We start from the raw sequence: 138,461 nt of genomic DNA on the forward strand, positions 1-138,461 counted from the left end.
TGGGCGGTCCTTAAAGGGCTGGAACTAGCATGGAACTCGGGACATAAGAGGATTTTACTTGGAATCGACTCAGAAAAAGTTGTGAAATGGCTGAAAAGAGAAGAAATGCCTTGTTCGTCCATCCTTAACTTGATCTCTACCTGTATGAACATCTTGAATAGAGACTGGGAAGTAAGAATCAACCATATCTACAGAGAACAGAACAGAGCAGCTGATTATTTGGCCTTCGAAGCGCTAAAGTACAAAAGAGGACACAGAACTATTCGGACTCCTGCAGCAGGCATAGATCAAATCATTGAAGAAGACAAGAGGGGAATAGGCTATTTGAGAAGAATTAGAGTAAGCTAATCGTTTTTTGACGGGTGATCCCCCTCTCTTGTAACAAAAAAAAAGATAAGATATTTTCTTGCAATGTGTCATTTGACATCATAAATGACAATGAATATCACGAACTGCAATCTTTTGGTGAATGTAAAAATCGAAATAGATAAATGAAATAGAAAGATTCGTTAAATAAACGTAAATTTTTTGGACATATAGTCCTCACACCTGAAGGTGTAAAACTTATTGGGTATAAATTAATTTTTATTCGAAAGCGAAATGAGATAAATGAAATAGTAAGACATAAAGCTCGACTTGTTGCATTCACAGAAACAAACACTCGTAACAACTTCATCAAACCACCCAGAGATTATTGCACTACATGAAGTAAGTAGTGAATGTGTGTGGCTAAAATCAATAACACAACATATCCAAATCTCATACGGATTATCATTCGACAAGAAGCCAGTGACATTATATGAAGATAATGATACATGTGTTGCTCAAATGAAAGAAGGATACATAAAAAGCCACATAACTAAACATATTTCCCTTAAGTTTTTCGCATTTACCCAAGAGCTTGAGAAGAATAAAAATATTGATATTCGTTACATTCAATCAAGTAAAAGCTCATCAGAACTGTTCACAAAGGCACTTCCTATGACAATATTCAGAAATCATATATATAATATTGAGATGCGCAATCGACGAAACTTGTGAAGAATCGTTCGTGTTAACATGAGGAGGAGTTTACGTGACTGTGCTATTTTTCCTTTACTATGCTTTTATCCAAATGAGTTTTTCTTTAACGAGGCGATATAAAAATACGTGACGAAGATAACTATTGTATCATGATCATCATCACAAGAGAAATGTTGAAAATAAAAGTTGAAATTATTGAATGTTGAAAATAAAAGTTGAAAATATTGAAAATTAGTGTGTGATGATGTATGTAATGATATATTTATTTTTGGATAATTTTCAAAGAAATTTTATAAATAAGATTCACAATTTATGAAAAAAACACACAATTGAATCGACAAAATTTTAGAAAATATATAATTTAATATATTTTATGAGTTTAAGTTATTTTATTTTTTTCATAAATTTTTACTTTAACCAACCGCATCTATTACTCCTTTTCAATCGTCACCTGCGCGTCTACTGTGTGGAAAAACACGGAGTTTTTTTAAACGAAACTTCACCTAAAAAATTTCTATTTTTCCCCATTTATTTCAATGCCAAGAAATGCACGAATAGTATGCTTGTGGGCATGTTGAAGATTAGTTGAAATTTGTAAAAAGAATGTCAGAAACAGCGGAGGTTCGTTTAGTTCGGTGTCCGAAGTGTGAGAATTTGCTTCCAGAGGTCACTGGTTACTCTGTTTACCGGTGCGGTGGTTGTGGGGCTGTTCTGAGAGGTAACTTTTTGATAGATATTAAGCAGAAGACTTGTGCTTCGTGAAATATTTTGCGATTTAGATTCTTTCATGGTGTTTTTGGTCCTATGGAAAGTGAGAAATTTTATATTTTCGATTTGGTTTTGTTTTTTATCTGGGAGATATTGGGAATGATGGGATTTGAATGATGTTAATCTTTTCTTGATGTTTTGTTCTTTGTGTTTTTTGTTTTTGCTTTGTGGGTTATGTGGTTGACTTTTCAGCAGGGGACAAAGGTGTTGACTTGGACTCGTTCTCAGAAAGGTCTGATGAGGAAAAGGTTGCAATGATTAAAGAGAAGTATCTTGAAAAATTTGAGGAAAAGAATACCATGTCTGAGAGGAGAATGGTGGGCCAGGGTGACGGGATGTCGAGCATTATTTCATCTAGCCGAGCTGCGAGGAGGGCTTTGCAGGATTCAGCTGAAAATTACGGTGATAGTTTGATGGATGGGGAGAGTATGTGGGACCATGGCGGTGGAACGATCCAAGGTAGAGATTTGGATGAGTTGGGACGAGCGAGTGTTGCTCGAGATTTTGAGGATTTGACTTTATATAAAGATGATGAGAATAGGATGCAAAGATTAGATCGTGTTTCGGAGGAGCATGGCTCATTTAATCTCTTGTCTATGCCAAGTTATGATTATGAGTTCAAGGTGAAGAATAGGATTGGTGTGGATGGATTTAACAAAGATGGTTGCGATGGAGAAGATCAGCCTAAAATTTTGAGGGGGTTGGATGGGAGGAATGAACGACTGAGTCGATATGGTTATTTGAATGATAGGGGTAAAGGAAAAACTTTTCTCGATAGGCCGACTGCTTATGAAGATTCCCGTTCTAGTTCTGAGTATTGGTATCCCAATAAATCATCGGGAGTGAATAGCTCATCAGGGCAATACCCATATCTTGGTACACGTTTTGATAGGCCTTCTTATCAGAATCAATACTCTGAGCCTTCTTTGATGCACAGACTAGAAATGGGTGGTGATGGCTTTAATCCTTCACGATACGCATTGAATCATGTCCTAGAACATGAGGGTCCATTGAGATCTCAGATGCTAAGAAGGGGTCCCTTTCGAGCACCTCCTCCTTATCAACAACCTTTGTCTCATCCATATAGTTCTGGATCATACCAGGGTGATGGCATGGTTTATTTGGACCCATTCGAGCAATATAATCCTAGTGACAACCATCGCCATCATCATCCATCTTGCTCTTGTTTCCATTGTTTCAATACGAGACAAGTTCCTCACCCTGTGGCCTTCAGTGATAAGTTCTCCGATGTCTCAGTTGATACAATGTTTAATTATCACAAAAATCCCGGCTCATTCAGTCCACTAGATTATAATTTCCAAGCTATAAATCATCATCCTTTGAGATCTCATAATCCTGTCTCACACACGAGATGGCCCAGTGATGTGAATTCTGAAGTGAATGGTTTTGTCCGCGGGCATCCTGCAAGGGTGGATTCAGCTTCTGCTGTACTACATGGTCGCCCTATAGGCGGTGGTGCTCCATTCTTTGTATGCTTCAATTGTTTTGAATTGTTGCTATTGCCGAAGAATGTTGCAACTAACAATGACCACTGGAAGAAAATTAAATGTGGGGCGTGCTCTATGGTGATTGTTTTCGGATTTTCCAACAATAAACTAGTGCTTTGTGATGATGTAGAAGTGACAACAGATAGTCCTGTTAAGCTTGATGACAACAGTAATCTGTCACCAATACGTGGGGAATTATACATGCATGGGCATCTAAATCAAGTTAAGACCACTTTCTTATCTGATGATTATGATAATACTGGTTATAATTTTGAGTCTATGGATGGAGAACCAGAACAACCTTCACCTGGCCGAGGAAGAGGCAGCGATCCTTCTGAGTCTAAGCACCAAAATTCCAGATCTAAGCATACTATTGAGGTGGAGACAGTTACCGAAAGTGTGAATGTGCTGAGAGAAGACTCTAAATTGGCTTGTGAGGAGACAAAGAATAAAGAGCCTCCACCTGTGGGGTCATCGCTTCAAGAATACTTTGAATACTCAAATAAGTTTCATGTGAAGAACCATCAGGGTTCCCACGAAAAATATTTGCCAAGCAAGACTAGCAGGCAACAATCTTCTGTCAATGACTCATCAGCAGCAACTGAGACAGACGTATCGTCCAATGAGTTCTCAAATACTGGCACATCATTTGATTCCGGTGAGGCAAGCAGAAAAGGCAGAAGAGCATCTGAGTCATTTTTTGCTGGAATCGTAAAAAAGAGCTTTAAGGAATTTAGTAGATCAAACCAAAATGCTGAGAAAGAAAAAGCTGACGTGACCATTAATGGGCATCGCATGCCTAATGAAATGATTAAGAAGGCCGAAGAAGTTGCCGGACCCATCCACCCTGGGCAATACTGGTATTCACCCACCTAAACTTAACATGTGATTTTCTTCTGAATCACTTTCTGTTAAGATGGTCGATGTATAGTAGAATTTGGATAGTAGAAGTATAGTAAAAAAATAATACAAAACGACACATAGTTCACGCAGTTCGGCCATGGAGCTAGTCCACTACACAATCCCCATGAGACCAAAAAATCTAATAATCTGTCGCATAGTTTATGTTACAATCAACACCTATTGATATATGTGAAAAATATATTGGCACATATAACAAGTTATATCTAGTTCTTAAAATATCGAATCTGATTTTAAGATAAATATATATTTTTGCATTTGATCAAAATCTCGTATATTATTTCTTGACCAGGTATGACTATCGAGCTGGATTCTGGGGCTTGATGGGAGGACCTTGTCTAGGAATAATTCCTGTAAGAATTTTTTTCATCTTCGTTGATGAAACAGTCTCAAATTTGGTGAATGTATGATTCTTCCGTACGTTTCTCAACAAATTAGCTCTCTTTTCTTGCAGCCGGGCATCGAGGAATTCAACCATCCCATGCCAAAAAAGTGTGCTGGTGGAAACACAGGCATATATGTGAATGGTAGAGAACTTGAACAGAAAGATTTGAATTTGCTGAAACGTAGAGGGATGCCAACCGATAGAAATCGATCATATGCCATTGAAATATCCGGCAGAATCATAGACAGAGACACTGGTGAGGAGCTAAAGAGCCTGGGAAAACTTGCTCCAACGTATGTCCCTATTCTGGTGTATACCTCTTGTTTCTTTTGCTCCTGAATCATATTTATGAAAATGTTTCCATTACTGACTCGAAATTATGAACAGCATGGAGAGGCTACAGCGTGGTTATGGCATGCGAGTTCCAAAAGGAGCTCCACCATCATAGCTTCTGAGGATTTGAGGGCTTTCACTGGTATTTCTGTTGCACAATTATTCTTCTTCACTGGAGAATATGAAAGAAATTTACCCGATGCATCGTTTTATTGTTCCTATTTTTTCATATAATAACACATAAAGTTGTGAATACGTTTTTGCCTATGACAATTATCTTGATCTTTTTTGAGCTAGGAATACTACAGATAACATACAAGAAAATAAGATACAGTTTTGGATTTGTTTTGGGTTTTTATAAAGTTTGTCTGGAATGTAAAGACAAGATGCAACTCTGTAAATTTGAGATTATTTGTAGTTTTGTCATTTCTCTGTTTGTTCGAAGCTGCATTTGTTGATGATAATAGAACGGGTGGCACTTCAGAGACACGATCCAAGTTGATCTGCGGATGTTTGATGATCTTGGATAAACTGAGACGTTGCCAGTTAGAACTAAAATTACAAATAATAGCAACACTTCTTTCAAAAAGTAATACAAGCGCAAAGGCGTGATGATACCCCTAGAAATGAGTCGTCCACATCATTGTATATTCACAACCAGGACAGTTGGGTCGAGAATACAGAATCAGAACACCCAAAGGTCACTTTTGGTCGGCAGCTAAAGGAAGATCCTTCAGCTCCTCGAATGCCATACTGCTGATCTCCCTGTCTAGGATATCCTAGATTATCGCCTAGAGTGCAACCTCGTCCGGAAGGGACTCTCAGACAGACAAGATAAACAAAGAAATTGTGATCGAAGTTCAAAGTCTTTGTTTTTTACTATCATTCTTAGTATCAAACATATTATTATTAATTTCTGTCTCAAATTTTTCCAATTATCCCACTTTCTATCTTTTGTAGTATTTCTTCTTATTTTTTATTAATATATTCTGATTAACTTTGTCACGAAAAAATGTACAATTATTTTTTGAATGTGTTAAATAAAAAAAATGAAAAATATATTTATAAATAATTTTTTGACAAAACAAACAAATTTGTATATTTGAGAGAGCGAAAAATTATGGACTTGACATATATGGGCCCAATTATATCTTGAAATATTTTTAGAATTTGGATTTTGGAAGTCTCCCCTGATAACCCAATACATGCAGGCCCGACCCGTGCATCCACTGAAGAAATCGGGTCAATAAATGTGCTGATTCTTCTGTTTCCACATTCCTTTTCTGGCGAAGGGAAGCGCGAGCAAATCGTTTTAAGAGCCAATCGATCTATCAAAACCACGCGATGGAGATGATTGGATCTGAAATCCACCAGCTGTTCGTGAAATTTCTCGATGGCAAGCACAAAATCTTGAATTTCGACACCCCTTCAATATCTGTTTCCATCCTCAAAAGCCGTATCGAAGCTCTAACTTCTGTCCCCTCCCACCTCCAACTCCTCCGATTTAGCAACTCCCGCATCCTCCCTGATAGCCAAACTTTGAAATTCGCTGAATCCCGTGAAACTACTGAAATCCCTGAAACCCTAGAGTTGAATACCGATGGTTCACCCCGAAATCAGTTGTTTTGTAGTGGATCGGCCGGCTTTCAATCTTCGTCGGATCGAGAGGTGAGGAAGTTTCCAGTGGTGGTTCATCTGTCGCTCAGGCTCAGAGGTGGGAAAGGAGGGTTTGGGTCTTTGCTAAGAGGTGCAGCGACGAAGGCTGGGCAGAAGAAAACGAATAATTTTGATGCTTGCAGGGATATGAGTGGGCGAAGGCTCAGGCATGTTAACGCGGAGAAGAAGTTGGAGGAATGGAGGGCCGCAGCAGATGAAAGGAAGTTGGAAAGGATGGCCGAGGAGTATATCAAAAAGAAGACCAAGGAAGTTTCTAAGAGCGCGAAGACCAAGGCGGGTGATAGTGCTGAGAAGTATGTGGCAAAGTATAGGGAGGAATCATCTAGGTGCATAGAGGTGGTGGAGAGGTCGGTCAGGGAGTCCATGGTGAATGGGTTGAAGAGGAAGGGTGGTAAAAAGGAGACTGAGAATCATGCCAAGCGGTTGAAGATATGGTATGAAATTTTCACTGTTTATTTTACTTTTCTTTATATGTTATTGTATGTTGCTGGACATTAAAATATGTTACTTGAAAAATGAGGAGGTCGATTTGGAGACTTGACTAGAAATGAAGGAGGATGATTTTGAAAGAAAATTTATTATATTAACGAAGTTAAGGTTAGGAGTCGATGCCTCGACATAACTGTATAATCGGGGTGCTGGCTGAAATTACTGAAAATCATGCGACAATTAATTCATAAAAATGTACAAGTGATTCGTTGGAACCATTGTAAATCTTCGATTCATCTTTTGAAATTTTGGCCCTGTAGTATATTGTATACGAGCATTGAACATGGATACAAAGATTCATGCTTCTGCACATGAGTGCTTATCTGATTTGAGCGCAATTAGATCTTTCTGTAGAAAATTATCATACAATTTAATCTTGAAATTCTGAATTTCGAAGCTTCTTTTTTACATGATTTGATGAAATATTAGTATATTACTGAGATGTTCATTAGTGTTTACACTAAATTCATGTTACCTTTTGTCAGGTTGGGGAAGAGGAAAATGGAAGACAGTGATAGTGAAGACATGGATGAGGAAGACATTGATGGAGACAAAAGGGTGGAAGACGCGAAATCCGTTACTGATAATGGAAATATTTCAGATTCAAGCAAAGAAGCTGAGGAAACTCCATGTTCAGTTACTTGCGAGAATGTTGTGTCTGGCTCTCTTGATGAAGGCTCCCCTGGCTACCAGGAAGAGGGTGTTTCTGCTAAAGAGTCTCCAAAATCTGATAATAGTATTGATGGGTGTGTTGATGATGGTAAAGGTATAAGTAGGAGTAAACCTGCTGTTGAGAGCCTGGAGGAAATTATGAATCATGCCAACATGGAGGTGCCTCACAAATTTGACTCGAGCAAATTGAAAGAAATGGTCGGCCAGCTCCCTGGTGTCTCTATTCCAGAGGAAATAGTTACATCCACGGCAGAAGTGAGCAGCATTACCAGTTCGGAGCCACTCGAGGAAGTATCAGTGTCTTTGAGTGCAGAAGCTCAAGATTTGGACAGGCCCCTGAACTTTGATGAATATAATTCAGCAGCAGAATTAGAGGTATGCCGTTGATGGATTTAATATCTTTAATGCATATCCATACGTTTATTTTCTTTGAATGTTAACCATGGTCGATTTTTTTAGGTTCTTGGCATGGAAAGATTAAAAGCAGAACTTCAAACTCGGGGATTGAAATGTGGGGGCACTTTGCAAGAACGGGCAGCTAGGCTCTTCCTGCTCAAAACCACGCCACTAGAGATGCTTCCAAAGAAAGTATTAGCCAAGAAATGAGATTGTTGTGAAGCTTTTTTTCAAATACGTTTGAACTAATATGTGATCATGTCTTTCCAGCCGCGTCATTCTCGACAAACTGCTGTAGCTTTTTAAATGCACTGATACGGACTTCAACTGTACATGAATGTTCTGTTGGCAAAACTGAATGGCTGCCATACATGATAAATTTTAGAGTTTTTCTGGTTGTTCCATGGTTTCTTCCCTTTGCTTTTTCCTTCATTCATCATTTATTAACAGAAGCCAAAGGTAAAGGTGCAGGCTTGACAGGTTATATTACATGTATTCTATGGGCTGCAGGGCTAGACTTATAAAATGTGAGAATATATAGCTGGTGCAACTTGAATTTGCCAGTGTTTTTCTTGAAATGAGCTCCCTTATATATCAAAGATTGTGCAAAAAATTTGTTATATTCCAGTTAAATATTGCATCAATTACCATAATTATTATTGATGAGAATTGATACAACGATGGTAATTTTAGATTGCATTTCTTCTATTAATGAGTAAAGGGGCAAAGATTCTTTCAAAAGCTAAAAATCTTTCAAAAATTGTGCTGATCTCAAAACCCTTCTTCTAATGAGTAGGTCTCTTGTGAGACGATCTCACGAATTTTTATCTATGAGACAGGTCAATTTTACCGATATTCACAATAAAAAGTAATATTCTTAGCATAAAAATAATATTTTTTCATAAATGACTCAAATAAGAGATCTGTCTCACAAAATACGACACATGACCGTCTCACACAAGTTTAGTCTCTTCTAATATTCCACATCGAAGCTTTCCCTTCCATATTATTTCATTATTATTTAGTACGAGATGCACGTAAATATGAATTGTACATAATTAAAATTAAAAATTTAATATATGGAATCAAATACGTAGTTAAATAAAATAATATGGACAGTAGATGTCAAACAAACTCAATCGTCATAGTTATAATTATCAATTTTTGTTAAAAAAAATTATAATTCTCATAGTCTATGATCTATACATATATATTTGATGAAAATTAACTTAAATTAAAATAAGTGGTTATTAAATCCCAACTTATTGTTTATACTTTGGTCGTTATATTAGAACTAGTGGAAATCTTAGATTTCTTGTATATTATTTAACATGCTACATGTTCATGTACAATTCCAATAAATTGATATCAATAATTGTTATTCAAATAAACTCATACAATAATTGTGACATACAATTTTATACGATAAATATTGTATACAATTGTTTAACTACTTACAAAAGTATTATAGTAAATATATGTAGTATAACCCCATGAAGACAACCTTATATAAACACAACATTTCTCATCTCATAATTATTAATTGTTTATAATATAGTATAATTTTCTAAAATTATACAAGAACAATTTATAACTAATTTTCCCCTTTCATTTATGAAAGAAACAAATATACAAAAAGCTGTCTGATGCATCTAAATCAATCATAATAAAAGATAATTGTCAAAGTACAATAATTATGTATTGAGTAGAGCGTTCGAACCATAACATTTGAACTATTACGTTGTTTCAAAGATTTGAGATGTATCATTATCACCGATTATAACTTTTGCCCAAGTGCTGAATTACCCTTGGAAAGGGCGCATTTAGTCATAACAATTGATATCAGAGCTAATGTCACGAGTCTGATTTTCATTGATTGCAAGAAGTGTAATTATTTGGCAGTAGATTGTTGATGTGCAATAATTCTCCCTGCTAGATAGGAATCATGACGTTTTGGATATTATGCATTTTAAAAGATTTGAGTTGCACAATTACCACCAACTATACTTTTGTTAAAAGATCAAACGTTCGGTCTTACAATTAGTATTTGAGTCAATCACATGATTTCGATTCCCATTGATTGTAAGGAATACAATTGTTGGAAGAGCGAATGTTGGGGTATAATAATCGTCCATGTTGGATAGAACGATCAAACCATGACGCTTGACTATTATGCTGTTTAAAAAATATGAATAGCACTATTACCATTAGCTATAGATTTTTGGCAAAACAGCAAACGGTCGATTCTATAATTGATCAAAGCCATGACCATGAGTTCGATTCTCATTGATTGCAAAAAGTACAATTATTGATAGAGAAATTGTTGAGATGCAATAATTGTCCATGCTGTATGGAACGATAAAACCATGACACTTTGGATGTTATGCAGTTTAAACTATTTGAGTTACACTATTACCACATACTATAACTTTTTGTAAAAAAGACAGACGAAAGGACTTCTATTAGAACCTCCCTACAGTAATAGCAGAAATAAAATACATCTTTAGTTCATATATAACTAGTCAATATCTAATATCACATATACACATCTTTCTTCCATAACGTAAACCATTAAATTCAATCAGATTCGAGACCCTATTGATTTGTTTTAAAAATCCCATTTTTGTTTTGTAAATTTTTTTTCTTCCTTCCGTTTTCGTTATCACCATTCCAACATAATATAATCTAATCTAAATGGACAAATTAAATTGAAATTGATTAAGGCCAATTATTAGATATAAATATCATTATTTGATTTTTTTTTCCTATTACTTTTCTCTCGTACAATAATCCAAAAAAGTGAAGCGAAAATAATTTATTTACCAAACGTTGTACCTTAATAATTTTCAAGTCAAAATTTTAAAAAGACAAGTTTTTTGGCAACAAAAAAAATGTTTTGACCTAATTTTTTACACCCAATTTCCATCAAATGTCCATGCAATTAATCTAAAAAATATTTTTTTATATGAAGAAGCAACACCTCGACTGACGGACTATAGATGCACTAGAAAGGGCAAAGTCAATCAATTCGACGCACTAGATGTTTGTCTTATCAGCAAGCACAAGTGAATAACCAAGAATCTTCGCTACTGGCGAGAACTAATCGGACCCGAACCATCACAATTTAGCTTACACAAACAATCTAGGATGTCAAGAGACACAAATGGTATATGTATAATTACCTTGAGTACAGCAATACATTCCACAATGATCAATGAAAAACCAAAAATAGTATTTGCTCAACAAGGGTTGTTTATACGTGTAGGCGATACAGATGGTAATGGAACCCGCTTGCGATATTCTGCAAGAGCCCATAATGGGTATATGTTCCTGTATGCTGCATAATGCAACATGCAGTTTTTCATGAAAACTCCGGTAATTTCCTGCCAATTATGCATCAACAATCAACGTATAGTACATGATCATCGTTTCTAACAGCAATACTTGATTTTCCAATCTGCTATTTGAAGAAAGAAAGATAGAAAATGCAAAGTTAGACCTGTTGGGGAAAATCTCCACTTTCTAATTGGGAGTTTGTTAAAAGCTTCGCGGCCCTATGAAGTGGTGTGGGGTCTCTCTCCCCCTGTCATGTATATCAATATAGATCTTTGGTTATGACTGTTAAATTAAAACATTGTTTAAATGAGGTTAATTACCTGGCCAGAGTGGATCAGACTCATCATAGCCCAGGCTGTCTGTACCAAATTTGAGCAATTCACTTCGAGTGGCACATATTCCTATTAGTTGATGAGTCAAGTTTAATTAGGAACAATGATGGCTCATACCTACCATTTAACAGATTATCTTTGTGATATTAAAATGTCTACCATCTTGTTACCTTTCTTGGGCAGGAAAGGTAGCTTTCTCCCCAGCCACCATCATCCCTCTGTGAGTTTAGAAGAAAATCAACTGCTTTTCGAATGGTAAGGCAATTCTCATATGTTTTACCAGCTTCTGCAAGTCCTCCAAGCGCAAACCAAGTACCATATGTAAAACAAACACCCCAGTTCCCATACCTAGATGCAAGAGCATTGTCACATTACATGTACTGTTACAGATCCAGGAGAGAGGCCCGGTATTGATGCCCAAAGTACATAGATGAAGAGTGAGTTACCAGCACGTGTGGAAGAGAATGAAGGAAATAAAATGAGGCTGAGAGATGATTCTTTTGTATGGTATTCAGAAATTGAGTTACATCTGTGTGGTAACTTGGCCAGGGGGCAAGGATTAGAGTGAGGTCTCTCCTTGTTGAATACAGAAGTGTTATTTACATATGTTTGTATTCCTTTTTTCAATATTAAATCAGTACAAATAAATTTTCTCTGCCTAATTTTTTGTGAAGAGAAAGTTAAGGTGGTCGTTACCATATACATATATTTAAAATAGTCCTTATTGTTGACACGATCAGATATTTACCATGGACCACTTGGATGCTGAATATTTTCAAGGTATCCAACAGCCTTTGTAATAAAGTTTTCTATCTCTTTCTTTCGGTGCTCCGGATACAGCTTCTTAAACAAAACAAGAGCTTGGATTGCTGATCCCGTGCACTCCACGTACCTGTTTTATGCATCAAGGTTTGAATTAAGATCGTTCACTTTGTAGTAAACTTGAGTCATTAGATACCAAACCCGTGAGGCGAATAATAATCTTACTCATGTTCGATGACAATGTCAGCAAAAAATTCTGTAGGGTTGAGCAACTGGGAAGAAAAAGAGAATTGTTAAATTCATTGTTTTATAACTAGATCTTTAATCAGCTCCGATCAATGAAGAAACAAGGATATTGAGAAAGAAACTACCTCCAACCAGTCTGAGGCACCTGCAGGCTCCCATGCAGCTAAACCACCGTTTTTACTCTGCAAAGACAGCAATATGTTGACAGCATTGTACAGTCCCGCAGGTTCCATTTTCTCTCCAACAATTTCAGGAGGCAACATTGACAAGAGAAGGCAACACTAGAGACCAAAAAGCTTTGTAAGAACTCAACCTGAAGTAATTTTAAATATTCTTTCTGACAATAATGAGCCTTGACCATAAATATGGATAGATACCTTCAATCCTTCTGCAGTGCAATCAGATACCTGCCATCCATGATCTTGATCAGAAAACGTCCACGATCCTTTAGAAATATGTCGATACATGCTTCTAAAATCACCAGAAGGATTGTCTTTGACCTGAGACATTTTTATAAAGTCATGCCCTTTCTTTAGAGTCACTCTTATTTCATCAGTGAGATTACTAGCCAGTAATGCTTGTATTGCAAAACCAGTATCCCACTCTTGGCTGCCAAAACTCTGCATCATAATTGTATACAGATAATAGATTTGTGATAAAAAAAAAATGATAAAGAACAATGAAAATGTGTCATTGATGTAATCCCAATCGCATGCACACACCTGCATTTTCATGCCATCTTCAGCTACCCATAAATAGTCAGGAACTCTAGCGAGATGTTTCTTGAAATAGTCCCCATCCGGATCCTCAGCCCAACAAGCAAGCATACAGAGCACCTTCTCGACACACCCAATCGTTATATATCTGCTATTTTCATCTTCATAGTGTATGTGCTCCATTGTAACTTTGAGAGCCTTCTCTCTCAACTTTTTGAAAGGCCGACAACTCAATAGAGGCTCTGTTAACACGTAACAACTGTCCCAGATCAAATCTTGTATGAAAGGGTGAGGATAATAGAGGTCCTCCTGCATTATCGCGTGATCAATTTGATTCAACAATCTCTTTAAACACACACAGTATATGGTACGCGCTCAACTAAATTCTCGGAATTACCTTCGCACACCGATGTCTAATAGCTCTCCAATTAATTTCATCATAAGGTTGATCATATAGCTCTTCTCTAAGTTGCAAAATGAGAGGAGTAATTGGACCTACAAATCTCTTGCCATATAAATAGGACATGGGCATGTAAACCATTCGACAGTAGCACCACATTTTTGCTGCATTCGAGTAAAGAAAATGATTATCAGATATTCACATCCAAGAAAATATTCCTATTCCACCAAAATCAATAGCTATTTAGCTTTTTTCCCCAGCACTTGTGATCCCAACATAGTCTCCCAGCATCATAAATACGTTATATTCAACTAGAATACGATGTAATGCCAGTGGACTAATTACCTGGATGCAGAGGTAGAAAAGAGGGGAGAAGCCAAAACTCAGGGGGCATCGGGTTGCTTCCTGACCAGTCAAACACTCCAAGTATCTGAATCAAGATTAATATCAACTAGATTTCAGTATCATATTAGCTTTCCTTAAAACATCGACCTAACTGCAACTCGTGTTCTATATTTGTTTCTATCCAAGTATATACCGAAAGCCATGTTTTTCCCCATGAAGGTATAGCGGTGACAGTGCCATGCTCAAGTATCCATTTCCTGGCTCTAGCACACGCATTGTCTTCTCCTCCATCAGCTTCTTCTCCTAATATGCGCATACAAATGTAGTTAAGTGCTGTGCAGAACATTGTGCTATGGCCTTCAATGTGCAAACCCCACCCACCATCTTCATTCTGCCATTATTACATCACACACGACAAGGAATTCAAAAAACATTACCAGATCATCAATGTATTCAGTAAACAGATATTGCACCTGGTGGCAATACATGTAGCGAAGTATTTCTTTACGGTATTCAGCAGGAAAAACTGCGTTGAGATGGCCAGTGATGTACATAACCATGACCTGCAGAAATACACATATCATTTCTCATCAATCAAATCTTTGGGAAATTCTTGATGAAGGAGTGAGTATTAAGTACCGACCAGAGGTGGAAGAAAGAACAATGGGCCAGCATTCTCCGCCGGCCAGTGGCCATCGCTAGCTTGCAGCGCTGCAAAGAAGGTGACTGCTCGATGCAGTGTAGTGGTAACGGCTTCGTAGGTGATTTCTTCTCCATCGCCCACCTTCACTTGGGGAATTACCTGTTTGAAATTCTTCTCGTGCAAGAACTGAAACAGACATCAATTCCCAAACTCAATCTTGCATTGCATGGAACCTGGCTTTTTCGATTAATATTTCGAACCAAATTATTATTAGCATATATAAGCTAGAGTTGACATATTATATATCGATCGGAACCAAGAAACAATCCTTGCTTCCCCAAAAATCTTTGCAAAATTTATTTCTATATTAATTATATCATACGAGAATAATTTACTTCTGGTTTTTTTAAATACCTGATTCCGCCACAAGAGATCGCTGCTGGGCTTGACCTTGTGGCGGTTGTCCCAAAAGTGTCGCCGGATTTCATTGACCTCCGCCCGCTGAGCCGGTGTCCCGTAACGAGGATCGAATTCCCATGTCTGCCGCCCCACATAATCGTTGGTGCTGTACAAATAAGGGCTGCATGTGCGATCACTGTCGTCTCCTCTCCCAATCTTCAGCCTCCACATGATGATGATATCTTTAACAGATTGTAAGATATATATAGTTCGAGCAAATTATCTCTGAACAATTCATCAAGTACTCACTGTACGTATATCTCAGTTCCAGTGGCTAAATTTTGAAGTAGAGTTGACAGACAGAGCTGAGCGAACCAAGTGCATGTACAGACACGTATATACACACGTATGAGCACAATTTTTACGTGTAATGAAGGGAGAAAATTACATCTGAATGAGGAAATCTTGAAAATATAAGAGTTATATATTATAAATATTATGGGAATGCATAACTTTTTTGTAGACATGCGGCAAGATAAGGAAGATGCACCAGTATACACACACACATACCGTATTTAGTTGTCGGTTTGATCATATACGACTTGTCACATGGCTAACCGAATTCCGGAGAGGTCATCATTTGGTTGGAAAATTGTCAAAATAGTAAATAGATTTTTGGTATGAATCGAGTGGATTTTGATCCTATTTCACCATAATGTGATGCATATCAGTATTTTTTTGGGGTTTTAGTTATCTGACATCGACTGAATATGAGCTAGCTTTTTCTGGGCGAAGTTAGATGTCATAATATTAATATGATATAATATTACTATTGGAGCACCCACTAATGTCTTATAAATTACTTCAGTTTATTTAATTTTGAATGTGAGGAGACATACATTAATTTTAATGTTCTTGATAGTTGTATATATAGATTTGGACAATCCTATCATTGGAGGTTAAGCACAAGACCATGATCTTAACATCGTGAACGCTATCATGTACATTCCGACAAAATATTATTAAAAATCAGAACTAACTTAAGTCATCAAGACCCGATTTTGACGGTTTATATAACTAAAACTCAAAATATAACTAAAAAACGGAACTTACACAAGTCAAATTATCAATACCCAATTTTGACGGTTTATAAAACTAATAAAATGAAAATAGACGAATTTAGACGACAAATTTAACTATTTCCTGTAATTTGAAGCTGACTTGTTGGTGGGATCGGAGTAGTATGACACAACAAACAGACAATGGAAAAAATGTTTTGAACAAACGTTGAATATATATATAAGATCATAACTGCTGGTTTAATTAAGTTTTTAGGTACTCGCAATGCTTAGATGTTAGGTGCAAACCACAATTCGTATCTTCATTCGATCAAAATAAGATTTCAACTATTGTTATTTAAAAGATTTTAATGTTTAGGTAATTAGACATCGTACTGGATCAGATCAGGACACGATCAAACCGATTCTTGAATATCGATTGTTCGAATCAAACCAATCCGATAGCATACATGATTGGAACGATTCTGAATTTACTAGATTGCGTGTATAACTAAATCCAAAATGAACGACTGAACTGAACCAGATTTTAATCGAATTGGAATATATTATTTGATAGTATATATCTTGTGAGACGTCTCACGAATTTTACTCTTAACATAAAAAATAATATTTTTTCACGGACAACCCAAATAAGATATATGTCTCACAAAATACGGCCCGTGAGACCGTCTCACACAAGTTTTTGCCATTATTTGAAACCAAATTAGAATCAAATTATTTTTTAGCAATGTATATTATTATTTGCACTCTACTGTGCAAATAAATTTGAACATTGAGTAAAATGTGCATAATACAAACTGTTTATTAGTCTAGATTTATTTATTAAATTTAAAACTGCATTATTAAACAAGAAAGTATTCAAAATCATTTGAAGCCATGAATTGTACTGAATATCAAATAATTTAATATGATTAAGCATCCAAGATTTTAATTAGTAAAAATAATTAATAAGCTAATTGACTCTCACAAAACTCACAGTATATTATGTGGGTTGCATGCTCACCTCGGGGATTGGAGATGGAGAAATTAGGAGCTACGTATTTTAAATAATTTTTGGTTTTTTTTCCTAATTAATCTAAAGTTTCTTCGTATATGAATGATGTATACGGAGCATGACGAACAGTTAAAATTCAATATTTAGAAAACAATATTTCGACTTACACAATAATTTGCAAACTAAATGATAACGTTTAATCGTATTTTGATAAGACAAAATTTGTGTGAGATGGTCTCACGAATCGTACTTTGTGATACAGACCTCTTATTTTGGTCATCCATAAAAAATATTACTTTTTATACTAAGAGTATCACTTTTATTGTAAATATCGGTAAGGTTGACCCGTCCCACAGATAAAAATTCTTAAGATCATCTTACAATAGACATATTCTTTGATAATATCCTTCGGTTCAAACTTCTTGTTGTAATTAGATTCGACAATGTTTACAGAGTTAGCTCGGAAAAAAAAGCTTTAAACCCATCCAGAAAACCCAAGAATCGCGCTATTTCGATTTTGCTACTCGAATGATATGATATTGTTATACATCTACTCGACATTCGTATGGATTTCCCCAGTCTCCTCGAGTAGTTCTAAACTTGCCCAGATTTGATAAATCACATGATCTTCCAAAAGTGGGTTCTAAAGTTTTCCGCCCAGCTGCCACAAGCAAAGCTTTAATATGCTAGCTCTGTTACACTAGCATGGCAGATCCTCGTCGAACTCAAAACCATGGCGTTTCCAGTTATATCTCGCCCTCAACTGGGAAAGCCATGTCCTTGCTTCTCAGAGGGTATGATATCGAGTCGCTACACACAATTAGAAGAAACTTTACCTATAATTCACAAAATATATACCACGGTCTTTTTTTTTTTCTTTTAGGTGACTGCTGACTTCTTAATTTCTTTATGACGAACATGCTAAAAATATAGAAAATTCAAATGTTAATCAACCCGAGCCTGAATGTTGCATAATTCTCCCAAGGGGGTTGGGATTCTGAACTCGTCCAAAACAATTTGATTTGAAGCTTTAAGGTGGCCAGTGGATTTACATTCCTACACTAAGGAGACGACTTCTGCTTCTTTGACTAAGAACCGTGTGCCCAATCCTATCATTCCAACAACCAAACATAACTGTATGCATCAATATTTTTTGCCAAATCTGCGTTTCATTCTCTGTAGATGGACAAAAGAGAGATGCAAAAACCACTCACCTCAAAAAACGAGAGGTTACTGTGTTTGAATATGCACTGCCTTCTGATGTCCTACCAATACTCAAAGTCATGCCTTGTTCATGGTTTTACTCGCTTTTTCTTCTTCCTGCAATGAAAAGAACAAGAAAAAAAATTCGTATCAGAAAAGGCTGACATTCAAAGTTCGATGAGATCCAACGTGTTCGGAACATTACTTTGCCTTTTCAGCCTCCGAAAAAGGACAGCCTCAAAATATAACCAATGGGTTATTTGATTGATAAAACACCAGTAAAGAGAACCAGAACTTCTAGATGATTTGAATAAAATGTTTGATCAAACACCATTCACACCAAAGCTTAACTAAATGATCGAACAAAGGGTGGGTCATACAATATTACAATTGATGAGGTATCATCTTAAAAAGTAATTTTCAATACACAATTTCCCAATGAGCATGTCTTAATAACTAATGTTAAAGTACATGTCCATAACCAAAAATTTCGAATTAAAAGGTTAAGAAAGAATCAGAACATTTTTAGCTAGCTAAACTGTAAACCACTCTGGAGTCATGCTTTTCTCCATGGCCCAGTATGCCAACATAGCATCTGCCCAAAACAAGAAATTCAGCTTGCTTTACCACTGTAACAAAGACAGTGTCTTTGTAAAAAATTCTTAATTTACCAGCAAAATTTTCAACAGATCCCAAAACAACAAAAATTATAAAATTTTAAATTAATCAACAAAATTCCCCACACAAACCCAAGGCAAATAAAATAATCTGGGAGTGCGAGTTGAACAAAATGATAAAAGTACGTTAAATAAATATACAGCACGTTGTTTCAAATCCAATCATTATTGGCCTACATTAAATTTACCCGGGTCTATATATCACACCCAGTTTATAATGAATATTCAGTTCTCATATATATAGAACAAAGTTGTCTTCCTTCAGGTTTCAAAAGCTTATATTTCACGTTTAGAAGACCTCTGCAATAAAATAATTTATCAATATCACAACACATTCAGGGGAAGAAATAACATAAGACTATAAAATTACCTCTTGGCTGGATGGCTAATGCCAAAAACCCCCTTCATCAGTGCCTTGATATCAACAGAACGGTCCTTCATGATTTTATCATGATAAATCTTACTGCCTATTTCTACTATCATTTCTTCTACTTCTTCAAGTGTTTGATCTATATTCAGCCGCAGCTGACCCTTTCTGACCACAGTTACACCAAAGCCATTCACTTTGGCTTCACGAAAAGCATCCTGCAAAGCGTCAACAAACATAAAACTTCAATAAACCAGTCATCCTTGCGTACAATAGAAAGGAAAATGGAAAAATCAAGTCATCTTTGAATAAAACATCTCATGTTTAAGTGGTAAGCTAGCACAAGTATATAACTCACATCAACAGTAGAGAGAGTATGGAACATAATATCATTACCTTCGGCGGTCTACTGACAACAAATGCATTCCCATTGCCCAACATTTCCATGTGTGCTTGAATAATGTAGCAAAGATTCTTGCAGTCACCAACATCCTCGAATGCAATCACATGATATTGCTTTGGATCCAATTCAAGATCAGCCCCCATCTCTAATGAATAGAAACCAACTTTCTGTTCCCCGTTATCCATAGTGTACAATTCTATGCACTAAGAGGCAAGATTTCAAAGAAAAAAGGATAATCAACAATTATCCAACACAGAGAAAGAAAAACATTATGTAATAAAGTTATTTTTTTGCATTCAAACAAAAATATACATTTTTTTCTCATTAAATTAGAACAGGGTGTTGATGGTGCGACCAAATTGAGACCAAGATATATTTATCACTTTCCATATCAGAATATTTGGATAAATAATAATGGAAAACATATGCCCACCAGTACAAAGGGAAGATCTAGCCACCACAAGTAATCCTCTTCTTTTTCCTCTGCAAATTCCCGATACTTGCTCACTACAGCTTGAGGTCCAAACAGTTCCATTTCTCTTTTAACCTTCTCGAGTTTTTGTTTAATCAATATTTGTCCCTTCTCAGGAAGTTTGTCCATAAAATCAGCGGCTTCCTTTATTTCTTTCTCAGTGATCCATCTATCCAAATCCTTACCTATGTCTTTCATAACAGCTTTGACTTCTGGGTCTGTCTCTGCGTTATAAGACTCCAAGAATCCTTCTGACCATTTCTTTGTGTGCTGCCAATATTCTCGTCCAGATTTTTTGCCTGCCTTAACAGAACCATCACTACCTGCTATAACGGTCTTTGATGATGCTGCAATATCGTTTTGAAAACTTGAACTTTCATTATTGTCATAGGAAGAAGGTTCTTTTGGTTTATGGATGGCATCTTTTCCGTTGTTCTTCGTGAGAAATGAATTTTTAAGACTTTCAGCAACAAGAGCCTTTCTTTGTTCAACAAAATTGTTCAGGAACTCGGGATTCTTTTCTGCAGGGGAGACTTTCCATCGAGGTATGATTTTCTCTGGTGTATCATACAAGCTAATTCCGTCTGTGGAATCAATAACGAGCCCCATTAGTTCAACAGTCCCAATGCATTACGACGCAAGGTTGAAATTCTGTCTTAATAACTAAAGAGAAGTTAAAAAAAAGAAGACAAGGCTAGTCAATAAGAATTTCTAGCTCTGTCTGCCGATGAAGGCAAATTGTGGATTTATGCAAAGAGAAATTATAATCTACTTCGGTTCGAGGCAGGGGTACATTTAAATTCATCTCTCGACTCACTCGTAATAATAAAACCATAAAGACATGACAAAAAAATCAAAACTTTACCTGCTCCATAGTCAAGGTTTTCAATGTTCTCGTGGAAATATTCATGCAGCTTCATCAGCTTCTCATTTTCAAGTTCAACTTTCTTTTCAAGGCCACTGAAAAATGCATATTTATCTTCATCATCCACAAGGTGAAATGGATCTCTTCCAGACAGCTCATTATCTCGAACTTTAAATACAATCTCCCTGAGCCTTTCATCCTTCATCCATTCAAATTCTTGTTTGTCACCAATAGTTTTAAGTTGAGCCAAATCAGTACCTACATTTAAGCCATTATTGGATCTCTCCCTTGCAGCCACATAGTTATCTCTGAAGCCAACTGCTATCCTTTTAACAAATGGCTCAAGTTCGTGGAAGTTTTTCTCTATCCAGTTTCCCTTAACTGATGATTGCGTTAGTTCCGTGGTTTTACCATCTTCTTTGCCCCCAATTGTAGTTCCAGGTATTACTCGAGTGAAAACTTCTTTTGTCGACATTGAACCTCCACAATCAACTTCAGCGGTTGTAGAATGGGATGTATTATTCAAAGAAGGAATTTCATTTTTACAATCATCTGTCTGGCTATTTTTATGATTACATTCTCTCTCTCTTCCCATTGGGTCAATAGATTCTTCACCAACTTGGTTGTTGACAACAACCTCATGGCCTGAGGATGTTCTGGATTTTTGAAAACCATCTAAGTTATCTGCATTTCTGTCTACTGTTTCAATACCCTTGTAATCTTCATGGTGATGCAAATAATCATGTCCAGTCATTGAGGTTGAACAGTCATACACTTCATCAGTTGAATTTACTGAAGCCTGAATCATGTTACAAGATGAATTATCTACAGTAGGCATGGTTAAAGCACTGTCAAGCTCACCAGTAGCTTCAGGTTCTCGGTTTATCTCCAGTTTGTGATGCTTCCTTGAAAGGTATTCTCTGGCTTCTCCAACTGATTTTATGATTTTTAACTTTGTTCTTGAAGAACTTCCATGTAACTGATCTGATTGATGGTCTGGATCGTCAGTCAGCAGGTTCATGTCATTTACTCTCCCGCTTTTAGTACCATTAGATTCGATTGTCTCATAAGATTCATGAACAGGCACAGTGTCTTGTTTAGGAAGATTCGTGTTTCCAGTAAACGATTCATTTATAGTTGGATCATTTTCATCATCATCAGTATCAGGTAAAGAGTCTCCTTTCTCAATTTCTCGTGCATGTCTGGCCATAGCCCTGATTTGCTGAATATCATGCTCAAAATCCTTAGATTGGTATTTAGAATACTCTGCTACTGTCGATTCATGATTCGATCCTTTTGACCTGATAATGCTATTTAGAAGCTCTTCCTTATCAAGCAGAGGCTTCTTAAAAGGCTTGCTTTTAGGCTCTGTTGGATCCTGAATCACCTCGACACCACCCTTCATCATCTTCTCTTTCCCCTCTCCAGCTTCCGTCTTCCTTCTCAATGTACCCTTTTCCAACATTGTACGCTTCTCATTATCCTCACCAACACCAAAGAGGCCCTTAATCGTCCAAACCACAAAAAAACCACACAATACTATGACTCCTGCTCTCGACATCCTCGGTAGAAAACTTGGTTTCAACATCACACTCCTAATGGCCTCCGTAACACCCGATTCACTGCGGGGCAACACAAACTTGGCCACTGAACTATCTTTCATAATTATGTTACTCCCACTCTCCAACTCTTTAGCCAAGTCTTTTGCAAAAGAAATTTTATAATTAACTACAGCTAAATCTCCATCTTCACCATCCTCACGAAGAAGTGGATCAACCCCACTTCTTCTCATGATTTCATCCTCATTCACCACCACACTTTCAACCTTACCTTCAGAATCCTGAAAAACAGTAAATATATGTCCAGTCCCAATGCCCCAAAACTCGGAATCCTTTTTGTACTGCTCAACCCAACCCTCCAGATCATTCAACAAGACAGGCCCACCAAATTGCTTTTTCATTAATTTGGATTCGGGTTCTTCAACATCACCAGAGGCGCTACAATTATCATCAAGACTGCTCTTTTCCTCAATATCACCTCTTTGTTCAACGGAAGTATCGACATTTTTTAACTTACAGTCATCATTTTCACAGAATTCACGAACTGGGATTGTGAGGGGTCTCACCTGACGAAATTGCCGATGTTGAGTAAGTTTTTTCCTCAGATAATTCCTTCGGTTCGTGGGTCTGCTAAAATGAGCTGAAATTTCGAGTCTATTCGTAAATACATAGGGACGGGTTAAATAGATTGAAAGAGGGCGGTATCGATAGAGTTTTCTACAGCTTTCTGATGGGTTTTTGAGAGAGAGGAATGGTGGAGTTGGGGAAATGCTAGGAGTGAGTGATGAGACCGTGGAGTTGAGAAACTCCATGAGCGCTGGCTCAGAGACCAGATTTTCTCACCGGTGACTCATACGAAAAGACGGAGTCATCAGAGCTAAAACCCCTACCTAGAAAATATGTTTGAAATATTTATAATCAAAATAATTTAAAGATAATTATCTACTACAAGAAACCCTCCCATCTCAAAATAAAAATCTTTCTAGCGTCGTTTCTCTCCAAAAATATACTCAAAAGAGAGAACATCTGTGTCCAAATAACTAACTCCGAAAAAAAAAAGCAAGATTGTAGAATAGAAGCTTCGGATTTCTAATTTTTATCATTTGTTTTTGTTAGTCGTTTGATCGAACAGGCTTTCATGGTTGGCTTACTAGGGAATCCTATACCAGTTGTTTTTTACCAGAACGAAAGGCTTACACCCCTCTCTACAACCACTAATACGAGATTCTTTTGGGAATAGATCACACGATCCCACGCACTCTCACAGGATATCTATCAATAGGTCTCTTTCGGGGGTAGTACACACCTGTCGCTTTAATGCACATCAAGACCGGTTGGCTATCTGTTGTCGCGTTTAGTGTACATTCGAGAGCTCTAATTCAACCCTTCCTCCAGCTTGGGATGGAGCTTTTTCTATGGGAATTTTAGATTCTTCAAAGTCGAGCTTATATTCGGGCTTGTATATTTTAGAATGTGATTCGGCATGATTTGATTTAATATTATTAGTATTTAAAAAAAAAGGAACTAACTCGTGAGCATGAAATTACATTTATAGTGGTGAAAAAAGCAAGCGGGTGGTGGCATCCAAAAACACTTTATGGAATATATGCTGATTCTTTAGCATAAACCACGGTATATGAAAAACGTAATGTTCACGAGATGATTAATCAATCAATCAATATACTTATAAAAGTGTGGATGCAGGGCATTGTTTTTCAATTGTGCAATGACATAATTAACTTCTATTCACACTTCAAGATTAAGATGTAACTCCAACATTAATATTATCAAATAACTCATCTTTATACTACATTTAAATATTTTATCCTTTTAATTCTCTTTATCTATATCTATATACCTACAAAAGTGTGGATGAAGGGCATTGTTTTCCAATTGTGCAATGACATAATTAACCTTCTATTCACACTTCAAGATTAGAATGTAACTCCTACATTAATTTTATCAAATAACTCATCTTTATACTACATTTAAATATTTTATCCTTTTAATTCTCTTTACATGTTTTTCCAATGATTTTATTGTAATTTTGTAATTATATTTTTATTGAAATTTCTAATTGAGTAATAAATTATAGTATCACAAAAATATATATGAACGTCTACTTCTTTTGTTATATTTCAAAATTTAATGTTTAAAATCATATAGTTTCAATTCTATATTTAATAATTATTATATGAGCTTATTTGATATTACCATATAATCTTATTTGAATGTGCGTTTTTTTTTACATATATTGATTTATTTATTATCTTAAAACTTATTTGACAAGAAATTAACAGTCATCTTACTCTACGAAAGATCGATATATAGAATTTATTATCTATTATATATAAAATTGTAAAAATAAAAAGTAAAAAAAAAAATTTAAGAGGTTAAATTAATATACGTGGTGCATACTAGAAAATCATACTAATAGTTTAAAATCTATATCTAATAATTATTAAATGATATTTGATATTTACCATATAATCTTATTTGAATGTGCATTTCTTTACATATGTTGATTTATTTATTATTTTAAAACTTATTTAACAAGAAAATAATAGTCATTAATATTAGTCTACCAAAGATCGATATACAGAATTTATTATCCATGATATATAATTGTACAAATAAAAAGTAAAAAAATTCTTTAGGAGGTTAGATTAAATATTATGAATTATATTTTGCTATCAATATTACTATTTCATTTGTTTTAATAGTGTTTTTACGAGTTAATCACGGTGATTTTAAATTTATAATTGGAAAATTTTTCTATCATCCACACATTTATATGTATATAGAATGAAATAATTTTTTTAAAATGAAATATGACATAATTAAATATTATATGAAAAATTGATAAGGGAAAAAAGTCATCTTTACATATATTGATTTATTAATTATTTTAAAATTTATTTAACAAAAATTAATAGTCATCAATGTTAGTCTACGAAAGATCGATATATAAAATTTATAATCCATGATATAGAATTGTAAAAATAAAAAGTAAAAAAAAATTTAAGAGGTTAAATTAAATATTATGAGTTATATTTTACTATCAATATTACTATTTCATTTGTATTAATATTTTTTTTAAGAGTTAGTCATAGTGATTTTAAATTGATAATTATTTGTCTTTAGTACGCTTCGTTTTTTTAGATTATGATTTATACATTGGTAAAATACATAATTTGGTTGATTTTTAGGTTATTATGATTTATACGTTGTGTTTGAATATATAATTTTTTTAAAAAATTTTGTTTCAGTTCATTTTGTTCTATATATTATGTTCATTACAATTTATTATATAACATAAAATTAACTGCTTGAATTTTAATTTGGGAAACAATTTTGAAAATAAGTTATATAAGTTCTTATAAATCGTCTAATATGATAAAAAATTAAGCTCAGATAAATAACAAAATGATTCAAATTATTTCATGCTAGTTATATAAACGGGTGGTCAGTCTAGGCTTGGCAATAGCCAACAACGGGTGAGCCTTAGGCATGGTCATCCCATACACTTCAGTTGTATCAATATCTTCTTCCGCTGAGCTCCAATCAAAGCAATGGAACAGCCGAGCCAAGGCCATCAAAACCAACGTCACCCCGAGCGGAGCGCCGGGGCACTTTCGTTTACCCGCACTGAACGGTAAGATCTTGAAATCGGCTCCATGGCTTATCTCCACTCGGCTTCCGTCTTCCAGCAAGTGCCTCTCCGGCCTAAACTCATCCACGTTGTCCCAAATCTTGGAGTTCCTTCCCAGCCCGTGTGTGTTGATGAACACACGGGTCCTTTCTGGGATGTGGTAGCCATTGAGCTTGGTGGGTCGGGTGGATTCGTGGGGGATGAGAAAGGGTCCGGCAGGGTGCATGCGGAAGGTCTCCCGCACGATGCAGCGTAGATAGTTGAGGTTGGCCAAGTCGGATTCCATTACCATTCTATCAGGTCCTACGATGTTATCCAGCTCTTGTTGGAGTGTTTTGAGGACTCGAGGGTGCTTGATCACTTCTGCCATCGCCCATTCATTGGTTACGGCTGATGTATCCGTGGCCGCGGCGATCATGTCCTGAATCAATGCTTTGATCTCTACATCATCCATGTGTTGCTTCCCATCTTCACCAGGCAGACCCAGTAAAACATCGACAAAGTCCATCTCGATGCCGCACTCGTCTTTATTACGTTTCCTGTGCTCCTCTATGATTTTTGTATGAAAATCATCGACCCTTTTCTCCACTTCCCTCATTCGCTTCTCGCATCCATACGGATCAATCCATCTCCAGAAGGGCAGATAATCACCCACATAAATCATCCCCAAAAGCCGGAACAGCTCATGGGTTATGTGCATGAACTCCGTTGCTTCTTCTTGCGCAGCGGACTCGGCACCAAAATACTGCTTCCCTAGCAACATCCTGGTCACATTGTTCATCGAAAACTCACCAAGAACTTGTCTCAGATTCACCACCTCTCTCCTTTGAGAAGCCTCCCAGACATTCCTGACAAGCTGTTGTGCTTCATGGGCTCGATGAGTCACAAAGGACTCGAGCCTCTTGGTTGTTAGCAGGTGCTCCATGCATATCCTACGCAGCCTCTTCCATTTCGGACCAATAGGAGCCAAAGCCACGTCTCCACAGCCGTAAGCCAGGTGCTCTGCCGCTAATGTCCTTGGTCTGGAGGCGAACACATCATCCTGTTGTCGTAGGATGTCACGTATGATATCGGGATCATTCGTGGTGATGGCATCTACACTTCCCAGCCGAATGTAGACCAAAGGACCATATTCGTCACATAATTTCGCCAAGTCCCTGTGAGGCATTGTACTCAACTGGAGAAGGTTGCCCACAATGGGCCATCTTGGAGGACCTGGTGGAAGTACCAGCAGTTTTTCGCCATGCCGGGATTTCTTCTTGAACCATAATTTAATGGTGAAGACGGGGACAAGAATCGCAGAAAGAAAAATGAGTGAAACTATTGTAAAATCTATCATCTCGTTCTCGAAGTTAGCTGCTAGCCAGATTGTTACTCATTTAACAATATATCACACCTTGTATAGCCAGAACCAATTAAGAAGGTTGATAAATTGAAGTTTTGATACTAAAATATGACACAAATTTATACACGGAAATAGGTAGGTAGGTTCACCCAGCGATTTATTAGAAGCTGATTAAAGAAAGGGTAGGTGCATCATCATCTTGGCGCCCCATCTTCTTGGGGTTGCACGTATATGATGTAATATATTATATTATTCAAGAGTTCCGTAAATCAACTGTAATATTTTTGGTATCAAAATTATTTGGAATTATAGTAATCTAAGCTTTACGAAAGATACACTACAATATAAAAATAAAATGTCATTAATTTAAGAAATAATATAAAAGTCAAGAGATTAATAAGAATGTACAAATTCTAAACAGATATTACATTTAAAAAAGGACGAGTGAACACATGTTACTGGTTATGCAAATTTAAAAATTAATATTCGATTTATTAAAGATAATTAAATGAACAATAACAAGCTTCTCAATTTTTTTATTATGTTACCTCCATTAAGTGTTTAAGCATAGTAGAAGAAATTGAACATATATTTATTGGGATCTTTTTATTGAAAACAGCTATAGATATTATTCTTACACCGATAGAAGTTATTTCGGTTGGTTATGTAAGAATATTTCCCATTCATAGACTTTGACGTTAAAGTCAGGATTTTCAGCAAGTAGATGTCTTAGCTTCGCAGCAGATTCAGCACTTTTAGCAAGCAATAATGCAAATCCCCCACCACCAGCACCCACGAGCTTGTAACCACAGCAATAGGAATCCGAAAAGGCAAAGAGTTTGTCGACAAATTCGTTGCTGCAGTGTGGATCAAGTTCTTGATGCAACCTCCAAGCTTCCAGCATCACATCCCCGACCTCATCGATGTTGCAATTCATCAAAGCCTCCCTCCCAATCTTTGCCAGTTCAATTAGGCGTTTGATGCTGGACACAAGTAGGTTATCTCGTCGCAAGTACCGAATCACCACCTTTTGTAGGACTTGATGAGCAACTCGGACCTGCACAGCACACAAAACAAATTTAAACATTTATATAATTATTTGGAAGAAGAAGACATCAGTAAGAGTTCTTACTTGACCGCTAAACACAACAAGAAGTCGTTGCTGCAACTCATCAATCAATCGAGATGAAGCTAATAGAGGAGTGACCTGAAGGCGCAACGGGATTCCAGGAAAACTTGCAGTGAACTTAATGCCAGGATATAGTCCACCAATCTGATCTTGCCACCCACCTCCAGTACCCATCAGCTGTTCTGAGACTAATACAAGCCTGGTGACGTTTTCATCACTATCATCACCATTAGTTAATTGCAAAAGACCTTTCACAACAGCTGCTGATAAGATGCTGGAAGTCCCCAAACCACTACCACGAGGGACATTGGCCCATGTCTTTATCAGCAAGCCTATGGACTGAAGGGTCCTTTCATTGATAATTCCAGTAACAAGCAATGCAGATTTGACCAGTCGAAAAGGATCGTCGATATCGAATGGAGGTGCAATGGAGGAAATGTTGCTGATATGTAACTCACTTCCTACATCATCACTGATCCAGAGCCCAGAAACTTCTGTGGTTTCTATTATTGTGCCAACAGGAAGAGAACCTTCCAATGTTATTGCCATGTTCAACACACACCCAGAGCGTTCCAAACTCCACGGAGGAGTATCACTCCACCCACCAGAAAAATCTACTCGCACTGGTAACTCTACCTTGACCTTCCTACACTGAAAAGATTGATCTAACGTATTACTAGAACTGCTAGTGTCATGAACTATTGAATGAGACCAACTTGAGGACCTCAAGAGATTCTCTGAAAGGAAAACACATGGATATTAAATTATAAATCATAAAGTAACTTTATACAGTAACAAACTTAAAACTCATGTTCAAAGAAGTTGAATTCCAGAAAACAAAAATCTTTTATTTCTCTGTTGCAAACGTATAAGAGATGAGCTCATTTCGAAGACAGTCGGATTTATGAGCTCATTAATAAATTTAAGTTGATCTGACAAAGTCTATATCTATATCAATTTTTGCATCACCAAGGAAGGGTAAAATTTTTACCACTAAAGCCATATCTCACGGCTGAAGCGGTTTCATCAGCAACTGCAGCCCATACTTCGCGTTCCACTTTTGAAGCCATCACTTCATCATTGCATGCTCGAAGAAGATCAAGGTGCACTTGGTGTGTCCTGCTTTTTGGAAGAATATGTGGATTTTTAAATTGAAGTTTAGGGCAAGCAGACAAAATTTTTTTACATAGTTCAACTCCAGCGGCATCCTCCTGTAGAATTTCTCGACACAATTGAGATAAATTACGACCAAGCAAGCCAAATTTAAGGCAAGCCATAACAATTTCCAATGCAATAACTGCTTGATGATTAGTGGAGTTCAACCACATTTTGGAGAAATCAATTGATTTATGCAACTCCTCGAGACTGATCCGATCAGATCTTTTCCATAAATACAGGAGGGAGCCATCATCTTTGTCGCTCAATCCCATGAGCCAAGTGGCCAATAGAAGCATCTCAGAATACGAAAGAAGAGGGAATATTTTGGCATTCCACAAGAACTTATCATTACTCTCGTTTTTTCCCCATAGATCAGCATCCTGGATTCCTAAATCATCTAAGACCTTATTCCATGGTTTCCCGCAAAATGTACCGTCCTTCAAAAATGAACTTTTTGGATTGTCATGAAGACCACAGTATACTATGACCCTCTCTATGCGTCCCACCAAAGGAACCTCCCACAGGCAATGGCGATCTGGTAGACTGAACTTGAAGGAATTCCCAGCCATCGCTTGCGCAGGCACATTTACACTGACAACTATTGACTGAGAACCAATCTGAATCCCAGTAGAAATAGAGGAATCATAAACAAGAGAATCATCTCCGACAGATACACCAGGTGCTAGTTTGCTAGAAACAATTACAGACGAGGCAGCAACATCGGATGCAGTGGTGGCTGGAATAGAGCACAGATGCCTTCTACCAACAAGGCCAGTTCCCGTGCCACTAAGGTGATCCAGAACTTCACTTGAGGTGCCAAAGTGCAAGAACAGGAGGTCATCTGAACAAAGTATAAAGCAAAGGACTGAATAGATTTCGCAGAGAAAATAATCGTGTACGCTTTCACTACTGCTACATCTGAAAATTCCGTAAAAAAACTGAAATTCTAAAACTGATATAATAGTTGATCTGGTATCAATATGAATTATATGGAACAAAAAATTTAAGCATGAATTAACATAATAATATAAACTTAAGATCCATTGACATACAAGCGCAATAGGTGAACATCGGTTGTTTTCCCAATCTTGTGACAAGTTCTTCACCCAATGGGCGTTGCTTCAACCATTCATGCTTAGCAGGCACCCATGCCGCTACTAGATCTTCATATAAGCCCATCTGCAAAGGATAGTAGACAGTCGCCACAAAGATATACAGAATCTGAAGATCTGCAATCCTCAAAACATTACTACAAGAAAACTCAGAAATGCAGAAATTGAATTAAAATGATAAGCAGACAATCAAGGTAGAAGTGACTAACCTCCTGTTTGCTCTGCAGAAGATTTGATACCATTGACAGGCAGGAACAGGCAAGTGTGACAAGATCCACCCACGCTTTACCTTTGACTGCTATGATTCCAGTATCAAGTAACGTTCTACCATCAGATAGCATCGCTTCGTTCTCTACAAGCTCCTCAATGGTAGGCTTTTGAAGTAGATTCTTGACTAAAGCGGCTGAACTATTGCCATTTGGTAATCCAGATTTAGACGCCACAATGACACCATGATTGGAAGCAATATCAAGGGTTATAGGAACCGTGACAATAGAGGCTGCATCCTCGGGAAGAACAATGCTGAAAGCATCAAAACAAGGTAGAACATCCCCAGTCATGATGAACATCCCTCCTGCACAAGAAGAGTTTCATTTAGAAGCAAAGCCATGATGACAAATAGAACAGTGATAATTCTGAGGCAGAACATCATCAAACAATAGGTGATGTTATAACACAAAATAAAACCAACATTGATTCCTGACAAGTTTATTACAGCTAACAGGCATAACAAGTCACCTTCATTCTGGAAAGCTTGTCTTGCACAAGAAGCAATCGCAAGTATATGATCAAAAAGCAAGGGAGCTGGACCATCAGGGTCATCTTCTGCTAGGTATGGGATTGGAAGAAAAACTTTTCCCATTGGATTAGCCCATGGAACCCTTTTAGAGTCTCCTCCAGCATGAAGCAGCAAGATATGCTTTTTGCTGATTAACTCAACAAGCTGTGGGAGGGGAATTTCATTATTTGAACTCTCACTGGATGCGGAAGAAACAGAGTTGCAGTTCCTTGAACCTGATATCTGTTGATGAAAGATGATATTTGAGATGAACCAGCAGCCATCAACTAATAAACTTCTGATTAACAGAACCCAATTGAGTAGCACCATGCCTATGTGACCTTGATCCAACTGAAGGCACCAAGCCTATGTGGCCTTGATCCAACTGAAGGAATGGGTGGGACTATACCTAAGGTACCATTTGGCTTACAGGATGGGATAAGTGATGGATGTATAATAAGTATGATAAGAAATTGAAAATTAGGGACGAGTAACATAGAGAGAGAGAAAGTATATGTTTTTTGGTATGCTTTTGATTTGTAGGATTATTTTTGTTTATTTTTAATATGTAGGATGATAAGAGTTGTCACAAGGTTAGGCTAGGATGTATTATGCCATACAAACACCAACTTATCACGGGCTATATGATGAATTTGAGCTAACTAAAAAATGAGACAACCATTGCGTTGGCTCAGTTTAGTTGGATTCAATTCATAGAGATCTGACAATTTGCAACTTTTAGCTCAATGCTGCCGATAAATAAATCTAAGCAGTTGTCATAGAGTTAAAAGCCAGCGAGTTTCCGAATGCATTAATGCATGATTAGTAATGAACACACAAGCAAAGTGCCAACACATGTAAACTGAGAAAAGCACCTGCATTTAGGGCAGCAATAAACTCGCAAACTCAGCACAAGGCCATAGACTCGTCGTGTCAATCAATTTTAGAGCACTATCACGTCTATCAATTTACCGATCAAAAAATTTACAGCACTATTAAGCCAAATTTAACCCATTCGCCATATTTACTGAACCCTTTCAATACAGCAACGCAAACATTCTAGAGTGACGGAAAGCAGGTAGATGGCCACAACCATTAAGTAATTCTTTTAAGAGTGTTTTATATTGGCGAGCAATACATACGTGGTTTGCGAGGGCGAGAATGGAGTTGAGTGTGGCAGCGCCCGAGCCAATGCGCTGGCCAAGGGGGTCAGGAACTGCCAGAGTTACTGTAAATGGGGCGATGCGACCGATTCTTTTAGCGCGGGCGAGCTGCCAGTTGAAGAGCTCGGCCTGCTCTGGGCTGGAGGCCGTCAATATGATAACGTCCCACGTCGGAACTCGGGTTGGGTCTCGCACCGACAGCCTCAAATGGTACCAGGCCCGCCGCAAAGTCGCCACAAGGTTGGCTTTTGATCGACTTTCCATTGGCAGACAGGCAGAGTTAGCAGCTTCGATTTGGAGTTTCTTGATTATTCTCCGAAGAAGATGATGTGCGGATGATGGGGACGAGAACGACGTCGTTTGCTGAAGTGGCTCGGTTCTTGCCTTATGGAGCTGGTTCAAAACCACAAAGTAATCCAAACCAACCCAAATCAAACCAAGTTGATTGGTTTTCAAATCAATTAAATCCAAAAAATTGATTATAATCAAATTTTGCGTAAAAAAAAACTGATTTATTTTTTATTACATGAATATAAAATTATGTGATGATTTTTATTAGTTTACTTTGATTTTTTTATAGAAATTTTTATTTAATTTTTATTTTTTTTACTGTTAGTGATCTTCGTAACAATACAATTATATTAAGAATTTATTTATTATAGACTTTTCACAAATAAATATAATTGCATCCTTTTTATAAATTGTGAAATTAAATAAAATGTTCATTTAACTTTTATAAATAATCAATAGCTAACTTTTTGAATTAGAATATCTCATTTATTAATTCTATATAAAAATCAAAATTTAAATTGAGTAATTCAATCTAAACCAAAATGAAATTCATTGTTTTTGTTTGGTTATAAAAAAATTCATCATTTGGTTTGGTTTAGTTTGATTTGATTTTATTTGAATCATTCAATCAAAACTAACAAAAACAATTATTACACCTCATACAATTTTTCTTCTAATAACTGTAATTTGGTTGATCTCACGTGTTGTCCCTTATTTTTAGACTAATATTCGAATCTCTTCTCTCCTTTGATAGTCATTTCAGGTATATTCAAATTTATCGCAATTAACATTACATAAGTTAGCCAGACGCAGATTTGAAATCCATACAACATAAACTTATCTAAATAACTAAGAGTGTATCCAGAGAGATGAATTTGAAGTGAAATATAGTTTTATTGTTTACAATGAAACAATATAGCAAATCTTATTCACTACTTGCTTATTCATCGGTAGGTGTGCTAAAATTTAAGCTTAGATGTTTCTTTGTTTAATAAATTTGTAATTAGATCGTTAACAACTATGGTAATATTATTCCATGGACTTGATCTTTTTTAAAAAATTTAATTGTAGTTATTGGATATAATTTCTATTTTTTTTCTCATCTTATATTATTATATATTGTATATAAAAAATCTGTATAATCTCTTGATACGACTAATTTGTTAATTTGTTATTTGGTCTCCGTTAAATTTTGATAATTATCATATTATTAATCTCAGTTGTTAAATTATCAGATGATTCATATCAATCAATTTTGATAACTATCATAATATTCAACTTAAAATTCTTTATTAAAATAAAATATAACAACAAAATACAAAGATCGTCTCATAAAAAAATTTTAAACTTTTGTGATCTAAATAAATTTTAATTATTTTATTTTAACAGAGTAAATATGCACTGGCTGGTGCTAAAATAAAGTGCAAAGGGGGTAAGGAGGACTCCTGGAGTAGGTTATCCAGCCACCAGTTTTACGCCATGTGGCGCCGTTCTTCTTGCCCTACCCACATTTTGGCCTCAATTTTCTTATTATTTAAAAATTAAACCCATACTTGTGGCTCACATTTTTCCTTTGCAAATTTGAAGCAAAATAAATAAGAAATTCCTGCTCTCCTTCAATCCATTGCTGTTTCTCTGCAATTCCCAAGCGTTTGCTGTTCTCGCTCGCTCGCGTTAACGCATCTACTCTGGTTGCTCCGGCGGAGTTTTGAGTATTCCGATCCGCCGTTGATGATTCTCCGGCTAGGTTTTGTCCATGCATGGTCGGGTAAGGATCGGAGGTTACGGAGCTGTCTCGCGCCGTGTTTAGCGTCGCAGGTATAATTATACCTTCTTGAGTGCTTGTTATTGGTGTTTTGCGATCTGAAGATGGCGATAGTTGTGACAGTTGTTGTTCACTGATTGAATTAGTTTTTTTTTCTCCTTCTCTTTTATGTTTCTGTGCTCTTTCATGGCCTTTTGGATTGGAAGGAAGGGTTAAGGCAACGCGTGGTTCGTTTTGGTGAGGATTCTGGTTAAGGAATTAAACACAGTTTTACTTTTTACTATTTGCTTTTGGATTCTGAAAGTGTTATCTCCTCTCCGTCCTTTTTTTCCTTGTCTCTGTTTTCCGCTAGTTACTGATTCTTACACATGCCGTTTTTTTTATTGTTTCTGAAGATAGTAACATTACTTTTGGTATTGGAGGATTCATGGGATTTAACCGGATCAATGCCTGTGCACCCCATTTTTGAGTGTGTGAAATTGAAAAGATGTTTAATCGAAAAGCCTAATGTTAAATCGTATGCAGCAGAAAATGGTGGGATTTGCCCGGGGTTTTAATTTATATGGAAGACTAGATGTTGTTTACATTGTTATCATTTGATTGTAATTTGTAAAGTATATTTGACATCATCGTAAATTATCAAATTCTCAATTTCTAAAGCCGTCAATCTATGCTCTGCTCTATGTCAAAATACCAAATACAACTCCTTGGAAAATAATGATTGTGAAAATCGATAATCAGAAATAGATCATAGATATCCATTGATTTCTTTGTAAGTTTCTCTTTTGCAGTACTAGTGTTACTTTAGCAGGTCGATTGCAATAAAACTATCACCACAGCCCTAGCTATTGTGAATTATTGTTACTAGTGATGAAGGAAAGCCTCTTTATCTGAACCAGCTCCCCGGTCCTTATAATGGACCCTTATTCTTCTGGAGAAGAACTTCTAGTCAAGGTATCCTTTCTACACTGTTTAGTTAAATATATGTGTCCGCATTTCAACATCACAGCAATGAATTTCGTGTCATTGACAGACCAGGAAACCTTATACAATAACAAAGCAACGTGAGCGATGGACTGAGGAGGAGCATAATAAGTTTTTAGTAGCCCTCAAGCTGTATGGGCGAGCTTGGCAGCGTATAGAAGGTCAGTGTTCTAGTATTAACTAATAGATTTATAGATGGCACAATAATTGATTTGAGACAGCTCAATATTCTTATGTTGTCAAGGCCCTGTATTTTCCTTAATCAAGTCTCTTGATCATGGATTTATCATCATTCAAAATGATTGGTTATTGTTTTGTCACCTCCTTTTAAGAAATGTTGCTTTTAATGCGTTCTCTTTATGAAAGACCTCTTGGTGGTGGTGCAGAACATATTGGAACCAAGACTGCAGTGCAGATCAGAAGTCATGCACAGAAATTTTTCACAAAGGTTAATCATCGATAATACTTCTATCATGAATTGATGACGTCAGAAAACTTTCTACCTCTAGATTTTACCCAACACACCGGTAAAACTATCTTTATGAAGTTCTCACCTGAAATTTTTTTGAATCTAACTTATATGTATACCGTTTTTCCATAAAAAGGAAATACATTTCTAGTCACTTTGACAGGCACAAGTATGTTGTCTGGTTCCTCGAAGTACATCTTTACTCAATGTGGTGTTCTCCATTGTAAGAGTGCTTGTTAGGAAACACATCTTGTCATGAATTGTTGCACATTGTATTGGTATGTATAATTATATCCGTGTAAGAATGGTACCTTTCCAAGGGTTGCATGCACTTTCTATGCTCGAGAGTGCACATGAGTCAATCTAAATAGAGTTATTGTTAAGCAGTACCTGCAAAATTCATGGCATAATGCCTTATCCTATATAAATAATATTCCACCTTCCGGCAAGTAGGTTGTTACATGCTCAAATAAATTGGGCCTAGAACGCCCATATCACCTTAATTGTGCCCAATATTTTAGATGGGGTAACTTGAAATTTAGTAATCAAAATCTAGTTCCATTTTTATGCTTCATAATCATCATGGTTAAATTGAAGAATGCTATGAACTCATCAAATGTCATGTGTAGAACCCAAGCTAGTTGCATGACTTAATTGCAACAAGACCCTTTTACTAAAAGCTTTAATTTTGCTATGAAACTCTCCCTCATTTAGATATCCAATGGTTCCTTGAGTTCCAGAGCTTGTGAATTGGGAGAATTATTACCTCACTATTTAGTTCATTAATAATATGCATTATTTGTAGCCCAAAAGTGTTACGATTTTATGAATAATTGTGGTGACAAAGTGTAACAATGGCCATGACTGCAAGATGGTTGAATCACTCTTATCTGAGGAAGATGATCTTATTTTGTATTCTTTTGTGCGATTGCATTTTTGTCCCATAGACCCCTTGTTCACTTTAGGATTTCTATTTCTTTATTTGTTGGATCAATTTTCTGTTATCTATTATTCTCAAAACAATTTTACGTCTTCATAAGACTGAAGTACAGATCCAAACAAAGACATTATTGGCCAGTGAGTATAGTTTCTTTCTTTCTCTGTTCTTCTCTAAAGGCTGAAAACGAAGTTCAAAATGTTTTTTCCCTTGGGCCTCCTTATTTGGCATATTTTTTTTTTGCTTAAATACTGTTTTCTCCTTCTTGTTGTCACTGCAACTCAAAGTTTGTGGCACATGGTGGCGCTAAGTGTATCTTATTGCTAATTCTTGATTTATGGTTGGTACTTGGTAGACATAAGATAAACATGCAAGTCTTTTACGAACTTAATTACATGTCTCTAAGAAAACAAATAAATCTAAAGTAGCAAATCGCACGGTGTAGGACCTTAATTGACTGAATTAGAATAATAATAAATTAGAAAGAATATGTTTTCCACAAGCTAATTTTTACCTGCGTTATTTATGGATATAAACAACAGTCTGGTGAGTAAGGAGTATGAACCTTAGATTCTTGGAACAATAGTGGGCATTTTCTCTGTCAAACTTTTCAAGACATTGTGTTGATGATGGTTTCTCATTAATTTTGCACATTGTGAACGCCATTTGGTTAATATTTAGATTTTCGTATTAGGTAATTAAAACTTCCTTGACCTGTCGAACGTACTTCCGTGATAATTCTCCTTCTATGTTATATTTTATGTTAATTCTTTTCTTGTATTTGCATTATCCAGTTGGAAAAGGAGTCCTTTGTTAAAGGAATTCCAATTGGACATACTCTAAACATTAATATTCCTCCACCACGGCCTAAAAGGAAACCCAGTAATCCTTATCCTCGAAAGACGAGCGCGGGAGTGAAGGATGGGAAACCATCAGCTCCTCTTTCTTTTTTGTGTCCGGGTCAAACGACACTGGACTTAGAGCAAGAGCCATTGTCTGAGGTGTTTCTCAAGTATTTTCGTTGGAATTTTTTTATTGCAGTGCATACAATTTTTTCTTTTATAGGATTGATTTCCGTGCATTGTTCTTTTTTCCGAAACATGTCATTTGATATTTGTTCTGTTATATTTTTCTGTCACTTGAATTGACATGGTTTCTTCGCATCCTTCCAGAAATCTAGTGAAGATGGGAATAACAGAAAACATGTTGATAGTAACCCTGAAAATGACTCTCCGGTCTTCTCTCTTCACGAGACAGGTGCTTGTGCCAACTCATCTTCAGTGAACAAAAACTTGTCAGCGTCAGTTGCGCCAATAAATTTTTGCACCTTTAGGGAATATGTTCCACTCTCAACGGAAACAAGTACTCAGGATGAAACATCTCAAGCATTTGATTACAAACAACTTCGGACAAATCAGACTTGTAACAAGCAACTGCTTCAGGATGATGGCTCATTTAACACCTCCAATGTCGGAAATTCATGCCTTTCCCATGAAAAATATGGTCATGGCAACAGAATAGATGAGTTGAAGCAATCCAAAAGTATTGACAACTTTCCAACCACAAACGTTGATGCCTCACAAAACTGTTTGCCTCGTATCCCGGTTAACATTCTTGAGGGCAGCTTTGGAATGAATACACAAAATGTTGTCTTAGAAGACACCGCACACACAGACTCTGGATACCAAAAAATGGGAGTTCCTGGACCTCCATGTCTTTTCATGAATCCGGGTGGGTCTGCTACTCCTGAGCATCATAGTAATGCATCAAGTTCTTCCGTTCATCAATCCTGTCCAGGTTTTCACCCATTATCCGCCACATTCCAACACCAAGATGATTACCATTCATTTTTGCACATATCATCCACATTTTCAAGTCTTCTTGTATCTGCTTTACTACAAAATCCAGCAGCCTATGCTGCGGCTAGCTTTGCAGCAACTTTATGGCCATGTGTAACCATGGACGCTTCAGGGGAAACTTCTACAGGCACACCCAGAGGACTTCAACCAAAGCAGATGAATACAGTTCCTAGTATGGCGACAATTGCTGCAGCTACAGTCGCAGCTGCAACTGCTTGGTGGGCAGCACATGGTCTGCTTCCATTGTGTCCACCGCTTCATCCTGGATTTACCTCTACTGCTCCGTCAAGTGCAACTCCAATAGATGCCAATACGAGAGCAGCAAATGAAGATAAAAAAGAAGTCATTCCAGATCTTGCACTAGAAGATCAACCTGAGTGTTTGGAGGAATTTCAAGAACAGCATTCAACATTATCCTCATCATGTTCTGAAGGACGCGAAGGGAGGAAACCAAATCCTGAACCGGCAGTGACTGAAACAGCACCAATGGCAGACACAGCAGAGCCGCTGGATTCAAACAAGTCCAAGAGTAGAAAGAAGGTAGACCGTTCTTCATGTGGATCAAATACACCTTCCAGCAGTGAAGTAGAGGCAGAGGGAAAAGAGGAAAAGGATGTCCAAGATAAAGAATTGAAAGAAGATGAGGAAAACCATCCATCAAGCGACCCCATTAGCCGACGTTGTAGAAGCCTTTGCAGCATAAATGACCCTTGGAAAGAAGTATCCGAAGAGGTGACCAAGAATTATGCTTTGTTTTCTATGAAGACAATTTTATGCATTGCACTCATTTGTTTTCAATTTGCTTGCAGGGGAGATTGGCCTTTCAGGCACTCTTCTCTAGAGAATTCTGCCCCAGACTTTTTCTCATGATTTAAATTTCAAGCGAAAGAAGAATAGTGACATGGAAAATACAGAAGGATGGTTGCCTTTCAACCCTAGTGACCAGATCCGGTTGGACGATAAGAAAGAGGAGTCGACGACCAAAGCTTGCCGGATCGGATTCAAACCTTACAAGAGATGCTCGGTGGAGGCAAAAGACACAAGGATGTCAACCAACTGCAAGGATGAAGAGAAAGGTCCCAAGAGATTTCGGGTGGGAGGGATTGATAAAGATTCCACTTAATTAATGTTGCATGCTCTTATCCATGTATTTTCTGTGTAAAACACAACATATTTTCATTGTTGTCCTTTAATTTTAAAACCTTCTTAGAGACCTGGATATTTACAAATGTTCATGAAATGCAATGAGTTCGATCTCTTCGTTATTTGACATAACATCCTTCCATAACATAAAATTATTGCTTTTGGTTGGAAAAAATGTTGGACTAAAATATACATATTTTTTTTCAAGAAAGATGTGTGATATTAAAAATCAGGATTATGTCGCAAACGTAAATGGAGGAAATATATTTGGAAATAGAAGTGGGATGCACGATTATTTTTTTGGGTAAATCGAAAAAAAAAAGCCGGGTTAATGAATCCCAACCTATATGTGTTGCGAAAACTACAGCTACTATCTTCACTCTCCCGACCATGCCGTTCTCCACTGCTACCTTACTCTCCTTATTCTTTGGCATTTCAATCAACATTGTTTTAACAAATAAACGATTCACGGTTTCTACAACTTGTGAAGGAAAGTAAAACAGCAATGGATGATGTCCTTCGTTTCGGTAAAACAGAAACGCAAATAAGTTACACCGTATCACACTCATACACTCGACATCCCTCTAAGAACATCTTATTGATATACATTTTTTGCTTCATCAACTTATCAACAAATGAACATGAATGGAATGCTCAGAGTCATCGACGGAAAACAATGCAGAGAGTGCAGTACAACAGCAGGTAGAATTGATCGCTTAAAACATACTGTATCCATCGTCGTCGTTTGTCCCAAGGTAGCACAGAATGGAGAACACAATTATGAAGAAAGACGAAAGCTCCATCGCCATTGCTCCCCAACCAATCACTCCAGCATGCTTTAGAATAACCGGTATGGCGACGCTGCCAATTGCTGAAGTACCCGTCAGAAACTTAGCCGCATCTATCCAACTGTATGCAGGTTGATTACAAATGCGAGTATGAAGGTCCATGATAAATTTACCAGAACGATTGAGTTGTGAGTAAATCACATCAGCAAATTTATTTGTAAAGAAAAATTTTACCCGCTGGTTGATTCCGAATACATCAAAGAAGTATCTGACCCGGCAAAGAATAGTAAAGGCATTGGCAAGAAAACATACATCAACACTGCAAATAAATTGGCAAAGCATACAAAAATCAAATCTCTCCAAACCTCAGTAGTACAAAAATCATAAGTTCCTCTCAACATAAACTATTAAACTTAAAAGATTGCAACAAACGAAGAAAATTCAGATAAACATTAATAGGGAGCCAGTTGAAAACATAAGTACAGTATGCTCTCACGAACTTCACCAATTACTCTTTGTATCCTGAACATAGTTGTCAAGGGCGCAAGGCGCACCGAGACGCACAAGGGCTCTGGAGCTTAAGGCGCAAGGCGAGGCACGCGCCTTACCGAAGCAAGGCGCATATTTTTATTTTTTAAAAATATATTTAGCTTATAATAATATATTAAAATATGAAATAATTAAGTCACAATGTCACACAAAACAACAAATAATTAAAAGCTCATAACAACAAGTAACACAATTAAAATTCTTCAATCATCCTGAGAAGTTACGTTTGGGGTTGGTTTGGGCTTTTACATTTTAAGTTACTATTAAAAAAAAACTGAGAGATTGCATTTTCAAAATACAACTCCTCTGTTACTGAATTTGTTTTTTAAAAAAAGCAACTCAGGCGCGCCTAAGGCGCGCCCGAGAGCCTTTCCAAGGCAAGCCCAGGCGCGCGCCTGGGCGAGCCTTTGTGAATCGTTGCGCCTGGGACAGCCTCAGGCGCAACGCCCACGCCTGGTGACGCCTCTCGCCGCGCTCGCCTTTGACAACTATGATCCTGAATATATTAGAGTAAAGGCCCATATTCTTTCAGATTCAGCATAAAAACATGAAGAATACATTAAACAAACAAGCAACTTTCAACTTGCAAGAGATGCAAACTGGAAAAATTACGGTCAATTGATAGTTTTAATATAAAGCCTCTCTGTGGCATATAACTAACTTTTTTTTCGATATTTGTGGCATAAAATTGTTGGTTTCATATTTTGGTTTAATTTATTATCACTGGCTGTTTGATACACTTGGTTTCACAGAGAGACACGGACTTGGATATGCGTGCCAAATGTCCACGTTATCATTTTAACAGGTTGATTTTCTACAAAATTTGAAACTCTAGCCTTACCTGATATTTCAAATCCATAAAAGAGAAGCCAAATTTACAATTCTCACTTAACCAAATTATCAACACTCAAACACATCAGGTGCAAACGCATAACTTTGAAATATAATTACCTGTTAACATCGGCCACCAATTATTGTACAGAGCGCATGCCTGAAACTCATTTTAAAGTGAGGAATATAAATATTATAAACAAGATGAAATCGCAGGCAAACAAATCAAAGAGAGCGAAGCCTAGAATGGATACCAGTATTTGCAGTACAATTCCCCCTGACACAAGAATTGCTAGAATAGCGAGTTTTCCAGTCTGTAAACAAGCTCTTATATAACCAGGAAGGTCAGCCATCCTAAACTTGCTCACGTATAGCACTCTAAAGATAGATTGCATTTGCAAAGTAAAAGTATAAATCATAAAGATGAAAGGAAACAATGATAAAGAAACACATTCAGCTGTATGTCTACTTTGTACAGTCATCACACAAACCATCTCTAATAACAAAAAACAAGAAATATATCGCAACCATTTAAAGCTCTTCTTTACTCTTAATTTATATATTAGTTATGATTTGAACAGTCTGGTCATTACCAAGCTGAAAAACTGGGAACAACCCTTTGAAAAATGAAAAATAGAGTTGGCTTCCAAACACAAAGCCTGCGCCAATTTAGTGGCTATAATAAGGAAGAAGCAGCTATATGCATTAACACAAAATTTGTCCTAATTAAGTAGGTATATTGCATGATACTCAGTAAGATGGTGAAATGAGTGTTTCAGTACATCTGCTAGAACTTTGTCCAATTTAATCTTCCCAGCATTCAACATCAAACACAACCATAATCAATACTATAAAAAAATCAAGTCTAATACTGTTGCAAGAGAAAAAACAAAAAACAATGACAAAGGATTCTAAAGGAGAAGCCTATACTTTGAACCCATATTCCTTCCACAAGATTAATATCATACTAGGGAATTACCAAAAGCACTAACATTTCCAATCAACTAAAAACTGACTTCCATACTTTCACGAAGGGATTTAAACATTAAACTCCGTATACATTCTAAAAAGATTAAGTTGTCTACACGACAAAGGACATAATGCAACAGTGACAAATGGTGAGAATCTAGTAAGCCCAACAGTCCAAATGAGAAGACCCAAGTCTTCAAAAACTTGAACTTTTAAACGAACCAATCAGGCTCAAGATGAAAAACAAAATCAAGCGTACGAAAGGAGATCGACTCAAAAATATTACGAAAAAATATATAAATTTGAACCGAAATTATTGATAAAAAAAGAGAAAGAAAAATAAATCCATACATTGATCGGAAATTCAATCAACCCAGCAAGATGTGAGTGCGAATATGCACGAAAAGACAAAGAGCAGGTAAAAATAAAGATACGCCTCGAATATTAAGGAGAATCAGGCTGAGGAAGAGCAGATAGGTGGAGAAGTCGAATACGGCGGAGCAGTCTCCGAGAGGGGACGTGAAGGCCTCTCAGATAGACGGAATCAGAGTACGAAGAGTCTCCATGAATGGAAACGGCGGGTGGCGGAGCGGACAGTGGTCGACGGGAATTTTATCTCTTAATTAATAATTAAAATTCTTTGCAACAAAATATTGTAATATTTGTGGCAGCCCGTCATCTTTTATTTATTAAATTAATTGAAATAATTCTTTTATGATTTATTGACATATTTAGTTATTTTATATTTATATTTATATTTATATATTATTATCTAATAGAATCCACCATTTAAATTAACTTGACATAATCATAGCCTCATAGTTCACATTCGAATAGTTTATATAATCTGAGATAAATTTTGCATATAAACATTTTCTTTATATTATTCAGAAAATAAATGATTGGACTTCATGAAATTAAATCTAGATTAATATTACCAATTCCTTTTTTTCTTTTTTTTTCTCCAGAGGCACTCAACCAAACCAAATTATCAAATGAGTAGATATCTTGTGAGACGATCTCACGAATCTTTATCTATGAGACGGATCAATCCTATCGATATTCACAATAAAAAAATAATACTTCTAACATAAAAAATAATATTTTTTCATAAATGACCCAAATAAAATATCCGTCTCACAAAATACGACCTATAAAACCGTCTCACCCAAATTTTTACCTTACCGAATTATCTCCATTCACAACATAACCATCACACAACTTTAAAACAAAACTAATATTCTGTCCCGTGACATATTAAAAAAATCATTGATATTTTTTGTATAAAAATATATATATTATTTTATTTTGATATGATATTTATAAATTAATGATCAGATAAGATAGTTTAAAATTTTTAGATAAATTATATATAAGTTACAAAAAAATTATTGATAAACTCCGATAACAAAATTAGCTAATAAATATTATGAAAGATAAAACTGTAAGAAAACTTAGTATCAAATTAAAGTATCAAAGTTACTTACTATGAAATGTTAAGTTTAATAATATAATACAGATAAATTACAATGATCCTTTAACAATATAATTATCCTACTTTACCACTTCAATAATTGTCCTAACTAAAATAACCAAGAATTGAAATAATTAAAAACCACTACAAACTTTTGAAACAAAAACAAAATTATCCTACAAACTATTGTCCAAACAAAACGACATACAAACACGCAACGCTTGCACATGACTGCTAATGCGAAAACAAACTCTCATAAGTTCATTCCACCAGATGGCGTAACTCACACGATTCGAAGCTCCAATGGAAACTGAATTTCAAGAAGTGATCAACAGCATGAGAAAGAGAGTGGTGGTGGTGGTGGTGGTGGTGGTGGTGGTGGTGGTGGTGGACTACAAGTAGATTAGTTAATGGATTCAACATTACAGAATTAGAGATAAGACAAGCAAATAGCCAAAGCAACACCTTAAAAAACACACTTCAAAACAAAGTTCCATATATAATAAACAAAACCAGAGAGTCCTTTAATAACAGAGTGAACGAAAAACCAGTAAATTAGTTCTCCCACGTTCTGATGACATGCCCCCAACTCAGGTTTGCATGGTGCTACTGCTGCTGCTTCCACCGATTCGGTTTGGTTCGCCCATTCTAGATGCCATAGCAAAAACTTCAGGAGACATTTCCCAGTTTCCACTCTTCCTACCCCAGCTCGAATGCCTGGGATATATTCCCACACGATCACCCTTGTCTACTGTAGTCCTGGTGATCTCTGGGGACATTTCACCATATCCCCCGTCCTTTGTGTTTAGGCCGTCACTATCGCTCAATTGGCAATCATGATGATCTAGAACAGAGCCTACATCTCCCCAAACCGCTTTCCTACCCATCTCAATGTCCTCAGAACCTTTCCCCATGTTTGGGCTAACAAAACCACCACCCACAGATCGAGATGGTAAAGGATGTTCTTGTGGCACTTTTTTCCTAAAATTGTTCTTTGATGGAGGCGTGGGACCACAAAATATCTCTTTAAAGTTCCGCACTAATCCTTTATTGTAGGGATTGGCACGCCGATCATATCGATATCTAAAATTCTCATATGTTGTCTACAACAGCAAAATAAGTACTTTGTTTTAACTCAAGACGACGGGTTAAAAAACGACAAAACACAAAGCCCATCATAAAATTTCAGATAGCAGTTTACTAAGAGAAATTCTTACCTGATTTGTACTAATCAGATAAAGGTGGAATGCAGTAAGACCACCCACAAACCAAACTGATATAAAAGTGTAGACAATCAAAACAATGGAAGGAGGAGTCTTGATCATCGCTTTCCATATGGATATCCCCTCAGAATCCATTATGTTTTTAATATAAATCGAGCAGAAACTGAAAACATATATACAGAGTAGAGTTGTTGAGAAGACGAACATGAAGAAGAACCGATAGTTTCTCTGCAAAAAAAAGTAAACATTATATAAGCAGGCCGCACATGGTTTTGAAACAGAGTCAACAACGGTATCATTATTTTGACATAATGTATTAGCCTGCTCTGTCTGGGTCAGAACATGGCAGAAAAGAAATTTTAAGCCAAAAGATCATGCCGATGACTTCTCGATATCACAGGAATTTAATAATTTGTTTCTGTTCATCATTGTAAAACATGCTGCACACTCCACAATTAAGTCAAATATTTCATATACTAGGAATGATCACGTGCGATGCACGTGGGTGACTAATAATGAAAAATATAATAACGAGATTTAGATAATTTTTAAAATTGTTTGAATAACATCTTGTTTATAAGTATTTATTAATCTAAATATATCAAAAAACAATAAATAAAAATATATGATGACGATAAATCAAATATATTCATTTACACAAAAACTCTTGTGAGACGATCTCATAGATTTCGTTTATCGAATATCTTATTTGTGTCATCCATAAAAAAGTAATACTTTTTATGCTAAGAGTATTATTTTTTATTGTGAATATCGATAGGGTTGACCCGTCTCACAGATAAAGATTCGTGACACCGTCTCACAAGAGACCTACTCATTTATTTATTTATATAACATTTTTCAATTCGCGTGATTATAATATTACGACTGCTCTATCAAATTAACAAAGATATTTTTCATCCAAATATTATTAACAATGGAAAAACAATAAAAATAAAATTAATAGAATAATGAATATTACTAAAACCAAAATCACAATATATTTAAATGAAGTGCATATAGCGATTGTCAAATAAAATTCTCTTAATTAACTAAATTATCATAATTATGTTAAAATAAAACCCCTAAATTGTTGTTAAGTTAAATATCAATTTTTTTTTGCTAATTTTTAACTCCTTGGGAATTTTGTTTAACTTTCTCTTTTTTAGAATAGATATTATATATAGTTAATTTATATCAGAATAGATCATATAAAAATTAATATTGATGATTAATAATTTCATGTTAAATAAAATTTTAAAATAATATCAATAAAATAAATATGTGTAGTAAAACACATATACGTAACATTCAATTTAAAAATATCATATATAAAAATTTTAATTTCTAACAAATGATAATAAATTAGCACTATAATTCATATTTATTATAAGGATTATCTTAATTAAAAAAATTATAAGGATTATCTCATAAATTTAATATAAAAGTATAAAGTGATTTTCATTCTTTTTAATTTCTCATTAATTTTTTTTTCTATGAATAAAGTTGAAATAACTCAAAATAATCAAATTATATTGCAAATAAAATATTAGAAAAATTTACAAAAGAACACATAGAATTTGCATGCTCTCAATATCCATTTTCATTGGGAAAAACCATAAGAAAATGACATTTTCTCACATGGTATTGATAACACCTGTAGAAAAGTTTAAGCTTGAGATATATATCGAGACATTAATTAAATATCACAATTTATTAAATTAAAAATATAAAAAAAATATCATACTAATGTATTTGTAATATTTTTCGTCAATTCAACTAAAATAATGAAATAAAGTTATTATAATTTTCCATCTCAATCATTAAATCAGAAAATTAAAAATTCTGCTAAATAAATATATGAAACATTAATTAAGTAATGGTATGTAAAAATGTAACTAAGAAAATTCACAAATCAAAATCAGATATTTCTAGGTATATAGATTTGCTAACTTTTAATCCCTTGCGGATTTTGTTTAACTATCTCTGTTTTTTTTAGAATACATATTATAGATATCGATGATTAATATTTCATGGTAAATAAATTTTTTAAATAATATAAATCAAATAAATATGTGTAGTAAAACACATATATAAATAAAATAATAACTTAATTAAGTAATGGTGTAGAATTTGTATGCTCTCAATTATATCCATTTTCATTGGGAAAAACCCATAAGAAAATGACATTTTCTCGCATGGTTTTTATAACACATGTAGAAAAGTGTAAGCTTGAGATATATATTGAGACATTAATTAAATACCATAATTTATTAAATTAAAAATATAAAAAAGTATAATACTAATGTATTTGTAATATTTTTCGTCAATTCAACTAAAATAATGAAATAAAGTTATTCTAATTTTCCATCTCAATCATTAAATCAGAAAATTAAAATTCTCCTAAATAAATATATGAAACATTAATTAAGTAATGGTGTGTAAAAATGTAACTAAGAAAATTCACAAATCAAATCAGATATTTCTAGGTATATAGATTTGCTAACTTTTAATCCCTTGCGGATTTTGTTTAACTATCTCTGTTTTTTTTTAGAATACATATTATAGATATTGATTATTACTATTTCATGGTAATAAATTTTTAAAATAATATAAATCAAATAAATATGTGTAGTAAAACACATATATAAATAAAATAATAATTTAATTAAGTAATGGTGAGTGAAATGGTAACTTATAAGTAAATTAACAATTCAAACTCATATTTTATCTAAATAAATAAATAAATAAATAAAAATTAATGAAGTAATGTGATTGGTGAGAGAAAAGATAACTAAGTAAATTCACAATTCAAACTCAAATATTTATAGTTAGTATATTAGTATAGATAAATAAATAAATAAATAAATAAAACATTATTCAAACTCATATATTTATAGTTAGTATTAGTATAGATAAATAAATAAATAAAGTATTAATGAAGTAATGGTGAGTGAAATGATAGTTAAGTAAAACATTAATGAAAGGAAACTCAAATATTTATAGTTATAGTATATTAGTATAGATAAATAAATAAATAAATAAATTATTCGAACTCATATATTTATAGTTAGTATTAGTATAGATAAATAAATAAATAATAAATAAAGTATTAATGAAGTAATGGTATATAATTGAACTGAAGAAAGAAATTTCTAGCACTTTTTACTCGCTATGAATTCTTTTTCAATTTCTGTCAACATCTTAACTCTTAAGGTCACAAAACACTGGCTGGATGATTTCAGAATATTCTATTCCTTTCCAATAGACAGTTTATGTACTGGTATCACTTTGCATAGGCAGAAAACGTGTCTCGGAGAAAGCGTAACTTACCAGTCCAATGCACTGACCAACCCAAGGACAGTGATGATCAAACCGCTCAACACAATTATTACATATTGAACAGTGAGAGCATCGGGGAGGTCTATAAAGCATGCAGGTGTCACAATACTTTATCTTCACAGTAACACCATTAACTTCAACTTCCTTAATACGAGGCAAACGTAGCTGCGGTGTTTGAGCCACTTCGACACTCCCATCATAGCCTTCAGGTTCTGGTGGGTGCGCATTTCGAGGAATAATACCTGGATCTCTTCCAGAAGTAAGCAGTAGAAGAATTAAATCCTGCCATATGGACAAAAAGCAGTTGAGAATCTGACCGAATAATTAATCATAAAAATACTGCTTCAAATGATGATATTTAACCTATTGACTGATCAACAATGCATCAAGCTTAAAAGAACCCTACTGGTCTTCCGTGTGAGATGAGCTTATACTTGAGTTCAAATACAACACTCCTAACTCCACACACTTAAGGGATGTGCAAGTGTAGAAAAGAATAGATCAAACGTGGCGCAAACCGATAATTTTATAATAAATATTGATCGTGAGTGTCTTCTCTTCAGCAACAAGGCATCAAAACCGACATATCAGCAATAAAAATAATGTGAAGATAATTAAGAAATTATTTACAACCTCTTCGTCAAACTTTATTCTTAGCTCAGACAATCAATACCTAATCTACATTTCTGTTATATAGAGCTAAATGTCTAGCTAATCTTACATCTGAATAACTCCATGACAAAATCCTGAAAAGCCCGACTATTAGAATTTCCCTTAGAGTCGATACACACAGACAATGAAATATTGCCATGGGATTGCAAATACAAAAATCATCAAATAATGAAAAAGCCTGATGGAAGTCTTTGAAGTGTAAGGAAATTGGTCAACAGCTCCATCCAGAATGGTCATTTACCTTCAAAACCTTTACCTTAAAATGACCATTTATGTCAACACTTACGAAATGTAAAACCATCATCACATCCAAGGTGACCGTTTTTTCACAAAAATAGCTCCAATTTACTCACTTCAAACCAGAAAAATGAACTCCACCAGAGTGGAGTATGTGATGAGTCTGTATGAGAGAGAGAGAGAGAGAGAGAGAGAGAGAGAGAGAGAGGAGCATACATAAAATGTGAAGGTGATGACAATAACCATTATTGATACTCCCCAATGATCGGAAAAATCATTCATTAGCTTTCTAGCAACAAAGATACAAAATACAGTGACAGGGGCCACAATCAGGAATATTGTGAGGGCCAATGATCTTACATCTGGTCCAAAAATAAACCTTCCTTGAAGACAAAATTTCTGCAACAAGAAAAGAAAGCTAACAGTCATACAAAACACAATATCCAGAAAGAGACCTCAAAATTACAAGGTCCTACACAATCTGCATAGCATTACTGAATGACTTCCAGCTGGGCGACATCAAATCAAAGTTCAGACATATAACTTCTCATTCCTACGAAGTAATACAGTAAAGTAGAAAAAACATTGCTCGCTAGCAGCAAATTTCCATGAACCAGAGATAGATGAAATTGAGCCACGTCCCAAGTTCCCAATCCCTAAAACTTAATGCTAATTAAGGAAACAATAATTAATTCTCAAAAGGAATCAGATTAGATTAGCAGTTTCAAATGGACATACTAGCACACGATGTTGAACAATGAGCTAAGCCAGCTGCGCTCGGAGATGCAAACAGTACATTAACTATTTACACACATGCTCGAGGGCGGACTGAAAACTCATATTTTGGCCCACCCCTTCCGCAACTGCAAATGTCCATTTAACGCCATAATTTACACTTCTCTCCTCATCCCATTTCACATTACACAGGGTATTATAACTGCTTCAGAAAAACCCACGTACATTAACAAGATAGCAACTTTCTTAGGCATGAAGAACCCGGTGAATGGCATACAGTAAAGAAACAGGTTACCCCAGATAAAAGTAAGACATATAGATCAAAACAAACATTCAGGATTTATCAATTATTACACCATTTCCAATAACTCAGAAGATTGAATCGCCATATACAAGCACTACAATCCGATGTTCCACTCCACTGAATTAAAAATAATTTTTAGAAAACACTCAAGAAACAAGAAAAAAGAACCCTAATTATACCTAATTACAGCACACACGAACTTCATACTCCAAGAAGCTAAGCAAAAAAGCAGGAAAAAAAGAGTTACATTGCTGCCTTTCCAAGTCTGATAAACCCGCTTGTCATTCGACTCATTGGTAGATCCAGCTAACGGATCGGATCTCTTTGGAGGAGGAACCACATACATCTTCCTCTTTCTTTTCTCCCTGAGCGCCACAAGTTCAAACCTTTACCGCAAAAAATTGCAAAAAGAATCACCACCGAGGTAGTTACAACAGCTAAATGGTGCTCAGAAGCTACTAGATTCAGTGCTGGAGCGAGAAAATTGGAGACGAAATTGGTGTAATATTCCGGCAAGGTAGGAGGGAGCGTTTGGGGGCAAACAGAGCGTGGGTACCGAGTGCTAGGACACTGAGGGCATGCTTGGTCGGAAAACATTATACGTATTACATCCGAACATGTTCATTCTCACCCCGATTTACTTCACATAATTATATTTAAAAATTATTTTTCTTATTTAACTTAAGTAATATAAACCTATAAATTTAATTTATTGAAAATTTGGTGAGTTACGATATTTAGATGATATCTCACATTTTGGTGATGTAAATGACCGGCCGTTAAAACGATTGAACAAAAATCTAAATTTTCGACAAGTCGTAATTCACGTTAGTTGAGCTAAATTGAATGTTATATAGACAAACAGATTGTAGCAAGGCTCATCGATTTGACTGATCATCAATGCATGAACAGTTGCGATATTTTGGTCAGCATGATCAGCTCGATTATCCAAATGGAGCGATTCAGTATGCGTCACGAAGCTAAGACCGATTTCAGCGGACCTCATCAGTATGGTTCACTCTTGCTGACGAGCCCAACTGGCAGCGGACCTCAAAATCAGTTAGACTCGGGAAAAGTGGTCAGCGAGACGAAAATATATGTTTCAATATCTGAAACAATACAAAAACTTTCAAAGCAGTCATATTTTTGTTTCTAACGTATATATCGTTCTAGGAGCCTATAAATACAATATATTGAAGATCAAATACAAGTTTTGAAAGGTGATTCAAAGCATGAGCAACATATATGAAGAAATTATCTAGAATGAGAGCAAGTTAAAGTGTGATGATACATTTGATATATACATATACTGTAAAATCCTCACACACAATTACTTACATACATACAAGAGAATTGAACTTCAAAGTTTAATTGAGTGAATCTTCACACAAAGACATTACAGATTTTGTTTGTAGTCTTGACATAAGAGACGTTAAATTTTTGTGGATTATGAGGTTGCGGCCTACAATCGAGAATATGTTAGAAGTTTAAATTAGACATTAGATAAGTCCTAAGTTGAATATATTTGTACAAGGACTTGTATAAATCAAAGTCTTCCAATGGATTCTTCCCGAGGGAAATGAATTGTGACGTATGAGTTGTTAATCTTCGAACATCCATAAACAAATTCGTGTCTATTTATTTATCACATTTACTTATTATTGCTACTGTTTTGAAAATGTATTGTTAAAACATTTTATGCGTATTTCAAATACCAAAATATTGCATACCATGTGTTTGATAAAATATTTCAACCAAAAATATTTTTACACGTTCAACTTGCATATCTTTTAAATATTTTAACAAAATGTTTATTCGATTTTCTACGAATGATTGTTTTGATTGTTTTTCGTTTGATTTGAAAACTAAACTCGATTTAATTAATCGGTATTCAATATTTTGATTAACCGATTTATTATAGCTCAACTATCATCCTTCGATCGATCCTATTTAGCAATTAAAAATAATTTTATTCAATTCATGTTTTATTTTTTCGGTACCATTCATTTGAATAGAATAAACCCATCATTCAATTCTTGCTCTCATTTTGTCTCAAATTTGATTCCATTATTACCTTATTCCATTCAAGTATACCAATCATGACCTGAGATTCGATGTGGTTCAAATGCTTATGATTTGCATTTAAAATGATAAAAGATTTTCGATGTTTGATTTGATTTCATATGACCCCGATACGGTGAAACATAATAGTTGAATTGCTAGCATCTCGTCTCTTAGAGAGGATCAACAGTTAGAGGATAAAAAATTATGGTCAGATCAGTTAATCATGAAAAATAATATGATTTTTAGTGTTATTTATTTCACTTTGTTTTGATTATTGAAAATGTTATTCTTTGAATTGTTGTTGAATTGTTTCAACAATTCAAAGAATAACATTTTCAATAATCAAAACAAAGTGAAATAAATAACACTAAAAATCATATTATTTTTCATGATTAACTGATCTGACCATATTTTTGATCCTCTAACTGTTGATCCTGATTTAACACAATTTGGGATTTGTATTTGAACCAGCAGATGCCCGAATTTATACATTTCATATGTGAACAAACAAATATATATATATATAAACAATTAAAGGGAAAATTCCAAAAATTTCATGTGGAAATTCCAAAAAATTTCATGTGGTTAAGTTAATTAGTTTGAATAAACTTTTAGTCATGTAATTAATCGAAATTTTATTTCCATCTAATAAATCAGTCTTCTTTTGTATTCTTAGTCATTTCTTTGTCGGGCCGCTAGAACGACACTAGAAAATTCAATAAGGTTAGATGTTATATCAATATTGTATATTGTCACGTTAATAATTCAAAGAAAAAACGATTAAAAGTGCAAGAAAATCAATTTGTTATTTAAAGACCAAATTTCTGAATGTATCTAAGCCAACATACAAGAGTATTTTTGAAATTTTCCAAGTAAAAAAGTGAATCAGATGGCAGTAGCAAATTATTTGAGATGAGGCAAGAAAAAGCCATAAATGTGGTGAGATGGTTGGATATTTCCTTGGACAGCCAAATTTGTTCAATCCTGGGAAATTGAGCAAGAAAGAATAAGATCTGGCTACTGCTGGTTGGCTGAGTCACTATGATTTACCTCCTCTCACATTCTTGTCGGGCCGGAGGTGAGGAACGCCTAAGGTGAGCGATTTCACCTTTGGAGCAAGAATAAGACCTGGTGCCAGGCTGTATGCATGCCAATCTTGTTTGTTCAAGATTCCTTCACAAATTATGCATCCACACACCATTTTTTGTCCTTACGTACTCCTATAATAATGGCTACAAATGTCCATTCCATTAACTGTCGGATGGGTTGCAAATTGATCAGCGGTTTAAATCATCCCGCATAACTTGTTCGCCTTTTTTCACCCTCCATGCATGTCTCACCCCACATCTTAGCCTCTGCAACAGCAAGCGCTCGATCCTGTTTTTCGCTCATGCTAGGCCGAGATTGTGGATCTTCTTGGGGAGACACATTAGTGCAACTTCTAATATGGCCCTGTTTCATATATGCTCTGAGAATCGCCGGATTCAAGAACTTCTCGCGCACCTTCAACGTAGGTCACGGCTACAACGATATGTATCAACTATCACAAATATGTATGTGCAAGAATAATGCATGCTCGTAATTTCCACAAATTTAATTCATTCTTCGTCCTAAATTTTCTCTGAGTCAATCTGATAGATTTCAGATTATGAAAAAACGGAATCATTTGAGATTTATTCATCGAATCAAACAAATTCAAGCTTAAAAGAAGACGAAAATTTAGAAGAAAAAGGAAACAATGAAGCTGCGGGATGACTTGTCGTAAAGACGTGGCTCGCTTTTCAACTGATCTCCTTGTTTCGTCCAAAACATGAACAATGGCCCGGCCATTTCAACATGACAAAAAATTCTTTTTTAAATATTTATATCTAGCTCTATATAATTAGCAACCAAAAGTTGAGCACACAAGTTTCTACAGGTTAATTAGTTATATTTTCAGAATAAGTCTCTTGTGAGACAGTCTCACGAATCTTTATCTGTGAGACAAGTCAACCCTACCGATATTCAAAATAAAAAATAATACTTTTAGCATAAAAAGTAATATTTTTTCATGGATGACCCAAATAAGATATATGTCTCACAAAATACGACCCGTGACATCGTCTCACACAAATTTTTGTTTTTCTGTTTTGAAAGGTATGTGGATGGGGAAATAACATTTTAGGTCATATAACTCGCATTATTAGTTCTGATTTTGTTATCGGTCAAATTCATATTCTTAATCCACTACGCATATAATGACAAAAAGATAATCAAACATTAAATTTCAAAAAAATCAATAAACAATTAATTTGAACAAAAAATATAATATATTTTGAGCTTATTCATATATGATATCATAATTGATACTTTTTCCACTTATTTTCTGAAAAAAAATCAATAACAACATCTACTATATACAAAAAAAAAAAAGTAGAGTCACATGACTACAAAGTAGAGTCACTCTTACAAATATATAATTATTTGTGGGAATATTCTCATTGTTATTATTATCTCATTATTATTTATTATCTCGTACATCACTATTTTGTGATGTTTAATTTTATTGTTTTTAATTAACAAAAAGAGAAAAATTTGAAGAAGTTAGACACGGTATGAATCTAATTTATTGATAACCTTCTAATAATAATCAATTGAATTGAAAAATATTATTATACTTAAATAATTATATTTTATTCTAATACAAATTTGGTAAATTATTAATGTCAAATATATTTATATATATATATATATATATATAAATATATATATATATATATATATAAATATATATATATATATATATATATATATAATTCATTACTAGTATACATGATTTTATTTTTCAAATGATAATAAGAAAAATCTTAAAATATAAATATACAGTGAAAAAAAATTCAAATTTTCTGTTATAATTGGTTTCGAACCTTAGCAAATGTAATTCTAAAAAAATGATGGAATAATGATTATGATGATACATGACACCGAAGATTAATTTAGAGTTGTGATATTTTTTACCCTTTTCTGAGATAGAATAGTGGTATTTCAATTATTAATTTAAGGAAGTGAATCTCCATTTAATAAAATTGTTGGAAATAAAGTTTTCTTAGTTCATTATTTTAAGCAAATATATCTTGGGCATAGAAGGGGTTAGGGATGACAACTTTCTCCACGGGTTTGGGGCTCCTGCGGTGAAAACTCGAAACGGGGATGAGATCCCCGATTTTTTAGGTTTGGTTCGGGTTCAGCTATTTTTTAAAATCTCCAAAGTAGTTCGCGGTGGATATGAGCTTATTATCTCTATATCCGAACTCGTCCAGCCCCATTGTCATCCTTAGAAGGGATGAATGAAGTATTTATTTACTTTATTTTCAATTCTTATGTTTAAATATATTAATTTTTTTTCTCAAAATACAATTTGTGTTCATAGACTTTCTTTAGCTAATGTAATGTTTTATTATTTTTTTATATCACACGTTGACTAACAAAATATAGTTTTTTGAAAGATTTCGAATTTACGATATTACGTAGTTATAATTTAGAATATAACTTAAAATAAAAATTGTTGTTACATGTTCATAATCCTAAAATTATAAGTAAATACTATTTTAGATTTTTAAGATGTAATTTTAAATTTTAGGAGCATATTTATCAATCAATTGATACAATGAGTAGATAAATAACAACATCATATACTAAAATATTTTCTTCTACTCTTATATTGTTTAATTAATTAAAATACATTCATATAATTCTATTTACACTCTTACGTTGCTTAATCAATTTAAAAAATTTCATATCATTGTATTTGTATTGTTATGTTAGTTTAATTTAGTACTTAATTCGATAAATCATTATTCCAAATTCTTATAATTTGTTTTGATATTTTTTTTAGCGAAATGTTGTTTGATGGATTGGATAAAATTATGTAAAGAGTAAAATATATTTTTTTAATTAATGGGAGCACCTCAAATTCTTGAATTCCTCCAAACCTCACGTTCAAATTCAAAACCTCTGCATGTATTCTTCTCTCCTTAACCCCTCCTGGCCTGTTTCTTGCAGGCGTTTGATGTCTGAAAATGGGGTCCATTGCGATGGAACCCGATGACATAGCTTCATATGCAGAGATATATCATCCACAGGGAAATCTCTCATCAATCTGCATTCCGACCGGGATGTTTCACTCGAGGGGCATCTTCGCCAACACCAATCCTCTTGATTTTTCCGTTCCTCTCATTCTGGTACAGCTCTCCCTCTCCTCCACCTTTATTCTCTTCACCTCTCGCATCCTCAGCCCTCTCGGCCAACCCAGCATGGTTATCCACATATTGGTAATTGATTTTTGTTGATTACGTACTTTAGCTTGCCAATGGGCTAATGGGATTGAAATGTTGTATGGATTGATGATGTTTTGTTCATGCAGGCTGGTTTGGTGTTAGGTCCATCGTTTTTGGGCAGGGTTGCAGGTTTTGCAGAACTCGTGTATCCCTATCAGAGTCTAATCATTCTTGATGCATTTGCAGTGTTTGGTTGCATGTTCTACTTCTTCCTCATTGGAGTGCAGCTGGATCCTTGGATATTGAGCAAGATTGAGAGGAAAGAGATGGTCATCGGGGTTTCCACCGTCGTGCTGCCATTAATGTTAAGCATCTCTGCCTCATCCATCATGGTGCGACTCAGCTATAGTTTGACGACTCCCTATCTTGGTCCGGTGGCTATGGCGTCGTCTGTGCTTAGTTTTCCAGTCGTAGCTCGCTACCTCACGGAATTAAAAATGGCAAATACCGAGTTCGGGAGAGTTGCCTTGTCATCATCCTTGGTCAGCAGTGCATTTGCCTTCTGCATCGTAACCCTCACTATCTTGATGCGGGATGATGGTTCACATTCCAAGATCAAGATTGTAAGAACTATTGCAGTAGGGATTGGCTTTGTGTTGTTGGTGGCTTTCGTGGTCCGACCCATTATTCTATGGGCATTGGACAGAAACCCGGAGGGAGAACCCTTGAAGCAGAGCTTCATTTACTTGGTGTTTGTTGGTATTGTGATGGCTGGATTTTGCAGTAAAGCCGTTGGGCTCAACATTTTCTTTGGCCCCCTGGTTTATGGGATGGCGATACCCGCAGGCCCTCCCTTGGGATCAGCCCTCACGCAGAAGCTAGACTTCATCACTTCTTGGCTCTATATGCCTCTCTACTTCGTGAAGAACGGGCTGGTCATCGACATATTCAATGTTACAATCGGAGACTATTTGACAGTTCAGTCTGTCATACTTGTCGCCTATGTGGGTAAGTTTCTTGGAGCAATGTTCTTTTCCATTTGTGTAGGAGTACCACTTAGGGAATCCATTCAGATTGGCCTTGTGATGAATGTACAAGGTGTTCTGGAACTAGGTCTGTTCAAGATGTTGAAGAGCAACAAGGTACGTTTGTGAAATTTTTCTATACTCTTGCATGCTTCAACAAAAACATATATATTATTTTGAAAACTGATGATCTTGTATTAGTTAATTTGTTGGCACAGGCAATAGATGATAAATCATTCGTGGTTTTGTGCGCATCAATGTTAATTGTTACCGCTAGCTGCACCAATATACTTAGGTACTTATACGATCCTTTGCGGAGGCACACATTTTACAAGAGGAGAACAATGTTGAACTTAAAGCCAGATTCCGAACTCCGGGTACTAGCTTGCGTGCACAGCCAAGAGAACGTCCCTGCCATAATCGAGCTTCTTGAAAGCCTCCATCCTACAAAGCGCACCCCCATTGATGTGTGTTTGTTACACCTTGTCGAGCTTGCTGGTCGTTCTTGTCCACTACTCATTCCCCACAAACTTGCGAAAGTAAACTCTGCCAAGGGTTACACACCGAGAAGTATCATCAATGCCTTCCAAATCTTGCAGCAAAGATACCATGGAGCCATCACGGTGCACCCCTTTACTGCGATATCTCCTTATGCAAGCATGCACGATGAAGTGTGTGAAATTGCAGTGGACAGGAGGGTTTCACTCGTGATCATTCCATTTCACAGGAGATTCAACACAACAGCTGAATCGTCATCGTCAGGCATAAGGGCGATGAATGACAAAGTACTCCAAATGGCGCCTTGTACCACAGCCATCGTGGTCGATAGAGCACCAACCATTAAATCAGCAGCACCATCATCTCACGGAGACCTATTTAGAGTTGCTATTTTTTTCATCGGAGGCCCAGACGACCGAGAAGCGCTTGCTGTAGGATCAAGGATGGTGGCACAAGCCAACATCCACTTGACCATATATCGGCTGATCCTCAAGGGCGAGGCAATCAGTGTCGACATTCATTTGGATGCAAACATCGAAAAGAAGTTGGACAACGAAGTTATGAATGAGATATTAGTGAAATCCCGAAACAATAGTTATAATAAGAGGGTGAGTTATGCAGAAGAAGTGGTGAGAGATGGAACCGGGACGGTGGCGCTGATTCGATCCATAGAGAACGAGCACGAGGTTATTATGGTTGGAAGACGACACGACACAAGATCACCACTGTTGGGAGGACTTTCAGATTGGAGTGAGAATTCAGAACTGGGAACAATAGGAGACATGTTCGCGTTGGTAGATTCTAAAGCTGCTTCCACCATCCTTGTGATTAAAAACCACATCACCCATTCATTATCTAACAGGTTTACAATGGAAGAAATTCGAAGAACAGATGCTATGTAACTTCACTCGATCATTCTTTGTAATACTGATACAGTTTTATACCGTCACCATTATACAAATTGGAAGAACAGATACTGTGTGAGAAAAAAAATTTAACCACAAGTTTGGACCACCATTGGATTTGCTTATCTAATTTTAAAAAGAAAAAAATTTGTGTGAGACGGTCTCACGAATCTTATTTGTAAGACGGTCTCTTATTTAGTTTATCCATGAAAAAGTATAAATTTTTATGCTAAAAGTATTACTTTTTATTTTGAATATGGGTAAGGTTGACCCGTCTTACAGGTTAAGATCCGTGAGACGGGCTCACATAAGACTCACTCTTTTAAAAAAGATAAAAAAAAAACAATAATAATAAATAAATAAATAAATAAGGAAGCTTTTTCTAGGTAAAACAATTGTTCAAAAATTTTGATCCCTAAATTTTTTGAAACGAGATTAGACTTCATGCTTAATTTTTGTAGGGAAAATTGCTTGTTTGGTCATATATGTTTGTATATTTGATATTTTGGTCTTTTAGATTGTTAGATTTCAATTTTAGTATGTTATTTTTGTTTTTACGTCGTGTTCATATGGCACTAATGCAGTATTGATGTGTATTGAAAATCGAAAAAATAACTAAAATTGTCAAAAATAGAAAAAATACAGGATTAAAGACAATTTGAAAACATATAGAGCTAAAATTGCAAAGTAAAAAAAAATTAAAGGAACAAAAATACAGTTTTTTAAAGATCCCAATATTAAAACAATATTATTGAAGTCATAATCAAATTATTATTGAAGATTAAGAATTTTTTTGAAATTTTCTTCTAATACACAACAATAATCAGATAGAGTCCTACTATAATGTTGTGCGCGTATCATTATATATATATATATATATATATATATATATATATATATATATATATATATATATATAGTGCAAAAATAATTGTTGAGAAAGAAATTTAGAAAATTTAAAAATTTATAGATGATTTTCTACAATATTTCTGAGAATTAAATATTATTTTTTAAAAGTGACTTACGGCATCCCATGTCAGAAAGCTTTTTTTTTTTCAAAAAAAGTCAGTTCATCCATGTGATTCTTATTTTTCTTTTTTAATTGTTTGCTTCAATTTTTCAACTGTAATATAGTTTTAAAATTAAACTAGTCGTTTTATGGTCTATAAATACACATAAAATCTTTCAATTTTTTTATTCATCTTATAAATTTTTTAATACACATAAAAAATTTATTGAGCCTTTCAGAAACTATTTCAGGTAATCATTACAAACTAGAGATTGAATGTAGCCATGATATATTCTTTTTTTTTTTATTATATAAATTTTCAATAATAATTTATAAAAAATTAAAATATTAAATCAATAAATATTATATTCTTTTTAATGAAAAATAAGTCATGCATATAAAAAAGTAGATCATTTACATATATCATGAATTTATAAATATAATGATGGCGAAAAATTTGTGTGAGACGTCATGTCGTATTCTGTGAGACATATCTGTTATTTAAGTCATCAATGAAAACATATTATTTTTTATGTTAAGAGTATTATTTTTTATTGTAAATATCGATATGATTAATCTATCTCATAAATAAAAATTCGTGAAACCGTCTATAAATAGATAATATAAGTTGATTGTGGGATCTATTAAATAATAATGGAGATATTTGAATTGATTGTGATGTCGGGAGAAAGTTGTTAATGTTTTTTTTATATATATATTGGATAATCGAGGTTTTTTGTTTTGATGTGACAGGAAATTAATACAAAAAGTTGCGTTTTGTTTTGAATTTTACTTTTGTGTTTTTTTATGCTGATGTTTTCAATATATTGCAATGGCATCCACCCACCATCCCATTTGCATTCGCCAATTCCAGAAGGCATTGACCATAAAAATTGAAGAACTCTTGCCACCAAAATCGTTGTCATATGATATCAGATCAAATCAATCCAAAACTTCCATAATTTTCTCTTCTCTATTTTTGAATTTTCTGGGGTCCAAAGAGCGGTCATAAAAAAAAACTATTATTGCATTTGCAGAAAACCACCTTAGGAAGCAATAGGGAAGATTATAGATTCATCTAAAGGTGTTTTTCTCTGAAGGATTGATTAATTATGTGTTTTATGAATGATGGGATTTCTTCCTTTTTCAACAACAGATGGCTCGTTTTCGTGGCCGCGATGTGGATACAATCTTGTGCGGGAATTGGATATTTGTTCGGAAGCATTTCACCGACCATCAAAAGTTGTTTAAACTATAACCAAAAGCAGGTTGCGTGGTTGGGCGTGGCCAAAGACTTGGGAGATAGCGTAGGATTCTTGGCTGGGAGTTTATCTGAGATTTTTCCATTGTGGGGTGCTATTCTTGTTGGCTCTATTCAGAATTTTGTTGGATATGGGTTGGTTTGGCTTGTAGTCACCGGCCGAGTTCCTGTTTTGCCATTATGGACTGTGAGTATCGATCGTTATTATATCGATTTTTGTCAAACTATTGCTCTTGATTTGACAAAAAGATGTTTCTAAGATTGAGGCAGGATATGCGATAGTGAATTGTTCTTGATGAATTTGTTGCAGATGTGCATTCTTATATTCGTAGGAACAAATGGGGAGACCTACTTCAACACAGCTGCGCTAGTCTCTTGCGTGCAAAACTTCCCCAAAAGCCGTGGACCAATTGTGGGAATACTGAAGGGTTTTGCTGGGTTGGGAGGTGCAATCTTGACTCAGGTATATGCAATGATGCATTCCCCAGATCACGCTTCACTCATATTTATGGTTGCCGTCGGGCCGACGATGGTGGTCATTGGTCTGATGTTCGTGGTCAGGCCGGTTGGAGGTCACAAACAGATTAGGTCGTCGGATGGGTTCAGTTTCTCTTTTATCTACAGCATATGTCTGATCTTGGCTGCGTATCTGATGGCGGTCATGCTTGTTGAAGATCTGCTTGATTTGAGCCCAACTGTTATCACAATCTTCACTCTAGTTTTATTTGTTCTGTTGTTGATTCCCATTGTTATCCCAGTCACCTTGAGTTTCTCTCGGGACCCAAGGTCACCAGCAGAGGAGCCATTGGTACCCCATGAGGATGTCATATTCAGTGAGATCGAAGACGAAAAGCCTAGAGAAGTGGACTTGCTTCCAGCTTCGGAGAGACGAAAGAAAATGGCTCAGCTCCAGGCAAGATTAGCCCAAGCAGCTGCAGAAGGAGCTGTGAGAATCAAGAAACGAAGGCCGCACCGGGGGGAGGACTTTACATTGACGGAAGCACTGATAAAGGCAGACTTTTGGCTCATATTCTTCTCTCTTCTCTTAGGTTCTGGTTCCGGCTTGATGGTGATCGACAACTTGGGCCAGATGAGCCAGTCCTTGGGGTACGACAATACCCATGTATTCGTTTCCATGATCAGCATTTGGAACTTCCTCGGGCGGGTCGGTGGCGGTTACTTCTCCGAGAATATTGTACAGAAGTACGCATATCCGCGGCCTGTTGCCATGGCCATTGCCCAACTTATAATGGCGATGGGACATTTCTCTTTCGCAATGGGTTGGGCAGGGGCGATGTACGTCGGAACCCTTCTGGTCGGGCTCGGATACGGAGCACACTGGGCAATAGTGCCTGCTACCGCTTCCGAGTTGTTCGGACTGAAGAAGTTTGGAGCATTGTACAACTTTCTAACATTAGCCAATCCGGCAGGATCATTGATATTCTCCGGCATCATCGCCAGCAGCATATACGATAGCGAAGCAGAGAAACAAGCTCGACACGTGATCAGCTCAAGCACAAAAGAAGCTCTAAAGTGCTACGGGGCGATATGTTTCTTCTTGACTTCGTTGATCATGTCGGGACTTTGCATTCTTGCAGTTGTTCTGAGCATGATTCTTGTACATCGAACGAGGCCAGTGTATACTCATCTCTATGGAAAGTCCACAACTCGGAGGTAGTTGTTGTAGCTGCAATTTTTTACATTGTGGTTTGGCACATTTAGAGGTTCTAGCAAGTAAATGTAATATATACTTGTATATCAATTATATATAATATAAATTAAGAAAATAATGATTCTGGTCTTCGTGATTCTGGATCAGGTAATTTTATTAAAATCTTAGCAGGAGCCCTCAAGGGAGAAACGCTACGCAAGATAGAGAAGAAGCATCTAAGACCAAGAAGAGAGATGCCGATGAAGATAAATGGGATGTTCCTGAAGGAGTCCTTGCCTAATGATCTCTTATTGTAGTTCCTGTTCTGTGTGATAGAATACTGCTGCTCTCCCATCTTTTTTGGAGGGTTTCAAGTATATGTAACTTGTCATGATATTTTTCTTATAAGTTTTACCCAAACTGTACCTTCTGCATTCTTATTTCTTGGTGATGAGCATGTGATGTTTCTGAATTTTGCTTCTGTATTACTTCGTTGTTGACGTTTTAATGGCATAGTTGGATCTGCTTGGATGCACACTCTGCACAAGGGCTGGGACTTTTATCACCAAATATCCAATAGAAAGATTATTGTCCAAATTCAATTTCACCGGATAATATCCCAAAAGTTCCAAACTGAAGTCGAAAGTTGCTCTTTTATTTCACAAAACAAGATAATTTCATAAGTCTCTATGTCCAACCTATCTCGTGTTTTTTAATCTAAATACTCTAAGCCTGAAGATTTACAAGATTTTGAGGAATCCTACCGCCCCAAGATGCAGCAGATAGATCGAGATACCTCAATCTTGTAAAGGACCCGAAAAAGTTGGGAATTGTTCACGACTCAAGTTTGTTTTTAAGGGTTAATGAGATCCTACCCATGTGGACATTGCCTCCATGAGAGGATGGATGGTCAAGATCTTGCCAAACATACAATTTCAAAAGAAAAAGTGGGTCCTACATATGCATGGACAAATCTTGACCATCCATCCTATCATGGGGGCAATGCCCGCATAGGTAGGATGAAATAAACCGTTTTTAAGTCCACCTCAAAATTGGAATACAAATCCTTCTCCAACATATCGATACTTCACTTGTTTTCTCTCTACAATCTCTTGTCGACGCGATATCGAGTCCCTCTCATCTGTAACTTCATGGATTCTCTATGTATATTTGCACAATGACAAATTCAGAAGAGGACAGCTAGTTATCTGAACTGAAACTATGACTATGTCACACTATCTGATTTCTGATCAGCATCAGCAGTAACCTGGACCTCAGCAGCATACTGCAAATTCCAGAGAACGTCCTCAAACGGCGGCCTGTTCGAGGATTCGGATTATATACATTTCTTGGTGATGGATATCACAATGGACAAGGATTCTTTCGAGCTGGTGTTCAGCACGATTGGATGCACTATTTTACTTCTACCATCTTGGCTGCTGAAGGATGCCTATCACGTGGAAGCAACAAGAGATGAAATATTTGCTTGGAACTACCAAGGGATGTATTGTTACTACATTAAAATACCATTACATTTAGCATAAATGCTTCTTTGTTTTCACTTGCATCAGGACCTACAAGCGTTTCGAGCAATATGATCCCAAAGTTGTAAACATCGTCATCTGGCTTTTCCACGTGCCTGAAACAGACATCTCTAGAGATTAATCACAAACTAACATAGGAATTTTCATATAGGAATCTTGAAAAGTATGTTATTGCTTCGAATCTTTTTCGATGGTCATCAATAGGAAGCACAGTTATCTACTAAATTTTGAGATGCAAGAGGCTAAACTGGTTGTGTGTTCTCAATGAGAATGTTAAATACAATGTTCCTTACTCTGATTTCTCGGCATCTTTTTTCGCCTACAAAACAGAGATTGTACGATCACACAACCTTAACATGGTCAACATATAAACTACCATTACTAGTTTTAAAACAAGACAGATACATGGTCCAAATATATTTTGAAATAATCACATGATGAAACATAAACAGATTATGCCTATATAATATTTGTGCAATATGGCTTCAAATAGATCGCACTCCGTTTGTAACAAGATCGAAACTCATGGTATTGAACTGTTGTATTAAAAATGATTAAAATGGCTAATCACGTATTTCAATCCTATCAAACTCTATTCAATAACCAAAAGAAACAAAAGACTCTATTGTGCGTTCAACCAGCATTTAGTTCCCATTATACAAGTCAGGCAATGACTTCATCCTCCAAATTGAGACGAGGATAGTGCCTAAAATAAAAGTACCTGAAAGACCAGAATGTAAGTTCCCATTTGGAATGAATTCGTACACAAGGAACAATCCATTCACAGTTCCATTTTCCTTGATTTCTACTTCAACACAATGACCCAGAAGATTGACTAGGTTGGGATGACGAAGTTTTAAGAGCAAATCCAGCCTCAACTTGAGGTTCTGAGGCATATTATTTTCTAAATAAAGTCAAAGATCGTATGGCAACAAAGGCACCACTTTCTAACTTTCCTTTAAAAACCTGCAGATACGAAGGTAGAACCCAGAGGTAGTCAAGAACTAAAATTTAATTCCCAACAGAACTAAACCAGGCACAAGGATACCTTTCCAATAGTGCTTTCACCCAGATACCATTATTGCTCGAACTTCCCTGTGGCATACTCCAGTTCTTTTATGGAGAACACCCTATATGCTGAAGCAGCAGGGTCAAGCATTTTCTCTGCTGGCGAAATTAATACTATATTACAAAAAAAGAACCCATAAAAAGACATTAAAAAGATTATTATACTATAAGGATTACATATGAAATTCTCCAATATTGAAAAAAGATAGAACACGAAAGCATGGTGGGGATGCCTCCATGATGTTTGTAATCATTTCCACGTCTAGTAAATTCTTGATTTGCTTATAAAACCACCTTCAAAAGAGCATGATACGACATAAAATTAAATGTAACCAAGCTTGCTGGTATTTGCAAGAGTTGACCTGATAAAGCGCAAAACTCTAAATTTGACTCAACTCACGAGCATTTTCAATAACTTCAGTTGAAATCCCTGACCGCGCACCCTCTTGCACAACCTTCAGTGCAATATGCTGAACAACCTTCTCCTGTACAACGTGTCTTTTACAGAATGTGACAAATCCATCACCCAAGAGGATGGCTACAATAATGGCAGTTCCACAAATAACACCAACCACTATGGCTATTACCTGTCTCGTAAATAAGCTTTTCCCACTAGCAAGGTCTTTGCATTATTTTGCCGGATGCTGGTTAGTAGCATTGGTGGAAAAACAATTCCCTCAAATTTTTACAATTCTAACATCAGCGGCAGAGTACAAGCAACTCGAGCAACTCGGAAGCTGACCAATGAATCTGTTACCAGAAAGATCGACAAGACTCGGGAAAACATTAGCCAGCTTGTTGGGCAATGGAGAAAGTTCAGAGTCCAAATTATTTTCTCTCAAATCTATCAAACTTAAGCTAACTAAATTACCCAAATAAGGTAATTTCCCAGAAAGAAAATTGTGGTACATCACAACTTCAGTCAACGAAGCCATTATGGACAATGCCGAGGGAATCTGACCCTTCAACCTGTTCTTCTTAGGAACCACTCAGGAAATGTATCATTTAAAAAATTTCCATCCAAAGTCAAAGTCTGAAGCTTTACCAACCTAGACATTTCAGATGGGATTGAACCATAAAAGAAATTCGAACTCAAATCCAAAGCTTCAAGCAAAGATAACGATGAATTTTATCAGGAAGTGGCCCCCACATCCCCAAAGAAACTAAGCTAAGGACCCTTAAGCTGGACAACCTCGTCCATGTAGTAAATAAAGAATCAACAGAGAAACTCTGAGATAAGGTTTGATTAGGTACTGCAAATCCACTGAACTCGCTGATCTTTGCAGGCTTAGCTCCAATAATCCTGAGTTCGGTGACAGAATCATTCTCATATTTAATGCTCATTTGCGGTGGGTCACCATTGCTATTTTCCCAAACAGTTAATACCACTGGGTGCTCCAAATGCTTCATCAGCTGGAGAAGAATCTCCATGTCATAGCTTCGCAACTGATGAGTGGACCTTGACGCAAAGAGAACCCATGAAATAAACACCAGAATGAAATAAGTTGAACACCCCATTTGCAAATTTCACCTAGTCAAGCCAGGGCCAACAAGAAATAGAAAAGAAAAAAAAAACCCATAGATAAGAGTCTTTCCATAAAGAGCTAAAATGACATATTCCAAAGAGACTGCCTTTAAAGTGGTTAATTACTTCAAAAGAAGACACAACAAGACAAGCACTACATTCAAGATCGTACCCCAATCATTAATTTGTTAGTTTTAAATGAAAGAATTTGAGCTCAAATACCAAGGACAAACTGAAAATGCAAATGGGAATTCCAAGATTGATGGCTGGCGAATAGCTTATTATGGAAAACCATAAAAGAAAGCAGAAAGAAGCAACGTTGAGCTACCCCAGGCACCAGCAGAATGCTGTATATTTGTGGTTTCTGGTTCGGGAAAGGAAAGATTCACGTTGATATGATAATGGTGGCGGGTGAAAATGAAGAATCTGAGTCAGTCACTGCATTAAATGATTTTGCTTCCGCATAAGCAACAAGAAATGGATATTTTTCGTCATTTTGGTTTATTTTTCGTAGATTTTGGGGTAAATTTTGAGAAATAACTCGAGTAATTTATATAGGAGAATGAAACTTACATTTTCAAGAAAATAAACTTGTTTTTTTTTAAATATTTGAGTAAAATTCCAATAGGAATTTGAAATGAAAACCATATGTTGCATCTTTTAAATATACATGACATAAGATAAGTATATAACAAAGTATTTCTAGAAAAGCACGTAAATTGGATAGCTAGACTTTTGAGATTGGACTTATTACAATTATTAGGGGTAAGAAACGAAAAGTATATTAAAGAAAAACATATAATTTCGACAGAATAATTCAAATTTTCCATTAAATAAACTTTAAATGCTGGAGCCAGAGGTAGTCAGGACATTCAAACTTCGGATAAAACCGAAAAAATCAAAAATCCAAACCGAAAAAACCGAACACCGAACCGAAAGCCGAATTTTGTAATTCAGATATAAATATTAAAATCGAAGTTTGTTTGATTCGATTTTGGATTATATATGTCAAAACCGAAAAACCCGAAATCTCATTAAATTAATAAATTTTTTAATATTTTTATTTATATTATATATTTTGATATGATATTTAGTGAATTAAAAACCATTTTGAACAATTTTTATTTGATTGTTGTTTGTTTAATTAATTTAGACCTTTTATTTAAATATTTTAGTAAAGAAACATATAGAAAGTTAACATATTATATTTTAGAATATATTTATATTATTAATTTAAGTAATTATACCAAAACCGAAATAACCGAACCGTTTTGGTAGAAAACCTAACCGAACCGAAGAAAAATGGTTCGGATTCGGATTATACATTTCTAAAATCGAAAACCGAACCGACCGATGAACATCCCTAGAGGTAGGAATCGAAAGAGGGTTTAGTTATTGCAGTGGCGAAGCCACGTGCAAGTAGCTCTGATGATCCAATATTTTTTTAAAAAAAAATGTATATGTAAATTTTGTAGCGGAGCAACATGCAAGTAACTCGGGTGGTCCAATATTTTTTTAAAAAAAAATTATATGTAAATTTTGTATAATTTTAGAATAATATGATTTAAAAAAATTATATGTAAATTTTATATAATCTTGGAATAATATGATATTAATCTGAGTGGATTAATTTAAAATATTAAAAGATTTTAGAATTAAAATTCTAATCAGGACAAAATCATATTTCTATCTCCGCCACCGAGTTATTGGAATAGAGCTTTTATCCAAATAGGATTTTGGGTGAAATGATGATTTATTCTTCTTTTTCTAATAATTTGTACCGATAAAGGCTTCAATCTTGCATTTAAAGTTGTGAGCATCTGCGCCATTCCCCGTGGCCCCCTCAAATTAGGACCGGAAACAAACTACTTCAGTTTTATCTTTTCCAAATAGTGTCAAACGTCATATTCGATCGTTCTTTATATTGATTATTTGTGCGATGATTTCAATAAATTACTTAAGTGTAAAAATGATACATAAATATATTAATATAGTTATTCGATTAAATAAAAATAAATAAAAACAAAGGAGTATTCTTCAGAAAAGTATGAAACAAATACATGGGTATAGATTTGTCTTCCTATTATTTTGATGTAAAACATAAAACATATACTACTGTAATAGAGTTATGAGTCGGAAATGACATCCTCCTACAAAAGCAAAAGGTTCCCAAACTTTCAGTTACTTTAGCACTAATAATCACATTATCATACCTGACTACAATCATATACAGTCAGGAAAAGCCGCTACACGCTGCTGCTGAGTTTCAACTAAGCATTTGACAAAGCCTCCAGATACGAGATCACGAGATCAGCAGCATGACACCCACTCGATATTGCTTTCCCGACGGATAATCCTCCCTTGTGGTTGCCTATCGATGATAATATGTGTTTCAGCACAAACAAAAGAATCGAGCTAAAGCAAAACGTTTCCATACCGCCACAAATGCATGTTTATCCCTTGGTTTGCCTTATTTTTACCACCTATTATTCCCCCTTCAACAGATGATTTATGTTTTGATTATTCAAAAATGGCAAGCAGTGTGATGGAATACATAACAATTTGCAGGATGCTTTTAGCCAAATCACAAATGAAAATGTTTCCCGGTAATAAAAATATGATTGGTTAAAGAAAATAATAAGGGGAAAAGAATTTATGGAAATCAAAGTGAGCAGACGTAAACCGGAGACTTGCCAGCATAAAAAAATCCTGGAAGGTCTTTTTCCATCTTCCCGATAGTTTCGATGACCGAGTTATAATCGTGCCCATATAAAGGAAATCCTCTGCTCCAATAATAGTGACTGCAATCAATCGCATAACATGTAAGCAAGTATAACTGGAAGCACTATTTTCCTAGTCCATACGCACTGCATAATTACATACTTCAGAAAAGTGGGTTCTCCCTCAGCACCCAACAATTGTTTGAGATCAGAAGTCACTATCTGCTTCAGTTCATCCCTGTGAAAAAAATACTATGAGAAAGCTGTATGTACTCGAGACATGCAAAAAACAATCAATGATATTTACTATACCTTGATGCCTTTGCAAGCTCTCTGTTTCGGCTCCCCCCAACAAATGTGGTGTAGAGATGAACATCACTGGGTGCACGATCTGGAAACATCATAGAAGAGAAAAGGGTCCCTGCAAGCACAAAGTATTATAGCAGTTGGATAACAATAATAGTTACACAACCTGGAGGGGCAGTGTGTCACCAAGTGTCTTCAAGCCATTTTCTTGCTCTTTGGAAGGTACGAGAACTCCAAAACCTTCAAGGGGCCGCTTGACATACTCTCTCTTAAATGTGGTAATTATAACAGATATTGGTATATAACTGACCTGCGCATATTACATCTAGAATGAACGACAATCAAACAGAAAATCATACAAGTACTTTCCTATTAAATGCAGTAAGTGCTGTCCACAAATTTGTCCCATTATGAACTACTAATAATTGTAAGGATGTTAGCACTAAGATATGAATAACTTAAGAGTTAAGACTCATTAAATGTCGCAAACTGAACGAATATATTAAACTTGCATGACATCATTGACCTTTAGAAAAACAAACAATTACTGTTCATCCACCAAATTACATTCGCATTTGCAACTAACTTCTCGAATTTGTCAAACACAAATAATATGCTGAAACCTGGATGCGTTCACTGAAAAGGCTAAAAAATGCATACCTCAGGAACAAAGTCTAATGGAAAAGGGCTTCCTCTTATGTTAATATTCATGTGCTTAACAACAGAGAGCGGAGCCTGGCAGAAAAATTGAAATCATTCCAATATCTCAGACATTCTGAACATTGTAACATCATAAGAATTATAATTTGCAATAAAAAGCAATTTGTCCAAGTTATTTCCATATTTATATTCACAGAAGAGGCCAGAGCCGATGTCTCTTTTATAGTAGACAAGGAAGTCTATCAATTGTTACATGGGCTTGAAATAGAGAGAACGGCTTCTGTAAAAATACATTATGAAACCCTCTCTACAAACATTTACTTACTGTAACTACCACTGCGTCAAAAGACTTCTCATCATTAAGCTTCTTGCCTTCTGACTCATAAGAAACTGACCAGTTATCAAGTGGAGAGTTCTCGTTGCAGCTACTGGATAATTCCAGCACCTTAGATTTGAGTTTTAGTTCCTCTTTATCAAGAACATTGCACAGTGCGTCAGTGAGTGTCTGCAAACACACATAAACTAACGCATTACAATGGCAGGGCCGTCAGTGTATCCAGAAAGTTTATGTTAGCATGATGATATAAGTTTAAAGACGCATGCATAACAACCACAGAGAGCCTGACCCTTCCAAATCCCTTACAAAAGGTTTTAATGAAGTTAATAGCAGGTACAACTTTTACACATGAAATGCAACTGAGGATTACAATCAATTTAATTCTGCATAAATCTGTATCTTGATTATATGTTATTCATCCATATAGGATAGAAAGAAGTGAATGCCAGAGCTTAAACTTTATAGTATCGGCCTACATATTTATCACATTAGTTTTAACATCTTAGCTAAGCCTACAATGAATTGTTAAATGGGGTCATTATTTGATTGGTAGGTATGCACTAATTATAAATATAAATCAGATATACAATTTTGTGTTTTGTAATAGATAAAATTGTTTAATTGTTCAAAAACTACATATGATCGAGTTAATTATATTTTTGCTTATGAAATAAATTGATTTGTCTTTTATTTAGATCAATGAAAGGGACAAATATTCGTATAAAATGAAAAATAGATCAGTTCTTTATTTTGGATAATATGGAACGACAATAATGTAGAATAAATTTAAAAATTATACTTTAATAATAACATAACTTTTCAAGTTATTTGAGAAAACATATTATTATTCACTCAATCAAATTTTCACATATATTTTTTTAAAAATAAAATTTTATTATTAAAATGTAATCTAATGTATTATTTGAATTTAGAGAACACCGGAATTATAAAATTCAAAAATATTAATATAATAAAATCTAGTCTTTTGTAAAATTATTAGTGAGATTATTATTCAAAAACTGGAAAAAATATTAAATATGTTAATAGTGTAAAAGATTGAAATAACATGTATATCTTAACCCATCTATTTTTTATTGATGAAGTTTTTAACATTAAATTTAGCCCCCTTAGGCACAAAATCCTGGCTACGCCCCTGGTTAGGAAACAATATGTACCTGCATTCCACCCAAAAATGAGAAAGACCCACGCTTATTTTTTTTTGCTGATGAGTTCTTCATTCCGCCAGAAGTATCCTTTTTGGCAGATAACTTCGACTGGAGAGCACCGGCTATAATGGAGCCAAACCTGAAGACACCAAAGTTTTTAGAACTATCAACAGAATATAAACAGAAATCGTAAATGCATGAAAGAGACTTTTCACAAGTTTAATATTTCAGAATTGTTTAGATTGTTTCACAAATGTTGTGTCCATGTGTCTAAACTATAATCATACATAGTAGATAGTCATAAAGCAAGATCTTCACCATCTTTGTCTACATAAAAAGTATTAATTCAAACTATTAATTACCCATAAGCAACTGCCATTCTACGGATTAAAAATACCAACTTACCTCTTCTCAAGGTTCCATAACTCTGGAAATACATGGCGCATCTGGTCAAGGAAAAAATAGGCAAAACGTTTTCGGTGATTTTAACAGCATGGTATATGTAGGTTAATCAAAACAAAACCACCAAAGGAGTGAAATGCGTTCCAATGTCCATTCTTTCAATTTTCCTCATTTCAGTCATTGATCGGATAGATAAAGATATTGTCGTTCATTTATTGGGCATATCGATAAAGAAATTTGAAATCACTCACAGAAAGGGATTCAGGGTCACCTCCGCTTGTCCCCGCAACGAAAGGATCGATGAGATAGTCGACAACCTAATGATAATTTTGTAAGAATATATTTGGAAGCTGAAACTTATAAGCATGGTGTAAAGTAAAATTCCATTTTGATGGCACAACAAAAATAGGGAAAAAAGGTGTGACAAAATTCAACATGTTGGTTTGAGGCCAATCGCAAGTATGACAAGTGTTGAGCTGAAATGTGAAAAATTTTGAGTTTGTGAAACTATATAGATTACCTCTTTCCCAAAATGACGTTGGGAGAAGGAGCCAACACTGCAGGAAAAAGTAAATGTTGGTCACATGCAATAAGCTCAATTCTCCATATGGCAGGAAGCAATAGCTAAGCGAAGTAAAGTTAATGTATGATGTGAAGGAGGAGAACAGATGCTAATAAAGTTGACTAGATTCCTATAACATATAGATAAAATTCCCCAAGTCGTTCATTATCAAAAATGGTAACTAGGACATTTATCGACAAACAAAAATGTTGTCAATAACAACGATTAACAGAATATATGCCAATAAAGCTCCGTGATAATCACATAAATAGGGTTGAGTGGTCGACAATGGTTGACAGTTTAATCAGGAAAAGATATCATTCAAAGAGAAATATCGAAGGACTCCACGATAAAGAGGACAAAGATAAAGCTCGCAAACAATATCTAGTATAGCATGCTTGTCCAATCATTGATACCTTTCCTGTGTGTCAAGCCCTTTAGAGAGAGTATTTTTCTTCCATAAAAATGGCTCCAATAATAGTTGAAGCTGGAAATAGAAGAAAAAAGGAAAACTGCAGTGAATAAATAGGGGTACCTCATCCTGTGCATTAAATAAAGAGATGTCATCAAAGTCAAATGTGGTAAGTAACCTTTGATCTTGATGAAAGAAAATTGCTCCCGATCAATTCTATGGGATTCGATGGTAACTGTACAGGAATAATTTACCAAATATTAGAAAGAACATGTCAAACATGAAGCAGTACCTCCTGCATCATCAAGATGACAATATATGCTACTCCTGTAAATGTGCTGACGACATTACCATTACAGGGGTCCCATTTTTAGCTATATAGCGCTTGTGCTGTGAAATTGGCTGCATTCAAGCATAAAAACACAAACTAAATTAACCAAATCATAAGCTTGAGATTGCATGCAATTATACTTCACTACTCATATTGCTATTGCAGCGAAATCCAAACCACTTGGCAAAAATCGTCCAAGCCCATTTCAAGAGAAGCAAAACTAAAAGGAAGGGGAAGGAGAAACAACAAAAAGGAAAAGGGCCATACAAATTGTTGCTTCTCTCTGAGTCCGAGATTATCCAGCAAAAAGCCAACAGCTGCCTCACTCTCAGTCTAAATATCAAAGTCAAGCAGAAGTCATTTGAGTTAGCATAAAAAACGATATTTTGCAACTTTAACAGCTAGAAGGCACTGCATTACAACAAACGAACCATGGTATTTGCACCCTCGTCCCATATCAGACCATCATGGGAAACGCTTTTCAACATTCCTCCAGCTCTCCCATCAGCTTCAAATACCGTGACATTTAAACCTTGTAATTTCAACTTGTATGCCGCAGATAACCCACTGCAAAAAAAAGAAAAGAAAAAAGAGGCCAAATAACGTAACAAACCACAAGCAACTCACAGTTAGGAATTCATCAACAGAGTTGAGAAATCGCAAGCCTTCCACAAGACCACCACATTTCTATGATCTTATCACTAGATTCTAACACCACCTTGATTCTCGCTAACATACCTAACACCAGCGCCAATCACAGCAACACGTTTACCCGAAAAACCTAAAACACAACATTAGTCAAATCATTCACACCGAAGATTCCAAGGTCCAAAGAAGCATTGCAACTAAAACGTCAAATGATAGAGGAAAACACACTTCTCTTATCTTCTTTGGTCGCAGAATTCATCGCCAGTATTCTTCCAACTCGAAGTTGTGGCAACGAAAGTTGATGGGTTAGAGATTTATCCAGTCTTCTCCGGGGTCTTAGCGCATGGTATTGTGCGTCAAATTCAAGAATCTTGTTCATCTGGGAAGGTAGAAAAAAGGAAAACCGGGCTTTCTGATCTATATATGTAAACAATGGGCCGAACAGTTATGGCCCAAATTCACATTCGACGTACCGGCCCAATAGCGTTCAAAATCCAAGCAATTATAAGTATTGATGAATTAACTGATTGATTATCATACTTGGCTCGTTGAATAGAGTCAAGTTATTAATTAACATGTTCAAACTTTACCACTTTTAATTTAAGTAATATCTTGTGAGACCGGGTCGAGTTAGATACTCGTTTTAAAAATTAATCCATGAGACAGTCTTTTTGCGTTTTAATTTTGTATAACGACCGTATGTATAATGCAATTTTGAGTGGAAGTAATATGATGCAAAAATGAAAAATCGGAGTTTTAAAAATATATATTTTAATTATTTGTGTCGAATCAGCCTACGAGCAACCCATCATATTAATATTTTTTACTAAAATAATTTATGATAAAAAAAATTTAGTTTCTTGGACAGTGGCAATATTTTTCAAAAAAGAAATTATCATTGAGAGAAGGAGATTAGATTATGGTACAAGCCAAGTTTGTTTAAAGTTGCTTGTTCATATAAAATGATGATAAAAAGTTGATGCTAAGAGCATGGAATCGTGACATTTAAGTAGAAATAATCAGCTTGGGGAGTGATGGTTGGTATTTGAGATATCATACATATAAATTCCGCCCACCACATTTAAAATCTCTGGTTATGTCTTTGTCCGTTTAACGGATATAAATCCATAAAATCATCTCAAATGTATTTTTCACTCCAGATATAAACCGATCTACCTGTTTCATGAATATAAATCCATGATATCATCTCACAATAGATTTACTACATGGTATATGTATGTTTGTGTGAAATTACAATGTGTTTTATAAAATAATTTGTGGCGTAACATATGAGATAAACATCTAACCAACAAATCGAAATATGTAATAATATTAAACAATATAGTAAAGTATTACCTAACTATAATGAAACCCCACTAAAAGGTGCTCATGGAATCCAAAACTTCAAAATCGTGGGATCCTTAATTTTGAACTTTAAATTTATAATTTGCGCCACATTAACTTACTTTCATATTGTTTTCGGAGGTTAGTCATTATTCATATATTCTAACATCATTAAATTATACGAGTCAGTCTCGCATATTTAATTAAAGTTAAACATCTTTTATTGTAGATCCAAAGGCACCTAAAATTTTGCGATGGAAATATTTTGTTATGAGGTATAATATATCCATGTCATTTTATACTCCACATCAACACATTTTAATTGCCATGGAAATATTTTGTTATGAGGAATAATATATTGATACATTGTGAGAAAAGTTATATTTTTTATTTTTCCAATCGCATGTTTTTTTATTGTCACGTTATCGGTCAATTCACGGTCTTATGACATTGACTTGCGCTTTTTCTTTCAATTTTAGTTCTTCTTTCACCGTAATACTGATATGACATTAGATGTGTCAGCAATATCTGCTGTCACGTAAAATATTTTTTCGCTAAATATTATCTTTCTCCACTGCCACGTCAATACTTTGAAAAAAAATTACCAAATCAAAAAATGTGCAAAATAGTGAACTAAGAATGTTTATTCACGGATAACGTAACCAAAAAATAAATAACATACATCTAAAATTTAAAAAAAAAATGTAATTTTCCTTACAATGTTCATATATTTATCTATTTATTATATAACCACGTGTATTAATAAATCAGTAACACTTAGAATATGGACATCATCATCTCCTAACCATCGAGACAAACATGTCAATGAGTATATGTAAAATGTCAGCACCGTAATTTTTGCAAATCTTATAAAGTTTTGTCACATCTTTTTAAAATACATCGATGAAATAACATTTTAGTTCTACGACCCCTAAAGTCCCAATTCATTTTTAATGTGTTTTTGCAATAATAATATATTTGATTTAATTAAAAAAAAACCCAATAGGTATCTATACTTCTATACTATATTATTAAGTTTGAGGGCATGATAATAACTATCTAGAGAGGACACCAACTTTTTTTTCTTAATTTTACCTTTATATGATACTAATATTACACTTTTGTTTTGTTTTTTTTTTTTTTATTTCAACACCCACTTTTATTTTTATTTTTTTTTATTTCAACTATTCAAATATCAATTTAGTTCCTCCATAATTTGTCAAATTTCACTTTAGTCCATCAATAATGATAAAAATGATTGTACACACACGCATCGCGTGTGTATAATAACTAGTATATATAATGCTAATTCATAAAATATCATTTTTTTTGCAGAAGAATGAAACAGTTAAAAAATAGGTAATTATATTTTCATGTTCCACAGAACGAATATTATGATGTTTATTTGTAATATAAGTATCTATATATTATTATTATGTAATAATGTTGAATTTAGTACAAATTTTGCGACGTGGATACATCTCATTGGACGCATAAAATATTAATTTGACCTTTGAACACATGCCAATTGGAAATTTATCATATACTAGAATAAGATATTCATTATGCTTCCAATTGGAAATGTATCTTGATATACAATGCATATAGAAATACTTGGTTTTTGCTTTACTTATAGTTAAAGATGGGAGTGATTATTATAATCGTTCACATACATTTAAATACTGACTATGAATTCACGGACGAATTCATAATCACTATCATTGCAATCTCTATACGACATGCTCGTCCGAGTAGATGTTGACAGTGAGAACGAATTCATAACCATTAATCAAACACTTACATATTTTATCAATTCGAAGATCATTGAGCCTTGATGACTCTTGTTCACATTTTTTTTATTGATCATATAACGAATATACATTTTCGGCCATATTCTTTTATTGCTTTTGTAAATGCAATGTATGACCAATGAATAATAATTAATCAGGAATATTAGGAGTGAGAAACATGAAAATAAATAAGAGTTATATATTGACCTCACTAATTGAAATTTTCATTCAAACCTCCACAAAATACATTTGGTGAAAATTGTATAAAATTGGTCTACTTTTAATATTGAATTGATTAAAAAATATATCACATTCTAAAGTTTACAAACACCCTACATATCGATTAAAAATTGTTATTTAAAAATTTGTATTTATCTAATCATAAGTTTAAAATATTTATAATTAATTTGATTTATTGTCTAATTTACTGTAATTTAAAGTAAAGTATAATTCCTAGTGTTTTAATTTTAATAATTTTTAAGATATAGTATGATTTGAAATAATTAATGCGTATCCATTTCAACTATATGTAGGGATTCTTGCATGAAGTAATTCATACTTAAAATTTCAACCACATGTATGGATTCCTGCATCCAAATTGGCTAGAATTTGAAATTTACGGTCTTAAATCTATCATACTTATTTTGAAATAACACAAAAATTCTTGTGAAACATGTATTATCGATCAATTTTCTGAGACGAATATTTGATCTTGCACAACTTATGAAAACATTAATTTTTTATGTCAAAATTATTAATTTTCATTATAGATATGAATTAGATCGATCTGTCTTATGAAAAAAGATCCGCGAGACTGGTTTACAAGAAATATAATCTTTGAATAGTTTCGAATTTCAATATTTTGAAATCTCCCACTTTAGCTCATTTCTCAAACAATGTAATATATTTTAAAATTGAACAAAACAGAATCATTTGAACTTTATCCACCAAATCTTATTTTCAAATTCAAATTACTCCATGCAAAATTCTATCGATCTAAAAACAATTCCAAAAAAAAATAAATATATAATCGGTTTTATTTTTAAAATTTATTGGATATCGATAAAATAAAAAAAAAAGAAAAATAAGCACTGTGAATTAATTGATCAGGTCGGCATTGTTCTCTTTACTATACGAATCGGGTCAACTGAACGAATTAAAAAATGTGGGGAGTCTGTGGTTATATAGGCTAAAGCCGGGTTAATTTGTGATGATTAAAAAAATTTGGGCCGGTTATGTAATATCTATGACTGTATTTTGAGTGAGAAATGGTTAGAATATATAATTTTTGTGTGGATGGTGAAACTAGAGTTTAAAATGAATTGAGCTGTCTCGTGAGTTTTTCGTGCTGACTCGATAAATATTTAATTTGTATTTAAAATTATCTAATTTGAAAATCTCCGAATTTTGTTTGGCCGAACTTGAGCAAAATTATTTTGTTCGATAGTTAGTGGACTAGCTCGTGAACATTAATATTTTATTAATATGATATAATCATATATACATTTCAAGTTTTTTGATCTTTAAAGCTTTCAAACTTTCATTCTCAAACCTTAATATATGAGAAATAGTTCAAATAGCTCGCGAATATTTTTGAACATTTCGATTCGAACTCAAACTCGAATATCATTTGGAGCCGAACTCGGCCCAAAAAAATTGAAATTTTCGAGCTTCAAGTCGATATCGAGCTCGAATATACTAAATTCGACCCGAACCCGTACTTTAAATATTTATTAATATTTCGTTCGATTCGATTCGTTTACACTTATAAGTGAAACCTTTTTGTCATATATAAAATACATTTTTTTATTAATTTTAAACTTGAAATTCTATTTTAAAAGAGTGAAAATTTAAATTTATTTAATATAATCTATGTCAATTATTATTTTATTTCTTTGTTATATATAATAATAATTTTATTTTCAATTTATTAGATTGTAACTCTGAAAATATATAAATTTATATAATATCCATTATTTTACACGAGGCCAAAAATGTTAATTTGAGGAAAAGACAACATAGGATTTTTCAAAAAACAACCTAATAAATCAAAATCTTGATATTATTTCCACCCCCAAATCTTGATATCATATAAATTTAATTATAATAATATATATATATATATATATATATATTATTATTTAATTTAATAAATCCCCAATAAATATACCCCCACCCTGACACTGGCGCTCACTCGTTTCAAGTTTGTCTACCCTTCTCGACTTCTGTGTCGCCATTCTCTCTCCAGCCATTGGGCAGCTCACCATTGAGCTGCTACTCTAGTCTTGAGCTGTCAAATTATGGTATTGAGGCATGGCGGCGGCGGAGGAGGAGGCTTTCTGACGGGGAAGCAGGTGGTTCCCCTGGATAACCAGGTCGAGGTCTCGCAGCGGCTTCTCGAAGCTGCGTTGTGTGACGATCTGAAATCGGTGATCGAATGCCTGGGAGATCCGTTCGTCGATGTCAACTACGTAGGTGCTGTGTGCTCGAGGATCCGGAAAACCGAGATTGTTTTGCTCGAGGAGTCACCGTGCGAGGTGCGCGTCGATTACGATGAGTTCCGGACTGACGTTACGCCGTTGTTCGTTGCTGTTAGTAATGGAAATCTTGATCTCGTTAAGAACTTACTGGTAATTCAATGTTGAGTTTGAGCTGTTTAATTATTTATTATTTTCATTTTAGTTTTTGCCCAGTTTTTTGGTTGAATGAATCGTTTCTTCGTCCGCTTGGGGTATCTATCATTTTTTTAATATACGGTAGCAGGACTCTCTGGATGTGATGCTGTTGATGAAGGAACTGTCTATGATTGAATAATGGAATGCTGAAATTTCGGTTTTTATTTTGAACAGGACTTGCGCTTTTGTATTCAAAATTTAAAAGTTGATGTTCGAGTTCTCTTTCTAACTCCTATTTTGAACCGCTTTTACGACTCGGTTAGGAGATTTTAGCTGTTCGACTGCTTAAATCACTTTTTTAAAAATTGTTGAGACTTCTCTTGCGGTGATCAAGTATTATAAACTGAATTCGCCTTTATTTTTCTTGCGTAAACATGGCAATCTTAATTTGATAGAACTGAAACTTTTATGACTGTTAAACGCTCATGATGCTAACTTGTGTATTGACTTAGCGAATGTGAGTACTCGTCCGTTGGACAGGACAGACAACGATTTGGATCGTTCTCGCATGTTTTTTTTAGTTGCTCCAAATTGCAACCATCTTCTGAAACTGTTTTAATATTTGAATTGAAGGGATCAGAATGGTGTTGTGTCTTTTTTCCAGAGTCTCGTGCATTTGTTTTATATGCTGTGACTGTGATTTATAAGTTTGTTCATTTTTGTAAATCGGCAGAGTGCAGGAGCTGATTTGAATCTGAAACTATTTAGGGGCTTTGCGACCACAGCAGCCGTAAGAGAAGGCCGCTTTGAGATCCTTGAAATTTTACTCAAGGCTGGGGCATCTCAACCAGCATGTGAGGAAGCATTATTAGAAGCCAGCAATCATGGGCGTTCGAAATCAGTGAAGCTTCTTATGGGTTCTGATCTTATACGGCCTCATATTGCCGTTCATGCTCTTGTGACAGCATGCTGTAGAGGTTTTGTGGATGTGGTGAAAGCTTTCATGGAGGTTAAATTTCTGACATGGTTGCTAATATGAATCAGGGAAATTAAAATTGTTGGCTAACAGCTTGATAAGCTACTTGTTTAGAGAAAGAATATATGCAATGAAAATATTTGATCATTTATTTTAAAAATTGAGCATCATTATCTTAATATTGAAAGTTACTTGTCTTTACACCCTTTTATCCTTGCCTTTTGAGGAGTAAAGTTACTGCTATGAGAATCCCGTTTTTCCTACCGCTAGCCCCGCATCTTTCTGGTCAACATTTTAGTTCTAGTGAAACTGCACAGCTGTGTTGATGACCAATTTATATAGCTGGTACACTTCTTATGTGTGTAATCATGAAATTTTCTTGCATAGAGTTTAGGAGTCAACACTATGATTATGAGCTAAACCATGTTTCTTATTAATGTCTTCTAGTTCTTTGTGCTTGCATTACATGGGAAACTCTTGCTATGTTTGTCGATCTTGACCTACCATTTTTCTTTTCTCCACCAATCTGCTGATCTGGCGCCATCTTTATTTTTCTGCCTGGTTTCAGTGTGGAGTGGATGTGAATGCAACTGACCGCATGTTGCTTCAATCATGCAAGCCTTGTCTATATGCAAACGCTGACTGTACTGCGCTTGTAGCTGCTGTGGTCAGTAGGCAGATCTCAGTTGTTAGCCTACTGCTGGAAGTAAGCAAATTGATGCTAAATTATTATCTGTGTTTGTCATAAATCAACTTTCATCTAGTAAGTTTCAAGAATTGGGGAAAACTGTCTGCTAAAAGAATCGCCTGCCTTGTAAAATTCAACCCAAAAAAAGGTTGGATTTTATGTTTTGAACAAAATAGAACCACAACCAATCTGTACTCACAATTTACCATAATCGTTTATTGTTTCACATTGTTTGTCTAAAAACTAGGTGATGTCACACTCTGCAAACTATCTTCAAAGAGTATTTTGTTTTTGCGATTTGTGGACAGAAACTGATATCCGTTCTGTATTTTATTGACTTTTGGAGCGAAGGCTGGAGCCAGAACTGATGTTAAAGTGCAGCTTGGTGCATGGTCTTGGGATACAGCTTCAGGTGAGGAACTTCGAGTGGGTGCAGGACTGGCAGAGCCTTACCCCATTTCCTGGTGTGCCGTAGAATATTTCGAGGCAACAGGTTCTATCTTGCAGATGCTTCTCCATCACCTCTCCCCAAACTCCCATCAACTTGGAAGAACACTTCTCCACCATGCAATTCTATGTGGCAATGGCGGTGCTGTGAAAGCGCTTATAAAATGTGGTGCTCACATAGAAACCCCAGTTGAGACCACTCAAAAATCGAAGTTTAGGCCATTACATATGGCGGCTCGTCTTGGGTTTCCAATTATTCTTAAAACTTTAATAGATTCTGGTTGTAATATCAACTCGAGAACAGAATCCGGTGAAACAGCGGTTTTAATCAGTGTCAAGTACAAGCAGGAAGATTGCCTTAAAATATTAGCAAAAGCAGGTGCAGACTTTGGTTTGGTTAACACAGCAGGCCAAACTGTGGTTTCTATTGCAAGGGCTAATCGGTGGCATATAGAGTTTCAGCAGATAATGCTGAATGTATTCCGAAGTGGTCATGTGCCCATATCTTCCAACACATCCGCATTTTCACCTTTTCTATTTGTAGTGCGATCAGGAGATATTCTAGGTTTAAAATCTCTTATTGGAAAAAAAGGTTTTGATCTTGATGAACAGGATGCTCTCGGTTTCTCAGCGGTCATGATCGCTGCCATGGAAGGCCACATTGATGTCTTTAGTCAACTTGTATATGCTGGGGCTGATGTGAAGTTGTGCAATAAATCTGGCGAGACTGCTATCACTTTGTCTCAACTGAGTCAAAATAAAGATATGTTTGAAAAAATAATGCTTGATTTTGCCCTTGAGAAGGGAAACCACAATTCTGGAGGATTTTATGCGTTACATTGCGCTGCCCGATATGGAGACTTGGATGCGGTGAAGTTACTGATAAGCAAGGGTTATGAAATCAATGCCTCGGATGGGGATGACTACACGCCACTGATGCTGGCAGCAAGGGAAGGCAATGGTGAGATGTGCCAACTCTTGATCTCCAATGGAGCACATTGTGATGCGAAAAATGCTAAGGGTGAAACTGCGTTATCACTTGCTAGAAAATATGGGGGGCTGCAAAATGATGCCAAACACATTATACTAAATGCACTTGCACGCAAGCTGGTATTATGCGGTGCTACGGTACTAAAGCACACAAAGGGAGGGAAAGGATCTCCGCACACAAAGGTCATTAAAATGGTAGGATCTAGCGGAGTACTTCGATGGGGAAATTCGAGCTGTCGAAATGTCATATGCCGAAAAGCTGAAGTAGGCTCTAGCATAAGTTTCCAGAGAAGCAGACGAACAAAAGGCGATGGTAGTAAGCCTGGAATTTTCTATGTGATCACTTCAAAGAACAAGGAATTCCATTTTGTGTGTGACGGAGGAGAGGAAACAGCAGAGTTATGGGTGCGTGGTATAAGGCTTGTAACAAGAGAGACCATTTTTGGCAGTTTAGAGGACTAGAAACGTTTTTACGGGTTAGTTTGTGCTATAACAGGAGTGTTTCTCCTCTTTTTTCAGAACCATTAGATTCAATTTTTTATTAAAATTGACATATATGATCATGATCTAAAGACCAACATTTGATCACATAGGAGAAGAAATTCTCCAGTTATAGCATAGAATAATCCCGTTTTTACGTAAGTTGTACATATAATCTCAACACTCTTACATCTCAGTGCACCGGATTTGTGCCATTTCAATGTGAAGATTTTGTAAATAGTTGTAAATTCATTATTAGTTATTTGATGGATGAAATGTTCGAGGTTCATAAGCTTTGCGAATCCAGTTTTGGAAAGATTATAAAAGTCAGTCATATTTGCCTATTTTACTCCTTGTTTTTAAAAATACAAGGTTTTAAAATATTGTTGATTTTATGCAAGGAGTTATGTAATTTTTAAAATTTTCACTAGGCTGTTTGGGTATCATTTGCCATAATATCATGAAAAACAAATTTTGGGCAAACACAATAAGAGCTACAGTTAAAGATTCATAAGAAAACAGGGTACTACGACTATGTGATGTACAGGGTGCTGATTTAAATAAATCTAAAGCAAATGCATTTGAAAATAACACTACAAATAAGTAATGCAGATACAAACAGTGAACGGAGATGATATTTAAACCACAAGTGCCGGTACCAAAATTCTATTGAATCATTCATTGAATTAGCTTAGACACGAATGACATGAAAGAGGCCACATTTCTCCCAATTCACTGTGCAATAAATAAGGCACACGAAGATCCATCATTCAGCCTACTTTAATTTCCTTTTCCTTATTCTTGCACATATCTTCAGCCTTCTTTATGTACTTCTTTGTCAAATCATCTATCTGAAATGTAAAAAGAGCCAAGTGATAATTGAATCAGAAGCACATCAAGTCTTGTTCGCAACAATGTATGCAACTCACTTCTTTCTCCATTCGTTTAACTTCATCCTCTGACAAACTTGATCCTGCTTTATCTTTATCCTTCTTCTTGGGTGCTACTTTTTTAATACTGTCCAATGCCTGTGACCATGATATTAGGCTTTAAGTGAATAAGCAAGAAAATGTTTCTGGTCAAAGATTCATTGTCCACCCAAGCAGATTCTATTCAGAGTTCTGCGTCTTACACAAACACACAAAAAGAAAAGAAAAGAAAAGAGAAAGAAACATTCATAAAACATTTCAGACAGCATAACAAGCGTTTACAAAAGGTAAACCACCACAGGCATGCAATAACTAGAAACACGTTCCAAGATTTTGATCCATTTACTCTATGTCACAAGTAGTGCAACAAAACAGGATCGTGCCTCTTTTCAGTATACTTCAATTTGATCTTGACTAGATGTTACCTCACGCACATAGATATATCTTGAAAAATATACCGAATTTCTTTTCTTTTCTTTTTTTTTTTTAGGAAAAAGTGCTAGGAAAGCCATTTTATAGGTGCAAGATATGTAGGAAAATATGCATCTGACAATAAAATGGAAGCGACTATGCACAAACCAAGTCAGATAATAATGACTAAATGACCGTTCAATCCGCTCCCATTTTATAAGTCATGAACTTTCAAGGAAACTTCTTGGTGCTCGCAGCAGTACCTTTTGGCGTGATCTTCTAATGCTTTGCTTCACATCTTCAGATGATTTCGCAACCACTTTAATTATAGCCTGTTAAGAGACATTTTGACCATATTGGAAGTTTTATCATCAAAGAGAAGGGCTTCTGGTCATCAATGACAAAATACGTCATATTTGAATTAGAAGAAACATTAATTTAATACTCACTTGAGTGTGTTCTTTAGTCAATCTGCCAATTGAAAGCACCACCAAAGTATAAAATTAGTGCATCAACATCGTTCAGTGAACACAAGTATGTACTAAGTTATATTTGTATAGAGAGAGAGAGAGAATAAAAAGTTTACTGGGCTTCTAACATAAGGAAGACAAAAATGAATGGCAGATTTTATTCTTTTAGTCAGAGAGATTCAATTTTTGATAATTGGAATGGAAAAATCTTACATTTAAAAATTATTATTAACAGATTCATTGCAAAGGGAAAAACTCTTACGATGGTATCGGTATAATCAGCTGTTGGTCATCGGACCGAGGATTTAGACCCAAGGGCGACGAAATTATGGCTTTCTCCAACTCTTTCAAGGTCTGCAAAAGATTCTCTATTATCAAAATATTGAAGGAAAACTAAATGATGAAATATGAAGAATACATTTGAATTTGTCTTTAAATGAAAGAAAACAGGATCTACGGATATACATCAGTGGCGTACTGAGATTTGGCTCCAACACGAACTGAAAAAGAAAATAAATTAAAAAAATGTGAAGATCAGAATTAAGAAGCAACACATACGCTTGGATCAAATGGAGTAACTCTTAGAGTTTTTGGGTCTGATACTGAGATAGCTGCCATCCTGTTGATGGGTGTCTTAACACCATAATATTCTACCATGATGTGGTCAAGCATCCCTGAATCAATCAAGACACTTTAAAAGATTAATAATATGGGCCATGGACACAAAACAAGGCATATTCATGCACCTTCTGATGCCCTTCCAGTTCGCAACTTGGTCAACTCCCGGGAAAGTGCATCAACGGCAGCATCCATTTGCGAGGCAGCAGCAACCTTAGCGCTAGCCCCTACATTCCCATGATCCGACCTACCTTCATCATCTTCATCATCATACTCCTCTTCTTCTCCCTCTTCCTCAGTCTCTTCCTCTTCCTCTAGTAAAACACAATTAAGAAAAAAAAATTTAATTTTAAAAAATTCATAAGACTATACTTCTCCCTTTCAATTAGACCGAAATACATATGAATTTAGTCAAGAAAGGAGTTGCTCTGCCAGAGGACATACAAAACAACGAAAATCATTCTGTTCTAGGCTTCTAGCCTTCTATCCATTGCATTTTATTCACATCCCTAAACACTTCTGTTTAAAGTTAAACATACATGCGTAACAGCATTTCCTTCGGTCTCAGCCGAATTTCATAACATTCACTAAAACTGCATTTCGATCAAAACATCCGGATTTGACCTAGAAATGTTTCAAAATCTTGAACTTGCCCACTTTTTCAAAAATTATGGTACAGAAGATGAAATGATCTTTGTACAGACCAGTTAACCACAAAAAGACAGCACAACTAATATTGTTTGAGCATAAAACAAATTGACAGCTACACAAATTCAATTATATCATCCACAACAAATTATAAATCAAGTAACATGGAAAGTAAGATTACCGATTTGTTGTTTCCTTCCTTTGGCAAAACTTCGGCGAGCGTCAAATTGATGAAAATTTGTGGATGGAGAGTTTGAGAAGGTGTGAGCATCAAAGTGATGGGAAGAATTAGGATGAGATGAAATGATGCTGGAAAATTGGTGATTGAAACGGATAGATGAAGCTCGAAGTGTGTGTACAAAGTTTCGAGAAGAAATTAGGGCTCTTCTCAGTGAAATCGCCATTGTTCAATAATTCGAGCTCCCACACTCTCTCTTATTTTCTTTTCAGCTGATTTTGTTTGGAATGATTAAAAATATTCTATAGTTTTATTCATGTTTGATTATTTTTATTTAAAAACTGGTTTTGATAATTGAAAATAATAGTATTTGATATTTTAAAGTTGTTATTTTAAAATTTTTTTATTAATAATATTTAATACTTTTTATATTTGATGTAAAAAGATAGTTTATAAATATAAGAAATATATATATGTTATTAAATAAACTTTTTAATATTAAAAAAATTCATCGAAGGAAAACTGAGATAAAGTCATTGAGTTATGATAAATTAGGTTTTTAATCTCTCTTCAATATCGATATTTTTAAAATCATTAAGATCTATTAGTCAAATTTCAATTTTAATGGGATATATTTGTTTTTTAACGAATTTAAATTTTTTTTTAGGTTACATAATATGACATCGACTCGTAGATAGATATTGTGAACAATGGACATGCGTACACGTTTATATACACGTTTACACACTTGTGAGCACCGATGAGGTATCACTCACTCATTGGATGAACAATTTTTCTATATTTCATCACATCCAATAGGTGAGTGACACCTCATCGGTGCTCACATAGGTGTGCACGATAGATGTGCAGGATATCAAAACTGTATATATATATATATATAAAGGCTTGTTACCCTGCACCCCTTGGGTGCAGGGTAACGTGGGCGCCTGCACAGCTGGTGCTGTGATCGCGCCCAGTTGTTTTTTTTGTTTTTTTTATTTTTTTTATTTTTTTAAATAAAATATTATATTTTAAAATAATATAATATCTGTCTCGTAATTTCAAACAAGTTTTTGCCAAACTTTATTATATTTTCTCCATTTGAGGCACAGTTTTTGTGTCATGTTATCAACTTTGATAATATATTTTTATTAAACACACTCTCTTAATCTAATGAGGATTTTTCTTGAACCAGAATTCTATAATTATGAATAAAGTAAATAAATAATTAGGAGTAAAATAAAAGGTTAGAGTAATATGTAATGCACTGATTCCGAGAGAATTTATTTAAAGGCAGTTGAATTCTGTGCACGAGTTATTTAATTAATGATAATCCAACTTAGTCTCCGACGTAATTTCCGTACCTTCTATATTTGTCAATGTCAAATATATTCTGAGCATAATATAATAAGAATAATGATATAAATTTTATGAATATATCTCTTGTGAAACGATCTCATAAATTTTATCTGTGAGACGGGTCAATTTTACCGATATTCACAATAAAAAGTAATATTTTTTCATTAATAACCCAAATAAAATATCTGTCTCGTAATGACAAAAAATTCGATTTCAGATTTTTTGTGCGTAAATGACAAAAAATAAAAAGAATTTTTTTATGTGAATTCTGTGATTTTGAGCGTTTGTCGTGATTCTGTTAAATAAATAAATAAAAAATATTTTTAAAAAAAATTAAAAAAAATAAAAATAAATAAAAAAACCAGCTGGGCGCCAACACAGCGCCAGCTGTGCAGGCTCCCACGTTAGGGTGCAGGGTATATATATATATATATATATATATATATATATATATATATATATATATATATATATATATATATATATATATATTATTAAGTTTGACATCTTTAGAGTAACTATCTTAGATGACACCAAAATATTTAATTCCATAATTACTCTTATTACCTTATTAAAAACCTCTTTTAAATCATTCAATATTTTACATAGAAAAAAGTAGAAACAAAACTTCTCTTTAAAATCGAACAACTCTTTTAAATAGAAAATAATTTCGTGTTAATTATGTAATATTATTTGATAAAATTAAAAATTATAATAACACATGCAACACGTGTACATCTTTTACTGGCATCCAAAATCTAAGAGGTTGACGGTTGATTTCAAACGGAACCAGAAGAGTCGGAAATGAAGCAGGACATCAGAAGCTCGGAGCAAGACATACGTATACATTCACAAGATTTGAAACTTTAGTCATTGGACACACAGCCGCCATCATTCATTTTCTCAACTATAACAACAAATTCACGTTGGTTTGAGAAATCACTGAAGTAAAGGAAAGATCACTCATTAATGACATGCTGATTTTCTTGATGTAAGAACACAATACGCATGCAGATTGTGCACCGCCACTGCTGTCCATATCAAATCTTCGAATGAGGCAGCAAAATCTTCTTTAATTCTATTCTCAATATCTTCCCAGATGCACTCTTTGGTATGGAACCAGTACTGAACACGACATGCCTTAGTTTCGTGTAAGGAGCAACCTGCACAAACCACGACACCACAAACATAATATGTCCCTAGCTGAGCACGGTTTAACATGTTTTTTACTTTCAAATAATATATAAACACACGCAACGCGCATATATATGAATACGTAAAAGCACAATTAGATATCCAAAGCCAAACTAGCTACTACCTGTTCTGCTGTGAATTTCATAACTTGTCCTTCATCTAGGCTGCTTTGTGGGCGTCGCACAACGTACGAAGGCCAAGGGGACTTGGCCAGCGTCTTCATCAGGGTAGTTGTGTAATTCAGTGATTAGAATCTCAGGATCAAATATTTGCCATTTGACATATAAGCTCCAGCACTGATTGACAGATACCACAAATATAATTAGCTCATGATTATTTATGTGTATGCATGTGTGTTCAACAATATTTATCTTACTTTTGACAGGCCGATACAAGGATGATATGAAGAGAATAATTATCACATTACTCACACTATTTTTTATTTTTTAACGATTAATTCAATCTACGATACATCGATAAAGTTCAGAGTTTATTCTTTGCCTGAACTCTTGAATATTAACATATATAATTGAGTTGTTTTAGATTTATTATACATGTAAGTGTATAATGTTGCCATATTCTATCTAAATATAAAAATATTTATTAATATAATTCATGATCAGAATCATATTTTTACTATCACTTTGACATTTATTTTAATATCAAAACCTTCAAATTGTAAAAATAATATAGTTAATTAGACTATGAATATTCAAAATAATAAACCAAAAAACAAATATATTAATTTTTTTTTACAAGAACCATAATTTCTAAATTTCTCATGATATATTTTGAAGTTATAAACTTCTATCCATAAATAATGTCCTAAAAAAATAGCTACAAGTACTATCAGTGAAAATTTGATAGGGTATAAAACATGAAAATAATTGTAATATTTTTAAAAACTTTTATTTTTTGAGAAAAAATATTTAAAAAACATAAGAAAATTTAAAAATCTTATAAATCATTTTAAGTAACTATAGATATAAAGTAATTTGTTTAACATAAAAACGATTTGAATTCATTCTTATTTTTTTTTCATTCCATTTGATTTATATAAGAGTAATTATTAGACATAAAATTAATTTAAACTCATTTTGATTCTTTTGAAGTGTTTTCTTATGGTACCAAACAATTATTTGTGTTTGTCATGCATAGACACTCATGTCAGTGCAATCCTCATATATTATGTTCACCATTAATTTAGTATAGGGATTTGCATAGTAAATCACAATTATAAGAAATAAATTCGTGTTTTGGGTAACAAATATAACTTTTGACCTAAAGATTAAGAAACATTCGAACTAAAAGATAAATCTTTCACCATCATTTAGTTTTTTTGGGTTAAACGTGCATGAGTGATGATAGTACTGCGATGATTGAACTCTTAAGAAGTTCTCATGAGTTCACTACAAGAAAATTGATTTTCCGCAGCACGTCATCAACAGCGTGCATTAAAAGCACGCTGCGAATACTACTTTTCACGGCGTGTACCCATATGTGCGCCGTTAATAGTGTTGCACTTGATACTATTAATTTGATACTATTAACGGTGTGCATTAAAAGCACGCTGCGGATATTACTATCGACGGCGTGCATTAAAAGCACGCTGCGGATATTACTATCGATGGCATGCATTCAAAGCTGAAAATTGACCGAGTTGGCCTATTTGAAGGATATATCTATGAGATCGGCTCACAAAAGACCTATTCAAAAATTAGAGAACAGTAAAATTTGAACAAGGGTGTATGTATACTTCATGTTCATTCAATTTATTTTAAATTCATTAATTAATGTAAAAAAAATATCAAATAAATGGAAATTAAAAAAAGGAAAATAAAAGAATTATTTTTAAAATAAAGATATAAATATTTTTTGAAAATAAATTGTAAATTTTATTATTCTTCTATTCATTTTAAATTCTATTAAAGATATAGTTTTAAAAACAAATAAAGTATAAATTTTATTTCTGATGGCTAAATTTCATTTCTTTTTCAATTTATTTTAGAATTAATTAATAGTTATGAAAAAACAAACAATAAAACCTGTATTTATTATTATTATTTTAAATTTTATTAAAGATATAATTTTTTTTAAAATGAAGTATAAATTTCATTCTAGAAAATGAAGGCTTAATTTAAATTTTATTCCAAAATCTGATGATTAAATTTGTTTTTCTTAAATTTATTTTAGAATATATTAAATAATAGATGGAAAAAACAAACAAGAGAAGTATACTAATTATTATTATTTACGTTATTCATATATGTTAATTTATTCAAGTTAAAAATAAAATTGACACATATCTTACTTGTTTCATGAGTCAATTTTGTGAAATATGTCTCATATCTGACTTGAATCATGAAAAGACATTGTTTTTCACTCCGAAAATTACTAGGTCAACCCCTATCAGGGCTATATAATAATGAAATGTCTCACAAAAGACCTACTCAAAAATTGGAGAACTATAAAATTTTGAAAAATATTGTAAACTTCATTTTTATTCGATTTATTTTAAAATTCATTAATTAATGGAAAAATAGAAATCAAACAAAAATGTAAATTTTATTTTATAATATATTAATTGATAGGTGGAAAAAACAACAAGGAAAGAGAAATGTACTAATTATTATTATTTACGTTTTTCATAGATGTTAATTTATTCAAGTTAAAATAAAATTGACAAAGAAACTCCTTTTAGGCTGTCTCGCGAGTCAATTTTGTGAAACATGTCTCCTATACGATTTGAACCATGAAAATTAAAAATAGAGCATAAATTTAATTCCAAAAATGCTTACTAAATTTCATTTTCTTCAATTTATTTTATTATACAGTAATAGCTCATAACAAACAAACAAAGAACATGTATCTATTATTATTTTAAATTTCATTAAATATATATATTTTTTTAAAGAAAATGGAATATAAATTTCATTCCACAAAATGAAAGATAAATTTAAATTTTATTCCAAAAAATAGTATATCAATTTTAATTTTTTTCAATTTATTTTTGAAGTCATTAATAACTGGAAGAAAACAAAAAAAAAATATTTATTAATATCATCGTTTCAAACATCATTAAAGATAGGTTTTTTAAAAAAAAAATGGAGTGCAAATTTAATCACAAAAATGAAAGTTAAATTTCATTTCCCTTTCATTTATTTTAAATTTCATTAATTAATAGATGAAAAACAAACAAAAAAGAAACATGTATTTGTGATTATTTTTAAATGAAGATTATTATAAAAAAAGTAATAATTAATTAATAATAATGTTAATTATTTTTATTAGATTATATTATATTTAAAACCAAAAAACCCTCTTGCTCCAAGCCCTTCCTTTCCTTTCTGACACTTGAACCAACAGTGATCACGTAAGTTCTCCTTTAAAAAATGTGTGATATAACTTAAATTTTTGCATTTTTTCTTAAATTTCTACGTTAATGCGTTCTTCGATATATTGATTCACTAGATACGATTAAAATTAATAGCCGTTTTTCACACTTAATCTCGTATTAAACTCGTATAAGCTAAAAAAAATTGAAGCTTGCTTGTGAATCGAAGCTTCGTCACATCTTTTTTTTAAAAACGTCCTTGCCTGATTCTTATGGTTCATGGGGAGTACCAGGATGTTCACCAAGTAGAAACGAAGAATTCTGTAGGAATTGTATGGGTTCTCTCTTTGTTCGTCGAGGTTAATGGATGATGAGTTTCTCTTAAATTTTGCTCTACACAGAAATGTAAATAAATCAAACCAAGTACTACTAAGTTTTTCGAGTTATAACAATTATTGAATTCAAACCCAAATCGAATATGTTCAAATTTTCTCGAGTCGATTTGTTACGGATCCAATTATTACTATAGATTTTCTCGAGGATTCTGATGTTGATGTAAAAGTAGGAGTGGCTTCTTGCACAGCAGGTGGCAACACAAATATATCGTGTATAAAAATAATGAGCTACAGCAGCAGGTGCAAGTTCCTTTCATAAATTTAACGCAAATGAGTTTGACAATTTAAATTTGTCAAAAATAAGATGAATACTGTTAACACAAATAAAACCTTTCATATAGATAAAACGATTTTAATGAGAGGAAGCTTACGGAATTACAGCAGCATCTGCAATATCTGGGCCCTCTGACCCATAGCTCCCCTTGCTTGCCAGGAGGCAACGGAGTGGCCTCCTACAAATTTTAATGAATTTATGAAGTCTAAAAATTTAAATGTCACTACAACAAAAACGCAATACGACAACGGATTTTATCCCACGACATCCGTTGTCGTAGCCTTTTTAAAACTGTTGTAACTGAGGGTGTTGTTGAAATTGCGTTCTTAAACCGTTGTCGTGGCTATCATTTGCGACGGATTGTTGAATTCGCGACGGATTTTACCGTCGCTAACAATTAAAAATTTTCAAAAAATTGAAGCGAAAAAAATTATCCTAAATCGAGACTGAAATAGTCTAAGAGAGAAAAATTTTAAGTGGAGGATATTGGACCGAAAATTAGGGATGTCAATTTCCTCCGAACCCGTTGGAGGATCCGATATCCGATCCGAATAGAAGAGGGTATGGAGGGAATTTTAGACCCGATTAAATAATTGGGTAATCGGGTATGTGGATTTTCGGGTTTGGGTATGGAGGCGGGTTTGATATAATCCGACCCACACCCGACCTGAATACCCGTTTAAATTAAATATATATATATATATATATATATATATATATATATATATATATGTGTGTATATATATATATATATAGTAATTATATTTATTTTTATTAAAGATTTATCTTCTCAAATCCAAATATATCATACATATATAGTAATTATATTTATTTATATTAAAGATTCATCTTCTCAAATTCAAGTAAATCGATACATTTTCTTTTCTCTTCTCTTTCGCTTTCACTTTTACGTTTCAAGGTTTTACCGCTATTTTATTTTTCATTCAATTTTTCATCTTCTCAATTGGTAAGTTTATTCCATGTTTGACTTCAAAAATTGAAAAATATTTTATTTTATTGAATTGCGTACTTTTATTCAAATAATATAAACTGTTTTTAATATTTTGTTATTTTTTCTATAAAGTTTATTTTACAAATTTTTATCATTAATAATTTTTCATATTATTCATTTAAATAATTTTTTAAATATTCATAACTTCGTTGAAACAATTTAAATTTGAAAAAATTCAATTGTATATGATAATAGGATATTTGGGTAGGATATGGATATCTGATAATCCGATGGGTATGAGGATGAGGATGAAATTCAATACCCGATGGGTATGGGGATGAATTTAATAAATAGATATGAGGATTGATGTATAAAATCCGACCCATGTCCTACCCATTGCATATCTACCGAAAATGCTGATATTTATAGACAAATTGCGACGATTTTTGGTGAAATCATCGCTATTAATGAGGTAATTTGATAAATCTTCGCTATTAGCGACGGTTATTTATTAATATGTCGCAATTAGCGACAGTTAAGCAAAAACTGTCGCGATTAGCGACGGTTAAACGAAAACTGTCGAGATTAGCGACGATTGTTATTAAACTGTCGTTAATTTAAAAATGCGACGGTTTTGCTTAAAATTGTCGCTAAATATGGCAACAGTTCAATAAAACCGTTGTTATTTGTCCAAAAAACACGCTAATCGACAGCAGTTTCTAAAGCCGTTGTCTATTGTTTAAAAAAACACGCTAATAGAAAACGATTTATAAAACTGTTGCAAAAAATCGTTGTCTTTTATCCCAAAAAAACACTCAAAAACTGACAATTTTTAGAAAATCGTTGTCTTTGACCCTCAAAAGACAACGGTCTAAAAACCATTGTCGTTTGCTTAAAAAAACGCTATACGACAACGGTTTTCACTCAAACTGTTGTTAAAAAGTATACGACAACGGTTTAGTGAAAAATCGTTATTGTAGGTGCGTTGTTGAATGACTTTTTCTTGTAGTGTTTATTTAATCTAAACATTTATATATTGTATAATAGTTGGTGATATTCGATGTAAACTTTCATAAAATTTTAAAAGTCACACGTGGTAACTTTACTTTTAAAACTTGTATAAAAGTCAAGACGTATTTAAAATATAAATAGACTTTTAACGACTTCATGAAATTATATTAAGTACAAGAATTAAAGCCTAACGTACAATAATAAAATGTCAAAAAATGTATTTGATTTAATCTACATATTTGGATGGACATTTAATTGAGAAATATCTCAAACTCACATCTTCATTTTTCATTTCTATTAAAAATAATATCAATACATACACTAATTAATTCATTCTTTTCTCTTCTATATGTATTTATTTTTCTTTTTACTTTTCTTTTTACCTTTTTTTGGAAAAAAAAAATTATTGCTAACAATATTTTTAAATTAAATTTATTATCATCGTTTATTTTATTTTTCGAGCTATAGTATAAAAAACCTCACAATTTAAAATTATAGATATTAAAAATTTTAATGAAAATTTATCACACTACATAACAAAAAAATATAGTATTTTATTTGCTTGTAAATTGAAAAATATTTTATTTTTAATAAATAAAATTTATTTTTTATTTAATTATTATATAACCTTTTATGTTTAATAATTTTCTATAATTTTAGCTAATCTACATCTTAATTTTAATTATAATTCAAAATATTTTAAATAAATAAAAAATATTCATATTCAACTGTTAGTTCAAAGAAATAAAAAAAAACCCAAACGATAAATTGCAAAATTCATAAGGTTTTACGAAAAAATTTACAAATGCCAACAAAAGTTTTGTAACGTAAATCCGCAAGATTACGTGAAGATTTTTATAAATATACTAGATTATACAAAAGTTTCCAGAATTTATAAACTCCAACAAATCAATCATTCTAAAAAAAAATCAACAAATCTCCGCAACTAATATACGCATTTGAATTTTTCCATTCACTTCCCTTGTATCCAACAACATATATATATATATATATATACACACACACACACAAAGATTCGTATATTGATTTTTGAATGTGATTCCACCGATTAAAAAAAAAAATTCCCAATAATTTCGAAGCAGATAGGATGGGGGCAGAAGATGAAAGCTCCACCATTCCAATTATCAAACAGAGAGGGACTTTTAAAATATACATAAAGTGACACGCAATCCATTCACTTTCCACTGCTTGACGTACGTGTTCTCCTTTTAATTGGTTACTACAACCCAACCTATTTCTAACACACACACATCTATCTCACATCTTTACATAGCCAATGATTTTATGCCACGCACCTCCCTGGTCTCCTAATTCTTATTACATTTTTTTTTGTTTGGTCGATATTGATAATTATTCACTCACGCATTAATTTTCAACTGAAAAGAACAATCATATGATATTTCAGTCAAATCAAAATTTATTGAAAAAACAAACTTTATTTGTTTGATCTATTTTAAAAACTAAATGTAGAAACTGAACTATATAATTAGATACAAATTACTAAAAAAAATGTAAAAGTTTGTTAAATTACACCGGTTTTTTCGAACTAAACGAGTTGGATTGAGTCGGAAATTTGTATATGCGTTTAGCTTAGTCGAATGACTCTTAAACTGGCCGAGTTTAGTAGGTTCCTGAACCTGTTGTCATACCTAATTTTCACGAAACCACCAATATTCCAATTTTATGTTGGAATATTTAGTCAAATTTGGGTAATCGGCCATTGATGATACTTGTCCCTTCTAGCATATTAATCCAATTAACTTGATTGTCATATTTGGATGATTCCATTAAAATGACTCTGAGGCCATAATTTTCTCCAAAGAATATCTTATGATTCAACTCACCTTAATGGTAAAAACTTAAGTCAGACGATCTCACATATCGTATTTGAGAGACATATATCTTATTTGAGTCATTCATAAAAAAATATATTATTTTTTATTGTGAATATCGATAGAATTGATTCGTGTCACAGATAAAAATTCGTGAGATTACCTCATAAAAGACCTATCGAAAAAAAAAATGTAATATGATGTGGATGAAATTGTTTTCCAAAGTTTGTTTAATTAATGGAGAAACTAGCTAGGCCAAAGAGATTAAACTGAAAACATACAGCTGTCTCATTTCTGGAACTTTCACAGTACACTCCCATGATTCCTTTAGCTAGGGTTAGGTGTCTGTATCTTTTCTTCTTTCCCATTGGTCCACTCTTGCATCGATCTTCCCTTTCATGGCCTCCCACGTGTCTTTGTATTGAACGCTTTTTTTTTTATGCTGTGGTGACCTTGTGACAGCATTTAATATTTCCCTTTTCTCCAGATTCCTGTTGTTCAATCGTCGAGGTGTTATATTTGAAGATCATGCGTACATGCACTGATATATACATATATATCCATTGATACATGCGTGGTTTTGAGGCAAAAGCTTCGAAATCGAGGGAGGATGGTGGTCAGTACTCGGTGATGAACTGGGTAATGCTGAGGTTTCGGCCCATTGCTCCCAAGCCAGTAGCCGGAGATCAGTTGATCTCCGGCGGCGCCGTGGATCCGAGCAGGAGAAACGATTCCGCCAAAACCGCTGGACGAACTAAGAGAAGGTACGTTAGAGTTCGTGGCAGGCAAAACAAACAACCGGTGACAAGAAAATTCAGCGACGGAGAAAAATCAGGGGTCGAAGATGAATCCCAGGAAAAAGATAAGGTGACCCTCCAACTGCTGCCGGCGCCCGAGAGATCAGAAGACGATAATTCTTTCGGTATCATAAGCTTTCAAAAAAATCAAGAAAATACATCGATATTCATGTATGGTGATTCGGATCCGTCGTCTAAGTTATGTAACAGCATCATAAATCACAACGCGGTCGATTCCGGCACCGTAACATCCGACCGATCCGGCTCTGTGGCTGAGACGTGGATAATCGTAGAGCGAGTGACGGATGCGTACGCAGATAGTTCCGCGGGAGTAGGTTTAGGGTTTTCGGACTGGGAAAAGATCAATAATCTGGAGATGGACACGTGTCCCGGGTTCGTTTCGGACTGTACAAACAAGGTGGTCTGGGTGAATGAAGCCTGCAGAAAGATGATCCAGGACGGCGAAGAAGACGCGACAGTGGCTCACAAGGTGAGGCTGGCGGTGAAGGAGAAGCTGCCCCATTACTGGCCATCGTTTGCATGCCGGGTCCGGTTGATGCAGCAAAAACCCAAGAGGTCGACGACAGTGGCATGCGACGTGTGGAGAATGGAAAACGCAGGGTTTGCATGGAAACTGGATGTAACCACTGCGCTCGGTTTAACAACTTTCCGATGAAGGAACAAGATTCTCCAGGTGATTAATCATCAGTTTTAATTTTACTTTTAAAAGGAATATATAATTTTTCGAAAACATCAAGAAACCGCTTGGTGTGAAGATGAGATTCAACGTCTTTATATCATTCTGCGTTTGATTCAAGTTTATTTTACAATAACATTAAATTAAGAATTAAGTATTTTATAAAAATCTCTCAATTTATTATCCATCACACGAGCCAAGTGGTATGTGAAAGTCACCCACTATGACATACCCGATGTTGAAGCCTGAAAAAAACATAGCTATAAAAAAAACATGCTGATTTACACAAAAAATAGAAAAATATAGAGAAAGGAACTTGGTATATTTTTTTGTTCGATTTCAACCAACAAATCAATCAAATCTTCGCATACCTTGTTCATCTAGGACGAAATTTAAAAAGGGTAAATGGGAATATATTTCCAAATATGAGAAATGCATAATTGAATTGGGAATATTTCACCCTATCTCATGGGACAATGTCCCAATGAGAAGATCAAAAATCCAGTTTTAACCACACATATGCAGGGTCCATTGAATTGGAATCCGATTTTTTTAAGTCAACTTTCTACCATATTTGGAGGCATAAATTATGGAATTTGCCCGAAAAGAGATGCAGACCGTGGTAAAGAGATGACTTTTGTTCGTTGCCTCATTCCGATAAGTCGCCAAAAAAAATTCCAAATGAATGATTTGTCATATTAGACGTTAGGATGATCCTATCAAGCCAAAAAAAAAAAGCCTGAGTACACTACCCTTCGTTGAGCCAACCCATTTCGCCAAATAAAATATGTGAGTTTGCTTGGAAATAATTTCTCAACCCTCCAAATTATACTTAACTAGTCGAGTCGAGTCGATCCGTCCCACCATCTGAGATATATAAGTTGAATTGATAATTTTGTAACCCACCAAAAAAGCAGGCCAACCTCTTCCACTAATCCGTTTTGACATCTTGTCATCAACATACATGTGTTCGGACTTCAATTTTTGCTTTGTAAACAATTGAATTTTATATAATTGTCATGATATATACGTATCTAAGATATTGATGCATAGAGCCGTTGACTCGGCATTTTGTTATTTTGGGAGCTAAATTTTATTAAAAAAATTATTGATAAAAACTCGAAAAGTCCAGATACCCCTTATATTATGTCAAATTCCTTTAATGTATATATATTTTTATTTATTTATTATATATTTTGAATATCAAGCTTGCAAATAATGATACAAAAATTTATTATATTAATATAGTAAATTTGATTGAATAAACACACTCCAACTTTAATAGAGGACATCTGATTATATTTTAATTTAAAAAGCAATAGCGTGAAAAAAATGAATGGATATTATTATTATTATTATTATTATTATTATTATTATTATTATTATTATTATTATTATTATTATTTAAAAATCGAATTATTCATATTATTTTCGTTAGTGTATACCTTTTAAATTTTTTCGTTTTAAACTAATATATTTATTAGAAATTAATTTGTAAATATGCATTTACTTTAATAATTAAAATAATAATAATATTTTGAATGTTAATGTTAAATAAAGTCTAGTAATAATTACAATATTATTTTTTAAAAAATAATTATAAATATTCTTAAAATAATTTGATAGATAATTAAATATTTATAATTATAATTTACATTTATTAAAATTAATTTAAATCAATAAACAAAATAAATTAGAATTTAATAAATTTCATTTGTTTAAGTAAGAACAAGCCTAAGGTCCAGGAACTCGGTGACCAATTTCATTTGTTCTCGATATACAGTAGAAATAAAAATTGCATGTTGTGCGTGCCGAATTATTTTGTTATCCTGTATTTTCCCTGAGCCTGAGACACTTCCAAATTTTAGGTATTTACCCTTTAGACCTTTGGCCATTCCTTTGATTAGAACAAGGCTATAACCATGCACTCAATTAATCATAGTTTTTGTTCCTATGGCACAACAAATATATTTTTACTGATGAATCTTGAACAGTATACATCTTTTAGAAGTAAAATTTTTCTGTGTCATGATCTATACCTACCAATTTTTTTTACTTGCTCATCGTGAAACCATTTCTACCATTTCTACCCAAAAGTCATGGATTTCGATCAAAACACAAGCATGTAGTCAAAGCATGGTATCGATCCTATGGCATCTGAAACAGAGGTGTGAATCTAATTTCATCATGCCCTTCAAGACCAATAAAATACAACGAACGAACACAAATAACACACTTCTTATGACGCCAATACAGTAATAACTGTTAAATCATATCAGATTTATGTTTAAACAAACAGTAGCAGATAAAAACAAACCATGGGAGGTAGCACTGAAGACGTGAACTTTGAGAGGATAATCATGCGAGTTGGGCCAAAGTAACATAAAATTAACCAAGAGCACGAGTACCTAGTATGCCCACAGCTCCAAAAGAGGCTTCCCTTCTTGGCAAACAGTCACAGATTCCATAGCCATTTGCCTCAGCTGTTTCTCAACCTCTTCAATGGGAAGGGTTGCATCTATAACCTATAATAGAGGGGAAAACCAGACCAGGTTAAGCATAGGATTACCATCCAACAAGCCCAGTCTATTTACTATTAAGCAATTGAATCAACTGATTATTACTGGATGGCTAATCATAATAGTAAGCATCATCACAGTTTATGCAGATCCATAATTGATTTAAAGTTCACTGGCGGCACAATGAGAATTAAAATCAAGAAAAGTGGAGAAAAGAAATTACCTTCCACGTGGCATCCCGAAGTGTTTGATATGATTGAGCTACTCGTTTTTGAAATTCAAGCTGCTCATATTTCTCACCTCCATAACCTCCTCTCTTGGCTGCATTCTAAAATTTATTCACATGTTTTGTCAGCTAAATTTAACAGGGAAAAGAATACTGATAAGTGCAAGAATTGCACTTAATTTAAATGATAATCCATTTGAATTATGTTAGTTTTGGAAAGAATTATGTTTGATATTTGTTGTTTTTGTGTCGTGTAGGAGATGAAAAATTATTGGATGATTGCTGGCGATTAGAGGTTTTTGATTGTGAAATATTGATGGACTAGCGCCACAGCTCCAAAGAACAAGCGCCGCAACGCTAAGGCTTCACAGGAGGGAAAGAAAAGTTGCAGCACTACAACTCAGCGCCGCAGCGTCAGGATTACCGAAGCTCAAGCGCCGCGGCGCTAAATCTGGGATTGCAGAATGCTTTACGGGCGTCTAGGCGTTGATTGACAAGCGCCGCGGCGCTAAGGCGTGCAAGAAAAGATAATTGGGCTTATTTTACGGGCTCGAGAAAAGGAAGAAGTGGGGTTTCAGAGGAGGGGAAGCCATTTTTGGAGAGAGAAAGACGTGAGAAACAAGAAGCACACATTGGAGAAGGATTTAGAACACAAGGATTGATCTCAAAGACGAAGAACGACGAATCTGGGGATAGAGACGCCACTTCGGATTTGTTATCTAGTCTTCCGCCTTTTAAATTCTTGTATTGAGATGTCTAAATCTTCAAACATGCTATGTTTTAGTTTAGGTTTCGTTATGAACTAACTTTTCAATTCTAGAGGATGATACAATTTTATTGACACGATAATTTTGACTATGTTGATTATACGATTGAATTCCTGTTAGTTTAATTGTGTTTTCTAGTTCATTATCAATTTCAATTTACTGGTCATAAATTGATTGTTATTTTATTAATTCTACAACTCAAAAGAAGGACTAGAATTATAGATCATTAGAGACACATCGTTAAATGTTTATACTGTTCAGAAAGCGTATAACTTTAACGAGATTTAGGTAAGATCATCGTTTGAATCTAAATTTGAACTTTAATCGAAGTTTGAATGATTAACTTTATTTGTCACTTGGGAAAAGCGGAATAAAATAATTAAGTGTTCTTGGTTATTAAATGAATGAAATCCATGAATATAAATTCAACCGGGAATAGAAATCGTGGAAATTAAGTGAAATCAATTCTCTAGATATTTTCTCTCATTGATATTTGCTCCACTCGGTTCTTCGACTCATATTTATGTTCAACTAATTCGCTTTAAGTAGACCAAACTTTTTATTGATTCTTCTAGATAAAGTCGTGACTATTTTAATTACAAGCACTAATATACTTTTATACATACACTCCTCGTGGGAACGATAATTTATTCTCTTATATTAAAACTTGACAACCGCGCTTGCGAGTGGAAAATACGCAACAAGTACCCCGAGTGTCATTAAAACAAAATATGATCGATGCAATGAAATATCATAAACCACGAAATATGTTTCCGGTAAAACATGATATACCTCTGGTGATATGTCAAGGTATACCACTAGATCTGGGGCCAGCAATCCTGCCTCTGGAGCCTGCAAGAATAAGAGAATAATTTAAGTAAGTAATTTGCAAGTTCTAAAGATCCCTGCCCCTAGTCTAAGTTCAATGTATAGTTTAGACAAAATAAAAGGTAGTACGACAACTAGCACCCGACCTTACACCACTCCATATCAAGTCCTTTGGCAGATGAGAAAGCAACTCCAGAAAAAGAATAACGGTCAACTACAAGTGTGGTTCCACTTCTCAGTTTAGACTCCATTAATGATCTATGTTATGAAGTCAATGATCAAACAAAAACGTTGATAAAATTGTAAACGCAAAAAAAAAAAAAAACAAAATGAATATCATCAGAAAGGTGATAAATATAATCGCAACTAAATAGTAGGCATCAAGCACATAACAATCAAGTATACAAGTTCATCAGTAATAAGGATCAATATAACACAAATAAGTGAACTAACCTCTTCTCCCAGCGATTCGCACTGAAGAGGAGATGGATGGCACGATCATCCAGATGAGATTTGTTGGCAAGATAGGAAGAAATCATCTGTCCAACACCAGTATCTCTATCAGGGAATCTCCATGACTCAACTGAATGACCTAACTCTTGTAGGTAGGAAAGCAATCTACCACATTGAGATGTCTTGCCGCAACGATCCAATCCTTCTAGAACAATTAATGTGCCCCTGGAATCACTTTTGTGTTTGTTTTCCATATGAATTCTTCTCAAAGAGCACTTCAATGGAAACTTATAATTTATCCGAGGACTTGGTGATCGTACCGCTGCTATCGTTGAAAATTTTCTGAAAGACAACAAAAACAGCAATCAAATCAAAATAAATATAGATCACCGACAACCCATATATCTAAACAAACCCCAAAAAGACTCACAGCCTAATTAAATTTCCAACAAAATCAGAAGCCCCATATAAGTAGAAATTCAAAACCCACAGAGACATTTCGCCAAACATCTAGCAAAATACCGCTTTGCAACGGAAAATTAGCTCAATATCCAGACAAAACAACAAATCAACAAGTAATAAGCAAAAATCGCATACGATGGAACTTACAAAGCCTTAAAAACGGTGAAATGGCAGGTATGTTGCATGCCCTGATCGAGAATCCTACAAACAATTAGTTTATTAGGATTTTTCAAAAAAAACAAAATCAATCAAGAAATAAACATGATGAATCTAGTCAACCGACAAACGAACTCTCACCTCTTCTCGTGAAGCGACGCGTACGCTCATAGCATAGAAAAGCTATTACTTGATACAAATCCAATACACAGAGGACAAAGTGAAGGGAGTTGAGAGGGTTTTTGCGCCTATATTTGATATGTATCTCACATAATCAGATTATAATTAACCAAATAAATGTTATATTTTATAAGGCATGCTTCCCAAAGAATTCATGAGAAAGTGGTAACTTATGGGTTTTTGGTTAAAAAATAGGCAAAAACTTACGTGAGACGGTCTCACATGTCGTATTTTGTGAGTCGCATATCTTATTTGGGTCATCCATTAAAAAGTATTAATTTTTATGTTAAGAGTATAACTTTTTATTGTGAATATCGGTAGGGTTGATCTTTCTCACAGATAAAGATTCGTGAGACCGTGTCACCGCTGTTGTTCAACAAAACCGTTGCTTATATTAGTGACGGTTACATACAAACCGTCGCTAATTTAAAAAAAGGTTTAACTTAACCGTCGCAGAATGAAAGTGACAGTTTTTAAAAAACTCATGCATAAATAAATTACTAAGCTAAATTTTCCGTCAAGAAAACGTTTTAAAAACCTGACGTGCGCGAAGATATGTAGATCCACGTAACGCTGGAAAATCACACCGACGAGCAAATCTACGAAATTAATACGAAAAAATGTTAGTACAAAGTAAAAAAACCGAAACTGCGAAAAAAATTGAGAGAATTTCGCTACTACCAGAGAAGAAAGGCGAAAATCGCTGAAGAAAATGTTCGCGAACTTGGTATATATAGAATCAGGCGAAAATCGCGGAAGAAAATGTTCGCGAAATTGGTATATATAGAATCATAGCGACGGTTTTGGAAATACTGTCGCCATTAGCGACGGTTTTATTTTACACTGTCGCCAATAGCGACGGTTTCTGAAAAACGGTCGCCGATGTCGTCGATCTCGCGCGGCGACGGTTTATACTTACTGTCGCTATTGGCGACGATAAAATTAAACGTCGCTAATAGCGACTCTCTTTGAAAACTGTCGTTATCTCTTATAATAGCGACGGGTTTAATAAACCGTCGCCGATGTCACTGATAGCGATAGTTATACTAGCGACAGTCTATGAGAACCGTCGTTATCTCTTAATATTTTAATTTAAAAAATGTATAATTTTTATTTTAAAAATAGAAAAACACTCTTTATTTTATTTTTTACGAAATATACGCATCGAATGTGCCACCGATCTATTAGTTACCATAATAGAAGTTGGGATGTTGGTTGAATTTGATATGCTAACACAGAATGAGTGATTTAGTGTTCCTTCGTACCATATGGTTTGCTCCATCCAACTAAGAAATTTTCTTATGTGACTTTTGTTTATTCCAGAAGAAAATTGTTAGAACTAGTTCTCAAACTTGTTATCTCATTTCAAATTTGAACTATTGATATCAAATGAGTTACAAATCGTGGCAGTATACAAATATTACTATAATAGAATCTATATGTTATTGAAATTCTAATACATTATGTCATAACATAATACAAAATTTCCTTTCATTGCGACTACACTGGGACAGGCAAACACCAACGCCAAGAAACTATATTGTAACAAATTTATATATATATATATATATATATATATATATATATATATATATATATATATAATATGAATGATGTGCAAAGTTTTTATATTATTATTATTATGGTATTTTCAATTGTAAAACATTAAGAATTGTGCCTGAGAAAAGTATATTATATAATAATATAATAATAATAGAATTATTTTTTAGAGTTGAGAAAAACAAACATGATATGATGATTGTATTTTGTTAATGTGAAAATTGAAGTTAAAATGTAATTTTTTAAAATAATAATAATAATAATAATAATAATAATAATAATAATAATAATAATAATAATAATAATAATAATAATAATAATAATAAAGCGTATAGATCCTGATATTCATCCCGAAATGAAAACATCTACCGAGAAAAACAAACAAACTTTGCTACATCTGAACCATATTCTGATCATTATTGGATAAAATGACAATTCTCATCATAATATAATAAATTATACTATATTTTAAATTTCAATGCTTATTATTAAAAAAAAATTCCTTTGAAAAGTAAATATAATAGTACATCACAATGCAATAAATTATACTATTTTTTAAATTTCAATGCTTATTATTAAAAATAAATGAATCAACCAACATTTAACTACTTATTAGAGTTGTCAGAATGAGTCGGTCTCCTTCATATATATGTTTTGAGATTGTCGTTTCTTCGTAGTCGTAGACTCGTCTTAGTCACCCGCCAATTCGGTGAGTGGAGAAAACCTCGCCCCGACCCATATTATCTTGTTAGATTAAGTGATTACAATTCACATGTGTCCGGAAAGCTTGTGTCAGTTGTGTGATAGATAGTATAGATGAGAACTATACTCGCCAGATATAGAAAGTCTTTACAGAAAAAAATTCACAAAACAGTAAAGTTGATTCGTTAAACATCTAATTTACCAGGAAAAAAGGCTGTTTTATTTCAATAATATGCTCACTGGCACCCTTTTTCAATCACCTCAGTCTAAAAACCAGAAGATAAAATGTTGCAATTTTCTGCACGCCACACAACAAATGCTGGAAAAAAATTTACCCACAACCATCAAAATAAAACCAAGAATTTGTACATCTTTGCTTGGATAATGATCTTATGAGTAGAATTTGTACGTCTTTGCTTGGATAATGATCTGCCTCAGTCCTCCGATTGGCGCCACGACCATCAAAATAACACCAAGAACTATGCAAATCTGAAATTCATTGATCCCAAATTCAGAAAAATCATCAGCTTCAGCTTAATACATGCCAAGAAAACAAATATCAAGAATAGTGAATAGAGTTCGACTTGAACTTACCCAATTAGTAAACCAGGAGAGGCTGAACTTCCTTGGCTTGCAAATTGCTAGCCAAATGATGCAGGGGAGCTGAAACAGGGTGTGAGTTTTCGTGTTAGTGACTCAGAAGATCAAAAACAGATGAGAGTTATGTTAAGACACTGTGAGTTTGCTTACAAAGTATGTGGTCGGTGCGAAAGCGAAGCCTCCGAAGAATGAAAGAAGCCCACCAAAGGATGGGAAGGTGATGCCAACGAACATTGTGAGTGCTGAAATCAAGAGAAGCAACAATGTTTGAAATGGGCACATCCAAAGTTGCAGAACATTTACAGGATCTATCACAAACTTACCGACGTATATGTTTCTTGTAATGAAACGCAAGTACCACGTTGGCCTGAATCTTAGCTTCTTTACTAGGGCGGTCTCTATCATGTCGAAAACTGGCATCGCATAGACCTGCACCGACCGCGCATCATCAGAATTCTGAACTAACTATAAACGAAAGAAAATAAGAGAAAATTCAGCTGCCTGCTCACCTGGTAGCTCCCTCTAACATGTACCACAACAAACATGTTGGCCATGGCAATGAGCCCCACAGGTTTATTCAAAGAGATCAGGATATTGTCCTCTACCGCGTTGCCATACATCCAATATCCAATAAGCGCGACGGGGAAATAGCAAAGGGCGACAATAATGTAAGCAACGAGCACTCCCCTCCACATAGGTTTCTTCGAAGGCTTCTCAGGTGTCGAAGGAATGCTGGCCTGAATTTCCAACACAACATTGTGACCCGCATAGGCGAAAGCTACGTTGCCCAAGGCAGCGAAAAAGTTCAAGATTGCACCGGCTGCTGACTTAGCTTTATAGCCATATTGCACGTCAGGTTGCACACCCTTGTCAACCGCAGCCCCCCAAGCAATCGTAGAGTAACTGCAGAACATAAAAACGGTCGAATCAGGATTACGCCATTATAAGAAATACCGAAACTTTTTCTGGAGATTGATTTGTTGAATGAGGATAAAGAATCTTGTTACACACCTCAAGGACATGACTGTTGCTGCCAGAGAAACACCGCAGATCGAATTGAAATTTGGAAAGTGGGAGAGCACAAAGTGGGCAGAGGCGAAGATCATGATAAAGTATGTAAGCTTGATATCTTTGCAATCTTGGCAGACCAAATCATGAAATTTCTTCAGTGATTTTCCTCCAGTAACCATGTAAACTATGTCCACTCCAACCTCAACAATCAACTGTTGAGGAACCACAATCCACAGACCAAGCTTCTCGCCGAAAGCATGCTGTCCCAGTTCATGGTATCTGTCGAAACGTTTCCCCGGGACCATTTCATGCATTTCAACCATTTGCCACAAAGTGTACAGAGTGACTATCCAAGATGTCACCAGTACTGTTACTCCAGGACCCCTGAAAATAATTCACATACACAAAAAGAAGTGAAATCTTTGATGTTTCCGTTCAAAATTTTGATTTTATCAACTGGGATGTTCTTTCTTTTACCATCCTAGATTGGACATGGCGTAAGGTAGACCGAGGACTCCGGCTCCGACGATGGCGGTGACATTGTGGAAGGCGGAGTACCACCATTTTGCGTTTCTTGAAGAGGTGATCGGAAGCCATGCATCTATTGCCCTCTCTTCTTGAGTTCTATTGTCCACCTGTGTGTAGTTTTGGTGTTGATCAGCAGGAGCTTCGGTTCCCATGGTGTAAGCAATGATCAATCAAAGAAAACCCAGAAATTCTGAGAGGATCGAATATGCGGAAACTCGAGATCCAAATCATTTTATAACAAATTCTAACCGACATTTTTCTTTGATTTCATAAAATCAAACTTGGACTTTGACGAATAAAAACACATTTAAAAAATTGGCAACTAAGGCCTTCTTACAGCTATTTTTCTCCTGGCTATGAAATTTGGTCGGTCCCAACTTTACTTGCGTACACACACACACACCGTGTCGAAAGTCCTCACGATTTGCTAGCATGGCATTCCTCCTAGGAAACCTCGTCGTTTCATTTTGTTGTACAAGGTTGACGTGTACTAAAAATATCTGATCCCCGCGCCGCGTTTCCCATCATCGTATTTCGAAATAATTCTGTGGGTGCAAGTTTATAAATTGTTTTCTTTGGTTCTGGTTCGGGGTTGGACATGCAAAAATGGGGCTGAATACACAAAAATAGAAGACCGGAGTGCTACCGACCTAGGCCAACTTACACAAGTTAGAATTTTCCCTACTTTCTAAAACTAGCGAAATCTTGCAAAGGAAAAAATATATTAAATTGTAATTATTTTTGGGCCAAATAATAGATAAAATGATCTATAAACTCATAGATTTAAATCCAAATTAATACATTTTATGTTGGTGGAAAACATATGAGCGCAAAGTTTTTTCAAGGAAAGAAAACTCGATCGTATTGTTTCAAAATATAATTGACTTGATGTTTTGTTTTGATTAAAAAAAATATTAAATTACCGTGATTTTTTGTTTTTTTTTCAAAATAATTAATTATGTAATACTTATAATGAAAAAAACGAGTGATTTCGATTAATTTTTAAATTCATTGGTTTTTAAAAAGGAACTGTATTAATTAATAATTGGTGAATTTTGAAAATTCGGCTATGGAATGAAACGTTGAATCCAAAAATCTTATGTATGGTCACACTCAACTTGCTTGTACATGCAAGTTGACAGCAGTAGGAGAGCGAGAAGAGCTGATGGAGATAGAAAATCACGCCTGAATCGAGATGATGATAAACAATATGATGAGAGTAGTAGATATAGAAATCGAGAAGAATATATATAGACTGAGTGATGTTAAGATGACAGTTCCATGTTTCTATGAGAGAGCCGATCCAAAAGATCAGTATTTTGATTGAGAGGAGATGATGAAGTGTATTTTTGAGGTCTCGGATTATTCGAAGCTACAAAGATAAAACAAGCTTATAGCGAATTTAGAATATTTGCCTCTGTTACTGAATTTTTTCATCCAAACAAATAAAAAATTTGAAATTCATCAATTTAAACACAAATTTTAGAAAAGGTTGAACTCGAACTTATTATAGATGAGGAATTTAGACTAAAAGTCTCTGTGAGAAATTCAAAAATTTGGTTAAAATAAACTAACAGACAAAAATTTTGGGTTTCTCAATCATTCAACCTTTTCCTGTTTCGAGTATTTAAAAACGACATATTTCGATTTTTAGGTTAAAAAACAAAAGAATAAAAAATCGATCAGTTTTAAAATGTTTATTTTTTTGTTGCATTATTGATTATACACCTGAAGACAAACACATGCCTTAAGGCCTACAGGTACTCAAATAATCAAATTTTCAGGCTTTAGAAAATTTGCGTCTCCTTTCCATTCGTTTCCCTTCTCTTTCTGTCTTCATTTTTTCTTGTCACTTTTCTAATCTTTTCCTAAGACATGTAATAATATTTTTCCTACTTATTTCAAGTTTTTAAAATTTGATTGTCCTAAATTTATGAAGGTAGTGTTTGGATTTAAGGAATTTATGTCTAATGATTTTCAAATTCATCTATTGCTAATCTATGTAAATACAATAATAATGACAATGTATCTGAATTATAACTAAGACGAGTGTCGTTTTAAATTCATATTTCAAATTCTCCGTCAAATAAAATAGTTCGTTCCAAATCAAATCCTCTCATTGAAGCACAACTTAAAATAATTTTGCTTTAGAAACATTCAATCTTAATTAGTATATTAAAACTTCAACTAGCTTTTGATTCAATCTATGCCTTGAACGAAAAAACCGAAACATGTTATGAAAATCAATCCGAAATAAAAATAATTCGGATATCGGATTAGATATTTATGAAACTGAAAATCGAAAAATCAAATCGAAGTATTATAAAATCGAACCAAACCGAAATGTCCAATTAACAACTCAATATATCGGTGTTTATTATTATTATTATTATTAATTTTTTTTTTTGAACGGAAATCATGAATATTATTAAGAACCAAGAGAATTACAATCTTCATTCAAAACATCAAGGGACGAACATAGAAACAAGATACCCTAGCAAGGTTGTGGGCAACCTTGTTTGCTTGTCTAGGTGTGAAACATGCACATAAAGATGGTGGTTGACGAAGTACTTTACGATACTCTGAGATAATTGCACCAAATTCTGAGTCATCTTCACTTTCCGAGGTTATTGCCTCAACAACTATTTTAGAATTGGACTCTGATGATACCCCCATAAGAGCCCGGATCATGAATGACCTGGGAAACTAAATGAATAGCCCAAATCAGAGTCAATATACAGAGCACTATTATCAGCAACCGGACATGGAGACGCCTGGAACATTCTCTTCCCGGGCAATCAAGAGCCCGGGCTCTCACACAAGCTCTCATGTACTTTACCACCCAGGCTACCTCGAAAATTGTATCGCACTCGAAGATGATTGATATTGGCAATCTTATCTGTCAGAACAACAGGAGTTTGTCATGTGAGAAAAGTCATCAGAAAGTATGGCAGTCGACTTGCCATACTTAGTAGGTGGTACTGAAAACTAGGTAATGATGAGATTTACTACTATAAATAGCAGGTATATTCTCATTTACAGATTCTGAAAACTTTTAACTCTCAAGCACATATATTCTCACATATGTTGCTTGTGTTCTTCGTCTTCAACCTGCTGACTTTAGCATCGGAATGACTACGCTGGACACTCCTCTGGCGCCCAATCCCAAGTTCCTTTCTTGGCAGGTGTTATCGAAGCCATTACTTTCACTCAAATTCCTAAATTATAAATCACTTTCACTATCATGTGGATCGCCCACTTATATCTAACCCGATTCACTCGGATATCATCAGACTCAAAGATTACATCTTGAAAACATTCATGCCTTCAACCTAGCTAAGAGCATCTTTGAATATCATTGCTTCTGCATCTTTAATTCCTACTCTTCCAAGGAACACATTGGTTTTAGCCGAGATAAATAGTCTGCATGAGCCTCAAAGGACCATTTTCATCCCGATATTTCTTGAACCATTATGTACTGATGCGTCGACGTTGCATTTTAGTGCTTGAGCTTGTGGTTTTTGCCCGGTAACTCTCTCCTCATCCTGCTGGTTTGTTATATCTTGGGTTCCTTCAATGCTACGCACTGCTCTGCAATATGTCAAGAGTTGTAATGCTGAACTAACCACTGAGACAGTTGGTTTTACAATTCTGTTCTTTAGCTTGTCGTTTCGAGCCCTCCATATGCCACATAATACTATTGTTATATTTTCAAGAATGATGACATCTATTTTCTGAATAATTTGAACATCCATCAGACGAAACCACACTTGTCTATAAAATTAATCGTCTTTATTTTATTTTATTTCAATTTTTTTTAAAAAGTATCTATCCTTTATTGATTACTAGTATTTATCCCGTACATCGCACATGATGATATTACTAAAAATTAATGAAAAATGAATAGACATTTAAATTAATAAAATTATATAATTATAAAAAATATTTTTTCGTTAATTTTAAAAACTTTCTTAAATACAACGCATGTCGATTAATTTTTTTGACTAATAATCATTATCATATATCAAAAAAATTTAGATTGTGTTAGCCTCTGGCAATGATGCTTATCGTGTTTAGTGTATTGATATCGACCACCAACCTTAATACATAATCAATTCTTTAATTTTTGAGAAGCTATATATTATTATTTTTTAACATGTGATAAAAAATATATTTAAATCAAATGCAATACATTAAATGAGAAATACTTTTTTTAAATTCAATAATTTCATCTAAATCCACATTCACAAACAATTTGTGACATGACACGTGTTTGATACATTTTAATGATAACAATAATTGTTTCATCAATATCTTTATACAAATGAGTTGTGATTTTATCTACAAAATATGTTCATAATATACACAACAGCCTATTATTCCTAAAGAAAAATGAAATATGCGATTATAAATAAATTATGTATAAATCAGAAAAGTTATTTTATTAACATTTACTATGTATATTCCAAAACAATGCCAATAAATTTTGTAACGTCTCTCCTAATAAGATACGTACTTTCTTTAGAATTGGTTTAATCATTTTCATCACGAGACATTTATACTATCATGTATTCGTGAACTTTGTAATATATAAGAAAATTATCACATTAGTAAATATGCAATAACTAATTTTTTTTTACAAATATAAGAATAATATTTTTTTACTTCTCGATCATTAAAGTCAGATTTCAAACTTAATGTCTCGTTGTTTCCATATGTAAGTAGTTTATAACAACGAACAAATCTAAATTTAAACGAACATTACATCTTGGAAGGATTCAACTAAGATATGGTGCTGAAAAAATGAGTCATTTCAAAATTCAATTTTTGAGTAGATAAATAGTATAAATTGGTTTTTATTATAATATGCAATATTTCATTATTTATAATTTAAAATTCAAATAAGACATCTAAAGGGAAAAAATTATACATTGGATACTTTTGGCAGAATTATATCATACATCAACTCTTTGAAATTATAGAAATCTCGAATTGCATGCATTGAGTGTCAACATTTCTGATTATTAAGGGTAATATACATGTTTATTGAGGGTAATTAAATGTCCATTTGAAACTCTTTTGAATCTATTTTTTTTAATTTTCTTGGGCTCTCTTATTTGAATGTTTAAGAAGACAATTCAAGATATATAATATACATATAGCTTTGGAAGAAAACTACAATACATTAATTCTTTCAAATTAAGGTAATCTCGAAATAATATGCATTTGTGATAAAAAATTTATGATTATTAAATGGTAATTTAATGTCCATTGGAAAACCTTGTTATAATGATAATTTTTAATATTCAACCAATTTTATTTTTAGAAAATATTAAATTAACTAATTAAATATTGTATTTCTTTTTTAGTAACTAATTTGGACATGAAACTACTTAAAATAGCAAAATGTATTTTTGAATTTTGTACCTCACGAGTGATACTGAACATTGCAATCATTTGTATTTTAAGTTTATTTATAATGCTTTTAATTAAATTGATTAATATAATCAATGCAAAAAATTTAATATAATTTATGTTTTCAATAGAGTTTAGTTTCAGTTTGAATAAAAAAATAAAATACCATATAATACATATGTGTACTGCAATAAATGATCACTTCGATTATTGCTTGCATGATTATATCAATTCATTTAATTCAATTTTGAATTTAATTTTTTCATATTAATTCAAATGTAATATATATACATACATACATATATATATATATATATATATATATATATATATATATATATATATATAAGTGATGTTGAACATTGCAATTATTTGTATTTAAAATTTATTTATACAGTTTGTAATAAAAATTAAATATATCATAGTAATACAAATTATATCACAAAATAAATTGATTGATATAATCAATGCAAAAATTTTAATGTAGTTTATGTTTTCAACAGATATTAGTGTCAATTTAAATAAAAAATAAAAAACATATAATACATCTGTAATGCCCGAGAATTTAATTACTGTAATTTAAGATTAATCTGGGATGATTTCTGGATTGATTAAAGTGATTATAGACGGAACGGAGTAGACCTGGAAAGCCGCAAGGAAATATTAAAAGAGGTGTAAGAAGGGTCCCCGCGTACATGCGCGGCGTCGATGCGCGCACCTGCGCGGAGTGTCCAGAAACTTGCGCGCACATGCACGACTTAAAGACGCGCACATGCGCGCGGTATCCAGAAAGTTTGGCGCATATGCGCCGATTGGTGCGTGCATATGCGCGAGTGCCGATTGTCGAGACGATAAGTCTCGCGCATATGCGCGAGGTTGTGACGCGCATATGCGCGCGACATGCAGAACAAGGACAAGCCATTTGGCCTTAGTTGTGCTACGTGTGTATATATATGGATATGTATATATATGTATATACGATTCATTTCTTCAGAAAATAGGAAAAGGAAAGGAAAAAGGAACCGAGGGAAGATTCGGAGATTGTGAACAATCCGTCCGTTTGATTTTGAATCCGACTTCAATATTGAGTTCCTATCAACGTAGGCTACAACTGGACGTAAGTTTTGCTACGTTTTGACATGTTTTGAAATTATACTATTGTCAGAATTGAATAGGATTCATATATGATGTTCTTGTCATGTTAGACATCATAGAATCGAAGTCAGATTGAAAAACAGACTGCTTGTGGAATTGTTATGATTTTTGGAGTCGATTTGACTGAGAATTCATATCAGATATGTATTGTTATTGAGATTATGACTGGTATCGATATGGACTATGAGTCTGGTATTATATTTGTGATGTTTGGACTGACGGGGTTATCGAGACTGTATCGTTATACCGTCGAAACATCAGTTAATTGATATTGATCAGATTCGGTATTGATTTAAATTGCATCTTGATTCGATATTGATCAGAGTATGTGCTTTAATTTGAGTATTGATCAGAACAGGTATTGAATTGAGTTGTTTATTGATATTATATCTGTTCGATATTGTTATTACCAGATTGAGAATTGACCGAGATAGAGTCGGGACTTCTTCTTCTTCTTCTGAGCGAGAAGATAAAGGTATAAATTAATGTTGAGTTGGGATTGCACAACTCGAGTAAGGTTTGGCTCGAGTTTCCCTAAATCACATACTTGATTTTATTGCATTGACATTTGCAATGAATTGATTGATATAATTGTTCTCTTGAAATATAGATGACAGGTGCTAGACGAGTAGTCTTATGACAGAAGTGCCTGATAGTGGTGGGATCACCACGGGCACATTGCAAGATATCATGAGATATTGTATTGGCGGAAGTGCCATAGTCTGTCACTGGATAATTGGCTATCGATGTAGATAGAATTATAGCTCCTTCTATTACTGGTGATCAGTATTGTATCGATGTGGATAGAATTATAACTTCTTCTATTACTGTTGATCGATGTTATATCGATGTGGATAGAATTGGAGTTTCTTCTATTACTGGTGATCGATACTATACTGATGTGGATAAAACAGAGCTTCTTCTATTACTAGTGATCGATACTATATCGACGTGGATAGAACTGGAGTCTTTTCTATTACTGTTGGTCGATATGGAATGCCAATGTCTGGAAACCGGGATCCCTAGGCTAGGATTGAGTCTAGTCTAAAATGTAGAGTCACTGGACTGAGTGACAGTTATATCTTATTGTATTGATTAATACTGATTTGTGTTCCTGAATATGGTATATGTCTATTTATGTTCCTGACAGTGGTACATTTTTAGAATATGATTTATTCCTATGATTGATTCATATCATGAATTTGATATGGGATAGGATTTGCTATTATATGCTTTTATATTGTTTATATGATTGCATGTATACATGATTTATACTGGGATATTTATATCTCACCGGAGTTATCCGGCTGTTGTCTTGTTTGTATGTGTGCATGACAACAGGTGGGACAGGATAATGGTGAAGAAGAGAACGAGACTGGACTAGATAGCGTGGAGATCCGGGCTTCAGAAGCAACTTAGGATTCAACACGGACATGTAGTTGAACCTAGTTGGACTATTGTAGATCATACAATAATCGTTAGGTTATGTGTAATATGTAATTTGAATTTAATTACATTACGTTTCCGCTTTGCATTTTAAAAAAAAAAAATTTAGATCCTGTTTATTATACTTGATTATTTATTCCTAAAGATGATTAAGGAATGAATTAACGTCCGGGTCCCCACAACATCAATTATATTTGAATTACTATAAAATAAATTAAATTCAAATTTAAACTAAATGAATTGATATAATAAATCCAAGCAATAATCGAAGTTATCATATATTGCAGTATACAAATATATAAATAACATTTTGGGACATTTTGGCGAGAAATTACTATTTTTGACAAAACTCTGTTTATATATATATATATATATATATATATATATATATATATATATATATATATATATATATATATATATATATATATATATAGATAAATATTAATGTTAATCAATATTTTATCTATATATATATAGATAAAATAGAGTTTTGTCAAAAATAGTAATTTTCCGCCAAAATGTCCCAAAATGTCATTTATCTATATATATATATATATATATATTAATGTTAATCAATCAAATAATTTTAAATATAATTTTATTCTATTTTATTATAGTTGAGGGCATGATAGTAATCACGTAAGAAAGACACCAAATTTTTCTTCCAACTGTATCCTTATATGATATTTATATTACACTTTTTTTGTTTTGTTTTGTTTTGTTTTTAATTTCAACACATAAATTTTTTTTATTTCAACAATTCAAATATTAATTTAATCATTTCATAATTTTTAAATTTCACTTTAGTTCATCGATAATGATAAAAAAAACTATATAATCACGTGTCCAAAATAATTAGTAATTAATTAAGTATATATCAATAAACTAGATATATACGAACCGATATATCACATATATATTCCCATAATCACAAATACTGAAACACATCCCAGAAGGCCAGAACTTGCCTTTCGTGCGCGTCATAAAATCTTTTCAGAATTCCACGCCGATTCGTCTCCCTCGCCTCTATCCCTGTGTTTTTGTCTCTAACCCTTCTTCCTCCTCCTTTTCCTTTCGCTTTTCATCGTAAAATCAAAGCCGAAACCCGCAAACGTAAAGTTTTCTTGATTTTGATTAGTTTTTAATCGTGGGACTGATTCCAAGGTTATAAATATTTATGTTTTCATCGACACTCATCGTCCGTAGATTAAAGTAGATGTATTCTGCGTGAAGTAAGCCTATATTCTCTGTTTTTTTTGGGTTTTTTCTGATTTTTAACGATGTAGTGATGTGTTCTTGATGTCTCTTTACGGACAGAAGATGGCACCCGTCACTCCTAGTTTGAGTTGTGTGTCTAGGCGAACCAGAAGTGCTTGGGACTCCTTTTACAGAAATAAACACAATGAGATTAAAAAGAAGGAAGGTAAAAGAAGTGATGCTATCGGCAATGCGGAAACTGATGTGAAACACGAAACCAGCAATCAAGATGTAGTGTATGTCGGTTCATCAGGTGATGAGACATTTGTTAACAATGAAATCCAGAGGAGTTCAAATGTTTCTGTTGATTCGGAGGGTTCCGAGAACTCGGAATCGGAATCCAGTAGCCATGAGGACGATCATAATCTTGACGAGGACTATAAAGTTGGCAGTTATTATCAGAGTGTAAGTATGACAAAGAAGGCATCAAGTGGCACAAAAATTTTGGGGAGACCATCCAAGAAAAAAGCTCGTTTGCCAAATGAACCGGACTTGATCGAGAAGTTGGTGGAATGTATATGGGATGGAAGGGATTCACATGAAGAAAAACCAGTTTCTGTTGCGGAGAATGATTCGAGTAAAGAGACATTGCCGTTGAAGTTCAGGTTTGAGGATGGTGAGCCTTGTTTACCGGAGAAATCGGATTGGGAGGCGGAAATCGATTCTCTTTTCTGTGATGCATCAAGTGCCGCAATAAAGTTGGGGAGACCAGCACCAGCCAAGAAAAAGGCTCGTTTGGCTAATGAACCGGACTTGATGGAGAAGTTGGTGGAATGTATATGGGATGAAAAGGGTTCACATGAAGAAAAACCAGATTCTGTTGTGGAGAACGAATTGAGTAAAGAAACATTGCCGTTGAAGTTCAGGTTTGAGGATGATGAGCCATGTTTACAAAAGAAATCGGATTGGGAGACAGAAATCGATTCTCTTTTCTGTGATTTAGAGATGGGATTATGGGAATCGGGTGATGGCAGCACAGATATTTCAAAGGTGCAGATTGATATCTCCCAAATTCTTAACTTACTTTGTGTTTATTTCTTGATATCTAGATTGGATCGTGGCAATAATAATTGTGTTGTAGTAACTTATGCTACAAATATACTCGGTGGATCATATGAAAAAATTAAATGATTTGTACTCATTTAGAAACATAGCGCCTGACTTTTATGCTCGAGCAAATATAGGAATTTTGGCGGATCTTAGACTTGTGTATCAAACTGCCAAAAGTCAGGATGGGGTGCCCATACTCGCTGGCCTTGAACTGCTTTCCTTCTTGGTTGCGATGTAATTTTATATGTTATTTCGTCTTACAATTGATGTCCATGAATAGAAGCTTATTGCACAACTTCCTTTACAGGCTGATAAAGATGATAGTATCTGCCAAGAGATTGATGAAAGTCCAGCAGCGCAATGCTGTCTAGGGAAGCATAATGTTTATCTTGATGATGAAATAGGCATCAGGTGCAAATACTGTTCCGACGTGATACTGGAAATAAAATACGTCTTACCGCCTTTTGTAAGTTTATCAACTTACCCTTTGTCCCATTTGTCTAATTTTATATGAGCATGATGCATTTGAATACATGTTATATAGAAACTATTTATATTCCTTGAATTTTATTTTGGGTGTTTAAATGTCCAATTCTCTCCTGCAGTATGTGGAACATGTGGAGAAACGTGGAAAGAAAGGCAACAAATCAAAGGATGATTCTGTCATTAATGATATCAAGCTTCAGGGAACATCTAGTGGAAATCTGGATTGTGGTATTCATCTCAAAAGCACAGTCATGGAATTAATTCCTCAAGGCGAGCAAGAAATGTTTCCACATCAAATTGAAGGCTTTAAGGTCATGTGGCGGAACATTGCTGGAGATACCGACATCAAGAGACTGGAGAGGCTGCCTGCTGAAAGCGGTAGAGGCTGCATAATCTCGCACGCCCCTGGCACTGGCAAAACACGACTCACCATAGTATTCATCCAAACATTTTTGAAGCTATACCCGACATGTTGTCCCGTGATCATAGCTCCACGAGGCATGCTCATCACCTGGGAACAAGAATTCAAAAAATGGAAGGTTGACTTACCATTCCACAACATGAATGAAACCAAGTTATCTACCCTAGAAACCTCGATGGCTGCTAATGTTGTTGGTCATAGGGTAGACCATAAAACAAGCAGGGATATTATTCGTTTAGTGAAGCTTTTATGCTGGAAAAAGGGTGGAAGTGTGTTAGGAATTAGCTACCAGTTGTTCGAGAAACTTGCTGGAGAACATGAGAAGAAAAGAGGAAACGAGCAATTCAGGAAAATACTCCTGGAAATGCCAGGTCTTTTAGTTCTGGACGAAGGGCATACCCCTAGGAACAGCCAAAGCTTAATGTGGAAGGCCTTGACAAAAGTAACCACCCAAAGGCGTATAATTCTATCGGGGACACCTTTTCAGAATAATTTCTCTGAACTTTACAATACACTGTGTCTGGTGAATCCAGGATTTTCTAGTCAGATCAAGCGTAGAATTGGAAAACTGACTCGGACAACGCGAAGGGGGGATACAGCAAAAGGGGAATGGGAGTATCTACTTAGTTCTATCAGCAAGAAAAGCAGAGCTGAAGATGGATTAAAGAAGATTCAATCGATGATCCACCCGTTTGTCCATGTTCACAAAGGCTGTATACTTCAAGAAACTCTCCCAGGTTTGAGGCACTCTTTAATTCTTTTGAAACCTACAGACTTGCAAACTAGCCTACTTCAAAAAGTCGCACAGATCCAAAAGTTTTTAGAACAAGATTACATGGTATCCTTGATCTCAGTTCATCCGTCACTTGTCTCCAAGTATCCAGAATTTTCCAATTTCAGAAGAAAGCTAGAACACAGAAAAACAGACCCCAACGCTGGAGCAAAAACCCAGTTTGTTATTGAACTTATCCGGCTTGCTGCTGTACTCAAAGAAAAGGTTTTGATTTTCTGCCAATATATTGACCCTTTACTCCACATTCAACATCTGCTAGAAACCCATTTATCCTGGATCGAAGGGAGGGAAGTGATTTACATGGATGGAAAACTCGACGAAATGCAGCGACAATTTTCCATCAATCGCTTCAATGAAAAATGTAGTTCGGCCAAAGTAATGTTGGCATCACAAAGGGCTTGTGCGGAAGGAATAAGCCTGGTTGGCGCGTCAAGGGTTGTGCTGTTGGATGTTGTGTGGAACCCATCCTTTGAAAGGCAGGCAATAAGCAGGGCTTACAGGCTGGGGCAGGAAAAAATAGTTTATGTTTATCATTTAGTGACTTCAGTGGAGATGAAGAAATATGCAAGGCAGGTGACCAAAGACCGCATTTCAGAGATGATTTTCTCGGGGAATGTTGGGGAAGCATCTTCACGGGATACTATTATGGAAGATAAAGTGCTGGATACCATGGTTAGTTGTGAAAGTTTTAGCCGCATTATTGAGAGGATTGTTCCCCAGCCAAAAGAGTCTGATTTGGTTGATACTTTTGATTTTGTGCATCTTCAGCAAACTTTTTGACAGGTACAAATTTTTGTGTTTTTGTTTTGTATCATTCTCTGATTTAGGAGTTGAAACAGAAAGTATATAGAAATGTAAAACTTAAAAAAGCTTTTTCTGGAGATGAATGAAATTTTTTGTCAGTTCCTTTGTGCTACCTTGTGATTAATTGATTGTACTTTGTTTTTACCTAGAAAAACATACTTTCTTCATTTATTATATGCTAACCAATGACACTATTCCCTGTCCTTCCTGTGCTTAAACCCCTTCTCGTCATCCCCAATTCTTCATTAATTCTCGGAGTTTGACTACTACATGATTATGTTGTCTTTGCAATGTTTATTATTGGAGATCTCAAGGTACAATTCTTACAATTTAAATTGATCTCTGTTCTTATCTAACTGATTTCATTTTGAAAAGATATCATGTTTATCTAGAAAATAACGAGCTTGCTTCTATGGCCTGAGCTCGATGATACGAAGTTGGTATTCAACCAGCAAATTCAGATCGGAATAAAGATTCTATTCGATATTTGTTATTAATAGATGACATTGAGATGATTGAAAACATAGAAAACATAAAAGGAGCATAACAATTTTCATTTTCAAGATCCCAAAACATGCATGAAATCATTTTTGCTTGTGGGTGCCGCACATTTTGAGTTACCTCAAAGATGATATATATATATATATATATATATATATATATTAACAGACAGAAAGAGCAGACTTGTTACTATCCACAGTTTGACAAAGTTCTCATTGGGCTATTTGATCAAGCTGTTGATAGCACGGAGCGCTCGTAAGCTTCATATGGTTGTAAACCAGAAACGGGAGCCTCCACAGGTTGGCCTGCGCCACTGAAGCACAAGTATTGGTTTAGAAACCTCTTGTTCACCAAACCTGTATGTCTGAGATTCGAATTTTCATTCAGAACATTACAGCCGATGTGTCTTGCAATCTCATTCTCAATCTGGGCACCCTGTTGTGCATCGAGAGAACTTTGTGAGGACATGGATAATTTCGAGAAAGAGCTAGAACGTGATCTGCTAGAAGCTATATAATGTGGAATGGCCTGCATCGCACAATCGATCATCCCTGAAGCTAGTTTTTTCTTCGCAGTTGGACTTGGCTGATTGCTCCTCACTGAAAGTGCTCGTTTGTTATGAGGAAGTGGTGATGGTTTTGAAAATCTCTGCCTCAAAGGAACCGGGATTTCTTCTGAAGTGCTTACAGAATTTCTTGCATCTACCAATTTCTTCGGGGACATTTCTGAGGTTCTGTTTCTTATCTTCGGCCAATGAAGTAAGCGTTTGATCCGTCTTGATGCAAAATTCACGTAATCGGACTTGTGGATTTTGGGAGAACTACGAGTTTCCATGCTCGAGTCATGTTGGCTGTGATCTGTAAATAAAATGGTCAATCCTGCTGCGGAACGAGTGGCTTCTGATATACTCAGTGCTCCCGTGCACAAGAAAATTTCTGTGTCGTTGATCCTGAATGAAGTCCCTGGACTATTTCCTATGCTTTGCTTCTTTATGTGGGATGCAATTACTTTTCTAGCCGAATAATCCCGATATTCAAAAATCCCACCACCTGATATCACTTGCCTGGTTACCTGTTCGGACGATGTAGAACGAGCCCGTTTCTTGAGAATATTTGTCGGAGTCATCACATTTACATCACGGATGTCCTTATCAACGCAGCTGACAGACATGAGTAGTTTCACTATATCAGAATGAATGTTCCCTATGATGGCTAAATGAAGCACGGTTCTGCCATCGTTGTTTTTCGCATTGATGACATCTTTGATACCGAAAATCTTCCCACTCAACAAATGTTTCATGAGCTCTATCTGGCGATCCAATCTCTGAAAACTAGGTGTTTGAAAACCAGTAACAACAGCATGTAGGAATATCTCTCCATTACTGTTTCTGGCGTGGATCGATGCCGGTGATGCAAGAATTAAAGCCTCGACAACAGCTAGCTGACCTGTGCGAGCAGCTACATGCAATGCCGTATTGCCTTCATTGTCCGCATAGTCGATAAGTCCACGTGTTATGGCGTTATCTTCGACAATCTGAAATACACAGAAGTTTGGGGGCAACCGATGGATTCAAGCCGAGCCAATGCGTGTTCGAAAAAGTCAAAAAGATCAAGAAACAAAGTGTGTGAAGAGATGAAATTCGAGACCTGACCTCGACCTGACCCTTGGCGGCTGCTGCATGTAAGATAGTTGCACCTTTGTCGTCTCTATATGACGACGCATCATCGGAGCAATCACCGAGAAGCTCTTTCAGTAACCTCAAATCGCCTCCTCTAGCTGCAGCATGAAGAGCTCTATTCATTATCTCGAACTTATACGCAGAAGGGACCTCCCCCGTCCAATCACTTGCAGTAATCCTCGGTGTGGCAGCAAAATCAAGAACCACCCTAAAAACCTCAGAATTCTTGCACCTCGCAGCCGCATACAGAATATCAGTGACTCCATATTCTCCTTCTCCGAATACAAGAAGAGGGTCCCTTTCAAGCAATTCTTGCACAAAACTCAAGTCCCCTGCAGAGGCAGCAGTGTACAGAAGCCATCCTCCGTAACCATCCCCAATGAGTGAGTTTTTGCCTTTCTTGATCTCACACTCCAATAGTAGCTTTCTTGCCACTTGGGATTGGCACTTGGCGACATCATGATACTGTTCTTCGTCGTCCCACACGGTTTCGAGGCGGCGGATTCTGCGCAGGGAGGTTAGTTTCATAAGGTGATTGCCGTCGAGGCGGAGGAGCTCCCGTACTAAGTCATACTGTCCATTGGCTGCAGCAAAATCTATTGGCGAAGCATACCACCATTGATCTCCGGTGCTCTCCCACCAAAGAGGGAAATACGTCTGGGCCGGCATCTGTGTTATCAAAACTCTGCTTTTTTCTTGGACTAAAATTTCTCAGCTCCTTCACGAAAAATCCACATCTGCAGAGAGAAAAGACGATCATCATGAAAGTTAAAAGAAGTGCTCGAGCATCAGTAAATCAAAACCAGTAAAAAGCAACACATGACACCATGATGATAGAACTATCCACGACTAACATATCAGCTTTAGAAAGAAAAGAAGATTGAACCCATTAATTTTCCGGAGAATTTAAGAATAGAAACATCATAAATTACATCAAGATCCATGGATTCGTTAATACCCTCTCGGATGTGTACCGAGTAATCGCAGACGAATGGATACATGGACTTCGTGGGTACAACTACACCATTGTGAGAATGGAGTTGGTGGCTCTTTATATAGCTAAATTGTTGAAATATTAAGATGAACATAAAGAAATTGTTTCGAAATTAAAGGTCTGAATGTAGTGTGAAAAAAAATATTTATCCATCCACGCACTATACATTAAAAAAATAAATTTATGGCCTCCTAAAATGATTTACTAAATTCATCGAGTTGTTCCAAAGGATCAAAACGGTCTGTTATTAATAAAATTAATATTAAGAAAAATAACCAAAAAAAAAAAAAATCATTTAGATGAAGATGAAATGACTATTAATAATCAGACTAATATGTATCAAAATATAATATTTCTAACTAATTAATAAATGACACATATGAAATATTTGGACTTATAACATGAAGTTAAACTATCTATCATTTTATTAATGTTATTGTTATATTTATATGAAAGATATGAAGAATTTATTTTTAATCATCCATCATTATAACTAGAATTTATTGGATTTCTATTTTTATTTAATTTAAATTATTTTTAATTATATCATGAGATTTGAAGACTTGATTTATTACTAATAAATAAGATATTAATAAAAATTTGACCAAGTATTCAAATTCTTTTATTTTTAGGTGAAGTTTCTTAGAGTATTATAATTGTAATTACTTTTTTCCAACATGAAGAATTCATCATTATTAGTATCTAAATTATGAGTAGATCTTTTGTGAGACGGTCTCACGAATCTTTATCAGTGAGACGGTCTCACGAATCTTTATCAGTGAGACGGGTCAAGCCTACCGATATTCACAATAAAAAGTAATACTTTTAGCATAAAAAGTAATATTTTTTCATGTATGACCCAAATAAGATATCTGTCTCACAAAATATGATCCGTGAGACCGTTTCAGACAAGTTTTGCCTTAAATTATATGATGATAAATCAAGGATTTGGAGGGTATGCAAACTATAATGCACCCGTTTCAGAAAATAGATCAAAATATTAGATTCCTTGCAGAAGCTGGACTAATATTATATTTTACTAACTTCTGAAGAAAATACATGATGTAAATTATACAAAATAAACCGAAAATAACATAAAACTAATTAAATTAAAAGCATGAAATATTTATTCATTGCAACTCGTTTCTTCCAATTTTGTTTAGATAATAGTTTTCTGCCTATTAATATTTAATTTTTTTGTAGAGTAATTCAATTGCTTTATGTGGTATTATCCCAAGCACTTGCTCATTATATATAATTATTGTTAGCATTTTTTTATTATATAATTTATCGATTGAAATCAATTAACACCAACTTAGTGCATCAAAATGCAAAATAATTAAGATATATGAATTAAGGTGCAAATAATTTCTTAAATAAATTTTTTTTTTTTCCATTTATCTCCCTAACGTATAAATAGATTAACCAAAATATCTATGAGATATATTATGGTTTACACATCAAATTGATGATGAAATGTTAGTTTTTCAATTCACAATTGGAAAAACATTGCTCTCTATCCACAAAATTCTTTGTTTTTCTTGACGCATGTAGGGAAGATTTATTTCTGCAAAAGTGATCTATGTTGATGCATAGAAGACGAGCCTTTGAAAAAATGAGAAGTTAATTTATTTGAATTGAAATATTTGGGGTATATTTGAATTTGGAAGGTCACATACATATGCTATAAATTTGGTAGGTCAAACTAACAATTTGGTTTTGCATCATCTATGCCTAACAAATAACCAACTTTACAAAAACACACATATTGTGTTTCATGATGTATACATACAACGGGTACATAAGATTAATTTTGTCAATTCATTATTGGAAAACAATGCTCTTTATCTAAGTATATAGATTGTTAAAAAAAAGTCAGTCAAATTTAGAAACTAGATACACCTCTCCACACTCGCTAAAGCTAAAAAACTTCATGCAATGATCTCTTCTCTCACATTAATATCGTAAAAAACAGAAATTCGTCAAATTATACTTAGATCTGAAAAATAATTTCATGCAAACCGATCTTTTTAATTACCATATCCTTAGATTTGATCAAAAGCAGCTTTCCTAACTTTACAATTGGTTGAAAATAAAGGTTGTATAAGAGGTGATGGAGGGGTCTTTCTTTCATGTAAAAGCTTGCCCACCAAGGGTTGCCTTTCGTCCAAAATAAACAGACACTTCACATGCAAGGCAGGCCATGCACTCAATTGATTGTCAAGACGGAAAAAACTTGATGTCATCGGTCGAGAGGGTATTACAATTTTGGTCCTATGATTTGATCGTTCTGAAAGTTTTTAAGTTGCAGTTTTAATACAATAAGTTGGTCTTTATATTTATTTAGTCATTTTTTTTCCTGAGTGACGCCAGAAGATGATGATTTAGCGCTAGAAATTGTTGATATGTCCGACACCGTGTTATCATTACACAAAATCTTATCTATAAACCTAAAAGGATGATTTTCTTTATTGCTCTATGAGTCCCATCAGTGTGATCAACTTGTCCAAAAAATTAAGTAGTGGAGACATACTTTGTTCAATATGCGGTCTTTTCCCATCTTGGTCCATGATTGATTGAATCATGATATTTTCATGTTTAACAAAATTTTCAAGGACAAGGGAATTCATTAATGCTTCTTTATTTTATTTTTATTAAAATTATACTTTCCAAAAATTAATAAAAATCAACTTTCAACAATAGATAAATATCACTTCATCGATCAAAAGAACGTACATGGACCCAAAATAATGAATTCTTGAACTCGAACTATACTAGTTTATGGGTTAAGAAAATAGTCTAAAATCTTCATCTTTCCTTTCAAATTAATAGTCGTATAAAATCAAATTATTTTCATGAGTAACATACATCCATGAAATCACATTACTTATTACTTTAGATAACATATTTATTACTATATATTAAAATTAAACCCCTTAAACTAACTATTTTGGAATTTTGTTGAGGTTCTTTTCAAAATACGAAAAATACATTTTAAATTCCTTACATTTCTATCAATTTAGTACTTCTAGCAACCGGTCACACGCATTATTCGTAATTCACATAATAAATGAATAATATGTAGAGTGGATCTCATGTGAGATCGTCTCACGGATCCTAATCTGTGAGACGGGCGTTACCCATATTCACATTAAAAAGTAATACGTTGAGCATAAAAAATAATACTTTTTCATGGATGACCCAAATAAGATATTCGTCTCACAAATACGATCCGTGAGACTGTCTTACACAAGTTTTTGCCTCATATGTATCACTTGTTTATCAAGTCCTGAATTAGTCATGATATTTACAAAATTAAATATGACATCATGAGATTTAATAATATTATTTTTAATACAATTATGAAAAAAATATAAATAAATAAAACAGTCATTTTTTTTTTTGGGAAGCTGCAAATTCAATGTACCAAGTATATATTAAGCTAAAAAAAATATAGAAACATAATGGTCACATTATATTGCAATAATTCATAGATTCATGGTCAAGATAGGGATTATACTCCATCGGCTGCCGATACCTCTGCCCGTGATCGTAATAGTAGTTGTTGGTGTTGTAGGAATATTCCGGCAATGGCATCACATTCCTCACCGGATAACGGAGGCTTCCCTCATGCCACATCCCTTCCGGCAACGATCTCCGGTGGCTGTTGTAATAAGGTTGGTATCCATAATGATTGTAATTATCATAACAATTATTATAACGATAATCATACGGACCACCGATTTTATTCAATCTTGGGTGGTTGACCGTAGCCCATACAAGTTCTGCATGCTGCCCGCATCTTGCTAAGGCTTGTATGCATCTGTTCGGATTAACTTCGCCCATGATTTTCACTGTTTTCGTCTCTGCGTCGATCGTCACATCGTACACACCTTGCCATGGTTGGTGAAAGATCAGTCAGCAAGAAATAAATTAAAAGTGTCAGATTCATACCTTTGGATCGATGATTCTGGAGTTTTTCGGGTTTGAGTCGAATCGAATTTATACGCGATAAAGAGATAAAATTGTAAAGTACGTACTATTTACCTACGATGGAAGATAACACTTCCAAGGCCTTATATTTACATGCATCACAATGGATATGCACCTTCAAAATACAACACTGTAACATAAAACAAGATATTAATTAATTAATTAATTAAATAAACTCTCAAAAGAGATGTGATAGATTATTTAACATGCTCTGATTACCAAATTGGCGTGAGGATCCATTCCCGGGGCAAACTTCATAGACATACATTTAATAGGTTGTATTACATTGAGAAAAATAATCAGCAATCCCAGAAAAAAAAACAGAGAGAACAAAAATGGATTAAATTCAAGGATTTGAGACTTAAAAAAATGGATTAAACTTACGTAGTTCCCTAACGTGAAGTCGGATATTGACGATAAAATGGATGGCGTGTGAAAAAGTAGCAGAAAAATATATAGTATATATAAGGATAATAGAGATGCATGAAATCTTATATTTTTCCTTTTTGCTGGTTTTAAATGTAGGAACATTTTTTATTTTTTCAATGGATTCGCGTATATACAGTGGAAAGTTTCTCTTTTTCTTGTTCTTTTTGTTTTTATTTTATTAATTAATTCTTGAAATCATCATGTAAGATTTTCCTTCCTTTTGACTTCATTCGTTTTTGTCCTTGATTCTTCTTCAATTCTTGGAGCACGAAAAGCACTCACTATATGTAGGTATCGTCTAGATGAGATGATAAAATAATTGTAGTACGAGAATTATAAATTAAAAGATATAGATAACATAATTATTTTAATTTAAATTATTGATTATACATAAATTTCGAGTTAAACACGACTGATTATGATACAAAATCTTATCATTCGCATTGAACAATGGCTTGATGCATAGAACATAGACAAAAATTTATTTGAGACAGTCTCGCATGTCGTATCTTGTGAGACATATCTCTTATTTGGAGTCATCCATGAAAATGTATTACTTTTTATGTTGAGAGTATTACTTTTTATTGTGAATATCAGTAGGGCTAACCCGTCTCATACATAAAGATTTATGAGACTGTCTTAACAAAAGACCTACTCTAGAACATAACTATGCTATGCAAAAGGTAAGTAATCAAATGATTCTATGGTTTTTTCACGGTTTATTATTGGAGATTTCAATGTACAATGATGATATTTTATATCAATCTCATATATTTTTTTCATTCAACTGATTTCATTGCAAGGATCTGGTAAATTGCGAAACCACACTCATATCCAAAATGCTAAAAATCAAACTCGAGAGAAATGAACTTTGCTTCAATATGTACTCGGAACAAATTCTCTGCTAGAAAAACGAAAAAAAAAATCCTCGGAAATCCAATGGCTCAATTATTCTAAAACGACAAAAACGGGAGATGCATGAAATGAAACTACTCCTTCAAACGTACAGCTCAAGCAGACGTCGCCATGTGACGAATCAAGTCTATCACGCGGTTGCTGCCACAGATTAGATTTACATTAGCAATGAATGGACTTATTGTTATCCCAAAGTTGGCAGGAAAAATACCACTTTGATGTACATATTGTTACCTGTAACCCCATTCGTTGTCGTACCAAGAGACAACCTTAACGAAGTTGCCGTTTAGAGCAATTCCAGCCTTGGCGTCAAAGATGCTTGACCTGTATTGATGCCATGGATAAAGATAGTAAGTTCCATCACTCAAGGCTTAATTTCTTGAGTACATCAAGCCAAAAGGGCTGGATTAACATGTTAAAAGCGACACCAGGAAATAGGTGGGCCAAAAAGTGTGGGCAAACAGCCGGAGGAGACCTCACCTGCAATCGCCAATGAAGTCGGTAGACACTACATCATCTTCTGTGTATCCTAGGATACCCTTCAACTTACCCTCAGATTCCTCCCTATAAAACAGGAAGCAAGTCAGACAACATTCAGCAAAATGAGACTGTCTTCGGAAACAACTGGGAGGAATTACTGTGGTTTAAAAGAAACAAGACATGGTATTTTACTTGATCGCGGCTTTGATTTCATCATATGAAGCTGCCTTCTCGAGCCTTGCAGTTAGGTCAACAACTGAAACATCGACGGTTGGAACACGAAAAGCCATGCCAGTGAGCTTTCCATTCAGCGCAGGAAGCACTTTTCCCACAGCCTGTGCATATCCATTACCCAAAAATAATGTTACATTAATGTTCACTAACATTTAGCAGCACTGAAAAGGTGAAATGGGTTATAAATTGTAGTAATAAAATAGGAATTGAACAATCATGCCCCGAGATAATCGTACTTTATAATGTAAGCTTCTATAATTAGTGGTGCCTACATACCTTTGCAGCCCCTGTGCTACTAGGAATTATGTTGAATGAAGCAGCTCTTCCACCTCTCCAGTCCTTCATCGATGGACCATCAACAGTCTTCTGTGTTGCTGAATGAAAATAATCACATCAAGTACTATCCACACAAACTAAAAGAAAGAAAACTCAGAGAAATGCAGAGTTATACATACCTGTAATGGAGTGGACAGTGGTCATCAACCCCTCGACGATACCAAATCTGTCATTGAGAACCTGTAGATTTTTTGAAAAAACAAAAAGGCAGTAGAAGATTAGTGTTCAGTATTTTAATCTATACGGATGGAACTTATTACTACAACTTGGTAGAGAACATATAGACCTTAGCCAATGGGGCAAGACAGTTGGTAGTGCAGCTAGCATTAGACACAATATCGATATCTGGTTTGTAATCCTTCTCATTCACACCCACAACGAACATAGGTGCATCCTTACTCGGGGCAGAAATCACGACCTTCTTCGCACCTCCCTGAGAGTCATATCAGAGAGCCCAAACACAAATACATTAAATTCAAAAGTACACTGATAAAAGAACATGGAAGTGCTTAATTCCCAAGCTTGTTACTTTTCGAGATAAATTTATTTTAGGTTACTTAAAGGAAGACCTTCAAATGAGCAGCAGCCTTGTCTTTGTCAGTGAAAACTCCAGTGGACTCCACAACAAAATCAGCTCCAGCTTCAGCCCATGGGATTTCCTCTGGATTCCTAATCGTCCGAAATTAATTTCACATTAAAAATACACAAAAAAAAAAGTTATAACTCCAACTAATAAAGGATATATGCACGCACCTCGCTCCAAATACCGCCACTGGCTTGTCACCAAAGAGGAGGGTCTTCGAATCCTTAACTGTGAGATCATGTTTTTTCCATTGACCATGAACACTGTCGTATTTGAACATGTAGGTCTACGCAGAAAAAGGATAATAAACACACTAGATTAAATAAAACAGCATTTGACAATAAACAAAGCACCATACATGCTTTTACCATACATGCTTTTTTTCCTCACATTATAATCAAATCAACCTTCACGCTCACTATCTTTATATATAACGTTCCCTCCCTAGTCCCCACTCCATCCATGGTCAGGGGAGGGAGGACTGGGAGAATTTATCAAGATGCTGCATAAATGTCCCAATGCATTTATCAAAAGAGAGAGCCAAACCCAGAATGCGTTTTACAGCACTTTCATGAACCAACAAGAGTTAACATGGAACACGGACGAACTTGAAGGATAGATCTTCAGACGGCAGTCAGGAGATTGAGTCGGTCCGGACCATTTAGACTGCGTTTCAGAACATAGTAAGTGGAGATATAATATCCCACACATGTCATTTCGACCACAATTCAGAGCATTTTTGCTCATTGATCCCACTAACTACATTTACAACCAAATCAGAGAACATATATACAAACATATACATAAATTAACAAAAAGTTTGTCTTTTTTAAAGGAAAAAAAAAAGGAATATTAATGGCAGACCATATAATCGGTGGTAATAAACGGATCATTGACAGCGACAAGTTCTACGTCATCACTCTGGAGTGCCACTCTAGCCACCAGACGCCCGATTCTCCCAAATCCTATTAAACCATTTTAGCTTTAAAAAATAAAAAAACAAGATCGCAATCGGAGAAAAAATCTGCAAAAAAAAAAAAAAAAAGAAAGTGAACGCACCGTTGATTCCAATCTTGATTTTGCCCATGATGATGTTAGCGAGACCCACAGAATAAATGGAGCAGTGGAAGCAAAATTGCAAAATGTACGATATAGTGAGTACAAGTAGATTAGCATTTATGGGGTGGAAAGAGAGAGGACGTTAAGATCTAGAGACGTGGGCCGCCATTTTCGGGTGCTGAAATTTGGCCAGACCAAACGTGTGTACATGTTTTTTTATGTTTTAATAAATCACTAAAATAATCTCACGTATAGTCCTAAAAATGAGATTTAACTCATAAAAAATATTATTTTTATTATGAGTTACAAATATAGATAATTGTATTACTTTGGGACAAGATCGTGTTTAATTAAGGTTTATGCTTTTTCAATAATTTTCTCATATTTTTTTCGCAAGACAAAATCGTTATAATTTCTATAATACTAATTTGTTATTAGGGTATCTGTGTTCAAATCAATGTGTTTGAATAATAATGATAATACAGTGTCAAAATCATTGTGCATGAGCGGTTCGTTGTGTGAGCTTCTTCTCCCACCTTGTTTTTTTTTTAAATTTTTGACCAATTTTTTTTTTAAAATTTTGTAACAACTTTTAATAATAAAAATAATAAAAATCTGAAATTATATATATATATATATAACATTTACATAAATTTTAGAATTTGAACCTGAGCATATTTGGATAAAATATAACAAAAATCCTATAAATTAGTATTTTATATATTTAGAACGTTTAACTTATATGTTTTTTTTATTGTATGGAAGATGAAATAATTTTAAATAATAAAAAATTAAAAATAATGTTATTATTTATAGTAATTTAATGTGTAAATAAATTAAAAATATATTTATTTAATATAATACATGTACTATCTTAATAAGTGTGAAAGTGTTAAAAAAAGTGTTTGAAAAGGACATCAAAATTTCTTCATTTTTTTACCCACCTCTTCGAAACCACATGTAATAATTCCAACAACTCCAATTCAGGTATGAAATCTTTCCCAAAAATGGAAGCTCTAACTGTACCTATACATTTGAAAACTTCTCCATTTAAAAAAAGCTTATGATTAGTATTATTGACGCTGAAAATCTTTCTTTTTTCTATCATAATATTATAACATTTTTATTGAAATAAATTTTAATATAAAATAGATTTGTTGTCATACACAACAATGTGTACAAACAAACTAATTATAATATTCATACCAAATTACAAATGTCAAATATTCGTTCTATAAATTGATTAAACAATATTTCAAATATCTAATATTATGTTACACGCAACGCGTGTACCTCAGTTACTAATAAGAATGAAGATGGATGAGTGTATGGTGAGACCCATAAGTAATGAATATTAACATTAAAATAAATGTGAGAGAATGCAGATTAAGAATGAAGATGGATGAGTGTATGGTGAGACCCACAAGTAATGAATATTAACATTAAAATAAATGTGAGAGAATGCAGATGTTAACATAACGTGTATTTGACACGTGAACTTCACACTTTTTGAGTAGGTGGTGGATGTCACAACTGTGGATGCTATTAGTGTGAATTAATGAATGAATGAATAAGTAAGACAGTAATCACACTTTAATATTTGTATTTGATGTTTTTTTTAAAAAGAATATTTTAATGAAACACACAATGAAGCAATTCTTCACCTTCAATGAATGTGTTTATGTTATTATCACTTGGTTATTGTTTGTTGTCATCAAGTTTGTTTTAATGCTCATTAAACTTGGAACATCTGTACTAACTGGTTTGGTTTTATGGGATAGGTGTAATCTAGCAATTGTTTATTTTTACAATTTTTTAGATAACTATTTTCACTGGTTTTCTGGTTGTTGAAGTTTTGGGCTTCCTTTCTTTTAACATGTATACATATGACCCCTATTAATTAATGCCTTCACATATAACAAACACTACATGTATCTTGACCTCCAATTGTTCCTTTACAGTAATATCTGTATTACATTGAAAAACAAGGTTTCGAGTGGTCGTAATATAGAAGCCGTATCACCATACGTACCCATCTGTGTGCACGTAACCTGCCCTTTCCAGCAGTTCATCGCCTTCAGCCGGCCCTCTGCTGCCCGGCTCGTATGTAAGCGGCCTAAACGCTCCATCATCTATTCGCTGAAGCAGGGGAGTAAATATCTCCCAGGCAGCCTAAACATTGAACCAAAACCAATTATTTACTTTGGTACATTAGAGTGGGGGATTCAACATGAGAGAAGATATTCATATTTTTATACTACCTTCAATTCGTCTCTCCGAACAAAATGCTGTTGATCGCCTCTTATGCTGTAAACGAAACAAATGGGAATGGAGGGATGCACTTTTTGAAAGGATAAACAGAGGCAGCATGTGTAAAACGTAAAGGTTCAGCAGTAGACTAGAAAATAGTACGTGTCGAGGATAAGACGTTCATAAGCCTCTGGAACGACAATCTCGTGGTAACGTTCCTTGTAAGAGAGATCTAGTTCACTTTGTGTGGTAGACATTTCCAACCCAGGCTGCTTGACCTGCAGGAGGAAAGAAAAGTAGTCGAAGTAGAGATACAAGATTGGTTGAAATAATGTTAACCATTGTCTCATAATGGCCAGAGTATTGGGAAGTTTTGGGAAAATTACACCGAATAGTTATACTCACTGTTAGCTTCATGTACATGGCCTCGGAAGGTTGCAAACGTATTACGAGTTCATTTCTTCCTTGCTTTTGACCTTGGTAGTTCAGGTTTCATAAGATTCACAATCAATCCCACCAACGCATCAACCAAATAACCAAAATTAAGGCTAAAAATCACTAACAGCATCATCTAATTTAAGCCAGATATGCATGAAAACAATGAGAAATCCAGAGTAATTAACCCATAGTTTGCCCAAAGTTTGTTGGCAATTTGGCATGTCTTACTAAAGACCTGTTTGGTTCAAAATGTGAACATTTCCTCATTTTTTGCTTAAAGCGGTTGAAACAACAGCTCAGTATAACACTCAAGAGTTCAAAACATACATTTAAATATATCTCCAGGAACATCCTTGAATTGAACACGTATTTCCGCTTTTTTCGAATTTAGAGCTTTCCCAGCCTTGAGGATGAAAGGAACGCCTACAACATGAACTCATATTGAATAATGACATATCATTACATAGAATACGTAAAAGAAATATCAGTTTTCCGAAATTCAAGGCTTTCCTTCGTTTAATACACACAGTGATATACCGTATTACATCTTACCCTCCCATCTTTCGTTGTGTATACGTAGAATTACAGTTGCAAAAGTAGGAGTGTTTGAGTTGTCTGGAACTGTTGGATCGTCTTTATATCCATCATACTGTCCAAGAACCACCTCTTCGTCTTTGATTGGAAGCACAGATTGGAGAACCTGAGTACCAAAGAAATCAAAGGTAAGAACTAGGCAGGAAGAAAAAAACAAAAACACGTCAATGGAACCATCGAACTCAAAGGAGGCAAATTTTTTAAGGATTTTTTCTTGCATAGAGAGGGAGACACATTCTCCTCAGAGCTTAGTTTGGTTGAGGTAATTCAGCTAGTTATATTTAAAATAAAGTGATTCCGAATGCCCTCTTCAAGAGAGAATAACTGTACAAGATACCTTCACTTTCTCATCTCTGATATGCTCGGGGTCAAGAGAAATCGGCTTCTCCATGGAAACAAGGCAAAGAACCTGCAAATTTTATTCCACGGTTAAAAATTTGATGCTAAAGGTGCCATTTAAAAGTTAGCTGTCATATGTG

At 34.5% G+C, this 138,461-nt stretch overlaps 21 protein-coding genes, 2 long non-coding RNA genes and 1 pseudogene across 42 annotated transcripts in view; 8 read left to right on the forward strand and 16 right to left on the reverse strand.

Moving 5' to 3' along the window:
• Positions 1-1,452: 1,452 nt before the first annotated feature.
• LOC140823452 (protein ENHANCED DISEASE RESISTANCE 4-like) lies at positions 1,453-6,275 on the forward strand. Of its 3 annotated transcripts, XM_073184810.1 has the most exons (6): positions 1,453-1,741; positions 1,984-4,159; positions 4,513-4,573; positions 4,675-4,898; positions 4,993-5,080; positions 6,150-6,275. In XM_073184810.1, the coding sequence occupies exons 1-5, from the start codon at positions 1,627-1,629 to the stop codon at positions 5,051-5,053; spliced, it is 2,637 nt and encodes an 878-aa protein (XP_073040911.1). In that variant the 5' UTR covers positions 1,453-1,626; the 3' UTR covers positions 5,054-5,080; positions 6,150-6,275. The 3 variants fall into 3 exon arrangements, with proteins under 3 accessions (XP_073040911.1, XP_073040910.1, XP_073040912.1); XM_073184809.1 differs by lacking the exon at positions 6,150-6,275 and having other exon boundaries at positions 4,993-5,359; XM_073184811.1 differs by lacking the exon at positions 6,150-6,275 and having other exon boundaries at positions 1,454-1,741; positions 1,987-4,159; positions 4,993-5,359.
• Positions 6,201-8,571, forward strand: LOC140823453 (uncharacterized). The gene is made up of 3 exons (XM_073184812.1): positions 6,201-7,049; positions 7,590-8,151; positions 8,236-8,571. Exons 1-3 carry the CDS (start codon positions 6,283-6,285, stop codon positions 8,380-8,382), a joined length of 1,476 nt encoding a protein of 491 aa, XP_073040913.1. The 5' UTR covers positions 6,201-6,282; the 3' UTR covers positions 8,383-8,571.
• A 1,872-nt stretch (positions 8,572-10,443) lies between these two features.
• Positions 10,444-15,794, reverse strand: LOC140824761 (beta-amyrin synthase 2-like). 2 transcript variants are annotated; one of them, XM_073186314.1, is made up of 16 exons: positions 15,367-15,794; positions 14,953-15,138; positions 14,783-14,872; positions 14,503-14,700; positions 14,310-14,394; positions 13,962-14,128; positions 13,571-13,873; positions 13,226-13,468; positions 12,974-13,129; positions 12,828-12,874; positions 12,589-12,732; positions 12,011-12,188; positions 11,829-11,909; positions 11,672-11,755; positions 11,379-11,555; positions 10,444-10,518 (listed from the first exon to the last, which is right to left on the reverse strand). In XM_073186314.1, the coding sequence occupies exons 1-15, from the start codon at positions 15,580-15,582 to the stop codon at positions 11,412-11,414; spliced, it is 2,322 nt and encodes a 773-aa protein (XP_073042415.1). In that variant the 5' UTR covers positions 15,583-15,794; the 3' UTR covers positions 10,444-10,518; positions 11,379-11,411. The 2 variants fall into 2 exon arrangements, with proteins under 2 accessions (XP_073042415.1, XP_073042414.1); XM_073186313.1 differs by lacking the exon at positions 10,444-10,518 and having other exon boundaries at positions 11,248-11,555.
• A 2,552-nt stretch (positions 15,795-18,346) lies between these two features.
• LOC140823454 (uncharacterized) lies at positions 18,347-23,987 on the reverse strand. 4 transcript variants are annotated; one of them, XR_012116221.1, is made up of 6 exons: positions 21,412-23,987; positions 20,508-21,130; positions 20,068-20,277; positions 19,675-19,889; positions 18,649-18,744; positions 18,347-18,558 (listed from the first exon to the last, which is right to left on the reverse strand). XR_012116221.1 is itself a non-coding variant. In XM_073184813.1 (5 exons), exons 1-5 carry the CDS (start codon positions 23,780-23,782, stop codon positions 18,717-18,719), a joined length of 3,447 nt encoding a protein of 1,148 aa, XP_073040914.1. In that variant the 5' UTR covers positions 23,783-23,986; the 3' UTR covers positions 18,347-18,716. The 4 variants fall into 4 exon arrangements, 1 of the variants encoding a protein (XP_073040914.1); XR_012116219.1 differs by having other exon boundaries at positions 18,347-18,533; positions 18,639-18,744; XR_012116220.1 differs by having other exon boundaries at positions 18,639-18,744.
• A 2,429-nt stretch (positions 23,988-26,416) lies between these two features.
• LOC140824762 (cytochrome P450 703A2) lies at positions 26,417-28,224 on the reverse strand. The gene has a single exon (XM_073186316.1). It carries the CDS (start codon positions 27,959-27,961, stop codon positions 26,417-26,419), a length of 1,545 nt encoding a protein of 514 aa, XP_073042417.1. The 5' UTR covers positions 27,962-28,224.
• A 323-nt stretch (positions 28,225-28,547) lies between these two features.
• Positions 28,548-33,723, reverse strand: LOC140823455 (bifunctional fucokinase/GDP-fucose pyrophosphorylase). The gene is made up of 7 exons (XM_073184814.1): positions 33,287-33,723; positions 32,105-32,387; positions 31,576-31,940; positions 31,307-31,433; positions 30,088-31,095; positions 29,100-29,833; positions 28,548-29,024 (listed from the first exon to the last, which is right to left on the reverse strand). The coding sequence occupies exons 1-7, from the start codon at positions 33,569-33,571 to the stop codon at positions 28,617-28,619; spliced, it is 3,210 nt and encodes a 1,069-aa protein (XP_073040915.1). The 5' UTR covers positions 33,572-33,723; the 3' UTR covers positions 28,548-28,616.
• Positions 33,724-35,544: 1,821 nt separating this feature from the next.
• On the forward strand, positions 35,545-40,833 carry LOC140823457 (protein LATE ELONGATED HYPOCOTYL-like). Its single transcript, XM_073184815.1, is given in 8 exon segments — positions 35,545-35,600; positions 36,155-36,317; positions 36,397-36,508; positions 36,734-36,795; positions 38,548-38,754; positions 38,926-40,344; positions 40,422-40,455; positions 40,458-40,833. Coding segments are annotated over 7 exon segments (2,151 nt in total). The 5' UTR covers positions 35,545-35,600; positions 36,155-36,278; the 3' UTR covers positions 40,736-40,833.
• Positions 40,834-41,245: 412 nt separating this feature from the next.
• On the reverse strand, positions 41,246-44,537 carry LOC140823458 (vacuolar protein sorting-associated protein 55 homolog). 3 transcript variants are annotated; one of them, XM_073184818.1, is made up of 5 exons: positions 44,329-44,537; positions 43,178-43,301; positions 43,044-43,083; positions 41,778-41,862; positions 41,246-41,664 (listed from the first exon to the last, which is right to left on the reverse strand). In XM_073184818.1, exons 2-5 carry the CDS (start codon positions 43,274-43,276, stop codon positions 41,472-41,474), a joined length of 417 nt encoding a protein of 138 aa, XP_073040919.1. In that variant the 5' UTR covers positions 43,277-43,301; positions 44,329-44,537; the 3' UTR covers positions 41,246-41,471. The 3 variants fall into 3 exon arrangements, with proteins under 3 accessions (XP_073040919.1, XP_073040918.1, XP_073040917.1); XM_073184817.1 differs by having other exon boundaries at positions 44,244-44,537; XM_073184816.1 differs by lacking the exon at positions 44,329-44,537 and having other exon boundaries at positions 43,178-44,220.
• Positions 44,538-45,814: 1,277 nt separating this feature from the next.
• LOC140823460 (probable protein S-acyltransferase 7) lies at positions 45,815-52,487 on the reverse strand. Its single transcript, XM_073184822.1, has 5 exons — positions 52,124-52,487; positions 51,054-51,236; positions 49,920-50,210; positions 46,584-46,817; positions 45,815-46,469 (listed from the first exon to the last, which is right to left on the reverse strand). The coding sequence occupies exons 1-5, from the start codon at positions 52,220-52,222 to the stop codon at positions 45,957-45,959; spliced, it is 1,320 nt and encodes a 439-aa protein (XP_073040923.1). The 5' UTR covers positions 52,223-52,487; the 3' UTR covers positions 45,815-45,956.
• A 5,387-nt stretch (positions 52,488-57,874) lies between these two features.
• On the forward strand, positions 57,875-60,706 carry LOC140823459 (cation/H(+) antiporter 15-like). Of its 2 annotated transcripts, none has more exons than XM_073184820.1 (3): positions 57,875-58,250; positions 58,343-59,338; positions 59,440-60,706. In XM_073184820.1, exons 1-3 carry the CDS (start codon positions 57,999-58,001, stop codon positions 60,619-60,621), a joined length of 2,430 nt encoding a protein of 809 aa, XP_073040921.1. In that variant the 5' UTR covers positions 57,875-57,998; the 3' UTR covers positions 60,622-60,706. The 2 variants fall into 2 exon arrangements, with proteins under 2 accessions (XP_073040921.1, XP_073040922.1); XM_073184821.1 differs by having other exon boundaries at positions 57,971-58,160; positions 58,443-59,338.
• A 1,742-nt stretch (positions 60,707-62,448) lies between these two features.
• Positions 62,449-65,017, forward strand: LOC140823461 (protein NUCLEAR FUSION DEFECTIVE 4-like). Of its 4 annotated transcripts, none has more exons than XM_073184823.1 (3): positions 62,449-63,081; positions 63,205-64,571; positions 64,735-65,017. In XM_073184823.1, the coding sequence occupies exons 1-3, from the start codon at positions 62,746-62,748 to the stop codon at positions 64,844-64,846; spliced, it is 1,815 nt and encodes a 604-aa protein (XP_073040924.1). In that variant the 5' UTR covers positions 62,449-62,745; the 3' UTR covers positions 64,847-65,017. The 4 variants fall into 4 exon arrangements, with proteins under 4 accessions (XP_073040924.1, XP_073040927.1, XP_073040925.1 ...); XM_073184826.1 differs by having other exon boundaries at positions 63,205-64,568; positions 64,714-65,017; XM_073184824.1 differs by having other exon boundaries at positions 63,205-64,568.
• Positions 65,018-65,759: 742 nt separating this feature from the next.
• LOC140823462 (probable inactive leucine-rich repeat receptor-like protein kinase At3g03770) lies at positions 65,760-69,164 on the reverse strand (annotated as a pseudogene).
• Positions 69,165-70,695: 1,531 nt separating this feature from the next.
• On the reverse strand, positions 70,696-76,626 carry LOC140823464 (protoporphyrinogen oxidase, mitochondrial-like). The gene is made up of 18 exons (XM_073184827.1): positions 76,455-76,626; positions 76,317-76,359; positions 76,010-76,145; positions 75,846-75,911; positions 75,599-75,649; positions 75,426-75,482; positions 75,252-75,322; positions 74,794-74,830; positions 74,525-74,590; positions 74,277-74,317; positions 73,881-74,010; positions 72,694-72,873; positions 72,369-72,443; positions 71,895-72,018; positions 71,715-71,823; positions 71,566-71,640; positions 71,377-71,483; positions 70,696-71,053 (listed from the first exon to the last, which is right to left on the reverse strand). The coding sequence occupies exons 1-18, from the start codon at positions 76,603-76,605 to the stop codon at positions 70,953-70,955; spliced, it is 1,620 nt and encodes a 539-aa protein (XP_073040928.1). The 5' UTR covers positions 76,606-76,626; the 3' UTR covers positions 70,696-70,952.
• Positions 76,627-81,546: 4,920 nt separating this feature from the next.
• Positions 81,547-85,788, forward strand: LOC140823465 (ankyrin repeat domain-containing protein SAT10-like). Its single transcript, XM_073184828.1, has 4 exons — positions 81,547-81,990; positions 82,709-82,984; positions 83,520-83,657; positions 83,991-85,788. The coding sequence occupies exons 1-4, from the start codon at positions 81,661-81,663 to the stop codon at positions 85,536-85,538; spliced, it is 2,292 nt and encodes a 763-aa protein (XP_073040929.1). The 5' UTR covers positions 81,547-81,660; the 3' UTR covers positions 85,539-85,788.
• Positions 85,789-86,111: 323 nt separating this feature from the next.
• On the reverse strand, positions 86,112-89,104 carry LOC140823466 (uncharacterized). Its single transcript, XM_073184829.1, has 8 exons — positions 88,814-89,104; positions 88,113-88,298; positions 87,925-88,040; positions 87,629-87,720; positions 87,346-87,367; positions 87,160-87,228; positions 86,486-86,584; positions 86,112-86,407 (listed from the first exon to the last, which is right to left on the reverse strand). Exons 1-8 carry the CDS (start codon positions 89,034-89,036, stop codon positions 86,327-86,329), a joined length of 888 nt encoding a protein of 295 aa, XP_073040930.1. The 5' UTR covers positions 89,037-89,104; the 3' UTR covers positions 86,112-86,326.
• Positions 89,105-91,026: 1,922 nt separating this feature from the next.
• On the reverse strand, positions 91,027-91,677 carry LOC140824763 (uncharacterized). The gene is made up of 2 exons (XR_012116454.1): positions 91,488-91,677; positions 91,027-91,332 (listed from the first exon to the last, which is right to left on the reverse strand). It is a non-coding gene; the product is annotated as an uncharacterized lncRNA (long non-coding RNA).
• A 7,807-nt stretch (positions 91,678-99,484) lies between these two features.
• Positions 99,485-104,313, forward strand: LOC140823467 (uncharacterized). Its single transcript, XM_073184831.1, has 2 exons — positions 99,485-100,673; positions 103,679-104,313. Exon 1 carries the CDS (start codon positions 99,753-99,755, stop codon positions 100,653-100,655), a length of 903 nt encoding a protein of 300 aa, XP_073040932.1. The 5' UTR covers positions 99,485-99,752; the 3' UTR covers positions 100,656-100,673; positions 103,679-104,313.
• Positions 102,897-106,964, reverse strand: LOC140823468 (thymidylate kinase). Its single transcript, XM_073184832.1, has 9 exons — positions 106,949-106,964; positions 106,806-106,866; positions 106,229-106,335; positions 106,079-106,132; positions 105,470-105,811; positions 105,163-105,274; positions 104,981-105,040; positions 103,419-103,523; positions 102,897-103,201 (listed from the first exon to the last, which is right to left on the reverse strand). Exons 4-9 carry the CDS (start codon positions 106,114-106,116, stop codon positions 103,085-103,087), a joined length of 774 nt encoding a protein of 257 aa, XP_073040933.1. The 5' UTR covers positions 106,117-106,132; positions 106,229-106,335; positions 106,806-106,866; positions 106,949-106,964; the 3' UTR covers positions 102,897-103,084.
• A 1,762-nt stretch (positions 106,965-108,726) lies between these two features.
• On the reverse strand, positions 108,727-110,943 carry LOC140824764 (lysine histidine transporter 1-like). Its single transcript, XM_073186317.1, has 7 exons — positions 110,618-110,943; positions 110,141-110,524; positions 109,639-110,032; positions 109,453-109,558; positions 109,280-109,371; positions 109,124-109,192; positions 108,727-109,018 (listed from the first exon to the last, which is right to left on the reverse strand). The coding sequence occupies exons 1-7, from the start codon at positions 110,818-110,820 to the stop codon at positions 108,920-108,922; spliced, it is 1,347 nt and encodes a 448-aa protein (XP_073042418.1). The 5' UTR covers positions 110,821-110,943; the 3' UTR covers positions 108,727-108,919.
• A 9,064-nt stretch (positions 110,944-120,007) lies between these two features.
• On the forward strand, positions 120,008-123,696 carry LOC140824347 (SNF2 domain-containing protein CLASSY 3-like). The gene is made up of 3 exons (XM_073185947.1): positions 120,008-120,934; positions 121,302-121,460; positions 121,600-123,696. The coding sequence occupies exons 1-3, from the start codon at positions 120,008-120,010 to the stop codon at positions 123,472-123,474; spliced, it is 2,961 nt and encodes a 986-aa protein (XP_073042048.1). The 3' UTR covers positions 123,475-123,696.
• Positions 123,697-124,037: 341 nt separating this feature from the next.
• LOC140823469 (uncharacterized) lies at positions 124,038-126,784 on the reverse strand. 4 transcript variants are annotated; one of them, XM_073184836.1, is made up of 3 exons: positions 126,652-126,784; positions 125,651-126,414; positions 124,038-125,532 (listed from the first exon to the last, which is right to left on the reverse strand). In XM_073184836.1, the coding sequence occupies exons 2-3, from the start codon at positions 126,344-126,346 to the stop codon at positions 124,228-124,230; spliced, it is 2,001 nt and encodes a 666-aa protein (XP_073040937.1). In that variant the 5' UTR covers positions 126,347-126,414; positions 126,652-126,784; the 3' UTR covers positions 124,038-124,227. The 4 variants fall into 4 exon arrangements, with proteins under 4 accessions (XP_073040937.1, XP_073040934.1, XP_073040935.1 ...); XM_073184833.1 differs by having other exon boundaries at positions 126,636-126,782; XM_073184834.1 differs by having other exon boundaries at positions 126,610-126,744.
• Positions 126,785-130,102: 3,318 nt separating this feature from the next.
• Positions 130,103-131,168, reverse strand: LOC140824765 (uncharacterized). The gene is made up of 4 exons (XR_012116455.1): positions 131,049-131,168; positions 130,884-130,916; positions 130,719-130,794; positions 130,103-130,564 (listed from the first exon to the last, which is right to left on the reverse strand). It is a non-coding gene; the product is annotated as an uncharacterized lncRNA (long non-coding RNA).
• Positions 131,169-131,865: 697 nt separating this feature from the next.
• On the reverse strand, positions 131,866-134,840 carry LOC140823470 (glyceraldehyde-3-phosphate dehydrogenase, cytosolic-like). 2 transcript variants are annotated; one of them, XM_073184838.1, is made up of 11 exons: positions 134,701-134,840; positions 134,506-134,606; positions 133,812-133,927; positions 133,628-133,727; positions 133,345-133,491; positions 133,178-133,238; positions 132,999-133,096; positions 132,681-132,823; positions 132,489-132,572; positions 132,243-132,332; positions 131,866-132,149 (listed from the first exon to the last, which is right to left on the reverse strand). In XM_073184838.1, exons 1-11 carry the CDS (start codon positions 134,726-134,728, stop codon positions 132,104-132,106), a joined length of 1,014 nt encoding a protein of 337 aa, XP_073040939.1. In that variant the 5' UTR covers positions 134,729-134,840; the 3' UTR covers positions 131,866-132,103. The 2 variants fall into 2 exon arrangements, with proteins under 2 accessions (XP_073040939.1, XP_073040938.1); XM_073184837.1 differs by lacking the exons at positions 134,506-134,606; positions 134,701-134,840 and adding an exon at positions 134,032-134,462.
• Positions 134,841-136,587: 1,747 nt separating this feature from the next.
• Positions 136,588-138,461, reverse strand: part of LOC140823472 (glucose-6-phosphate 1-dehydrogenase, cytoplasmic isoform-like) — a 5,248-nt gene continuing 3,374 nt past the window's right edge. For all 4 annotated transcript variants that reach the window (XM_073184839.1, XM_073184840.1, XM_073184841.1 and 1 more), the window contains 7 exons: positions 138,320-138,391; positions 137,941-138,088; positions 137,716-137,811; positions 137,356-137,426; positions 137,113-137,228; positions 136,962-137,007; positions 136,588-136,872 (listed from right to left, as the gene is read on the reverse strand). In XM_073184839.1, the coding sequence (XP_073040940.1) occupies positions 136,720-136,872; positions 136,962-137,007; positions 137,113-137,228; positions 137,356-137,426; positions 137,716-137,811; positions 137,941-138,088; positions 138,320-138,391 (702 nt within the window). In that variant the 3' untranslated portion in view covers positions 136,588-136,719. The remainder of the gene's footprint in view (positions 136,873-136,961; positions 137,008-137,112; positions 137,229-137,355; positions 137,427-137,715; positions 137,812-137,940; positions 138,089-138,319; positions 138,392-138,461) is intronic.

Source organism: Primulina eburnea, chromosome 2 (assembly GCF_022965805.1).
Source record: "Primulina eburnea isolate SZY01 chromosome 2, ASM2296580v1, whole genome shotgun sequence".
Lineage (NCBI taxonomy): Eukaryota > Viridiplantae > Streptophyta > Magnoliopsida > Lamiales > Gesneriaceae > Primulina > Primulina eburnea.

Excerpts from the sequence above, each read along its gene's own strand:
- LOC140823452 (XM_073184810.1), top strand. The coding sequence starts at position 1,627 with ATGTCAGAAACAGCGGAGGTTCGTTTAGTTCGGTGTCCGAAGTGTGAG. Across the intron at positions 1,742-1,983 it reads TTGTGGGGCTGTTCTGAGAG|CAGGGGACAAAGGTGTTGAC; the intron begins GTAACTTTTTGA and ends TTGACTTTTCAG. Across the intron at positions 4,899-4,992 it reads CTGGGAAAACTTGCTCCAAC|CATGGAGAGGCTACAGCGTG; the intron begins GTATGTCCCTAT and ends AATTATGAACAG.
- LOC140823453 (XM_073184812.1), top strand. The coding sequence starts at position 6,283 with ATGGAGATGATTGGATCTGAAATCCACCAGCTGTTCGTGAAATTTCTC. Across the intron at positions 7,050-7,589 it reads GCCAAGCGGTTGAAGATATG|GTTGGGGAAGAGGAAAATGG; the intron begins GTATGAAATTTT and ends ACCTTTTGTCAG. Across the intron at positions 8,152-8,235 it reads ATTCAGCAGCAGAATTAGAG|GTTCTTGGCATGGAAAGATT; the intron begins GTATGCCGTTGA and ends CGATTTTTTTAG.
- LOC140824761 (XM_073186314.1), bottom strand. The coding sequence starts at position 15,582 with ATGTGGAGGCTGAAGATTGGGAGAGGAGACGACAGTGATCGCACATGC. Across the intron at positions 13,130-13,225 it reads GCACTGCAGAAGGATTGAAG|TGTTGCCTTCTCTTGTCAAT; the intron begins GTATCTATCCAT and ends TTTGGTCTCTAG. Across the intron at positions 11,556-11,671 it reads GTGGAGATTTTCCCCAACAG|GAAATTACCGGAGTTTTCAT; the intron begins GTCTAACTTTGC and ends CATAATTGGCAG.
- LOC140823454 (XM_073184813.1), bottom strand. The coding sequence starts at position 23,782 with ATGGAGTTTCTCAACTCCACGGTCTCATCACTCACTCCTAGCATTTCC. Across the intron at positions 21,131-21,411 it reads AAACCTTGACTATGGAGCAG|ACGGAATTAGCTTGTATGAT; the intron begins GTAAAGTTTTGA and ends TTGATTCCACAG. Across the intron at positions 18,745-19,674 it reads ATTAGCCATCCAGCCAAGAG|GAAGAAGAAAAAGCGAGTAA; the intron begins GTAATTTTATAG and ends TTTTCATTGCAG.
- LOC140824762 (XM_073186316.1), bottom strand. The coding sequence starts at position 27,961 with ATGATAGATTTTACAATAGTTTCACTCATTTTTCTTTCTGCGATTCTT.
- LOC140823455 (XM_073184814.1), bottom strand. The coding sequence starts at position 33,571 with ATGGAAAGTCGATCAAAAGCCAACCTTGTGGCGACTTTGCGGCGGGCC. Across the intron at positions 31,096-31,306 it reads GATGTTCACCTATTGCGCTT|ATGACCTCCTGTTCTTGCAC; the intron begins GTATGTCAATGG and ends TACTTTGTTCAG. Across the intron at positions 29,025-29,099 it reads TTGTTGTGTTTAGCGGTCAA|GTCCGAGTTGCTCATCAAGT; the intron begins GTAAGAACTCTT and ends TGTGCTGTGCAG.
- LOC140823458 (XM_073184816.1), bottom strand. The coding sequence starts at position 43,417 with ATGGTTTGTGTGATGACTGTACAAAGTAGACATACAGCTGAATGTGTT. Across the intron at positions 43,084-43,177 it reads GAATTGTACTGCAAATACTG|GCATGCGCTCTGTACAATAA; the intron begins GTATCCATTCTA and ends AATGAGTTTCAG. Across the intron at positions 41,863-43,043 it reads TTGGTGGCCGATGTTAACAG|TGTTGATGTATGTTTTCTTG; the intron begins GTAATTATATTT and ends ATTTATTTGCAG.
- LOC140823460 (XM_073184822.1), bottom strand. The coding sequence starts at position 52,222 with ATGTATGTGGTTCCTCCTCCAAAGAGATCCGATCCGTTAGCTGGATCT. Across the intron at positions 46,818-49,919 it reads TTGGTCAGTGCATTGGACTG|AGAAACTATCGGTTCTTCTT; the intron begins GTAAGTTACGCT and ends TTTTTTTTGCAG. Across the intron at positions 46,470-46,583 it reads ATCTGATTAGTACAAATCAG|ACAACATATGAGAATTTTAG; the intron begins GTAAGAATTTCT and ends TTGCTGTTGTAG.
- LOC140823459 (XM_073184820.1), top strand. The coding sequence starts at position 57,999 with ATGGGGTCCATTGCGATGGAACCCGATGACATAGCTTCATATGCAGAG. Across the intron at positions 58,251-58,342 it reads GCATGGTTATCCACATATTG|GCTGGTTTGGTGTTAGGTCC; the intron begins GTAATTGATTTT and ends TTGTTCATGCAG. Across the intron at positions 59,339-59,439 it reads AGATGTTGAAGAGCAACAAG|GCAATAGATGATAAATCATT; the intron begins GTACGTTTGTGA and ends TTGTTGGCACAG.
- LOC140823461 (XM_073184823.1), top strand. The coding sequence starts at position 62,746 with ATGTGTTTTATGAATGATGGGATTTCTTCCTTTTTCAACAACAGATGG. Across the intron at positions 63,082-63,204 it reads CTGTTTTGCCATTATGGACT|ATGTGCATTCTTATATTCGT; the intron begins GTGAGTATCGAT and ends AATTTGTTGCAG. Across the intron at positions 64,572-64,734 it reads AAGTCCACAACTCGGAGGTA|CAGGAGCCCTCAAGGGAGAA; the intron begins GTTGTTGTAGCT and ends TTAAAATCTTAG.
- LOC140823464 (XM_073184827.1), bottom strand. The coding sequence starts at position 76,605 with ATGAACAAGATTCTTGAATTTGACGCACAATACCATGCGCTAAGACCC. Across the intron at positions 76,146-76,316 it reads GTGATTGGCGCTGGTGTTAG|TGGGTTATCTGCGGCATACA; the intron begins GTATGTTAGCGA and ends TTTTTTTTGCAG. Across the intron at positions 75,650-75,845 it reads TCAGAGAGAAGCAACAATTT|CCAATTTCACAGCACAAGCG; the intron begins GTATGGCCCTTT and ends GCTTGAATGCAG.
- LOC140823465 (XM_073184828.1), top strand. The coding sequence starts at position 81,661 with ATGGTATTGAGGCATGGCGGCGGCGGAGGAGGAGGCTTTCTGACGGGG. Across the intron at positions 81,991-82,708 it reads ATCTCGTTAAGAACTTACTG|AGTGCAGGAGCTGATTTGAA; the intron begins GTAATTCAATGT and ends GTAAATCGGCAG. Across the intron at positions 82,985-83,519 it reads TGGTGAAAGCTTTCATGGAG|TGTGGAGTGGATGTGAATGC; the intron begins GTTAAATTTCTG and ends GCCTGGTTTCAG.
- LOC140823466 (XM_073184829.1), bottom strand. The coding sequence starts at position 89,036 with ATGGCGATTTCACTGAGAAGAGCCCTAATTTCTTCTCGAAACTTTGTA. Across the intron at positions 88,299-88,813 it reads AGGAAGGAAACAACAAATCG|AGGAAGAGGAAGAGACTGAG; the intron begins GTAATCTTACTT and ends GTGTTTTACTAG. Across the intron at positions 87,721-87,924 it reads TTACTCCATTTGATCCAAGC|ACCTTGAAAGAGTTGGAGAA; the intron begins GTATGTGTTGCT and ends AATCTTTTGCAG.
- LOC140823467 (XM_073184831.1), top strand. The coding sequence starts at position 99,753 with ATGCGTGGTTTTGAGGCAAAAGCTTCGAAATCGAGGGAGGATGGTGGT.
- LOC140823468 (XM_073184832.1), bottom strand. The coding sequence starts at position 106,116 with ATGCAACATACCTGCCATTTCACCGTTTTTAAGGCTTT. Across the intron at positions 105,812-106,078 it reads TTCACCGTTTTTAAGGCTTT|AAAATTTTCAACGATAGCAG; the intron begins GTAAGTTCCATC and ends GTTGTCTTTCAG. Across the intron at positions 103,202-103,418 it reads TTCGGGATGCCACGTGGAAG|GTTATAGATGCAACCCTTCC; the intron begins GTAATTTCTTTT and ends CCTCTATTATAG.
- LOC140824764 (XM_073186317.1), bottom strand. The coding sequence starts at position 110,820 with ATGGGAACCGAAGCTCCTGCTGATCAACACCAAAACTACACACAGGTG. Across the intron at positions 110,525-110,617 it reads GCCATGTCCAATCTAGGATG|GGGTCCTGGAGTAACAGTAC; the intron begins GTAAAAGAAAGA and ends AATTATTTTCAG. Across the intron at positions 109,019-109,123 it reads TCTCCTGGTTTACTAATTGG|ATTTGCATAGTTCTTGGTGT; the intron begins GTAAGTTCAAGT and ends AATGAATTTCAG.
- LOC140824347 (XM_073185947.1), top strand. The coding sequence starts at position 120,008 with ATGGCACCCGTCACTCCTAGTTTGAGTTGTGTGTCTAGGCGAACCAGA. Across the intron at positions 120,935-121,301 it reads GCAGCACAGATATTTCAAAG|GCTGATAAAGATGATAGTAT; the intron begins GTGCAGATTGAT and ends CTTCCTTTACAG. Across the intron at positions 121,461-121,599 it reads AATACGTCTTACCGCCTTTT|TATGTGGAACATGTGGAGAA; the intron begins GTAAGTTTATCA and ends TCTCTCCTGCAG.
- LOC140823469 (XM_073184836.1), bottom strand. The coding sequence starts at position 126,346 with ATGCCGGCCCAGACGTATTTCCCTCTTTGGTGGGAGAGCACCGGAGAT. Across the intron at positions 125,533-125,650 it reads CCGCCAAGGGTCAGGTCGAG|ATTGTCGAAGATAACGCCAT; the intron begins GTCAGGTCTCGA and ends TGTGTATTTCAG.
- LOC140823470 (XM_073184838.1), bottom strand. The coding sequence starts at position 134,728 with ATGGGCAAAATCAAGATTGGAATCAACG. Across the intron at positions 134,607-134,700 it reads AATCAAGATTGGAATCAACG|GATTTGGGAGAATCGGGCGT; the intron begins GTGCGTTCACTT and ends ATGGTTTAATAG. Across the intron at positions 132,573-132,680 it reads GAAATCAAAGCCGCGATCAA|GGAGGAATCTGAGGGTAAGT; the intron begins GTAAAATACCAT and ends CCTGTTTTATAG.